This window comes from Salvelinus alpinus, chromosome 35, assembly GCF_045679555.1.
Source record: "Salvelinus alpinus chromosome 35, SLU_Salpinus.1, whole genome shotgun sequence".
Lineage (NCBI taxonomy): Eukaryota > Metazoa > Chordata > Actinopteri > Salmoniformes > Salmonidae > Salvelinus > Salvelinus alpinus.
Genome location: NC_092120.1, coordinates 10105771 through 10249949, shown reverse-complemented (window position 1 = coordinate 10249949; position 144179 = coordinate 10105771). Strand labels below are relative to the sequence as shown.

The 144179-nt window shown below is 42.9% G+C and overlaps 7 protein-coding genes, 1 long non-coding RNA gene and 2 pseudogenes across 25 annotated transcripts in view; 7 read left to right on the top strand and 3 right to left on the bottom strand.

Annotated features, from left to right (window-relative positions):
- The window catches only part of LOC139564509 (atrial natriuretic peptide receptor 1-like), a 70192-nt gene extending 49023 nt beyond the window's left edge, over positions 1-21169 (bottom strand). The window contains exons 1-2 of one of the 4 annotated variants that reach the window (XM_071384095.1): positions 20246-21169; positions 18408-19222 (exon numbers count right to left, since the gene is read on the bottom strand). In XM_071384095.1, the coding sequence (XP_071240196.1) occupies positions 18408-19173 (766 nt within the window). In that variant the 5' untranslated portion in view covers positions 19174-19222; positions 20246-21169. The remainder of the gene's footprint in view (positions 1-18407; positions 19223-20245) is intronic. The other 3 variants (XM_071384092.1, XM_071384094.1, XM_071384093.1) reach the window with 3 other exon arrangements.
- Positions 5451-15057, top strand: LOC139564513 (uncharacterized). The gene is made up of 3 exons (XR_011672760.1): positions 5451-6706; positions 12536-12620; positions 12948-15057. It is a non-coding gene; the product is annotated as an uncharacterized lncRNA (long non-coding RNA).
- A 12099-nt stretch (positions 21170-33268) lies between the features above and the next one.
- LOC139564032 (interleukin enhancer-binding factor 2 homolog) lies at positions 33269-42635 on the bottom strand. The gene is made up of 14 exons (XM_071383227.1): positions 42394-42635; positions 41283-41459; positions 40911-40973; positions 40713-40755; positions 40348-40452; positions 36670-36747; positions 36432-36534; positions 36247-36312; positions 35988-36104; positions 35675-35753; positions 35432-35519; positions 34807-34983; positions 34331-34421; positions 33269-34230 (listed from the first exon to the last, which is right to left on the bottom strand). The coding sequence occupies exons 1-14, from the start codon at positions 42405-42407 to the stop codon at positions 34067-34069; spliced, it is 1365 nt and encodes a 454-aa protein (XP_071239328.1). The 5' UTR covers positions 42408-42635; the 3' UTR covers positions 33269-34066.
- An 8444-nt stretch (positions 42636-51079) lies between these two features.
- Positions 51080-56297, bottom strand: LOC139564216 (cyclic AMP-responsive element-binding protein 3-like protein 4). 6 transcript variants are annotated; one of them, XM_071383545.1, is made up of 10 exons: positions 55838-56297; positions 55047-55184; positions 54609-54873; positions 54369-54511; positions 53372-53479; positions 53068-53174; positions 52730-52798; positions 52547-52631; positions 52356-52452; positions 51080-52264 (listed from the first exon to the last, which is right to left on the bottom strand). In XM_071383545.1, the coding sequence occupies exons 1-10, from the start codon at positions 55844-55846 to the stop codon at positions 51933-51935; spliced, it is 1353 nt and encodes a 450-aa protein (XP_071239646.1). In that variant the 5' UTR covers positions 55847-56297; the 3' UTR covers positions 51080-51932. The 6 variants fall into 6 exon arrangements, with proteins under 6 accessions (XP_071239646.1, XP_071239645.1, XP_071239650.1 ...); XM_071383544.1 differs by having other exon boundaries at positions 55032-55184; positions 55937-56294; XM_071383549.1 differs by having other exon boundaries at positions 53390-53479; positions 55937-56291.
- LOC139564092 (histidine N-acetyltransferase-like) lies at positions 56295-60006 on the top strand (annotated as a pseudogene).
- A 2253-nt stretch (positions 60007-62259) lies between these two features.
- LOC139564217 (zinc transporter ZIP1-like) lies at positions 62260-66212 on the top strand (annotated as a pseudogene).
- Positions 66213-66768: 556 nt separating this feature from the next.
- On the top strand, positions 66769-86153 carry LOC139564507 (CREB-regulated transcription coactivator 2-like). 2 transcript variants are annotated; one of them, XM_071384084.1, is made up of 14 exons: positions 66769-66973; positions 70352-70453; positions 70918-71028; positions 71255-71316; positions 72430-72498; positions 72908-73008; positions 73178-73204; positions 73350-73479; positions 74398-74636; positions 76596-77074; positions 77762-78277; positions 82436-82510; positions 82650-82851; positions 83080-86153. In XM_071384084.1, the coding sequence occupies exons 1-14, from the start codon at positions 66800-66802 to the stop codon at positions 83277-83279; spliced, it is 2487 nt and encodes an 828-aa protein (XP_071240185.1). In that variant the 5' UTR covers positions 66769-66799; the 3' UTR covers positions 83280-86153. The 2 variants fall into 2 exon arrangements, with proteins under 2 accessions (XP_071240185.1, XP_071240187.1); XM_071384086.1 differs by lacking the exon at positions 72430-72498.
- Positions 83298-91700, top strand: LOC139564508 (putative nuclease HARBI1). Of its 5 annotated transcripts, XM_071384089.1 has the most exons (11): positions 86287-88374; positions 88668-88738; positions 88826-89002; positions 89093-89154; positions 89237-89323; positions 89411-89452; positions 89521-89694; positions 89774-89809; positions 89908-90462; positions 90744-90854; positions 90949-91700. In XM_071384089.1, exons 1-8 carry the CDS (start codon positions 88217-88219, stop codon positions 89807-89809), a joined length of 807 nt encoding a protein of 268 aa, XP_071240190.1. In that variant the 5' UTR covers positions 86287-88216; the 3' UTR covers positions 89908-90462; positions 90744-90854; positions 90949-91700. The 5 variants fall into 5 exon arrangements, with proteins under 5 accessions (XP_071240192.1, XP_071240190.1, XP_071240189.1 ...); XM_071384088.1 differs by having other exon boundaries at positions 89521-89809; XM_071384091.1 differs by lacking the exon at positions 86287-88374 and adding an exon at positions 83298-83356 and having other exon boundaries at positions 89521-90462.
- An 804-nt stretch (positions 91701-92504) lies between these two features.
- LOC139564505 (DENN domain-containing protein 4B-like) lies at positions 92505-131432 on the top strand. 5 transcript variants are annotated; one of them, XM_071384082.1, is made up of 27 exons: positions 92505-92918; positions 111263-111580; positions 112087-112339; positions 112461-112530; positions 112743-112912; positions 116278-116519; positions 116674-116740; positions 117445-117503; positions 117691-117835; positions 118085-118260; positions 118384-118484; positions 118759-118974; positions 119174-119319; positions 119555-119691; positions 119889-120003; positions 120665-121000; positions 121118-121262; positions 121414-121566; positions 123308-123545; positions 123655-123937; positions 124085-124365; positions 124749-124911; positions 125038-125250; positions 125359-125458; positions 125662-125827; positions 128126-128184; positions 128292-131432. In XM_071384082.1, the coding sequence occupies exons 2-27, from the start codon at positions 111282-111284 to the stop codon at positions 128435-128437; spliced, it is 4479 nt and encodes a 1492-aa protein (XP_071240183.1). In that variant the 5' UTR covers positions 92505-92918; positions 111263-111281; the 3' UTR covers positions 128438-131432. The 5 variants fall into 5 exon arrangements, with proteins under 5 accessions (XP_071240183.1, XP_071240180.1, XP_071240181.1 ...); XM_071384079.1 differs by having other exon boundaries at positions 92507-92918; positions 125011-125250; XM_071384080.1 differs by having other exon boundaries at positions 92508-92918; positions 119558-119691; positions 125011-125250.
- Positions 131433-141703: 10271 nt separating this feature from the next.
- Positions 141704-144179, top strand: part of LOC139564362 (immunoglobulin superfamily DCC subclass member 3-like) — a 25551-nt gene continuing 23075 nt past the window's right edge. Inside the window, exon 1 of the mRNA XM_071383833.1 lies at positions 141704-142005. Within this exon, the coding sequence (XP_071239934.1) occupies positions 141954-142005 (52 nt within the window). The 5' untranslated portion in view covers positions 141704-141953. The remainder of the gene's footprint in view (positions 142006-144179) is intronic.

The following is a 144179-nucleotide window of genomic DNA, read 5'->3' as shown; positions in this document are numbered from 1 at the left end:
AGAGGATGCCTGGACATTTTTTTTAAATGCCTTCCTCACCATCTTGAATAAGCATGCCCCATTCAAGAAATTTAGAACCAGGAACAGATATAGCCCTTGGTTCTCTCCTGACCTGACTGCCCTTAACCAACAGAAAAACATCCTATGGCGTTCTGCATTAGCATCGAACAGCCCCCGTGATATGCAACTTTTCAGGGAAGCTAGAAACCAGTATACACAGGCAGTTAGAAAAGCCAAGGCTAGCTTTTTCAAGCAGAAATTTGCTTCCTGCAACACAAATTCAAAAAAGTTCTGGGACACTGTAAAGTCCATGGAGAATAAGAACACCTCCTCCCAGCTTCCAACTGCTCTGAAGATAGGAAACACTGTCACCACCGACAAATCCACTATAATTGAGAATTTCAATAAGCATTTTTCTACGGCTGGCCATGCTTTCCACCTGGCTACCCCTACCCCGGACAACAGCACTGCCCTCCCCTCTGCTACTCGCCCAAGCCTTCCCCATTTCTCTTTCTCCCAAATACAGTCAGCTGATGTTATAAAAGAGCTGCAAAATCTGGACCCTTACAAATCAGCCGGGCTAGATAATCTGGACCCTTTCTTTCTAAAACTATCTGCTGAAATTGTTGCCACCCCTATTACTAGCCTTTTCAACCTCTCTTTCGTGTCGTCTGAGATTCCCAAAGATTGGAAAGCAGCTGCGGTTATCCCCCTCTTCAAAGGGGGGGACACTCTTGACCCTAACAGCTACAGACCTATATCTATCCTACCCTGCCTTTCTAAGGTCTTCGAAAGCCAAGTCAACAAACAGATTACCGACCATTTCGAATCCCACCATACCTTCTCCGCTATGCAATCTGGTTTCAGAGCTGGTCATGGGTGCACCTCAGCCACGCTCAAGGTCATAAACGATATCTTAACCGCCATCGATAGGAAACAATACTGTGCAGCCGTATTCATTGACCTGGCCAAGGCTTTTGACTCTGTCAATCACCACATCCTCATCGGCAGACTCGACAGCCTTGGTTTCTCTAATGATTGCCTCGCCTGGTTCACCAACTACTTCTCTGATCGAGTTCAGTGTGTCAAATCGGAGGGTCTGTTGTCCGGGCCTCTGGCAGTCTCCATGGATGTGCCACAGGGTTCAATTCTTGGACCGACTCTCTTCTCTGTATACATCAATGATGTCGCTCTTGCTGCTGGTGATTCTCTGATCCACCTCTACGCAGACGACACTATTCTGTATACTTCTGGCCCTTCTTTTGACACTGTGTTAACAACCCTCCAGGCGAGCTTCAATGCCATACAACTCTCCTTCCGTGGCCTCCAATTGCTCTTAAATACAAGTAAAACTAAATGCATGCTCTTCAACCGATCGCTGCCTGCACCTGCCCGCCTGTCCAACATCACTACTCTGGACGGCTCTGACTTAGAATATGTGGACAACTACAAATACCTAGGTGTCTGGTTAGACTGTAAACTCTCCTTCCAGACTCACATCAAACATCTCCAATCCAAAGTTAAATCTAGAATTGGCTTCCTATTCCGCAACAAAGCATCCTTCACTCATGCTGCCAAACATACCCTTGTAAAACTGACCATCCTACCAATCCTCGACTTCGGTGATGTCATTTACAAAATAGCCTCCAAAACCCTACTCAATAAATTGGATGCAGTCTATCACAGTGCCATCCGTTTTGTCACCAAAGCCCCATATACTACCCACCACTGCGACCTGTACACTCTCGTTGGCTGGCCCTCGCTTCATACTCGTCGCCAAACCCACTGGTTCCTGGTCATCTACAAGACCCTGCTAGGTAAAGTCCCCCCTTATCTCAGCTCGCTGGTCACCATAGCAACACCTACCTGTAGCACGCGCTCCAGCAGGTTTATCTCTCTGGTCACCCCCAAAACCAATTCTTCCTTTGGCCGCCTCTCCTTCCAGTTCTCTGCTGCCAATGACTGGAACGAACTACAAAAATCTCTGAAACTGGAAACACTTATCTCCCTCACTAGCTTTAAGCACCAGCTGTCAGAGCAGCTCATAGATTACTGCACCTGTACATAGCCCATCTATAATTTAGCCCAAACAACTACCTCTTTACCTACTGTATTTATTTATTTATTTTGCTCCTTTGCACCCCATTATTTCTGTCTCTACTTTGCGCTTTCTTCCACTGCAAACCAACCATTCCAGTGTTTTTAGTTTTTATTTTACTTGCTGTGTTGTATTTACTTCGCCACCATGGCCTTTTTATATTTTTATTTATTTATACATATATTTGTTTGCCTTCACCTCCCTTATCTCACCTCACTTGCTCACATTGTATATAGACTTATTTTTTTTCACTGTATCATTGACTATATGTTTGTTTTACTCCATGTGTAACTATGTGTTGTTGTATGTGTCGAACTGCTTTGCTTTATCTTGGCCAGGTCGCAATTGTAAATGAGAACGTGTTCTCAATTTGCCTACCTGGTTAAATAAAGGTTAAATAAATAAATAAATAAAAAAATGGCCCTGGACAGTGACCTGGTTATAGATGGCATTGATGAGAGAAGTAAACTGCTGCAGAAATTGCTAATTTAAGGAAGTAGGAAATATGTTTATTTTAATTTTATTCTCTGACTTGCCTACTCACCAGTCTTTTCACCTACAAATTTCTTCTTGTATTATTTATTTTACTGGTCAGATGGTTCCAGAGATTCTTGCCACCTTGCTGCCAGTGCCATTGTGCCAATATGTGCTCCCTCTAGCCAGCCTCCTCCTAAGAGCAACACGTTCCCCTTATTCTATTTGACATCTATTTTGCTAAAGTTATTGTTATAAATATTGTTCAGTAATCTTGTTTACATAAAGTGTGGCGTGGATAGTGGTGTATCACTGGGGGGGTTTTGGTGGGCCGGTCTGAGTCAAAAAGTCCAGGGCCATTTTCATTTCTAGTCCGTCCCTGGTCTTATCTAGTTTATTGTGGTCTGGTCTGGCACCGTGTGGCGTGGAAGAGTGGCACAGGAAGTCTCCAAGGGCGTGATGACATTCCTGTAGCACGTACTTCCTGTCCTGGCGGCTCTATTGTTTCAGGGTTTAATGACACTGTTCAGGAAGTGAGCAGTGGAACCAAACCAACAAACCTAAGGAGACTAAAAGGGATCTCCCGGGTCGCCCTGGGCTCAGGAGGCTTACAAAAGTATAAGGAGGGTCTAAGTGCCCTCCTCCTGGTGAGACTCCATCCTCATCCGGATCCCCTCCAAACAATGGCGCCACCAGTGGTTTGGTGCCACACTCAACTTTTAGTGGCACCAAGATATATAACATTTGGTGTAAGACAAGCTGTTGACAACATGAGTGGATTGAAACAAACCAGGATAGCATAACGGCTAGAGGAGTGTAGAGCGGTACAAGGGGGCAAAGCCCAGGCCTGACCCCGGCACCGGGCGGAGCAAACACTGTGACTTTACATACCTTTCATGCCTGATAAGTGCGGGGTCACACACATTTCCACTATCATCTTCAGGCAGTCTGACACTTCCTTTGAACTTCCAACCTCAGGAAGAACTGATGGTGTATTGGTTTCACTGTGGACAGCCCAGCTCATACCATGACAACTGGATGAGAGAGCAAGAGTGAGGCGGAGATAGCAAACAAAATGTCTGTCACACGTCACCACACCATCCTGTCTGATTTTCTTACCTTCACACAAGGTTATCAGAAGGTGACATTGAGAGATAAGGGGGGTGTTAGAAGGAGAGGGAGAGCGATGAAAGGAAGGAATAAGAACAGTTCTTACTTTTTCCATTTCCTTCTCTCCCTCCACCTTAATTTATTTTTCTTAACTTAATTCAGAGTCCACAACCGCAGAGTAGAGACAGGCTGATGGACCATTATTATATATTTACAAACTTTTAAAAATGTTTTATTTACAAACTTTAATTGGCCGTTATCGAGTCACGGATGTCTGTTTGTCGCTTTGAATTCTGTAGCCCTCTTTACTCTGTCTCTCACAACCACACACAACTTCTTCCTTTCCTATAAATTGGTGATTGATAACATAATCAATCCCTCTGTGTCAGTGTAATCTCCCAAAACATTCCAGAGAAACAAAGACACTTGATTTAGTCTTTGAATTACTGTGATGTAGGACCTGTCAACTTCCTCCTGAACACACAACAATTCCGCAGTGACAGTGACAGTGACAGTGACAGAGACAGCAGACTTCCCTGGTTCTTGATTAACCATGACATTATCTAATTGCATTACAATTACAAATTGCAATATGCAGACAGTGGAAGTGAATCCCAATTAATATTTTTATATGGAATATTACTTAGAAACATTGCTGCTTGGCATACCTATTGGGATCTTTGGATGAAAGCAAGAAGACCAGTGTATGGGGACCCGAAGCTGGCACATTAAATGAGAATGATGTAACAGTATGTCGCAGTATGTCACTGTGTACTTCACTCCAAACAACCCCTCTATGTGTCCATGCAGTCACCATCTCACTGGGAAAAAACTGGTTGAATCAACGTTGTTTTCACGTCATTTCAACAAACAACTTTGCAAAAAGTCATCAACTTAAAAGTATTTTGGGAATGTTTGTCTTTTTTTCACCCAATTTTTCATGGTTCCAATTTTGGTTCATTTCTTGTTAGTTGACAATCCAATCAAATGTAAATCAAAGTACTTTGAGCAACATTTGTGCCCAGTGGGACATCTATAAGTGAACACTATTGAGATACTATACCTCTCTTAGACTGTGGCTACTATCAACCCATTCATACTGAATTTCTGTTTTGCTTCATTTGCCATCAGCCACACACAGCACACAAAACAAACCCAATAGGGCCTTATTGAAAGGTGGGATGAAATCAGCAAGAGCCTCTTGTATCGCAGCTTAGGCCTGCAGGGATCTGACCAGAAATATGGTATTGTTTATCTGATGACTCAAAAGACAATTTCAAAAACTTTACATGGATATATACTGATACAAACAAACAACACAAACAGGTTGGAGAGCCTTGGAAAATGCCCCAGGGAGAAAAGAGCTGGTCGACTCAACAGTGGAACTGACTTTCAGATCAAAGATGAGATGGTACAAGAGGCCACACCAGAGCTTTGAATTAAAGTTACTCGAAACATTGAGTCCCACAGATTATTGGTTTTATAATCATTTTGCTAATTTCTGTCTGTGGGGTAACCTTGCCTCAGTTCAATATTTCCATCATAGTGTGAACAAACCATTAGGTTTACCCTACCATAAAGACTCCTTATATAAAAGACTCTGACCACGAGAATTATTTAAAATTGGTACAAGACTTCACAAACATTTCCTTGATTCCATCCTGAGATGATAACAGGCCTTATCCCTAACATTTCAACATCGAGGTAAACTACTGTACTATCTAAATTAATTGTGAGTGCTGAAAATGGTGGAAGACAGTCTAAAGAGGGTCAGCTTTCAAAATGTAAAATGCTCTATGCTAATTGAGAGATACAAGAGTCTTTTGAATTTAGTCCTGTGCTATCTCTCTCTAAGAACAAATGTTGAAGGTTGTGTTGTTTTTTATGACACATCAAGTTCTGACATCATGATTTTCCTCAGCAGGAGATGCACTCAGAGAGACTGTGTGCATGTGCATGTGCGCGTGTGTGTGCGTGTGTGTGCGTGTGTTTATGCTAGACACCCTGGGAGCTAATTGTCCCAAAATGTGGTAGAGAAGTCTGTGGATTTGTCCCAGGCATGGAACTACCAGCCATAACTAAACTACAATCCAGTATCTAGTTTAGAGCATTTCTTATCTAAACACTCTTAGAAAAAGGGTTCCAAAAGGGTTCTTTGACTGTCCCCATAGGATAACCTTTTCTTGGTTCCATATAGAAACCTTTCTGGTTTCAAAAATATTCTACCTGGAACCAAAAGGGTTCTTCAAAGGGTTATTCTATTGGGACAACAGAAGAATGCTTTTAGGTTCTAGATAGCACCTTTTTTCCCAAGAGTGTATATTCAACATCATACAGAAAACATCCAATTATACAATGTCTAACTATAAAAAGCTTTTTTAGATGTTAAACTAGGATGGGAGTGCGTTCAAAGTTGAACCATTACGGCAGAAGCAGCCTCCGTCCCTCCCAGGACTCCAGACTCCACCTGTGATGAACAGCAGGCCTAAACTCACGAAGATAACTCAATGTGTGTGTTGACTCGTCTGTGTGTAATCATGCAAACCAACAAATCTAAAACCAACCACAACCATCACCACTACCATCTCCCACAGGCTCTAAGGCAAACTATAGGCCTACATGTCAGACTCCCCTCCTTCTCCTTGCCTCTCCAGGATTCCAGGATATTAATTTTTAACTAATGCCAGATGGACTGGGCCGAGGGGGCTGAGGGGGAGGAAAGGGAAAGGCAAGGCTGGGCACGGCCTTGTGGGTAGTTTAGTTCAGCATGGCCACCGTCTGCCTCAGCAACCATAGCGACAGGAGGAATTGAGCTAGAAGAGATGGAAGCTCCAGGGTCTTGCGTCACCCCTTTTGGGAAGTCCAAGCTATGGAGTGAAGGGGTCATGTCGAGGCAAGGGTGATGTCAACAACCCCACAGAGTTACAGGTCCCTCTTAACACTGGGATAACAAGCTCAACTGCCAAAACTCTCTCGCTCATCAACATTTTCTACAATCTCTACAAAGATCTGCCACCATGAAAGGTAATTGAAAAATCACCCCCTCCCTTTCGCAGGTAGTGTGATGTTCTTTAAACTGTGTATAGACATTTCTTTATAGACAGGTAATCCCATTGGGATGAATGGGATTATTGAGTGCTCCTATCTCGTCAAGCAATTGGGTGCTGTACATTTCCTCAACTAATGATTAACAACCCAAGCTTTGCTTTTGGATATGCAGTGTATAGCTTTTCTACTCGCATACTGTACTCTCACTAACCTATAGAAGTTATGTAATCACTGGGCATGTGGGTGTGTAGTGAAAAGGAAAATAACTCAGCCTTTCTTTGATCTTCTTTCTTTGGAAGTGATTATCTTTACTGTATGGCTTTGACAGTAGATAGTTTCTCATCAATAAGATGAATGGGGGCCTCCCGGGTGGCGCAGTGGTCTAGGGCACTGCATCGCAGTGCAAGCTGCGCCACCAGAGTCTCTGGGTTCGCGCCCAGGCTCTGTCGCAGCCGGCCGCGCCCGGTAGGTCCGTGGGGCGACGCACAATTGGCATAGCGTCGTCCGGGTTAGGGAGGGTTTGGCCGGTAGGGATATCCTTGTCTCATCGCGCTCCAGCGACTCCTGTGGCGGGCCGGGCGCAGTGCGCGCTAACCAAGGGGGCCAGGTACATGGTGTTTCCTCCGACACATTGGTGCGGCTGGCTTCCGGGTTGGAGGCGCGCTGTGTTAAGAAGCAGTGCGGCTTGGTTGGGTTGTGCTTCGGAGGACGCATGGCTTTCGACCTTCGTCTCTCCCGAGCCCGTACGGGAGTTGTAGCGATGAGACAAGATAGTAATTACTAGCGATTGGATACCACGAAAATTGGGGAGAAAAGGGGGTCAAATTTAAAATAAATAAATAATAAACAAAAAAATAAGATGAATGGGACTGATACTGAACCACCTGTGAAGCTACACCGTCCTTGATTAAAACAGCCCGTTCCAAAATATAACTGATTAGCATACCAAGGTGATGGTGGGGGTGAGGAATCTGGCCCGGGCAGGGCTCCTGTGCTACCACCGAAGCTCACTCCTGGGCTACAATATCCGGACCCCTTCTACTGCCGGTACGGGGCACGGAACCCCATCGATCCTCTACGACTGGAATACCGACATAATCTGCCCGAGGACTCCAACAGGCCCCTCAGGCGCAACGCCCGCTGAAGGACCATTCTGCTAACCTGCTAGCTACCTATAGCTACCTGGAACCCTACTAATTCCACGACTGGTCTATCGACATCACCGCACGAAGAGGCAATAACAGACTTACCCCCATCGCGACATTCCCCCAAAGGCTAACTTGCTAGCCCCGGTCTGCTTACTGCTAGCTTGCCTGCCCCGGTCCGCTAACTGCTAGCTTGCCTTCCCCGGTCTGCGAACTGCTAGCCCCTGCTAACTGCTTGCTTGCTAACCTGGTCTGCTAACTGCTAGCTTGTTTAGCCCCGGCCTACTAACTGTTAGCCTGTTAGCATCGGCCTGCTAACTGTCTGAATCGCCGTGTCCCCAGTCAGCCCAACCACTCACTGGACCCATATGTTCACTTGGCTACGCATGCCTCTCTCTAATGTCAATATGCCTCGTCCATTACTGTCCTGGTTAGTGATTACTGTCTTATTTCACTGTAGAGCCTCTAGCCCTGCTCAATATGCCTTAACCAACCATGTTGTTCCACCTCCTACATATGCGATAACATCATCTGGTTTAAACGTCTCTAGAGACTATATCTCTCTCATCATTACTCAATGCCTAGGTTTACCTCCAATGCACTCTCTTCCAACCATACCTTTGTCTGAACACTATGCTTTGAATCTATGCTATCGAGCCCAGAAACCTGCTCCTTTTACTCTCTGTTCCGAACGTGCTAGACGGCCAGTTCGTATAGCATTTAGTCGTACCCTTATCCTACTTCTCCTCTGTTCCTCTGGTGATGTAGAGGTTAATCCAGGTCCTGCAGTGCCTAGCCCCACTCCCACTCCCCAGGTGCTCTCATTTGTTGACTTCTGTAACCGTAAAAGCCTTGGTTTCATGCATGTTAACATTAGAAGCCTACTCCCTAAGTTTGTTTTACTCACTGCTTTAGCACACTCTGCCAACCCGGATGTCTTAGCCGTGTCTGAATCCTGGCTTAGGAAGACCACCAAAACCCCTGAAATCTCCATCGCTAACTATAACATTTTCCGCCAAGATAGAACTGCCAAAGTGGGCGGTGTTGCAATCTACTGCAAAGATAGCCTGCAGAGTTCTGTATTACTATCCAAGTCTGTACCCAAAGAATTCGAGCTTCTACTTCAAAAATTCACCTTTCCAGAAACAAGTCTCTCACTGTTGCCGCTTGCTATAGACCTCCCTCTGCCCCCAGCTGTGCCCTCGATACCATATGTGAATTGATTGCCCCCCATCTATCTTCTGAGCTCGTGCTACTAGGTGACCTAAACTGGGACATGCTTAACACCCCGTCCATCCTACAATCTAAGCTTGATGCCCTCAATCTCACACAAATTATCAATGAACCTACCAGGTACAACTCCAAATCCGTAAACACGGGCACCCTCATAGATGTCATCCTAACTAACTCGCCCTCCAAATACACCTCTGCTGTTTTCAATCAAGATCTCAGTGATCACTGCCTCATTGCCTGCATCCGTAATGGGTCTGCGACCAAACGACCACCCCTCATCACTGTCAAACGCTCCCTAAAACACTTCTGCGAGCAGGCCTTTCTAATCGACCTGGCCGGGCTATCCTGGAATGACATTGACCTCATCCCGTCAGTAGATGATGCCTGGCTATTCTTTAAAAGTGCCTTCCTCACCATCTTAAATAAGCATGCCCCATTCAAAAGAAATAGAACTAGGAATAGATATAGTCCTTGGTTCACTCCAGACCTGTCTGCCCTTGACCAGCACAAAAACATCCTGTGGCGTTCTGCATTAGCATCGAATAGCCCCCATGATATGCAACTTTTCAGGGAAGTTAGGAACAAATACACACAGGCAATTAGGAAAGCTAAGGCTAGCTTTTTCAAACCGAAATTTGCATACTGTAGTACTAACTCAAAAAAGTTCTGGGACACTGTAAAGTCCATGGAGAATAAGAGCACCTCCTCCCAGCTGCCCACTGCTCTGAGGCTAGGAAACACTGTCACCACTGATAAATCCACTATAATTGAGAATTTCAATAAGCATTTCTCTACGAATGGCCATGCTTTCCACCTGGCTACCCCTACCCCGGTCAACTGCCCGGCACCCTCCACAGCAACCCGCCAAAGCCCCTACCATTTCTCCTTCACCCAAATCCAGATAGCTGATGTTCTGAAAGAGCTACAAAATCTGGACCTTTACAAATCAGCCAGACTAGACAATCTGGACCCTCTCTTTCTAAAATTATTTCCACACATGTTATTAAGCAATGTATGTCTTTGGAATTCAATGACTGGGGACATCAATGTAATTTAGATAATCTGCATAATAGAATTTGGCCTTCAGCAGAGGCTATCCTGTTGTTGTTCTGTAGCAGAGCCACTCTGATAAGAATAGAACAAAGTAAAATGACTAGAGGCAAAAAAATTGAATTCATAGCCTCTAACCCCATTTGACATGTTGGAGCTGGTATTTGACGAGAGAGATGTGTGTGTGTGTGTGTTTATAGGCCTGTGACTGTCATGGATTTTGGATGACGGTAATTGGTCAGCCAAATGATAATCGTAAATAGCAAGTCGGAAGTTTACATACACTTAGGTTGAAGTCATTAAAACTCATTTTTCAACCACTCCACAAATTTCTTGTTAACAAACTATAGTTTTGGCATATCTGTTAGGACATCTACTTTGTGCCATGACACAAGTAATTTTTTCAACAATTGTTTACAGACAGATTATTTCACTTATAATTCACTGTATCACAATTCCAGTGGGTCAGAAGTTTACATACACTAAGTTGACTGTGCCTTTAAACAGCTTGGAAAATTCCAGAAAATGATGTCATAGCTTTAGAAGCGTCTGATAGGCTAATTGACATCATTTGAGTCAACTGGAGGTGTACCTGTGGATGTATTTCAAGGCCTACCTTCAAACTCAGTGCCTCTTTGCTTGACATCATGGGAAGATCAAAAGAAATCAGCCAAGACCTCAGAAAAAAATTGGTGGACCTCCACAAGTCTGCTTCATCCTTGGGAGCAATTTCCAAATGCCTGAAGGTACCATGTTCATCTGTACAAACAATAGTACGCAAGTATAAACACCATCAGACCACGCAGCCGCCATACCGCTCAGAAAGGAAATGCGTTCTGTCTCCTCAAGATGAACGTACTTTGGTGCGAAAAGTGCAAATCAATCCCAGAACAACAGCAAAGGACCTTGTGAAGATGCTGGAGGAAACAGGTACAAAAGTATCTATATCCACAGTAAAACGAGTCCTATATAGACATAACCTGAAAGGCTGCTCAGCAAGGAAAAAGCCATTGCTCCAAAACCGCCATAAAAAAGCCAGACTACGGTTTGCAACTGCACATGGGGACAAATCGTAAATGTCCTCTGGTCTGATGAAACAAAAATAGAACTGTTTGGCCATAATGACCATCGTTATGTTTGGAGGAAAAAGGGGGAAGCTTGCAAGCCGAAGAACACCATCCCAACCGTGAAGCACGGGGGTGGCGGCATCATGTTGTGGGGGTGCTCTGCTGCAGGAGGGACTGGTGCACTTCACAAAATAGATGGCATCATGAGAAAGGAAAATTATGTGGATATATTGAAGCAACATCTCAAGACATCAGTCAGGAAGTTAAAGCTTGGTCGCAAATGGGTCTTCCAAATGGACAATGACCCCAAGCATACTTCCAAAGTTGTGGAAAAAATGGCTTAAGGACAACAAAGTCAAGGTATTGGAGTAGCCATCACAACGCAATGACCTCAATCCTATATGAAAATGTGTGGGCAGAACTGAAAAAGCGTGTGTGAGCAAGGAGGCCTACAAACATGACTCAGTTACACCAGCTGTCAGGAGGAATGGGCCAAAATTCACCCAACTTATTGTGGGAAGCTTGTGGAAGCCTACCCGAAACATTTGACCCAAGTTAAACAATTTAAAGGCAATGCTACCAAATACTAATTGAGTGTATGTAAACTTCTGACCCACTGGGAATGTGATGAAAGAAATAAAAGCTGAAAGAAATAATTTTCTCTACTATTATTCGGACATTTCACATTCTTAAAATAAAGACAGGGAAGTTTTACTAGGATTAAATGTCAGGAATTGTGAAAAACTGAGTTTAAATGTATTTGGCTAAGGGGTATGTAAACTTCTGACTTCAACTGTAGGTTGATAAACGCCCGATTCACATGATTCCTTGGCTTGTGTAATTAAACTGATTGAAATTAAACAAGAACCAATCTGGTCTTTCATAATACAAAATATTGTGAAAAAAGGTTACGACATTGATAAATGTCTTGTTGTGTTCTGTCCAAACATTTCTTCAAAGTAGATAAAAAATTCAGACTTTGCCAAATGTTTTTGGCTGTTGCTCTTTTTGTGTGCAGTCAATTGGGTTGCTTGATAGAGATGGCAGACACACACACACACACAATATGGGGAAGATTACATTTCCGGAAATGTTCCATGGGAGCCCTGGAATTTGGGGAATTTTGATTAAATTCATCAAAAACAGTTAGCTTATAACAGTGAACCTTTTTTGTGGGATACACAAGGCAATTCTAGGTCTTGTGGCATCTTTTTGTTAAACTATCCCCAATTCAATGGAATTGCAACCCTCTGCATGCACAGTGCATTCTTCCATCACATGTGCAGTGCACTCTTCCATCACATCTACAGATGATTCTCAAGATCCTGCACACTAATGAGATGCTATTGAGCCCACACTACTACACTGTCTGAGCCAAGGACTACATGCTTTCTGGTAAGTTTTGATTACAATACTGGGTGGGGTGAATATATTTTATTTGACATACATAATTTTTTTGTTAACTGGTGAATAGTAGCCTACAGCAAAGTGTGTTTAAATAATTTCTAACTTGTTAACAATTTCTGCTGGTTCGTTTTTACTAACATGTGGGTTTTAACTTGCTAATTGAGGAGTGTTAATTCACCTGTTTCCATATACAGTATGTTTCATTTTAAAACATTTATCTTACAAAGGAGTTGTTTAATCTAACTCCTTAGCTATTTATCTGTACATGGAATTGTATTTGGGTTTGTTTTACTCATTTCTTTCTAATCTTTACAGGAACATGTGTGGAGACATTTCACTGCAGCTAATGTAGAATGAAAAGCTGTGTACATTTGCAAATACTGTGCCAAATCATATGTGAAGAATGCAACGAAGATGCAGAATCATCTGGCCAATAAGGTTCCCTCAGCGCTCACAACAAGTAACCTCTGACAAAAGTCCCTCTACTTCTATTCGAGGTGAAAATGATGAATCGGTCACCTTATCCATAGCAACAGCTCATGTTCCTACTGGAATCAGAAGTTTTTTTGACTCAATGGAGGAACGTAGTCAGAGAAATGCTGATGAATGTCTTGCTCGAGCTGTGTACGCAACTGGTTCACCTCTGATGCTCACAGGAAATGTGTATTGGAAGAGATATCTGAGTGTTCTTCGCCCAGCATACACCCCTCCAACCAGACATGCTTTATCTACTCATTTGCTGGATGCAGAGTTCAACAGAGTTCAAGTGAATGTCAATCAAATCATAGAGAAAGCAGACTGTATTGCAATCATCTCTGATGGGTGGTTGAATGTTCGTGGGCAAGGAATAATTAACTACATCATCTCCACCCCTCAACCAGTATTCTACAAGAGCACAAACACAAGGGACAACAGACACACGGGTCTCTACATTGCAGATGAGCTGAAGGCAGTCAATGACCTTGGACCACAGATGTCACACCCTGGCCATAGAGAGGCTTTTATTCTCTCTTTTGGTTAGGCCAGGGTGTGACTAGGGTGGGCATTCTAGTTTCTTTATTTCTATGTTTTCTGTTTCTATGTTTTGGCCGGGTATGGTTCTCAATCAGGGACAGCTGTCTATCGTTGTCTCTGATTGGGAATCATACTTAGGCAGCCTGTTTTTCCACCTTAGTTGTGGGTAGTTGTCTGTGTTAGTGGCCTGTATAGCCCTAGTCAGCTTCACATTCTTTTAGTTGTTTCTTGTTTTTGTTGGCGACATTCATAAATAAAAAGAAATGTACGCTCACCACGCTGCACCTTGGTCCGGTCATTTCCACCCTGACGACGTTCGTGACAACAGACGGTAGTTGACAGAATGCACTGGTGACAGAATGCTGTGAACATGAAGGCTGCTTGGTCTAAAGTGGAGGAGTCCTACCCTAACATCACACCCATTGGCTGTGCTGCTCATGCATTGAATCTGCTCCTCAAGGACATCATGGCACTGAAAACAATGAATACACTGTACAAGAGAGCCAATGAAATGGTTAGGTATGTGAAGGGTCATGAAGTTATAGCAACAATCTACCTCACCAAGCAAAGTGAGAAGAATAAGAACACCACATTGAAGCTGCCCGGCAACACCTATTGGGGTGGTGTTGTCATCATGTTTGACAGTCTCCTGGAGGACAAGAAGTCTCTCCAAGAAATGCCCATATCACAGTCTGCCGATATGGACAGCCCCATCAAGAGGATCCTCCTCGATGATGTATTTTGGGAGACAGTGGTAAGCAGCCTGAAACTCCTGAAACCTATAGCAGTAGCCATTGCACGGATTGAGGGAGACAATGCAATCCTGTCTGATGTTCAGACTCTGCTTGCAGATGTAAGAGAAGAAATCCGTACTGCCCTGCCCACCACTGTTGCTAGCAGAGGAAACTGCAGTTCTGAAATACATCAAAAGCGTGAAGACTTCTGCCTGAAGCCCATACACGCCACAGTGTACATGTTGGACCCCAGTATGCTGGCAAGAACATGGTGTCATCAATACCGTGTCTCGCCACCTTGGCATGGATGAGGGCAAGGTTCTTGGCAGTCTGGCGAAGTACACTTCTAAGCAAGGGCTTTGGGATGGAGATGCAATATGGCAATCGTGCCAACATATCTCATCAGCCATCTGGTGGAAGGGACTTTGTGGATCTGAGACTCTTTCCCCTGTTGCTTCCATCATCCTCCAAATCCCACCAACATCAGCCGCCTCAGAGCGCAACTGGTCCTTGTTTGGGAACACACACACCAAAAGGACGCAACAGGCGGACCAATACAAGTGTTGACAAATTGGTGGCCATCCGGGCAAATGTGAGGCTTTTTGAGCCTGACAATGAGCCATCCTCAACAAGGTTGGAAAGTGACAGTGAAGATGAGGCCTCAGAGTCTGATGTTCAAGAGGTGGACATTGAGGTGGTCCAGGGAGAAGACATGGAAGCCTGAGAGGAAGACAACCAAAGCTTTAGTTTCTAGACTATCATTTTACAGAATAGTCAACTCATTTAATTAAAGTTCAATTCGTAACTAAATAGTTTTTTTTATTTCTATTGGAAGGATTCAATCATTTGCAATTCTGTCTACTTATGATAAGGTAAAAGGTTTATGTTCCTGTCTCCATATGATATGGTAAATATATCCAATGCAAAAAACATCTACATTTAAATGGTATTAATATTAATCCCGTTAATTCCCATATATTCCCAATACATCCCACGGAAATTTCCACCTCTGAATATTCCCCAAAATGTGCAACCCTACTAACAAAACAAGAGAAAAATCCACAGCCATATTTTGAAATTGCACCTTGTATATTCTAGTATTCTAACTCACAACAGAAAGTTGAGACCTTGACCCATCCCTGTTCTAAAACCACAACAATGCTTAAACCACATCAGGAGACCACTTTTAAGGTCTGTGGAAAATCTAAGACATTTTCATTTTTGAGTGTAGACACACACACACAAGGAGATATGAGTGACCACACTTTCAGTCTTTTCTCCTGGATTATTGTTAAGGCCCCTGAAGCAACAATGAAACCAGTCCAAAACAATCCAATTGCCCCTTTTTTCAGTAAAAGGGGCAATTGGGTGAAGCAACAGTTGTTGAGACAATGAATGCACCCAAACAACAGACTGAGGTCCCTGTAGCACGCAAACCGTCTCTGGCGTCATTTCCTCATCATAATAGTGTGCGTATTTATTTATTGGTCCCTAGGGATGGCGGCAGGGGGTGGTGAGGTGGGGGAACATATTGTGAAAGGCTTCCTCTCTCTTGATGAGTGCTGAGGAAAAGGTCACAGCACTGCTGGTGAGTGTGACAGATGTGTGTCTATGTGCTACGGTGGGCTGGGGGGGGCTGTTACAATATCTTTTCACACCACACACACATATATTTTTTTGCACATTGAGCACTCCTGCCCCTCACTCTCTCCAACCATAGCGTGAGATGAGTGTTGGTGTTGTTGTAGTATTACTTGTCTCTGAGCTGAAATCTGAATATGAAGCAGGTCTGTCTGATCCTCAAACCATCTGCTGTTCTGAAACAAACGGACAACCACCACAACATGTAAATCAACTGCTGATTGTGTGCTCTGACAGAACAGAGTTACAACCAGGAAGTATTTTTGTACTCTCATATACTGTGTAGGCTAACCCAAATGTTCCACTTGCTACTTTATGACTTAAGTCTTTTCTTGTTTGAGTCAGTCATATTTCCACTATAACTCGTCCATGGGTATTCTTCTAAATGGAGTTGTACAAATGGCTGTTTCAAGCATTGGAGATTTGCTGATAAATAAATGGGAGTTTAGTTTATTTTGATTCCTAACTGGGCCATGGCAGATATTATATTCAGGAAACAGCCTTTTTACTAAATTATTATTTATATTTTACACCGGTCCTAATCTAATGAAACATTGCATCCCCTACGATGGCTTTTTCCCAGGCAGGTGTATGAGCAATAAAAAACATATGTCTATGAAGGTCTTTGGGTTAAACATTTTCCGACTGTTAATGCTAAATAGACACTTTAAAGTGGGAATCAGTAGTTAAAGAACTAAAGTAATCTCTGTTTCGGTAAAATGGGCCTGGAGAAATGTAACCACTCTCAAATTCATAGACAGAGCTATGGATGCCAGGACTGACCATCCATGATATTAAAATAATAGATTTAACCATGTTTTGCAGCTATATAGTTTATATTTACTTTGTTTACAAACACTGGAGTAAAACAAGCTTGTATTTTGGGTTCTGATGGGGTATGGCAGTTGGACTAAGCTCATGAGGCATTTATAAGTTATATTCTTCAAGAATCAATGGGTACATATAATTCATTTATAATTCCAAACATGGATGTAGCAACTGCAGATTGCCCCTTTAACCTAAATACATAAAACAACTCATAAGTTCTGCGCACACAGGTCAACTGCACTCCATCAAAATGCATGGCTTAGTGTGGCCATTCTACCAGATCTCAGTTAGACAACTTTTTTTTATTTTTCTTCCTCTAAAGGGGTTAGACAACCTTAACTAAAAGCCATAATCAATCACACCATGATGCCTGTGAATTTGGAATAAGCCAAAGACAACAGTCTTCTGGCGCTCCATAAAGTACACATTTGGATCCATGTAACCAAAACAACGAAGTTCACAGTGTGAAAACAAAAAGAAACATGGTAAGTCACACATGCTTTCTTGTTGAACAGAAATACTCAGATGTAGTATTTGTTCCAGGACATGGATTACCTGTTTTGTTTGAACAAATTCCTAATTTGACTAAGTCCATAATTTGCTCACCTCTGGTTAAATATGATGAACTGCAGACCAACAAAAAGCAAAGGGCCAGGGTAATTAGCCCAATGACAGAGTCTGTTTAGCAGGAAATACCTACAGATCTGATATGTTGACTGCAGCTCCCTTATAATGTCGCAGGGCTCTTGACCTCTGTTAATATATGTCTTCTCTGGAGACGTTTTTATACCCGTGTGGGAACGGGAGAGGGAAGCTCATAGAGAACCAATCGAGAGGCTTATCTATCTATTTGTTGACTCACTTGACTTTGCAAAGAAAGTGATAGATTGGAGTAGCAATGAATTGTGTTTGCTTTGTACTCACTGTGTCCATTTCCTCAAAGGCAGCAGAAGGGTAAACTGAACCAAAATACAGTGGAAAAAAATTGAGGGCAAAAATTTGAGGGGTTTCATAAAACTGCTGTATCATCTAATGACGCCGATCTTATTATCTCTGTCTGTCCTGGGGACAGGCCATCTGCAGCAGTGAGTTGTCTGATCTGCACAGCATCGATTGAGCTCATAATTCTTGCTCAGGCTGCCAGGGCATCCATGCCCTGCAGCAAGGATCAAAAGCTAATATCCACGCTTAACAAGCCATGCTGCTACGAATCATTCAGAGGGCAGGGGCCATCAAATATCATAGGTAATAAGTGAGACACATACACACACACAATCGTAAATGTGAAAACAAGCACATACAGTTTAGCTATTTTTGTACAGCTGTGTCAACAAAGAAATCTATGTCATGAGGGCTTAGGCTGAATAAATAACATGCTCCAAGAAGGTTATTTTTAGGCTGTTCTTAGGCTGAAAAGCCTAACCATAATGAAATAAGTTCCAGACAGAAATTAAAACGAAAAGACACTGTGCCAACCCACTGAACATTAACAGATTTGCTCTCACAATATGTAGAATACAAAGCTGTGAATAAAGTGTAGTGAATATAGGGGACCCACCTCGGCCATCTTGCTTGATGTTGTGGAGCAGGTCAGAGTAGTTGACTGGTCCAGTGTTCTCCTCAAACACCAGGTCCACCGAGGTGATGTTGTTCAAGTGCAGCTCTGTGTAGAGGCCCTCCACAGCGAAGTAGCACGGTCGGTCGTCCTTCTTGTTGTCACTGAACATGAGCAGCACCTGCTCCTTCCACTCAAAGTGCTTGCAGATATGGAGGCCGAACTTGCCCAGCTTCTTGTGCGTGGGGCCCGTGTTGGTGATGGACGGGTACATGTTGATGCCGTTGAAGCCCACGGCTGGGGCGCCCGCCGTTACCATGGGGATGTCCCAGTGGGTGGTGAAGAGGCCCACTGGGGAGGAGGTGTAGTCACAGCCCGGCCCGATGAAAGCCCAGGGGTCGTGGGCGAACTTAAGGTCAACAGCCATGAGTGGGGCGATGGACTCAGAGCAGATGCCCTCCTCGTTCTCGCTGTTCTCAAACACGTAACCCAGGTGGTGGCCAGGGAGGAGCGCTGGGTCAGTGTTGATGGTGTCAATGGCTCGGTCCAGAGCCGGACCCACACGGGGCCAGGCCCAGGGGTAGGCAGTGTTTCTCTGTGGCAGGATGATGGCCAGCGTGATGTTCCGGTGCTGCCGATGGTCCCGGTGCTCTCTGGGGCGTCGGTGTGAATCACGGTGCCGGGAGGACTTGCCAGACTGGACCCACTGGAGACAGGCACCCAGCAGCAGAAGAAGAACCAGCAACAGTTTCTCTCCCTCCATCCTCATCCTGCTAGGCTGCTGAATAATGTCCTTGTGAATTATTTATCCTGTCGAGCTTAAGAGGAAGACACAGGGAGACTATTGTACACACACACAGACACACACGAAAGGCTCAGTTTGGAGTCTCTTCATGTCGGTTCAACTCTGTTCAAAGAGCTGTTTTGCTTCGTCACAGCTGAATTCCCTCAAACTATTTTTCTTCATGTCACGTTTGAGTGGCCTTTGCACTAACATGTTATAGAACATATATGAGAGGGTGACTCCCTTATACCAGACTGGAGTTACTGAGTTACTGGGCAGTTCTGTCCCCTCAAATCAGATTTATACTCAGGAGTTGAGAATATAAATGGAATAATTAACCATGCATCAAAGAATGTCAACGTGTGTGACAAAATACTTGTCACGGCTCCCTTTAGTAAGTTATGGTGAAGGTGAACTTTCCTAGATAACTACATGGTTGTTAATTGCCTCTATCAAACTGATGGACCATTAAGCTTGCACCTGACAGGATATGCATTGATTTAATTGTTTAACTGCACTCGTTGAGACTTGTTTAGCATCAAAGCCTGGTACACCAACAAATACCAAAACAATGGAGCAATTATCGAAAGTGCTTTGCATGGCATTTTCACATGCATGTAGGCTAGATAGAGCAGTGTTCAGTCTGAGGGCAATTAACATTACTTTGATTCATTTGAAGCTATAGGCTAACGTTACATCTTGTTTATAAAGTATTTTATCAAAAACAAAAACAATTGAGTAATAGGGCGCTTAGGGTTATGATAAACTGATGTCTGAAATCAGATAAAGGATTTTTCTAGTAGATTCTAAATGTATACATAACAAAACCTTAAAACGTTATAAGGAGGGTATACCTGTTTTTTTCCAGCTAACGTTATTAGCCTTATTTTAGGCCTAAAGATTTGTTCTCACATCAGAGCCTAACGTTACACTCAAAAGTCATTTTGGAGTACATGTGGTGCACTGTCTGGCTGTAGACGATATAATTTAACATGGATTAAAATGTGTTGCAGCTACAAAAACATATTTGACATTTGCCTAAATACAATACAATTACCTTAAATTGAGTTTACTCCCTCCATGTTAAGCTCCGGTTTATGCTGACGTCTTGGCATGTGTGACTGTCAATGACTGAGGTGAAATATCAGCTGGGAGGCTCGAGCTGTGTGTGTGCAGAGGTGCTGATGGGCAAGCGACACTCGCGAAAAGGCAACGCGTGGTTCACGAAAGCGGGGGATATCGGCCAAAAAAAACATCAATGAAGTTTTTCCTTTTAGTGCGCACAAAGAAACCAGAAAAAAATAAATAGGAGAATCAACAGAATTAATGCACAGCCACAGTCAGTAATTTGAGAGGTACTAGCTCCCACCTCTTATTACCAAAGAAAACAGACTGGACAAAGTTGACGTTGGCTTTCCTGATTCAATTATTTTAGGCTAAGCAAAGACAGTCCTTGATTATTTGCTGTGTCATACAAAGTAGCATATCTCTGCAGAAAATGTGCCTGTTGTTTCATAGTTGTAGCATGAGAACTTTTTGCCTGAATTAGAAAATATTCCAGGGAAAGGCTAGCAAAGTACCAGCACTGCTCAGCACCTTTAGCTGTGTTGCAGGTCCCCAACTCAGGGAAGCTGATTCTATGCCTGCATGGGTCAGCTGTTGAACTCCAGGGTCATGAAATCCCACGGCATCAGGTAGAGAAAACGAGATGACAACAGTAGTGTGCCGTCACACACCAAGAAAATCCTCTACAGCCACAGGTCAAAGAAACGCGCACACACACACTCTGCCTCCCTTCGTCTGGTCTGAGGGTGTGTCCCGCTCCTCACACAGCTGTAGATCCCGGTGTCTGTGTGTGTATGTCTGGTTTCATGCCAGTATCCCTTGTACTCTGTCTATTTCAGTGTTACGCTGGATAGCTTGAGGCTATGGAAGTTCCATCTGAGGCAGCCTTGGCCAGTCGGAGTAGAGACTGACTGCCTGACGCTGGAACAGTGTGTATGTGCTTGTATGAAAGTGTGTATGTTCACCTTGTGGCGGCGTCTTACTCATGCACAGGGGTAGGCTTTCGTTTCTACTGGAGCGGGAGGAAAGGAGAGAGAATGCGAGAAATGAGGAGTGAATCTATACAAATATTTATTCTCAAGCAATTAGCACAGTGATAAATCATTCTACCACAGAGGAGCTGTGTTTAAAAGCATGTCCAACAGTCTATGTTGAGAGAAATGTTACCAGTTGTTGAGTGCATGCATCTTTCTCATAAAATATCGGGGGTTGAACATGTATATCAGGTTAACATGGACAGTAATAATTCTATATTGAACTGATTATGGCAGTAGACAGATTATGCAATAGTCATGTAAACACTTTACTCTGTTTATCTTAATCTGCGTAAAGTCAAAATCTAAGTAAGCATACACCAATTAAAACACCAGCAATCTTTCGAATTATGTAGGCCTGAACACCGACGTCCCAGCTGTGTATTTGATCTGCGGATGTGCTAGCACTAGTTTAGAGAGCCTCCCTCTTTGAAATGAGTTCGGAACAACTGAATGAATGCGTTTAGTAGTTTTCACAAACAAACTTTATATGTCCGAACTGAAAATAAAAAATGCTTTCCAAAAATAGCACAGTCACAATGGTAGAACATTTCTTTTGATTGCCGATCTTCTGCATTTATCAGAGTGTCATCAGGTAGCCTGATTTCAGATGTGTCCATGTAAATAGGATTATTAGGGGAAATCGTTCCTCTTGCAAAGCATATAGGTTAATTAACCTAACGTTTTAATCGAACTGTTATATTAATCTGACTATCCACAATAATGTAATTATTGTGTGCAGGTAACCATACTCATATAGTGAGCGAATATTTTTTCTGATTCAATTGTTTGTGACATGTGAAGGCAATGGTCAGGGCCGCCAGACTACTGCATTTGGTGCCACGGGCAACGACCTCCAGGGGCCCACAGAGGGGGTCAGGAAATCAGATAACTTCCTGCATTTCAACACATATTGCCATGGTGCAGAGAGAAAAATGTAGTTTTAAAGCATTTTTTCTGTAATTCTACCCTGTTGCCACGGGGCAGGGGGAAAATTTGCTTTTGGGCTTTTTCATCTCATGCTTTTGTTTACATTTTGCCTTTAGGCTGAGGCAAAATGTTGCAATTTTAAAGCTAATTTCCTGCAATGCTACACATTTTTCTATCATATGCTATCTGGAGGCCCCTGACCCTGGAGGCCGGGCCCCCCGGGGTACGTGCTCTGCACCACCGTTCGGTAATCCGGACCTGATCTTTAGAGGCATGATCTCTTCGTGGTCAAACTGCCACTGAGCTGAATCCCTCACCTTGGGATCATTACGGCTATTAGCTTTAAAACTGAAACATTTTCTCTCAGCCTCAGGTAGCCTAGCAGGTTAAGACATTGGGCCAGTCGCTGGTTCCAATCCCCGAGCCGGTAAGGTGGTAAAATCTGCTGTTCTGCCCTTGAGCAAGGCAGTTAACTGCTCCATGGGGGTCGATGAAGTGGATGTCGATTAAGGAAGCCCCTCGCACCTCTCTGATTCAGAGGGGTTGTGTTAAATGCAGAAGACACATTTCAGTTGAATGCATTCACTATCCCCCTTACCCTATTTTGTACATGTCAAGTCATAACTCTCACTCATGTAAAATGTATGATTGTCATACCTTTTCAAAAATGCTTTCCACCCATCTTCATTGTTTCAAGACAAAATCGTTGCTTTGTGACTGACTGACAACCTACTGCCATTTCTTCATCATCAGGCATATGTAATAGCAGAGAGACATTTCTTGAGACCTGGCGTGGGCAGATTATAATAGTCATTGCCTTCTGATATTCTATTTAAAATAAAGCTAGGGCCCCATACATTATAAGCAGGCTGTGTAGGTGAAGCAAAATGCTCGAGTGAAAAATGCATTCTGTACATTTCCATGTGAATGCCATGAACATTGTGGCCGCTCTAATCCTTCCTCTGTTCCCTGAAGAGCTGTAGAATCCTGCATAGTCTTTTCCTCACCCTAATGTCTTCCTTCCCCTTCACATTTTTGTGGTATTCTTTCTCTAGGGCTTATCTTTCCTCTCTTCTATGCCCTCTTTGTAACGGGCTTCCTCCTCCTCTTCATACGAAGAGGAGGAGTAGTGATTCGACCAAACTGCAGCGGGTTGTGAATACATAATGATTTAATAAACAAAAAACTGAAGAACACGACGAACACTTGAATAATTACAAAACAAATAAACGAATGTAGACAGACCTGGACCCGAACTTACATACAACGTGAAGAACGCATGAACCAGGAAACAGACTACATAAAACGAACAAACAAACAAAAACCGGAACAGTCCCGTGTGGCGTAACATACAGACACTGACACAGGAGACAACCACCCACAAACAAACAGTGTGAAAACACCTACCTTAATATGACTCTCAATCAGAGGAAATGAAAACCACCTGCCTCTAATTGAGAGCCATATCAGGTCACCCTTTAAACCAACATAGAAACAGAAAACATAGACTGCCCACCCAAACTCACGTCCTGACCAACTAACACATACAAAACTAACAGAAAACAGGTCAGGAACGTGACACTCTTACCCAACAGCAGTTTACAGATCAATAAACTCAACAAATCCCTTTGACAAATAAAACAATTATTATAGTAGGAGAAAAACAAGAAAGGGAGACGCCCCTCGTAAATCATATTTGCCAGTGAACTGGATTTCAACCAAGCGGTTTATCTCCCTTGTGGCCAATGTGGTAAACCGTGGGGTGTTGGGTTGAGCGTGCAGAGATTAACACAGAGACAGGGAGGTTCTAGTCAGCAAACACGACTTTACTAGGCAATAAAATAAACATAACAACGAAATCACGTAGATTTGGCTTGGCACTTTCCCCTAATTACCTCTGCTTGGAGCCATGCGTGTCAGGGTGCCCAGCCCGTGTACTCCCAGCAGAGGGAGCCAACGTCGCAGCACGTACCTCCCCTCTATCACCAACCCCCGGGGTAGACCTCCCGAGATACCATCCCCCCTCCCCCTTAGCCCTGACAGTGTGAGGGAGGCATGCTCAGGGCTAGGTTTGCATCCCTCCTGGAGAGGGCATTCGCATTGCCGTGCTGGGCCCCCGACCTGTGGATGACAGAGAAAGAGAATTGCTCTAAGGACAGGAACCGGCAGGTGACACGGTCATTCGTGCCCTTACCTCTTGCCATCCACACAAGGGGGGCATGGTCAGTGATCAGGGTGAACTTCCTCCCGAGGAGGTAATACTTGAGGGTGTCCAGTGCCCACTTCACGGCAAGGCACTCCTTCTCGACAATCGAGTACTTCTCCCTCAGGAGAAGCTTCCTGCTGACATACACGATTGCGTGCTCCTTGCCTTCCTGCTCTTGGGACAAGACGGCCCCTACCCCTGTGTCAGACGCGTTTGTCTGGACCAGGAGGTGTTTTGAGAAGTCCGGGGTGACGAGTACTGGGTGCGAACATAGCGCTTCCTTCAGGGCCTGGAACGCCGCCTCTGTGTCCTCCGTCCACCGCACCGTCTGGGGTAGTTGTGCCTTCGTTAGGTCTGTGAGGGGTGAAGCTATCGTGGCAAAGTTAGGTAGAAATCGACTGTAATAGCCTGCTAACCCCAGGAACGACTTGACCTGTCTCTTGGTTCGGGGGACAGGCTATTCCCTAATGGCAGTGATTTTGTTTCTTGGGGCTTCACATTTCCCCGCCCAATTTGATAGCCCAGGTACTCCACCTTGGCGTAGCCCTGCTTGCACTTGTGGGGGTTCGCGGTCAGCCCCGCATCCCTTAGCGCATCCACCACTGCCTGTAACCTACAGAGATGGGACTCCCAAGTGTCACTCTGCACAATTATATCATCCAAATAAGCAGTAGAGTACTCACTGTGCGGGTGCAGGACGCGGTCCATGAGTCGCTGAATGGTCGCTGGGGCCCCGTGGAGCCCGAAAGGAAGAACCCGGTAGTGGTATAGCCCCCACCCCCCCACGGGGTGGAGAAGGCCGTCCTTCCCCGGGAGTCCTCTGCCAGTACCCCTTTGTCAGGTCCAAGGTGCTGAAGTATCTTGCCTTCCTCAAGCAATCGATCAGTTCTTCCACCCGGAGCATGGGGTAGGCTTCAAATTTACCGACCTCGTTCAGGCCCCAGAAGTCATTGCAGAAGCGGACGGTTCTGTCTGCTTTCGATACCAGCACTATAGGGCTAGACCACTCACTGTGGGACTCCTCCAGTACTTCCATCTCTAGCATTGTCATCCCTCCCCACTGAACTGCCGCCCTCCGGACTTCTGGTATCCGGTATGGCCGTTTACTCACTTTTTCTCCTGGACGTGTGTGGATATGATGATCCACGAGATCCATGCGCCCTGGCACCTCGGAGAGCACAGCCGTATTCCTCTGGACCAACTATCTGAGCTCTTGTCGTTGGGTCGGGTTGAGGTCTTCCCCCATGGCAACTTCGACAGAGGGCGGGTTCTGCTGTGGCCGGGTCCACGTTACGCACAGCGCCTCTCGTGCATGCCACTTCTTCAGTAAGTTCACATGGTAAAGCTGGAGGGGTTTTCTCCGCCCCGGTTGGTGGACCTTATAATTGACGTCGCCTACCCGCTCGACAATGTCGTAGGTCCCATGCCACGTAGCCAGGAATTTGCTCTCCGTTGTGGGGAACAGCACCAAGACCTTCTCACCCGGGTAGAACTCTTGTGTTTGGGCCCCCCGGCTGTATCCGCGCTCCTGGACGCGTTGCGCCTGGGCCATTTGCTCCCTCACCACTGGCAAATCGCCGTCATCCTCTCCCTCATCTCCTTCACGTGTTCCACCACGCTGCAAAGGGGGGTCGGTTGCTCCTCCCAGATCTCCTTGGCTAGGTCCAGCAGTCCGCGGAGCCGACGGCCATACAGGAGCTCAAAGGGGGAGAAAGGGGGAGACCTTCTTCAGCATCTGCTTTAGGGTCTTATTGAATCGTTCAACTAGCCCGTTCGTTTGTGGATGGTACACACTGGTCCTCAGCTGTTTGATTCGTAATAGATTGCAGACATCTTTCATCACACGAGACATGAATGCGGTGCCCTGGTCTGTCAGGATTTCCCGTGGAATACCAACCCGGCTGAATAAATGGAAGAGCTCCCGTGCGATACCTTTTGCTGAGTAATGGGATTGCCTCAGGATACCGGGTGGCGTAATCCACGATTACCAGGATGTATTGGTGTCCCCTCGCGGTCTTCACCAATGGACCCACCAGATCCATCGCCACCCGTTCAAATGGCACCCCTATAATGGGCAAGGGAACCAAAGGGTTTCTATAATGTGCTGATCCAGTCACCTGGTTTTCTCGGCTGGTCCGTCTGGGCCCCATTCAGCCCCTCCATTCTCTATGTGCTTTTCTTCCTCTCCCCGTGTCCACTCTCTTCACCCGGGCCCCTTTCAGCAGGTCCTGGGTGTTCTGGTGGGTTTCCACAGCGGTCAGCAATTCCTCTAGGCTCTGGGGATTCTGCATGCTCGCCTTATTCTTCATCTTGTATGACATGGCATGGCCCAAAGGTATCGATCCAGGGCAGCCTTATCGATTATCGGGAGGGACGGTACATCGGTCAGTAGGCAGCCCTTGGTCAGGCACACCAGGTCGCTCATCTGAGCGAGGGGGGAGAGGTTCGAGTCAAAGGCCCAGTCATGGACCAGTTTTGCACTGCGTGCGAGGCTGAATCCATAATGGCTCAGGATCTCACGTTTGAGTCTCATAATTCGCGGCCTGGTCGGCGTTCAAGTCGAAGTAAGCCTTCTGGGCCTTCCCAGAGAGATAGGGCGCCAACAGCCTGGCCCACTTGGGCTTGGGCCATCCTTCCCTCTGTGCCGTCCTCTCGAAGGTGCACAAATACGTTTCCACGTCATCTTCCTCCATTAACTTAACCAGGAACTGATTCGGGCCAGACTCCTAAGCCATTCCCAGCCTTCAACTGGGCTACCTCCGCTACCGGTCTGAGGTTTTGTTGGCGCTGCTCCTCCAGTGCTTGCTCCTGGAGAGCCTGTTGCTTCTACTGGCTGAGGATAAACTGAGCCACCTCCATGGTAATCTCCGTACGCTCGACCCCATGGCACCCAAAGCTACTGAGATGCCCGCATTCTCCACCATATGTGGTAAACCGTGGGGTGTTGGGTTGAGCGTGCAGAGATTAACACAGAGACAGGGAGGTTCTAGTCAGCAAACATGACTTTAGTAGGCAATAAAATAAACATAACAATGAAATCACTTAGGTTTGGCTCAGTCCTTCTTTTCAGCTTCTGCTCTGTGTCAGTTTCTCTGTTCTCCCCACGGTGTGCCATAGTGCTCATTTTATGTGGCCTCCACAGCTGGTTGGCACTTTCCCCTAATTACCTCTACTTGGAGCCATGCGTGTCAGGGAGCCCAGTTCTTGTACTCCCAGCAGAGGGAGCCAACGTCACGGCACGTACCTCCCCTCTATCACCAACCCTCGGGATACCAGACCAAGATGAAACCAGCGCTATGCCATGTCGGTTTCCCTCGCCTCTGCCCCGCTCACTTATAGACATGCAGAGACAGAGCACGTGAAATGCAGAGAAAGTACAACTTAACAGGATGCAACAGTTGTAACCTATTTACACACACTTCTCTCCTCTTTCTATATTTCCCTGTATCTATACAGTTGAAGTCGGAAGTTTACATACAGCTTAGCCAAAGACATTTAAACTCAGTTTTTCACAATTCCTGACATTTAATCCTAGTAAACATTCCTGTCTTAGGTCAGTTAGGATCGTCACTTTATTTTAAGAATGTGAAATGTCAGAATAATAGTAGAGAGAATGATTTATTTCAGCTTTTATTTCTTTCATCACATTCCCAGTGGGTCAGAAGTTTACATACACTCAATTAGTATTTGGTAACATTGCCTTTACATTGTTTAACTTGGGTCAAACGTTTCGGGTAGCCTTCCACAAGGGTCATTGTCATTGTCCATTTGGAAGACCCATTTGCGACCAAGCTTTAACTTCCTGACTGATGTCTTGAGATGTTGCTTCAATATATCCACATAATTTTCCTTTCTCATGATGCCATCTATTCTGTGAAGTGCACCAGTCCCTCCTGCAGCAAAGCACCCCCACAACATGATGCTGCCACCCCCGTGCTTCACGGTTGGGATGGTGTTCTTCGGCTTGCAAGCTTCCCCCTTTTTCCTCCAAACATAACGATGGTCATTATGGCCAAACAGTTCTATTTTTGTTTCATCAGACCAGAGGACATTTACAATTTGTCCCCATGTGCAGTTGCAAACTGTAGTCTGGCTTTTTTATGGAGGTTTTGGAGCAGTGGCTTCTTCCTTGCTGAGCGGCCTCTCAGGTTATGTCGATATAGGACTCGTTTTACTGTGGATATAGATACTTTTGTACCTGTTTCCTCCAGCATCTTCACAATGTCCTTTGCTGTTGTTCTGGGATTCATTTGCACTTTTCGCACTAAAGTACGTTCGTCTTGCTCAGCGGCAGGACAACAATTTTTTTACCTTGTCAGCTCAGGGATTCGATCCAGCAACCTTCCGGTTACTGGCCCAACGCTCTAACCACTAGGCTACCTGCCGCCCCTAGGTGCACCTTGTGCTGGGGACAATGAAAGGCCACTAAAATGTGCAGTTTTGTCAGCCAATACAATGCCACAGATGTCTCAAGTTTTGGCATGCTGACTGCATGAATTGAATGTTCATTTCTCTACCATAAGCCGACCTCCATCGTCGTTTTAGAGAACTTGGCAGTATGTCCAACCAGCCTCAAAACCACAGGCCACGTGTAACCACGCCAGCCCAGGACCTTCAAATGCAGCTTCTTCACCTGCGGGATCGTCTGAGACCAGCCACCCAGACAGCTGATGAAACTGAGGAGTATTTCTGTCTGTAATAAAGCCCTTTTGTGGGGAAAAACTCCTTCTGATTGGCTGGGCCTGGCTCCCAAGTGGGTGGGCCTATGTATGTTGCATATTGCGTTTATATTTTTGTTCAGTATAGTTCCACTTTGACATTATGGGTTATTGTGTGTAGGCCAGTGACAAACAATCTCTATTCAATCCATTTTAATTTCAGGCTGTAACACAAAATGTGGAAAAAGTCAAAGGGTGTGAATAGTTTCTGAAGGCACTGTATTTTGTGCTAGCACAGACTAGCAGATGCTTCTATATATCCTTTTCACTTGCTTGACCACTGAATATTTCATATTTAACCATGACCTTTACATCAAAGCCAACGGGTAACAAGAAAACCTTGTCTTGTTCCACTACAGACTAGGGAAATCATGGAGAGCTCTGCCACTGTGCCACCATAGCATTGGATGTTATTTCCTCTGTCTATCTTAGCATGTTTCCATCCACAATTTTTATGCGAGTAAAGTCATATTGAACAAAAAGACAGCTTTGATGGAAACAGGAAGTTTCGGTACAATTTTACAAATGCCTACATAATTTGCTCGTTTGACATGGTGGGATATTTTTGTGTCTGTAAAATGAAGTATGCGAGAAATGACGGTGGAAACTCAGCAAATATTGAATAATAACCATGATATCGAAGCAAACTTAGAGTCACTCAATGATAAGGCGGTTGGTCTATGACTCGGGAAACTATGCCATTTATTAAGCTAAAGATTAAATACATTCTGATGAACTTCACAGGGTGGTGAAAGTGGACGATGAGCTTGATGCTCCTTTCCAACAAATATCGAGGGTCTTGACATGATGAACGATGCTTGACTGTCATTTGACAAATTAAACTATTCTTGCTCTTATTCATAATAATCTCATTATGTAGACTAGCCTACCCGCACTGTATCTGCAAGCTGTTGGCTCGAACGCACGTGCCAAGACCAGAGTAGACACATTTGCTATTTAAAGCAACAGTTTTTGTGACAAATCTATCAGTAGAATTGAAAAAGCGATGGAAACACATTGAACTTTACGTTTTTATTCGGTACATGAAAACGTTAGTGAAAAAGTACATTTTGTGTGCACTATGTCATCACATACTGATTTTTATCCGCAACAATTCAGTTTGTTGGAAACACCACTGGTGGGAAAATGTGCATATTTTCTTTATGCAGATTTTGGAATATTTGCATGAAAATCTGTCATCAATTGGATGGAAACCTAGCTATGTATACATACTATTTCATTTTCATCTATGGTTAATATTGTTGATTTTCATCACAATTTTTATCTACTTGTTCCTGCATTATATTTCCTTCCTCAGTTTTGCTAAAACAGTCCATGCAAGGGAGGGGTTAGTGGTGGGGAGGGAGGTCCATTAGTGAAAGTGTGGGAGTCTGTCATGTCAGCCTCCTCTCTGGTGACCTCTAGCCCTGCACCTCTCTCAAGTACAGATTACTGCACCACTCCTCGGGGCTCCATGCTAATCAAAACTAAGTGTGGCTTTGGCATTTATTAATGTACTGTTGTTTCCAGTATTGGACTATTTTAGGATAAATAGGAGTACCCCCCAGTACAGCCAAGATATATATAGTATATATGTCGTTAATTAGATTTATATCAATGAACATATCAGTAAAGATGTCATGTTACAATAGTAATGGGTGGCTGTTTTCCAGAATATCACCACAAAAGAAGCTCATATAAGGTGCATTTTGTGCAGCATGAACAGATCACTTAGTTGGCAAAATGAACATGGCATTGGGACAGCAGTATACCCTGCTGCAAATTAGGTTTCTGTTATGTCTCACTGTTGTTCCCATGAGATGCTGACTGGGAGGGAAGAGAGTTCCTGAGTGAAAGAACAACTCAGTTTACTCAATCTGAGTCAGCATACTTGCGTACTATTGTTTGTACAGATGAACGTGGTACATTCAGGCATTTGGAAATTGCTCCCAAGGATGAACCAGACTTGTGGGAGGTCAATTTATTTTGATTTTCCCATGATGTCAAGCAAAGAGGCACTGAGTTTGAAGGTAGGCCTTGAAATACATCCACAGGTACACCTCCAATTGATTCAAATGATGTCAATTAGCCTATCGGAAGCTTCTAAAGCCATGACATAATTTTCTGGAATTTTCCAAGCTGTTTAAAGGCACAGTCAACTTAGTGTATGTAAACTTCTGACCCACTGGAATTGTGATACAGTGAATTATAAGTGAAATAATCTGTCTGTTAACAATTGTTGAAAGAATTACTTGTGTCATGGCACAAAGTAGATGTCCTAACAGATATGCCAAAACTATAGTTTGTTAACAAGACATTTGTGGAGTGGTTGAAAAATGAGTTTTAATGACTTCAACCTAAGTGTATGTAAACTTCCGACTTGCTATTCACGATTATCATTTGGCTGACCAATTACCGTCATCCAAAATCCATGACAGTCACAGGCCTATATACACACACACACATCTCTCTCGTCAAATACCAGCTCCAACATGTCAAATGGGGTTAGAGGCTATAAATTCAATTTTTTTTGCCTCTAGTCATTTTACTTTTTTATATTCTTATCAGAGTGGCTCTGCTACAGAACAGCAACAGGATAGCCTCTGCTGAAGGCCAAATTCTATTATGCAGATTATCTAAATTACATTGATGTCCCCAGTCATTGAATTCCAAAGACATACATTGCTTAATTACATGTGTGGAAATTGGCCTATATGGACAGGATAAATTGAAATGTTTCTTACAGAAATATGCAAATCATATGCATACCCATGGTAGCTATTCAAAGGGAACAGTTGAGATTATGGGGAAATTAATAGACTAAAGGACAACAGTTCACCTGACAAGACAATCCAAACATTACTGTTGATTTTATGTGCATTTTACATTTACTGTACTTTGACACATTTGTTGGTAATGAAATCTGAAAACACTGGATACATTCAGTAACATAAGAAAATTCTTGGAAAATTTGGGGTAGGTGCAACATAAGACAAATAAGGGTTTAAGTGAGAGGACTAACTGGTGTCTCCAAATGGTCACACACCTCTCCAAAGTGTGCACAGTTCCTAAGTAATTTCAATACACTTATGACTAAAAGACGAGTCTTCAACTATAAGGTGCTTTTTTGTCTCCTAGATCTGCCGTTGAGGAACTAGAGCAAGAACACTTGTTTGGAACATAGCCCTGCATCCCCGCCTTTACACAGTTACTGTTAACACAATCAAAAAACAACCCATTATAAATCACAATCTGGGTCAGGTGGGCATAACTTGAAAGCTTGTTCTATTGCCAACATGACTAGCAAAATTATAAAATATGATCTTAGAGTGCTAGGCTTTCTCAAGACAATCCAAAACAGGTCATAATTGGTGAGCATAGAATGGAGTCATGAGTGCATTCAGATGTGTGGTAGACCGGAAATCTTCACAATACAACAAACATGGTCTCATTCTGTTCAGTACAACCCAGGGTATAACGCCATAACATCTAGTACCTGTACATCAAACAGTGATTATAAACGTTGACACTATATTACAAGTTTCATATGGTAATGTGAAGTACCCACTTGTACTCACGGGTGTTTGGCTTGCTTGTATGACATCAAAGTTGTATATATAACCCTCATCTTCTCATCTTTGAAAATAGAGTCCTCGTAATTTACATTTTTTTTCTTCTAAAGATGCCCAATTAGGGGGAGGGATGGGGCACCTTCTTGTCCTACGCGGTGCAAGTTCAAAACCCATAAGAAGCGCAGAGCCAGAGCTCTGATCTCATGTATAGCAGTCCAATTTAGACTTGTACGTGTCCAAATCTGCCATTTTCAACCCGTATACAGGTAGACAGATACTGCAAATCAACAACCCAATGAAAGGGTAACCATTGTCAAGGTCCAAGAGCCAATTATTAACAATTTGTACCTCTTGACAAAAACATTTTTTTTTTTTGAAAACACCAGCAAGCACTTCTGTTATTTTGACACAACAGCAATTTCTCAGAATGGTTAGAACACTTAGGATGCAAAAGTTTAAACCTCTGCCATCTGAGGATAAGTACTCCCAATACCACAGTTGCAACATTCCATTTGAAGCGGGATGTGGTTAGTCAGCTGGAGAATCAACAATAACTACAGCATGTTTATTCAGCTTTATTATTCAAGAAAAAGTTAAAACATTGAAAAAGCTCTGTTCACTGTGTGCGGCAAAATAAATGCTAGAGTTTAAGGGCCAATAGCATAGTATTTTGTGCACTTATATCAAACAAAATAATAGATGATATCCTATCAGCCATGGCTCGATCAAGTTCTCTGTCTAGCCAGAGAAAACCTCAATAAGCCAGCCTTGGGTTTTAATTGCTGAGCGCTAGCAGCTTCCCCCTCCCTTTACAGCTCCTCTAACGATTATGACTTTTTGCAGTTCTGCTGTCAAGGGACTCCGTAATTGGGTTCATTGATTAAAGCCCAGTTATTACTGACAACACCACCACTGTATGTAATAGTCCAGATAACATAAACAGAGACACGTCTGGTCTCCAGTGGCTGTTCAGTATCTTCAGACACCAAACTGACATGATCTATCCATTTTTGACAGCCAGCTCAGTGAGAAACTGTACACTGGAGCACCATATAAATTAAATTGGCAGTGGACCATAGAAATCATAGAAAACTTTTTTTAATCAATCTTTGCCATACAATAAGCCAAGAGAAAATAGTTCAATTTCTGTTTAGACTTGATATGAACTGAAAAACAAAAAACATTGGAAGCCACACCTTGTGTCCCTTGTATCAGGTTTGTCTGAAAACAAAACAAGCCCTTATTAAACTGGGCGCGGGTAGGAGACAGTACAAAAAGAAATACCCATCCCTACTCAGAAGGGGACCATTCAAAACAGTTGAATGACAAAATGAAAAAAGTCCTTCATCACAATCACTCTTTAGTGTCCATGACCTCTTTAGCGTCCATGCTCTCCATTTCTGCATCATCATCATCATCATCATCCACCTCCAATTCCACCTCCGGCATCTTCTCATACGCCTTCTCAGAAGGCTTCACTGTCACTCCATCCCACGTGGATGTCTCCACCACCAGATCTGACCAGAGAGGACAGAACAGGTAAAGGCGTGTGGGGGAGAAAGTTCAATCACTAATAAAAGTGCTGTAGATGCCTCAAGTTAAGGTGAGTTGACTTACGGCTAGCGTCTCCATCCAGACCCAGAATCTTCATGTAGCCACCATGAGACAGCAACCTCACCAGGGTCTGAGCAGTGAGGCACACCATGTCCTGGACAGAGCAAATATTATGTTAGCATCTTGGTATGTGGAGAACACACTGAAAATGTATTGTTTGATACACTAGTATTATAAATTAGGCCACGACTACTGTCTTGCAGATTACAGTTTAGACAAGCTAAAAAAAATGGAATATTCAGAAAGTTCAGGTTTACACTCTTACAAGATAAGATAAGAGGCGGGCCGGCAGATAGCCTAGTGCTGAGCCAGTAACCGAAAGGTTGCTGGTTTGAATCCCCGAGCCGACTACCTGAAAAATCTGTCGATGTGCCCTTGAGTAAGGCACGTAACCCTAATTGCTCCTGTTAAGTCACTCTGGATAAGAACATCTGCTAAATGACCAAAAATGTAACGGAGCGAGGCCAGCAAGCAAGTACCTGTTGCTCCAGGTTCATGACAGTGAATACACGGTAGTGTCCATTCTCACAGGGGTCTGCGATCCCAGCTGAACCAGGCAAGAAAAGCCCTGATGACAGCATCTGCAAGCTCCGCCTGAAGGCCACATTGAGGGCTAGCGGCTGTCTGCTGGGGTTGTTCATGACTGCAGAGTGACCCTGGACAGAGAGAGAAACTGAAAATCTTCACCACGGAAAAACAGAATAGGCAGGCAGCATCTTGTGCCAGTACACATATTGACTGTTTCGTTTCAACGCTAAAATAGCTGGGCAGGCCATTTCTTCAGCCTCGTAAAGTGCAGTTCGCGTGGGTAATAAATGACACCTAGAGACCCTTGAGTGCGTCTCCAACTGCTGAGCAGACCAAAACCTCTGCTCCAAAGGAAGCTTGTCAGGAACAGGCCCACTACATGAGGTTCAGGAAATCCAAATTAGGCCCGCACTGAAGTCTAATGAGCACACTAACATATGGGAGTACTTTTTACACCTCTTCAGGTTCAACAAACTTTCCAAAGAAGACAACCAGTTTGCTTAAATAGGGTCAGGACAGACATACAACATAAATCGATAAATTGAGTGTATGCAGACAGTTGTGCATGGGGCTCACCAATAAGTCCAACATCCAGGGGGTAAGGGGTTCAAACCCTGGGAAGCGGGTCCTCAGGTCCTTCAGCAAACGGACCAGGACTTTCACCCTGATAGGACAGAACCAGACCACATACACAAATTGACATGTTTGGATAGGTATATTTAACATCAACAATATTTCCATTCATTCCAAAATTGACCATTAAAAAAATTAACTACTGATGAAGCCATAGGTGGGTGGGTGTTCGCAGTGGCAGCTCACGTGGAGTGGGAGGCATTTTCTTCAAACCAGCGAGCGTGGCGAACAGCAGCCAGGGAGTTCTGCAGGAGCTTCATATCGACTGTGGAGAAGGGAGACAGACAGAATCACTCAATATATCTGGCTAAACCTGATGACATTGATGTTTTAGTCCCTCATGTCAGCTATAACAGCAATATTTCAGCGACTGGCTTCTTCGATCAGAGGATACACAGTAGAGGTGAAAGGTTAACAGCTAAACCATCTCCACATCTCTGGTTGCCTCCATCCCACCATCCATTGTAAGAGTGCGACAGTTAATCCTTGCTATACGTACTGTGCACATCAGGCTCCAGCTTGCGCATGTTGTGGGGCACGGTGGCAATGAGGATCTTCACGGTGGCGTCGGCCGAACTGATCTCAAAGCCCGTCTCGTTGGGCAGCATGGAGAGTACTGGGGAAACATATTAAAAAATACTGTAGATTACCAGTGTAATCATCTCAGAAAACCAGACCTAAAATCGCGCATAATTGCACCAGATACTTGATTAGGTTCTAAGACCGATGATAACGTAAAGAAAAGTGATGTGCATTACCTTCCGAAGGGTCCTGTGTGCGTAGGGTCTCCACCACCTTGGTTCCCAGAGCAGTCACTGTCTCCACTGGGAGAAACAGTCATATTAGTGGTCAGTTGACCGTGTTCCATCCACTACCCCATTTCCTCTGAGTAGCGATCATCACGTAATAGTGACATTAGAAATGCATTTAGGTAAAAACTTACCAGAAGGCAAAATCTTCAGAATGACAGCAAGGTCTGCAACATTGTGTCCTGTTGTCATGGTGCCTTTCTTGTAGGAGCCTACCTGTCTCATTTCCTCAATTTCCTAGAGTTAGAAAAGTATGAAAACAATGTCACATTCAACTCAACTAACTGTTTTGAAATTCCCTCATCCCTGCATTTGTGGATTCACCAAACTGTATTTCTCTGGTGAGATCAAATCTGACACTGTAGTACGTACCACTTCATCAGCCCCAGCTGAAACGATGAAGTTATCAATGACGTTGGTAATTTTGGTGACCAGTGACAAGATGGATGACTAGAAGAGAGAGAGAAAAGGTAAAGCTACTGTCTGACGGCAGTTCTAACGTGCTAGTTTAACTGGAGTCATCCTGGACACTGGTTCAAAATTGTTTAACTTCTTTGGGGTAGGAGGCAGTATTTTCACATCCGGATGAAAAGCGTGCCCAGAGTAAACGGCCTGCTACTCAGCCATAAAAGCTAGAATATGCATATTATTAGTAGATTTGGATAGAAAACGCTGAAGTTTCTAAAACTGTTTGAATGATGTCTGTGAGTATAACACAACTCATATGGCAGGCAAAAACCTGAGAAAAAAAATCCAACCAGGAAGTGAGAATTCTGAGGCTGGTCAATTCAACTCTGCTACTATTGAAGATACAGTGGGATATTGGTAATGATGCACGTCTAAGGCTTCCACTAGATGTCAACAGTCTTTAGTACCTTGTCTGATGCTTCTACTGTGAAGTGGGGCTGAATGAGAGGGGATTGAGTAAGGTCTACCATGACCTGAACATGCGGTGACCATGCGCGTTCATGTGAGAGCGAGCTCTGTTCCATCGCACTTCTGAAGACAAAGGAATTCTCCGGTTGGAACATTATTGAAGAATTATGTTAAACATCCTAAAGATTGATTCAATATTACGTTTGTCATGTTTTTACGGACTGTAATATACCTTTTTTTAACTTTTCATGATGTAATATACCTTTTTTAACTGTTTGAATGATGTCTGAGTATAACAGAACTCATATGGCAGGCAAAAACCTGAGAAAAAATCCAAACAGGAAGTGAGAATTCTGAGGCTGGTCGATTCAATTCATCGCCTATTGAAATCCCAGTGGAATATGGATCTGTTTGCACTTCCTACGGCTTCCACTAGATGTCAACAGTCTGTAGAACGTTGAATGAAGCTTCTACTGTGATGTTGAGCCGGATGGGAGCTGTTTGAGTCAGGGGTCTGGCAGAGAGCCAGGTCCTGGTCATGCGCATTCCACATGATATCGACTTGCGTTCCATTACTTCTATAGACACAAAGGAATTCTCCGGTTGGAATGTTATTGAATATTTATGATAACAAAATCCTAAAGATTGATTGTATACTTAGTTTGACAAGTTTATTCGACCTGTAATATAACTTTTTGAAGTTCTCGTCCGAAGTTCGCCTGGACCTGCACGAGCGTTTGGATATGTGTACTAAACGTGCTAACAAAAGTAGCTACTTGGACATAAATAATGGACATTATCGAACAAAACAATTTATTGTGGAACTAGGATTTCTGGGAGTGCATTCTGATGAAGATCATCAAAGTTAAGGGAATATTTATAATGTAATTTTGTATTTCTGTTGACTCCAACATGGCGGAGAAATTTTGTTTCTATCTGAGCGCCGTCACAGATTATTGCATGGTTTGCTTTTTCCGTAAAGTTTTTTTTTAAATCTGACACAGCGGTTGCATTAAGAACAAGTGTATCTTTAATTCTATGTAAAACATGTATCTTTCATCAAAGTTTATGATGAGTATTTCTGTTATTTGATGTGGCTCTCTGCAATCTCTCCGGATATTTTGGAGGCATTTCTGAACATGGCGCCAATGTAAACTGAGATTTTTGGATATAAATATGCACATTATCGAACAAAACATATATGTATTGTGTAACATGTCCTATGAGTGTCATCTGATGAAGATCATCAAAGGTTAGTGATTAATTTTCTCTCTATTTCTGCTTTTTGTGACTCCTATCTTTGGCTGGGAAAACGGCTGTGTTTTTTTGGGACTTGGCGGTGATCTAACATAATCATATATTGTGTTTACGCTACGCTGTAAAGCATATATATTTTTATTTTTTTATTTTAAATCGGACATGATGGGTAGATTAACAAGATGTTTATCTTTCATTTGCTGTATTGGACTTGTTAATGTGTGAAAGTAACATATTTCGCAAAAATATTTTTGAATTTCCCGCGCTGCCTTTTCAGCGGAATGTTGTCGAGGGGTTCCGTTAGCGGAACGTGTGTCCTAGAAAGGTTAAGGAGAAGTGCATCTAAAATTCCATGCAAAACACTTGTATTTTCATCAACATTTATAATGAGTATTTCTGTAAATTGATGTGGCTCTCTGCAAAATCACCTGATGTTTTGGAACTTCTGAACGTAACGCGCCAATGTAAACTCAGATTTTTGGATATAAATATGAACTAAATATGAACAAAACATACATGTATTGTGTAACATGAAGTCCTATGAGTGTCATCTGATGAAGATCAAAGGTTTGTGATTAATTTGATCTATATTTCTGCTTTTTGTGAATCCTCTCTTTGGCTGGAAAAATGGGTGTTATTCTGTGAATAGGCACTCACCTAACATAATCGTTTGGTTTGCTTTCGTCGTAAAGCCTTTTTGAAATCGGACACTGTGGCTGGATTTACAACAAGTGTATCTTTAAAATGGTGTAAAATACATTTATGTTTGAGGATTTTTTTTATTTAATTCTGTTTTGAATTTGGCGCCCTGCAGTTTCACTGGCTGTTGAAGAGGTGGGACGCTACCATCCCAAGTACCCTAGAGAGGTTAAGAAACACTGGTCTATGAAGCACACAGCTGGAGTGAAGTAACACATAGGGCGCCACTAAACTATGGAGTAGGCTGCCACCAAGTGTCTGAAATCAAACTGCCATAAACACACACAACTTGTTGAGCAGTTGAAATCCACATCCCTGCCACAACAGTTCTTGCCCGAGAACATTGCAGACATGCCAGATCTTTCAACATATTAGGTATTTGTAATGGGAAATTATAGTAACTATTTTCCTGTATTTCAGTTACTGTGGATATGGATTGATAAATAAATGTTTATTACCTAACTAGGCAAGTCAGAAATTTTTTTATCCGTCATGTAATTTACTTGCATAAAAAGGTTGGATGGAAACCTGATTACTGTGTGATTCTGTAGCAGCAGGGGTGTATTCATTACGACGATTCCAAACAGAAAACAAGTTTCTATTTGACAAATTCAAGTAGGTCCTTCCCCATTTCGTTCCATTTTCTTATTAAAAGGTAAACTGCTTCCGCTGCAAGACGTAATGAATATACAACCCTGATGTTGTGACTTCCTACAAGCCTCTCGGGCTTGTGTTTAAAGAACATTCGGTACGGTGTGATTAATATAGAAGGGCCTTCTCAGAGAAGGCTTGTTAGACATTTTCTCTGCTCCTGTTCTGGAGGTTTCTCTCCTTTGCAACTTGTAATAAACCAGATATTTTATCAATGACTGCTTCCTTTTTTCTTCACATGGAAATTTCCGTTACAGTATTTAACATATCAGCTAACCACATCATATGATATAGCAATTGATGCCCAGTCGATTGACTTGGCAGGCTACCATCGGTTGATGCAATGCTGCGCCGGTGCATCTAATTCGGGCAGGAAAGAGACCATTAACAACATAAGGGGATATTATTCCCAGCTTATATTGCAGACACACAACTAAAAAAGCCACTTGCTGCTGTAGTGTCTGGTCAGGCCACCTCACTTGAATTACTCCAGTTGTACAGTCTGCTCCATGTGAATATGTTTAAAATAGTAAATGGTCATGTGTGCACGTGTGGTTAGTCACAGACCTGTTCAACAGAGGTGGGGCCAAGGTCCTGGTTCCTCTTCAGTAGGGCCTCACTGAAGGCTGTCTCATCGGGGGCAGGCTTCAGGCGAGGGAAGGCTATTTCACACTGAGACATGGGTTAATGGATATTTATTAACACAATGACGGAAAAAATATAATCTCAGTCATCATGTTGTATTATGTAAGTAGCAACATCTTCCCATCAGTCCAATTATCTCTAGTAGAAGGAAACTCTGCATCTAAAGAGTGCTGTGGAGCAGGGTCTTGAGAACAAATGTGGAAGCTCAAGGATGGAAATATTAACCACAACTTGTGTTCAATACATCAACATATGTAATCTCTTTGAAACTGAAATAAAATACTCACCACGTAGAGGTCAAAGGGGATGTGAGGGACAAATGGGCGAAATCTACAAACGGACAGGGCCATTTCACAGATTACTTTTATAAATGCATTTGAATTTCAATGCATTTCATGAGTTGGTTTGAGTTGAAATATAATTTACCTCAAACATTACTATGGGCGCACACTTTGCAATGTTCAGTGTGGTGTTCAGGTGCTTACCCTGGTACAGGTCCTCCCCCCCGAACCCCAAAACGGCCACCACGGCCTCGACCCCTCTCGCCTCTGGCAAATGAAAACATTCATAAACTTGATTCAAAGTATTGAACACAAAGCAACGTATGATGTAACATTAAACGACGCTCAAAGTGATGTATTAATAAACAAGTAAGGGGCGTGCTCTAGCACAATAGCTAGCGAGTTCCCTAAACTCTGTACACAACACGAGGTAACGTTACGCTTACGACGCTAACGTTAGCTAGCTAGAACACATCGAACGAAGTTTTAACTAGTGGTTAAGCGTGGTGAAATGCGTTTGGTAATTTATTATTGAAAGCTATCTAAATCACATACGTGTAAATATATGTACTTTACCTCATTATGTGAGACGTTGTGGAAACTTCCTTGAAATCGATATGGAAAATGTGCACTTCTGCTGCTAGGAGTGTTCGACCCGGCTGCGTTGGCTTGTTAGTGGGTGTGGATTCTTCTTCTTCTTCTTCTTTGAGGTTTAATGGCAGACTACAACCTACTGTGTATTGCCGCCACCTACTGTTAGAGGTAGTGAAACAAAAGTATTATATTGCGGGAAAGCTGTGGGGGGGACCCCGACATCATACAATATTCAGTAACTAAATCAAAAACATTCCCACTCCTTCAGTCACAGTTCAAATAACATCCCTACACAGCCTCAGGGGCATGTGAGGTCGACAGGATTCCTTGTAATGCCTAAAATCCACAAGTCCCAAAAAACATTGAGCCACTCTCACAACAATGCCTACTTTCTCAGATTTTCTCTTCGTTTACACTGTGCAGTTGATAACCAACGCAATAAACGCTCGAGTCTCCACCTTCTTAACATGCAACAGGTCAGGATCCCTCTGTTAACAATGAATATTCACTGGTGTCTCCACTCCTACTACCATTATTTCTTCAACTTCACTCCTTTCTTCCACTCTTCTCACCACCTCCGTAGAGGAGTCATGCTGGACAGCCCTTATTCTTGCCACCTCTGTCTCCTTCACACTAACAGAGCACTTCGGGAATTCAGGCCCATGTTCACCACCATAATTGCAGCATGTATGCTCTGCTGGCAAACGATACTCCTCTCATCTATACACACTTGACCAAATAAATTGGCATTTATCACACTGCATGGGTTTGGGCATGAAGGTTTTTACAGGGTCTCTCACAAATATACATGAGAAGGGAGAAACTCTTCTTCAAAAAACAATATAATGAATAGAGTGGGCTTCCTCACTCTATCAACCACGTGGGTCAGATGGTGAGCACCAACCACTTGATCCAATTCGTCACATATATCCTTTGCTTCTAGCACCACCCCAGACATACCCCCCCTTGATAGGCGCCCTGCTTCAAAGATCCACACACTAACATCCAATATCTTATTGAAGCGCAGAGTATGCTCTGTCTGTTCTACTGATAGACAGAAAACCTAAATAAATCCACTTCGTGTTACGCTCACCTTCTCCAACGCATCCACGATTTTCAGACTTAAAATGAATCTCCCAGGTAACTCCATCAATTCAAAACCCTCACTCTCACCCAAAAAATATCAGAACTAGGCTTGGATTTACCAACTTAAACTATCACTTTACTTCACTTATTTCCTTTCGTATTCCAATCCTTCTCATCTCCACTCGACGTGCCATCTGATTCAAACAGAACATCCAGTTCCACCATCTTCCCATTAGTATTTTCCTGTTGACAGCGGCTTCTGCTTCTTTGGATTTTTATGGCAGACTACATCCTATAAGGTGTATTGCCGCCACCTACTGTACAGGTTAGTGAACGATATGTTCACTATGCAGCAATGACTGGTCCACCATGAGAATGCTGGCACTTCCGTCTCCTTGTCGTTTCACTTAATAACGCCTGATTTACATTACAAAAGGCACATCTCAATAGGGCTCCAGGTAAGTCATGAAAGCACAAGTGATAGCACTTATTTTTTCAACAAATCAATACAGAAAGTACATGGGGGAACATAAGTATATATAAATAACATACAAAGGATAATTGGGCTAGGGGGTACAATATCACATTACACAAGGACCTGAAGGGAACATACATACACTTATAATTCTAACAGCTTTTTTGTTAGTAGAGTATTTAATTGTCTTAAAATATAGTTCCATTTCTTTTTGTAAGGTAAGAAAATGTGGTGTTTTGTTTGTAAATTTGCATTTGTGAATATGAAATTTGGCCAAAAGAATAATGAAATGAATTACATAACATTTTTCAACTTATTTCTATCATCGGTAAATATTCCAAGCAGTACATCTCTCCACAGTAGTGTAAAATCTTCATAAATGTGTTCAATTATAAACCTACTGATGTCTTGCCACAGTTTTCTTACATGAATACAATGCAAAAAAAGATGCAACACTGTTTCTGGGTGGTCATTACAAGGTACAATTTGAGTTGATATTTTTCTTAAACTTCATCATATAGTGGTTGGCAGGATAATATTTATGAATACTTTTAAAGGAAACTTCCTTAATTTTGTTAACAAGTGTGTGATGTGTGTGGCAACATCCAAACTTTTTTGCAACAGATATTATCAATAAACCGTTCCAATAAGGCATGACTTAAGGTATAGATACAACATCCTGCTGAAACAAGGTTCGTATCGCTCTGTTGTTGAATAGACCAAAAGAGAAACAAATCTTTCCTACTGATGAGTCAATAGGGTTAATGGAAGGTAGGTTCTGAGGGTCAGGTCTTGACGCGTTCCTGAATAATAAAGCAACACCTGAGGGAATGGCATCTAAAACAACTGCAAAATCTTTAGGTGTTACAGGGATCTTGTAAAGTGATAAGAATTCCTTATAACTAAGTAAAAAAACATTTACCAGTTGGCTCACCAATAGGATATTATTTCGGGAACCAATATTCTAAAAACAAAGAAGTATTTTTATACAATATATCCCGATTATTCCATATGTAATATCTGTGTGGAGAAAAAATATGCTTATAATTAAGGACCATGACAAGAAAACCTGCCGATGAAAAGCAGAGTTTCACTGGAACTTTGTCAATATTACAATTGCAAACCAACATGAAGTTAAGGCCACCAAAAGTAAAGAAGACAGGAATACAATTCCACATAGAAGTGGTTCCAATTGATCCTGAAAGTATTATTTAAGGTAGTAAAGTCCAGAAAATTCAGCCCACCATACTCATAAGTGTTCATTACAACAGTTTTCCTAATGTAATGGGTATGGTTTGTCCACAGAAAGTTGAAAAGCATCTGGTCTATCCCCTTGCTTATTTTACCATCAAGATATATAGATAGAGTGTCATATGTTAGCCTAGAGATACCTTCAGCCTTGGTTATTAGGACTCTTCCTTTTAAAGGTAAGTCCCTCTGTAGCAATTGATTTAGCTACTTCTGTTTTTTTTTAATTGAGTAAGCCTCTAGACTTCTGATCCTTAGTAATGGTTATGCCTAAATATGTAAGTTCTTCTTTCACTGGAATACCATAATATGAAGGTGTCACACAATCTTCGACAGCCATGAGTTCACATTTATTAATGTTAAGATATAGACCAGACGCTTTGGAAAAGGATTGTATTATATTGATCGATATGGGAATTTGGTTGGCGTCTTTCAGAAAAAGTGTAGTATCGTCAGCCAGCTGGCTTATAATAATTTCTTTACCAGCTATGGAAATACCTTGTACAGGACTATTATTTAAAGAATTTGTAAGAAGTTGGGTGATTAATAAAAACAGATTCTGTATCACTGATAGAGTGAACATTATTCAGTGAGTCAAAAAACATATTTGTGGATTCCTGAGAGTATGTAGACTATACAATTTTCTGTAAAAATTGCTACAGTATTTAGCAATTCATTTTTGGTCATCTGTAATAACACCATCAATGTGTAACTTATGGAAAGTGTTATTTGTAGAATTATATTTCTCAAGTCTAAAAGAAATAGGATGAATTCTGTTCTCCCTCCTCAAGCCATTTTTTCCTAGATCTAATAAAGGATCCTTCTGCTTTTAATCTATATACAGTTGAAGTCTGAAGTTTACATACACCTTAGCCAAATACATTTAAATTCAGTTTTTCACAATTCCTGACATTTAATCGAATACAATACATGACCGAATACAAAAAGTGTAGCTATTCCCTCCGCAAGGCAATCAAACAAGCTAAGTGCCAGTATAGAGACAAAGTAGAGTCGCAATTCAACAGCTCAGACACAAGAGGTATGTGGCAGGGTCTACAGTCAATCACGGATTACAAAAAGAAAACCAGCCCTGTCGCGGACCAGGATGTCTTGCTCCCAGACAGACAAAATAACTTTTTTGCTCGCTTTGAGGACAATACAGTGCCACTGACACGTCCCGCTACCAAAACCTGCGGGCTCTCCTTCACTGCAGCCGAGGTGACGGGACAGTAGTGGAGAAGGTGGAAAGTTTTAAGTTCCTCGGTGTACACATCACGGACAAACTGAATTGGTCCACCCACACAGACAGCGTTGTGAAGAAGGCGCAGTAGCGCCTCTTCAACCTCAGGAGGCTGAAGAAATTCGGCTTGTCACCAAAAGCACTCACAAACTTCTACAGATGGACAATCGAGAGCATCCTGTCAGGCTGTATCACCACCTGGTACGGCAACTGCTCCGCCCGCAACCGTAAGGCTCTCCAGAGGGTAGTGAGGTCTGCACAACGCATCACCGGGGGCAAACTACCTGCCCTCCAGGACACCTACACCACCCGATGTCACAGGAAGGCCATAAAGATCATCAAGGACAACAACCACCCGAGCCACTGCCTGTTCACCCCGCTATCATCCAGAAGGCGAGGTCAGTACAGGTGCATCAAAGCAGGGACCGAGAGACTGAAGAACAGCTTCTATCTCAAGGCCATCAGACTGTTAAACAGCCACCACTAACATTTAGTGGCCGCTGCCAACATACTGACTCAACTCCAGCCACTTTAATAATGGGAATTGATGGAAATTATGTAAAAATGTATCACTAGCCACTTTAAACAATGCCACTTAATATAATGTTTACATACCCTACATTACTCATCTCATATGTATATGTATATACTGTACTCTATATCATCTACTGCATCTTGCCATCTTTATGTAATACATGTATCACTAGCCACTTTAAACTATGCCACTTTATGTTTATATACCCTACATTACTCATCTCATATGTATATACTGTACTCTATACCATCTACTGCATCTTGCCTATGCTGTTCTGTACCATCACTCATTCATATATCTTTATGTACATATTCTTTATCCCTTTACACTTGTGTGTATAAGGTAGTAGTTGTGGAATTGTTAGGTTAGATTACTTGTTGGTTATTACTGCATTGTCGGAACTAGAAGCACAAGCATTTCGCTACACTCGCATTAACATTTGCTAACCATGTGTATGTGACAAATCTAATTTGATTTGATTTGATTTGATTTAATCCTAGTAAAAATTCCCTGTCTTAGGTCAGTTAGGATCACCACTTTATTTTAAGAATGTGAAATGTCAGAATAATAGTAGAGAGAATGATTTATTTCAGCTTTTATTTCTTTCATCACATTCCCAGTGGGTCAGAAGTTTACATACACTCAATTAGTATTTGGTAGCATTGCCTTTACATTGTTTAACTTGGGTCAAACGTTTCAGGTAGCCTTCCACATGCTTCCCACAATAAGTTGGGTGAATTTTGGCCATTCCTCCTGATAGAGCTGGTGTAACTGAGGCAAGTTTGTAGGCCTCCTTGCTCACGCAAGCTTTTTCAGTTCTGCCCACAAATTTTCTATAGGATTGAGGTCTTTGTGATGGCCACTCCAATACCTTGACTTTGTTGTCCTTAAGCCATTTTGCCACAACTTTGGAAGTATGCTTGGGGTCATTGTCCATTTGGAAGACCCATTTGCGACCAAGCTTTAACTTCCTGACAGATGTCTTGAGATGTTGCTTCAATATATCCACATAATTTTCCTTTCTCACGATGCCATCTATTTTGTGAAGTGCACCAGTCCCTCCTGCAGCAAAGAACCCGCGTGCTTCACGGTTGGGATGGTGTTCTTCGGGTTGCAAGCGTCCCCCTTTTTCCTCCAAACATAACGATGGTCATTATGGCCAAATAGTTCTATTTTTGTTTCATCAGACCAGAGGACATTTCTCCAAAAAAGTACGATCTTTGTCCCCATGTGCAGTTGCAAAACGCAGTCTGGCTTTTTTTATGCCGGTTTTGGAGCAGTGGCTTCTTCCTTGCTGATGTAACGATCGTCGTAATCCTCCTCATCTGAGGAGGAGCAAGGATCAGACCAATACGCAGCGTGGTATGTATCCATATTTATTAGAATACTTTTCTAGACGAACAAAACAATAAACAAAACGAAACCAACGACGCTAACAGTCCTGAACATGTGAACAAATGAAAAAACAATGAACGCACGAACAGGAACAATCCCCCACAAACAAACAGTGAGAACAGCCTACCTAAATATGGTTCCCAATCAGAGACAACGTAAAACACCTGCCTCTGATTGAGAACCATATCAGGCTAGTTAGACAACCCTAAACCAAACATAGAAACAGATAACATAGAATGCCCACCCAGCTCACGTCCTGACCAACTAAACAAAGACTGAACAAAGGAAATAAGGTCAGGAACGTGACAGCTGAGCAATAATCTATATATATTATCAAGTTTATTTAATCTATATTTATTATCCAGTTTATTTAATCTATATATATATTAACCAGTTTATTTAAACTATATTTATTATCCAGTTGATTTAATCTATATATATATTATCCAGTTGATTTAATCTATATATATTATCCAGTTGATTTAATCTATATATATATTATCCAGTTTATTTTGTAACTCAATTAGTTCCATCTTCTCCTCCCCCGAGAGGCCGGCTGGGGACCTCTGAGAAAGGGAAGTTATCTTAATGATCACCTTGTCCTCCTCAGCTCTTCTGGTCTTAGCAAGATTACTACCATATTTTCTAAGGAGTTTGGACACCTCAAATTTAAAGAGCTCCCAGTTCTTGCAACAAGATTTTTCTTCACAAGCCCTTTCCCAAAAGTGTGAGAGCAGATCTTTAACCTCAAACTTAACTATATCATTATTTAACAACAAGCTATTTAGCTTCCAGTAGGATGCTCTACCAAGGTTAGAGTCAGGGGTAAATATTATGATATCAATGTAAATGGCCCTATGATCTGTGAGGGGAGTAGTACAAATATTTGTAGTAACACACTCACTATCAATACATTTGGATATAAGCCACAAATCTATTCAGGACTGTCTGTAACCTGTTTTGTTACGCCAAGTGAACGATCTGTCGGCCGTAAACCTCTCTCTCCATATATCAGTAAGATCAAACTTTTCCATAAAAATGATTAAACCCAAATTCTGACTGGTTGGTCTACCTGGGGGCCATCTATCAGATGAGTTATCTTTTGTAATGTTAAAGTTCCCTACTATCAATAATAACGAATTAGGAAATGTAGATAATCAATGAAGTACATGTTTCTCTATAGGTTCAAGCAACTCATAATTTTCATGTTTGGTGTTTACAGTGATGTAGCGTAATGTCATTGTAACCAATCACAAGACAAATAAAGTGACCTAAGGGGTGTTGGGGATGAATCAGAATTAGTTGGGTAACATAGATAAATAAGATGTTTTATTTACTTACATAATATGCTTATGTGAGATACCTTTGGACTATACTGTTGGCAGTTGCACTTTTCCCTTCTCTGTTAGGGAAAAGTCACTTAAACCCAGAGAGGGGAGAGGTCAGGCTTGTCTTTTACATGTCTGGTAATATGCAGAATATCAGAAAGGAAGAGGTCAGAATGGAACATTGTCTTCATATGTGAATGTATCTCTTAAACCATGTCTCATGTCTCTTGTATCTGTTAAACCATATCTCTTGGCTCCACAATGTCTGTGCACAAGTCACTCCCCTCAGTGAGCTTGTCCAGGAGTGGGGAGAAGAGGGGGTGTATTTGAGATGGGGATATCTAGAGTTGACAATTGATATATGCCATTGGATTAGGTAATGTTTTGGTACTATGAAGTACCAAGAACGAGATTAGAACCTCGTTTTAGAGACCAAACTGAACGATAATGTATAGCTAATGCTATCTGGCTATGGGATACTCCGATCTCAAGTAAAAGTCTTTCTTTGTGAACTGTTCCTAAGATCTGTGGTTCGCCATGTAAGTTGAGAGGGGTGTATCTTGGCTATAAAAGATCTTGGTATTCTCTTATAGGCACTCTCAGAATGAATTTATAGACACTGAATTGATCTGAGAGTCAAAGGGCTATGGTGAAGCTCATATAATTAAAGATGAAGTTTAAGTATAACTCTGACTGGTGTGTGGTTTGTAAACTCTCCTCATTTAGTAATACAGGAAATTACCACGACAGGGGTCACATTCCGAGTGTAGAATATTACCACCAAAGGTATTTTTCATTGTAGTGACACCAGCAGAGCGTTCAGGCCCATGGGAAAGCCAAATATCATTGCCCCACTGTGACCTCCAGAAGTTGGCATCAGCAGAAATTTTGTGAGACTCTTGAAAAAAGCAAAAATCTGTTCGTAATTGTTTAGCAAATTACAAATAAAAATTGTTTTGTAACCCCCTAGCATTAAGATCAAGTATAGACAAAGACAAAACAACAAAGATAATATAAAAGTATAAATTGTAGGATGAGTCAAAAACGTAGGAGCAGTGAACGTAAGCGATAAGGAACCGAGATCTGCACCATTTAAGTCAACTTAAAGTGAAAATAGCTTATACCATAGACTTTGAGCTAGTTGTTATCCGGCTTTTGAAATTCAACTCAACAGAAAATTATGTTCAAGACCAAACCAAGGGTTCTCTGTAGTAATAGAGACTAAAAACACTCTTTATGTCACAACATCCGCTGAAGTCGGGTCCTCTCCTTGTTCAGGCGGCGCTCGGCGTCGCCGGTCTTCTAGCCATCATCGATCCACTTTTCATTTTCCATGTGTTTTGTCTTGTTTTTCCTCACACCTGGTTTCAATTCCCTCAATCACTTGTTGTGTATTTAACCCTCTGTTCCCCCCATGTCTTTGTGTGGGATTGTTTATTGTAAGTGCTTGTGCACGTGTTTATTGGTGCGCGACGGGTTTTTGTACCCAATATCTTGTTATTTTTATGCCGTTGCTTTTGTTATTAAACTGCTCCGGCTATTACCAAGTTCTGCTCTCCTGCGTCTGACTTCCCTGCCACCGGTTACGCACCCCTTACGCTTTAATGTAATCATGGACTATTCTAAGAAATAAAAATAAAATACAAAATAATGATTAAAAAAATAAAAGGGTACTATTTTATGTAAATATGAAAACTGACCATACATTTTTTTGAAAGTTAAAATGTTTTACATATACACATTCTAAGACCCATTTTACTTGGAAATAAGTATTAATAACTAAATAGAACAATAACTGTGTAAAGTCAGAGCAGAGCTGTATGCCCCAATAAAACAGTATCTTAGTTACTGTATACATAAAAAATAAGTTTGTAAACACAATAGGGTTTCTTCTGGTCTGGTCATACAAGAACAAGCTAATAAATTATTGAGGTACCGGAGTGTTCTGAAAAATAGTCACCTGAGGCTTGTTAGGTAATGTTAATCAGTACAAGGAAAATGAGAATACCATGGCTGAAACCATCAATCTGTTCCCTCTGGTGAGATTCTACGAAGGAATATCAATTTTCGAACCGTTGATGAAGCCTCGTCCTCCGACAAAGTAAGCAGCCTTTCCCTCATTTCGTGCTTTCTTGATTGTTGGCCACAACTTGTTCCTTCTTTCTATGTCCTCCGGGCTGAAATGCTCAGTGAAACGCAGATTATGACTCTGAAGGAACGCCTTCTTCCTTGCAGCTTTCCAGACAGCATCCCTGTAGAATCTGTCAGTCAAGAGGATGATGATACCCTTTGGTCTTGAATCGTTTTGCTGTTCCTTCTTGCCGAGACGATGCACAACATCGATGGTATCACCAACTTTGTTCTTCTCTGCAGGCATAACTTCTTGGCAGATGTGGATAGAAATCATGGATTTCTTCAATGGTCTGAATAGTCAAACTTCAGGTAGGCTATATAATTACCATAAAGCAAAAACAGTATTGTTCCATTTAATAAATATAAAGTAAAGCACATAAAATAGGACACCAGCAACCACTAAAATTAGGATAGCAAGTTTTGTGAAGAGTATACATTTGGACCACAATGTCATGCTTAAGATAAGGACATGTTTGGATTGTACACACTGTTTATCTCTTAACCGAATGAGGGCCAAAGGACATTTTTAAGTACACACAAAAGATATGCCAGTTTGCTTACAGTGCAAAATGAGTCTCTCAGCATTCAGTTATGGGAGCTGCAAACTACATTGAGCACAGATGCCAGTCAGAAACTAGCTAGGCAGTTTCACAAACATTTTAATGTACACACGAGTAAGGTAGTTAGTCAAAAACATAATCCATCGGTGTAGGCTCACTTTCAAGGAGTGTGTGTGTTGTACACTAAGACTTACTTAAAGTATGCATAACCAAAACAATATATTCATATCTGTGGTGTTTTTGAGGCTACAATCTAACAACCTTCCTCCTTCCCACAGGATGTACTAACTAACTCCTCGGAGTTCAAAGTTAGAAATGTACTGAAACCTTTACCATACAAACATTAAGAAGTGGTACTTAAATAGAAAAGTCAAAAATGTTTAACCCATTTTGAAGACCATTCCACCTAATCCCAGATTAAACCTTGTTTGCACCACAGCACCAAAAAAGAGTAAGGCAATGGTTAGACATTGAAGGCACCCAATGGGGTCTGGTTGAAAACCAATGTTGTGATGGGGCAGCATATTGGACTGCCCCAGCATATTCCTCCCATTGTCCATAATGAATGCAAGGAGCTTTGAAGAGCTCTATAAAGCAAATGGAATGCAGTCAAACTAGTTAATCAACACTGTCTACATCTCATCAGCGTGGGCTGGTTTGGTGGGGTCAAGGCTTGTGCTCCCTTTTCCTGTTGCTGACACCAGGCCCAGGGCCAGAGGTTCAGTCTGCCCGTCAACCAGAGTCGAGCTGTTCCCTGGTTGGCTCTCCTCCAGGGCCACACCCTCAATATCAGTGATTTCGGGACTTTCTATTGGTTGCTTTAGTATTCTGGAAGCATCCGGGGGATCTGATTGACTGAGGTCACGGGAAACGGGTGGGGAATCTGGCTGAATGATATGGTTATCCACATCCTCAGAAGCTTGCAAGGATGAAGCAGGATCTGTGAGGATGTTTCTGGAGATAACTGAAACGGTAAAGAAGAGGGAAGGCTATTTAACTTTCATAGTTTTCAGAAGAAAAATAATCCATTATTAATTCCTAAATGGATAACTAACCCCCTTTTGGTGTATAGTCCTCTTCTATGGATGAGGTGCCCCAGTTGAAGGGGCTGTAACTTGGGAAGATGATGAGGCCCAGAGAGAAGAGGATAATCTGATGGGAAACAACAGACACACGTTCAATTCACTTTTTTTAAGATCACCCTGAAAGTACACAAAGGCATGGAGGAGGGACATGTTGATCTCACCATGACGCAGGTGCTGGTCTGTGCTGCTTTAGTGACCGTCTGCTTGATCAGCGACTGTAGTCTGCGCAGCTGAGCCAGGAGAGACCTGTGCATGGAGATATTATAAAAACACCAGAACTAACAAGACACAAACATCATCATTGAGCATCATCAGTGCAAAAAGGTGATAGCCAATTTACTTACATGTTGTGTTTCTCCAGCTGTTCCACGGTCCTCTGCAGCTCTTTGTTTTGCGCTGAGCAAGCCGCTGCCCTGAGACACAGAAAATACCTAGGGTCACTGACAGAAAAGCATTCCTACTGTCCGACAGTGTCGCCCCATTGAGGAGAGTCAACAATAACTCAGTGGCAAAATAGAACATAAGGACCCATTGTCAGGACTTCCTACTGCACATGCCTCACTGTTGTACCACAAATGAAAATGCTAAGGAAATGCAAGTGACTTGTTTATAGAGGTTATCCACCATGAACTACATAGTGGGTCCAATTTTCATGGAGCCAAATAGAAGCCTCAGGCCTCACCTGCTCTCAAGCCCATCCACATAGTCCTTCTTCCTGCGACGGCTGTCCTGGGCTGACTGTTTGTTGCGTATTTTGCGTCTCACTTTTTTCAGAATCCGTTCCTCAGCCTAGAAGGGAATTCAGTCCAGTACATTTAGATGCAATTCAACTCAGAGCTAAACAATTTCAGTCAGTTTCAGTCAAATCATAAAAAATATACAACAAAGTCATTTGTCATGTCAAAGTTGTTATGCAAAAGTAATGTATTCCTAGCGCATGCAGGGGAGTAATGGATTTGGGGTACATAGAATAGTGTAACATCTACCGTGCGTGTGTGTCTGACCTTGGTAAGGGGCATGTTGTTCGGCAGAGAGATCCCCTCTTGGTTCAGCAGTTTCTGCTCCTCCTCAGTCAGCGTGAGGTCAGGGTAAAGCTGATCAAGAGAAGAGGATATTGTGTTTATAATCCTCACCGCCATAATCCCATAGAGAGACACTTGAACAACCACCTGGGGTCTCAGACTAACTATCCCCCTCCCTCACTATCTTCATATTGTGCCCATCTTGTCCATTCATTAGGGACTGAGGCCTATGGATTTCACCACATCTTTACAATACATTTGCAGGCCTCAATTATAAGTAAGCAGGAAAGATTGTCACTGTTTACATCTAATTAGATGGTAAAAACATTCCCTATTCATTTGCGATTGAGCCCTGCAACTTTGTCCTAATGCATATGGCGGGATCTTCACAACAGATGCCATTGAATATGGACTTATCTTGGCATTAGACCACTTTTGTGGTGTGAAAATATCTGAAAATTCAGATTTGTAATTTTTACCCCCTTTTCTCCCCAATTTTCGTGGTATCCAATCGCTAGTAATTACTATCTTGTCTCATCGCTACAACTCCCGTACAGGCTCGGGAGAGACGAAGGTCGAAAGCCATGCGTCCCCCGAAGCACAACCCAACCAAGCCGCACTGCTTCTTAACACAGCGCGCCTCCAACCCGGAAGCCAGCCGTACCAATGTGTCGGAGGAAACACCGTGCACCTGGCCCCCTTGGTTAGCGTGCACTGCGCCCGGCCCGCCACAGGAGTCGCTGGAGCGCGATGAGACAAGGATATCCCTACCGGCCAAACCCTCCCTAACCCGGACGACGCTAGGCCAATTGTGCGCCGCCCCACGGACCTCCTGGTCGCGGCCGGCTGCGACAGAGCCTGGGCGCGAACCCAGAGACTCTGGTGGCACAGCTAGACCACTGCGCCACCCGGGAGGCGAAAATTCAGATTTTTGAGTCAACTTGCCCCTTTTAAGTCTCACCAGTGGGCTGTCTGGACTGGTGGGGCCTGAGGTGGAAGCAGAGTGGGTAGAAAGGTGACCATGGTCAAATCTCCCAGCGGATACGAGGGGTAACTCGTTGACAATACAGGACTCCGAGATCAACATCTGAGAACGCCACTCATCTGACATAGGAAAAGAGAGTAAACTCCCAACCAACACACATGGACACACACACACACACACACACACACACACACACACACACACACACACACACACCGAGTTCTATGGAAATGACATCGAAACTATGCTGCTCTGGCTCCGTCTTGATGTTGGCCAGGGTGCTGATGTCATAGACCACCTGATAGATAGTTGTGGAGGCCTGAGAGGGGTCCACCGTGGCAGCTAGGGGGCTCTCGGAGCAAGGTTCCTCAGAGATGCCACTGTCGCTCTCTGAGGAGGTCTCCACTGGGGCTCTGGTAGGGAAGACATCATTTGGGTTGATGGCATAAAGCACATCCTCTGGCTCGCTGTCGTTTAGACCCTGTAACATATGGAGAGGAATTTGGTAATACTTTAAGCAAATGGTATATTACATGTTAATAATGTGTTAAGAAATACATTTGAGTAAATATAGCCCCAGGTCTTTGCAACTTTGCTCACTATATTGTACAACTAGTCATAATGGGAAACCATCCGCACACTTTGGGGGTCTACCGTGCATTCATCCAGGGGTTTTTCAGAGCCAGCATAGATGACATCAGAGCAAGAAAATGGCCCTTCCAGTCCCCAACTCTCCTCTGTCATACTGTCCTCGTGTCCGAAAAACAGCTCTCCATTCTCTACATCCATGTCCTAGAAGAAACAAAACAGCAGTTAGAAGTACTACAAAATATTTATCAATTCAGTTCTTCTCTTATTGCACTGTCAACGTTACAACTCTTTGTTATTAAAGTATTTGAAACTCATATCTATGTTGTTGTAAGTGAAGATTTATAAAGCATGAAGAAGGTGTGGCAACTGCACAGAGAGCTGTTAAAGGGTGGAGCTATATCTATTATTACTGTTTGATCAGTGGGAGTCCTTTCGCAAGAGGATATCAGCATCCTGGTACACACACGCACACACACACACACACACACACCACACCACACACACACACAGTTGCAATAAAAAGTGATAGGCTTTCTCAATAGTAATTGTACCCCTCATAAAATCACAACCATTAGACTTTTTCGGCCTCAAATGTAATATGTAGACCTACAAGTTAGGCTAGCAGAAATAATAATATCACGTGACCCACACCAGAAGTCTTTAATAAACTATAGTCAGTCTATACGTATGTTTTCTAAGTTGTAGGCTATTGCCTGCATATTTCTGCCATGTGTTCAGATAATGATCTCACACTATTAAATGGCGGAACTTGAATAAAGTTGATCCATTAAAATTCAACATTCGTAAACGATTGCCTTATTGGTTCGAATTAGATGTTGAGTTTGACACTATACCTCGATCATGTGTAGGATTCCCTTCCCTGTCAAGCCGGATAAACAAGAGTTACATTGTACTCTCCGACTATAGTCCTCATGTCACCACAAACAACTTACTTGTCTGCTGCTGTTTTCATAAGCGATGACTGTCCTGAATATATATATAGGTCTACTTCAAGAGCATTACAACAATAGTAGGCCCAAAGTGTGGTGAAAAATGCAGACGAGTAGTATTTAAAGATCAACCAGTGTAAAACGCATTTCTCCCAAAAATCCAGCTGGCAATTCTTGTCAATCATCTCGTTGGGCGAATAACCATACTAACACGGCGGATGTGCGTCGCCTACGCGCAACCTGTTGGCTCTAAAATCACTAACTGATAGAGTATGTAGATTTCGCTCTGTTTCTTACTTATGCCATAATGCAAAAACATGTCCTTTTATAAATCAGTACATTTATACCGACGTTGTGCAATTCATAATCGTCAAGTAACCCCGAAGTCCCTCCCACTTTACGCATTTGATTGGGCAGGGCAATTTACCAATAAAAAAACAAAAGAGGGTGTGAATACTTTGGAGGCAAAATGCAGCAGTGAGTTAGAGATGATACTGGACATACTGGAAAGGATCAGTTACAGTATCGTATTGAGTTCTGAAGTAGGCAAAGGCCTATACTTTTGCCAACATTCTCTATTGAGGCGTTTTTGCAGTAGGAAAGTCTGAGCAAAACCAGGGGATCATGGCAAAATCTAAAAGTGTGTCACACCATCTGGAGTTCTGACTTTGAACAGGTCATGGATATGTCAAAGCAGCTTTGATGGTTTGGACTACATGGCTGGCACGTCAATCATGGTTGGAAGAGCCTGGTCGGTTGGTGTTCCTTGCAAAAATGGATAGCAGGGTGGTGAGCCAATCTTTGTATGTGTTCACTGCTCTCTTTGCACTTATCCATTTCCAATAGACACTGATCTTTTTGTCTGACTATTCTTTGTAGTTGATTGACTGATCAACAATGGAAAAGGCAGCCAAATGTTGCGATCTTGAATGCAACTTTGTGAAATTGTGTCATTCCCTTTACCCTGTAGGTGGCGTTAAAGTCTGTCCTGCTGGTGGATGGTGGGGAGACCATTGTGGTGCAAGGGCTGGGGGTGGCTCCTAGTGTGCGTGGCCAGGGAATTACTGGTGCCATCCAGAGACATGTGACAGAGTATGCCTGCAGTCACTTTCCACAGCTCACTTGCCCGAAAACTGTGCCCAGGACACGACCCATCATCTGAAAAACTGTCTAGATATCGCCTGTTGGCCTACATAGCTTGCATGCCAGTGTGGTTTTAATGAGCAGGGATGTGCACAACTGCAGTCCTTGATGGCCACAGTTCTGAGGTCCAGTCATTTGACATATAACATTCTCTAGTTGTGTTATTTATAATTATATGTATGGACATGCATCATGCAATGTATCTTGAGCTGAAATAGCCTACTCTCTTGAATCACCTATTGTGTCTGTGTTAGGGCATTCTTTCTTTGTGTTGTGAGGTAGGTGACATAGGATCTTTCGTTGAGGAACTACAACAGAGACTCGACCAAAAGTACAAGGCTGAGGCCTTTAACCCAGTGACCCTGAGCCAAGCAGGCAGAAAAAGCAGTGCTGAGCACACATATGGTTGAAAAACCTCTCTGTTGTGTGGCACCATTATCAATGACTGGGAGCCACTGAAGCTAATGGAGGCTAATCTGGAAGTGCTTCGCAGGAGGGGGCTGAACTGGGTAGCAGACTGCCCACTCAGCCCCAATGCTCTCAGTCTCTGCACCATACCCAGTGCCCTATTGCCCTCCATTTTAACATCAACATTTTTGGTCACAGCCTTGATTCAGTCTGTGCTCTGTTCCTGGCACAGCTTAGAAACCTACTCTGATGCTTGGTACTTACAGTACCAGTCAAAAGTTTGGAAACACCTACTCATTCAAGGGTTTTTCTTTATTTTCACTATTTTCTACATTGTAGAATAATAGTGAAGACATCAAAACTATGAAATTGTAACGCTCTGGGCGTAGTGGGTGCGAAGTCAGGCGCAGGAAGCAGAGAGTACAGGGTAGTGCTATTTATTGCACACACGGCGAACATAAGCCACCCCACGAAACACAGGGCGCACACAAAACAAATGCCCCAAACACGGGGACTCAAACAGTCCGGAGAAAAAACCCACGAACGAAACACGTCAACATCAAACGTGCTCAGAGCAACACAAAACAATCCCGCACAAAGAGCAGGCGGGCCTACTGGCTAACATAGCCCGACTAATCAGCCTACACACAACACAGGTGAAACCAATAAACAGAAAGGGGAAAAGGGATCAGTGGCAGCTAGTAGGCCGGTGACGACGACCGCCGAGCGCCACCCGAACAGGAAGGGGAGCCACCTTCGGTAGGAGTCGTGACAGAAATAACACACATACTCTGCGTCTCACAAAGACACGGTGGTTGGAACCAAAAATCTCACATTTGGACTTATCAGACCAAAGGACAGATTTCCACCGGTCTAATGTCCATTACTCGTGTTTCTTGGCCCAAGCAAGTCTCTTCTTCTTATTGGTGTCTTTTAGTAATGGTTTCTTTGCAGCAATTGGACCATGAAGGCCTGATTCACGCAGTCTTCTCTGAACAGTTGATGTTGAGATGTTTCTGTTACTTGAACTCTGTGAAGCATTTCTTTTTTGGGCTGCAATTTCTGAGGCTGGTAACTCTAATGAACTTATCCTCTGGTCTTTCTTTCCTGTGGCAGTCCTCATGAGAGCCAGTTTCATCATAGCACTTGATGGTTTTTGCGACTGCACTTGAAGAAACCTTAAAAGTTCTTGAAATTTTCCGATTGACTGATCTTCATGTCTTAAAGTAATAATGGACTGTCGTTTCTCTTTGTTTATTTGAGCTGTTCTTGCCATAATATGAGCATGTTCTTTTACCAAATAGGGCTATCTTCTGTATACCCCCCTACCTTGTCACAACACAACTGATTGGCTCAAACGCATTAAGGAAGGAAATTCCACAAATTAACTTTTAACATGGCATACCTGTTAATTGAAATGCATTCCAGGTGACTACCTCATGAAGCTGGTTGAGAGAATGTGCCAAGAGTGTGCAAAGATGTCATCAAGGCATCAAGGTGGCTACTTTGAATAATCTAAAATATCAAATATATTTTGATTTGTTTAAAAATATATATATTACTACATGATTCCATGTATGTTATTTCATAGTTTTGAGGTCTTCTATTTTTCTACAATGTAGAAAATAGTAAAAAATAAAGAAAACCCCTGGAATGAATAGGTGTGTCCAAACTTTTGACTGTGCATCCCAGTATCCATCCTGGGCTAAAGCAGTTTTGTTAGAACCCTTCCAGTGTCATGTTCTTCAAGGATTATTGAGAGGAGCTTTTGCTGGAGACCTTTAACAATATCAGGAGCTGGAGGAAACACAAAGTGTCGTTGAGCATTCATGTACATATAATAACACCATAAATACAAAAGCTACATGCTGAATTCCAAACCAGGCATTTAGCCAAAATGTCAGAGAATGTATTTAATATATTCATGTCCTTTATACTGTGTTTAATGGTTTATTTGTTTTATGGTTTTATTATGGCAAATATAAACTGGATAGGATCTCCTGTATACTATGGCAAAATAGGGCAGTTATATATGACTCGTGGAACTCAGTTTTTTTCTTTTTATACAAGGCAAGGTTTGCCTCTTTATGATCTCACATAATCTCACCTCATAAGAACTGGGTTGTGGCATCAGCAATTTCTGCCTCTCTCAATAAATACATAAAATAATTGTGTTGGTGATCTTTTGAAAAACACAGATGGGCCTAAATTCTAAACAATATACTATGCAATCAAGATATTTTTATTCTATACAGAAAGTAATAACATACATTACCTAGTAAGAAACATTTCCATACGTTGACATTACGTGCATTTCAGGTGCTGAATGAAAGGTTACAGACGTGAAAAACATGTATTTTTCTGTCATTGATTCTATGGACAAAATTTCAACTGCACATACATTCTCAATGAAGTAAGCGTTCTATCACAAAAATATAGGAAAGACTGCAACTGAAGACGGCAACAGAATATTTATTATTGTTCCCATCTGTCACATGCACTTAAGGTTAGCTTTTTCAAAATCTTTAAAACTTGTGGCCATGATGTTCAAAGTAGTCCAACCTCCAGAATAAACCAACAGATCACTTCAACTACAATAACATTCTTAGTAACGGTTATAGATGGGGTTTTTTTCATGCTATGACTGTGATATGTTCTTTATCTACCTTAGTTGAATGCCCTGACTGTCAGTCTCTCTAGATATGAGCGTCTGCTGAATGACCAAATAAAAGACTTGGATTGATGGCAGCCTTGTGAGGAAACTGAAAGAGAGAGATGCTGCTTATAAACACGGCAAGGTGACCGGGCACAATTGCATGGTTAAACAGAATAAATATGATTAATACAGATTGATTAAGATGACAAGACACAAGTATAGGGACAAAGTGGAGGGGCAATTCAGCGGGTCTGACACGAGACGAACCTCACCCACCTGGACAAAAGGAATGCATATGTGAGGATGCTGTTCGACTACAGCTCTGCCTACAATACCTTCCTCTGCAACTGGGTCCTGGACTTCCTGACCAGGTGGTGAAGGTAGGCAACATCACCTCCTCCACACTGATCCTCAATACAGGGGACCCACAAGGGTACGCTCTCAGTCCCCTCCTGTACTCCTTTTATACCCACAACAGCGTGGCCTCACATAGTTCCAACTCCATCATCAAGTTCACTGACAACAGGACAGTAGTAGGTATGATTACCAACACTAGCAAGACGGCCTACAAAGAGTAGGTAGGCACTCTGCCGGCGTAGTGCCAGGTAAACAACCTCTCCTTCAACATCAGCAAAACAAAGGAGCTGATTGTGGACTTCAGTAGGAACCAGGCTGGGCACATCCTCATCAGCACATCCTCATCAACAGGGCCACTGTGATGTTTAGCGGACCCCCAATCTTGAGGTGAACTATTGACAGCTAAAACGCAGATCTGACTTGAGATCAGATTTCACTGAGAGTTGATGAATCCGGGATATGCCCCTCCCTCGAGGTCGTCCCAGCCTCATTCTGATCAGCTGACTGTGGTGGCATATTTCTGCTTTACCAAATGAGGAGAGTTACAAACTACACACCAGTCAGAGTTATACTTAAACTACATATTTTATAATAATAAGCTTTGCAATAGCATTTGACTTTCAACAATTCACTATTTCTAATGAACCGTTGAGAAGTACCAACAGAAAAGTACAAAAATCTTTTATAGCCAAGATACACCCCTCTCAACTTACACTGACGAACCACAGATTTTAGGAACAGTTCACAAAGGTTAAGATTTGTATGAAAGATATCTATAAACCATAGCAGACAGTTACTGCTGTTTCAACAGTTTTCATTGTAAAGACCAGTGTCTGGCCCTCCTACTGCAAACTAGAACCGTCTCTCCCTGGTACGGCATAGACCAGAACCATTAGCTCATGTTCTCTGGAATGTTCTTTAGGTTTTATCACCTAAAGACATCGTAAATCTCCTCTGTCAGTGCTATCTCATAGAGGCCCATCCTCAGTGGATCACACACACAATACTCTATTCTGTCGAATAAAACAACCATTATAATGCAATACAAGCATTATAACATAATCTTGCAATTTTCCACGACATGACTCATCACTTCCCGTACGGAGTGCAATTTTTTGGAATAGCAGTAATGTAATTTTGCTGCCTTTTTCCCCACTTCTTATTAAGTCTGTGCCAATACAAGCTGCTCACCAAGGCTGTTCTTTTATGAGAGAATACGACAGAAGGTAATACATGATTTATTGCTTGCGATTTGTAATGTGAGAGATGCTATAGGCAGAAAGCTATACGTTTATTCAAATTGTTGAAAACTTTTGATGGAATAGCTATAGTTTTTAAAACTTTCTAACCAGCTATACAGGATATTATAACAGTCCCAGTAAAGCAATTTAATGTTATCTGATGTTAGATCAGTCACATGCTTTCTATGCCCCCCTTTCCTACACAAACTTTACTTTCCAGATCATTTCACATACTGTATCTGGGAATTCATATTATTTGTTTGCCAAGATCCCAGAGCAGATGTTACAATGTGACATTGTCACAGAAGTCTCTCCCCCTAAACCATGGGCACTATGAAAATGTTTGCAATAAATGTAAAACTGTGTTTATTTGTATTGACTTGAATGTAGGCAAATGTTCCTCAAACTTCTCTGATGCAGGTGGTCTCCCCTCCCCATTCAACTGTAAGCCAATGGAGAGCATCTGAGAGCTACATTTTGCTGTTTTACTCAGACGTGAGAGAGAGGCAGGTTGTGCAGACATGGCTCTCAGAAAAGGATCTTCTTCTGTTGCCCTCTCCGGGTGGCCATCTGAAGTGCAGATGAACCCAGCTGATATCCCTGGCCTGGAGGTAAAGCTGGGAGCACTGGTTGTTCTTTTCTCCATCACACTGGTTTGTGGCTTCGCCCCTTTGTGCTTAGTCAGGGGGGCAGGGAGGTGCAATGTAGACCAAGGTAAGTGGCACTTTAGATAAAAATGTATTTAGAGAATGTGACTTAAAGGTAAAGCCATTTGTATTAAATCACTTTTTGACAGCACCCCTTTTGAATTGAATAGAACCTTCCTTACATATTTTCCCATTGTAGAAGTGCTCAGAAAGTTACTTTTTGGACCTGAATGCCAAAATAGTCAAGAGATAAAAGTCCTCAAAGTTGACCTATTTTGCATACACACCATACCATGAGACATCCATCTCTTCATCACTGGAAAAGATAAACAGTTGAGATTTATATATTTAAAAGCTTATGAACAGGGTTTTTAAATTATTTCATCATTTCTTTAAAAATATGTTTTTTGAATAAAAAAAAACGTTTTTCCTTCTTAAATGTCAATTACACACAATGTTGACTTGTATGGGAATATCAGTTGTTTCATATTATACTGTCAATTCTCCATAGGAAACCTATTGAAATCATAGAAATATAGATCATAGAATATACATTACCATTTAAGTTGACATTCGACAATGGGTGGACCAACGGCAATCTTTGTGTTAGTAATTAGAAGCAAAAATTTCAATTCAATTAAAATGTCAATGGTGTACCAGCTAAATTGGAGAGGTCTGAAGGGATATAAATATATTTCATAGAATGGACCTATGATTGAAATGACACCCACCCTGTATTTAAGAGAATGTTGTGTCTCAACCGATGGCGGGCACAACACAAAAACCTCAGATGATGTAAAAATAGGGTCTAAGCTACAACATACAGTACCAGTCAAAAGTTTGGACACACCTACTCATTCCAGGGTTTTTCTTTATTTTTTAAAATGTTCTACATTGTAGAATAATAATTAAGAGATCAAAATGATTAAATAACACATATGGAATCATGTAGTAACCAAAAAAAGTGTTAAACAAATCAAAATATATTTTATATATGTATGTGAATATGAAGAAATAAAATCTGACTTTTTAGATAATTGATGTTAAACGGTAAAAAATGTAATCTTTATTAAAAAAACATATTGTTCAAGAAATTATTAAATAGTTTGATAAACCTGTTTGTAAGCTTTTAAATGATATCAAACTCAACCGTTTATCTTTTCCAGTGATGAAGACATGGATGTCTCATGGTATGGTGGGTATGCAAAATGGGTAAACTTTGAGCACCGTTTATCTCCTGAATGTTTTGGGATTCAGGTTCAAAAAGTCACTTTCTGACCACTTCTTCCATGTGCAAACATGTAGGAAAGTTTTGTTTAAATCAAAAAGGATGCTGTCAAAAAGTGATTCAATTCCAACGGATTTACCCGAAAAGAAGTCCTGACTGTAAACTTACTTGTTGACTCCTATGTGTTCCTTCCTTTCACAAACCCTACACGAAACAGAAAGACCCCCAAATCCATGTAAAGACAGTAGAATGTAAGTGGGTTCAACTTCCATGCACATTCGATAACTTTGCACAGGGCTGAATAATTAAGTGCAGGTAAATTAGTAAAAAGAGGACATACCTACTCACTTTTGTGTAATCTGTTCCCGGATGTTGTCAAGATGTAGTCTGTCAACTCTGTATATCTTTTCCATGGAGACCAGACGAAGACCAACAGGTTAAAACATTGACCTTACTTGTTGTAGAGCCTTTCAATAAACTTGCATGACTGGCTGATACATTTGTGGCTGAGTTGTGTCTATTGAATTCCACAGAAATGCGTCACAAGGTAGTGAGCTTGGTGAGCTGCTTCGCTGGAGGAGTGTTCTTTGCTACTTGCCTTCTGGACCTGGTGCCTGACTACCTATCTGGGATCAATGAAGCATTTAGTAGCCTGGGCATCACAGTAAGAATTTGGGGAAGTCCCCATTAGCTGTGTCTTTTTTTGGTTTCTGCCCTTTGGTTAGTCATTTCACATCTGATTAGTATTTAGGAAGTACAGCGTTATCTTGGCCTGCCCTGTATTGCTTGATGTCAGAATTACATTTTTAATCTCTGTGTCAAAGTTGAATGCTGAGAAAAATACAGATGAAGGACTTTCTGTGAAGACTCATCAATTTCTGTTTGCAGTCACTTTTTTAAATGTATTTTTAATGTTACATTTGTCAGCTTAATCTGCTGACTGATTAGGCTAGCTTTGTGGTAGTTAATTCTGCCAGGTAAATTATAAAGTGTGTGTTATCCTCTTATCTGTCAATCTACCCCTTCCAGCTTCAGTTCCCTCTACCCGAGTTTATGATAACCATGGGCTTCTTCTTGGTCCTGGTGCTGGAGCAAAGTCTTGGCCCTCAAAGACCGATCGGCGGGCCACTCTGAAGAAAGACGCGCACTATTGGTGGACTCCAGCGTCCAATCACATGACAGAATTGGCCAGAGATACTCCCACCACTCCCATGGTAGGGAGGAACTAGGGGGAGAGGATGCCTACTTTCATGTGGACTTTAACTCCACCTCGTCCATCCGGGCCTTCATTCTAGTATTTTCTTTATCTCTGCACTCAGTGTTCGAGGGCCTGGCTGTGGGGTTACAGGAGGACAGTCAAGAGGTGCTGGAGATCTGTGTTGCTCTACTCCTCCACAAGAGCATCATCTGTTTCAGTCTAGCCCTAAAGCTGGCCCAGGGCAAGCTGCGGCGGGCAGCCGTGGTAGGTTGCCTCCTGCTCTTTGCCCTCATGTCCCCGTTGGGCATTGGGCTGGGCATTGCCCTCACCCAGACCAAGTCGTCCCCCCAGCACTAGCTGGCCAGGTCCACATTAGCAGGCCTGGCGTCTGGCACCTTCATGTATATCACCTTCATGGAGATCCTGCACCATGAGCTGAGCTCCCCGCAGAACCGCATCTCCAAGGTGGCCATGATTCTCACTGGTTTCGCAGTGGTCACTGGGGTGCTGTTCATCAAAATGTAAATATTCTGTAGATCAATCCTTAGGGTCTGATTCTATGAAAAACTGACAAACCTTCTGGGATATAAGACAAAAACAAATTTCCTCTTGCGTCGCGAGAATGCAATTTGGACTGATAAGCATTAAACAATGTTTACAGCATGAGACCAAAAGATACTCAACTGTATCATTAATTCAAACATGTTTCCTTAAGGTGCAGGGAGAATGCTGGTTTGCCTTACACTGGAAACTTTTGATTCAGTAGAGGTCTTTTAGTTTTATTATGTAGATGAACGTTATTCATTCAGATTTTTGAACAAGGCATATATGCTAATCCTGCCATGCTTTTAAATTAACATCATATAACATTTTCTATTTTAAATATTTGAGAATTTTAATGTATCTATATTTTTATATAAACAATGACATACTTCACAAACAGCTTTCTGTATACCGTGATGATGTGGTCAAAATTACCGAATTAAAAAAGGAAATATGAGCACTTTTAAGTAATTTATAACTCCTGGTTTGATATTATAGCAATCCTAATGTTTTTCTGGCTGTGAAATCTGACTAGCAGTGTCCTGAATTGTACACAGAACATTTGTTTGTTCAGTAGTATGACTGCCTAGCCCCTGCAAAAACATAACAAGAGCATACAGCTGGCTATTACTTTAAATGCTTAAAAAGCTAAATGGAGTGTTTGCTCTTTGTCAGAGCCTTGCATTGAGATCAAAATATAAGTCCTTATTTCACTGCCATGTGGTGAGAAAGCTTTGAATTAGTCCTCTATTCTCTTGTAAAACTTGAGTTTGAATAATTGAAATGGCTGCTCTTGTTTTTATGTTCACTTTTAAATCAGGACTTGTTTATCTGTACCTGGTTAACTGATTAAAAGGAATCTGAAATAACTTTCAACATGTTGCCTAGTTATTTTTCCCCTGGAGAGTGATAGGATTTGTGATGAGTACGATCGTGATCAGACAACCAGTGTGGCAGTTTATTTTACTACTGAATAATCTGGTTTATATGCAGCCCTTTTATTTTGAGGTAACCAACCAATACAATAGTTGTGTTTTGGATTATTATTATATATATTTTTTATCAATATCCAAAATATCCATTATACAGAACTGTAATTTCTGTTGACCTAGCCTTATATTAAAATAAACTACATGCCCCATATTGCGTTTGGGCGCTCTGACTTTCTCCTCCCCTCTTGTTCTCCCACAAGTCAGATGGTTTCGACTAGCTAGTTACCACAGCCATAAAGTAAAAATTGGCAATATTGTACAAATTCATGAAAACAAAAAATTGCTTTTTGTTCTTCATTTAAAGTTAACTGTGTTGTTCATGTTAGGTTTAAAATAACATTTTAATTAGATACATTGTAGAAATAGGCGGCCCGTATCACTTTGTGGCTATGGTAACTAACGTTAGTGAAGACCAAGTCAGATCATCCCACTGCGTGAAGTCGTTCGGCAAAGATGTCTGCTACGGATGTAGGCGGTTGTGGACCCGGAGCAGGACCCAGTTCGGGTGTTGGGTCCGGGGCATCAAACCCTCGAAAATTTAGCGAGAAAATAGCTCTACATACCCAACGTCAGGCTGAAGAGACTGCCGCTTTTCAGGAGGTTATGATGGACATCACCTCTACCAGGGTAAGTCGGAGGGGGGAGGCAGGAGAGGAAAGCTGGAGTAAGTACAGGCCCGGGGCTTGTCAACAAAAAATACGAAAATTATAAACTAATATAACGTTAGCTAACTAACTCTAGCCAATAATGAACGTTATCCACGACTTGCCTCTCATCTGTTGGAGTTTAAATGTCTAGTTATTTCACCTACTTAACGTCAACTAGCTAACTACGATGTTGATTGCTATCTTATCTAACTTGTCAAAAGTGGAATGCGAACCAGCTAGCTAGTTAACTAACGTTAGCGTAAATAAACTATCTAGCTAGCCCCGAGTTAGCCACCTGTGGCTAAATAGTATTTCAAATTCAGTAGCTAAAGTTAACTAGTTCGTTACGTTACTTATTTAACGTTAGTTAGCTAACTACCCGTAGTGAGTTAATGTTAACGAGACATTGTAGTTATAATTAACTTTTTAATATTTTCGTTTGTCCCACATTTACAAACCAAACTACCTAAGAACTGCTGAACTGTGTGATTGGTTGATAACGTTAGTTACCAGCCATGTTTTGGCTTAACGTTAGTTTTTCAGTGCTGAGCTAGTTTGTCAAATAGACTGTGCATTAAGTGAAGTTGTTCATAGTGGCTGCTGTTAACCACCACAGCAGAACAGATTGCAAACTCTTGGCATACTGCAACCAACTCAATTATTTTTCCACTGAGTTTAAGATTCACAAAATGGTGTGTTTTTTGGAACTCCACGGCTGTATTAATTACGCCGATTCTGTTGCAAAACGTTTAGCAACACTAGCCGTTTACTCCAAACATAAACTTTTTTTCAACGAAAACGAGAGTTTCTATTGGACAAATTCCGGTAGGTCGCCCCCCGTTTTTCATCGTTTGCTCTGTTTGTGTACGTTTGGTTATTAATTAAACGGGTTTCCGTTGCAAGACAATGAATACACCCCAGAGTTTATTCTAAGGATCTTTCAATTTGAAGTAAATAAGCTTGAACTGATTTTCAAACGGATACGAATTATTAATTTGGTTATTAATGAATTTATTAACATATTTTTTAGCAAATTCAATCTTTTAGAAACATTTTAATGCCCCCAATTTCCCCCCTCTACGAATAGCCTATACATTTTGAGGTGAATGTGATGCAGACTGAGAAGGAGGAGTAGAAAGAAGAGGGCAAATCATGCTGATTCATGATTCAATTTTTAAAAAACTTTTATTTAACTAGGCAAGTCAGTTAAGAACAAATTCTTATTTATAATGATGGCCTACCCCAGCCAAACCCGGACGACGCTGGGCCAATTGTGCGCTGTCCTATGGAACTCCCAATCATGGCCGGATGTGATGCAGCCTGGATTCGAACCAGGGACTGTAGTGATGCAGTGTCTTAGACCACTGCGCCACTCGGGAGCCCAAAGACTCACCCTCTCATAAATTGCATTGTTGGGCAGCACATTCAAGGGCTCAAGTCTTGGCTCATCCCAACCGCTCATAACACCCCACTTCCTTCATTCACGGTAATTCCCCTTTGCCATCTCAACCACTGCCCTTTCTGGGAATTCCGTTGAGTCTTGTCCTTTACAACCTCCCCATCTAATATACTTTTTGTCAGGGTGGTCCAATCAGCCTAATAGCAAGGCAGGGGCGCAGTTACCGGTAAATGGAGACGGAGCATGCTGTGAAACTGATGTGTGTGTGCGAGAGTGAGCAGGCACGAACTATGCAGTAAAGTAGTACAGAATTACGCTGAGATTTCACTTTAAAATGTATGTCAAACAAAAACCATTGATTTCAAAGTTTAACAAACCATGCAATTCTATGCACAATGACTACTTTGAACAATTTACTCAGTAAATAAAAAACATTTACTGGAAAAACTGTGCAGGTGCAAAGTTTGATAACAGAATTTTGGTAAATTCTCACTCAGTTTTATTCTGTTTCCAGACTTTGTATCTGCACAGTTCTTCCTGCAAATGTGCTTTTGTAAAATGTTCAGTGGAAATTGTTAAAAGTAGTACTTGTGAATAGAGTTCTATGGTTTGTTAAACTTATAAATCAATGTTTTTTTGTTTGGTCTAAATCTGAGTCTGTGCAAATGTTACCATGGATTTGCCCACTTCCATTCATTTATTGTATTTATTCATCAGTTTGGTTGTACAGCCTGTATATGTGTGAAGAATTCATATTGTCATCAGTGTGATGAATACTGAAAGCTCTAGCTACTGTAATCGTATTGGACTGTGGCTAGGCCTATGTAAAAGAGAGGGGGTTGAATCCACAGTAGGGGAAACAGCTTCACCTTCCGCCCCATGGCTGTTATTGCATTTGTTTTGTTGACGAAGTGAAGGTGAGGAGCGTCACCCATTATAGTAAAAATTGTAGCACATATTCTGCTGTTCTATCGCTGGTGCAATGATGTCAGAGTGGGAAAAAAGTGTTCTTTAACTTCTTTGTTGTTGTAATATCCCAGTTTCACAATTAAGGATTCAAGCTTTAAGGCTTTTGGACATTTTTAGATGGGTTTGTAAAATATGACACAGTCTGGTTTGTAAAATATGACACAGTCGGTCTATCTTATCTCTATTCTGGAACAGTAGTGGTTCATATGAATCCATTTTAGAAGGGAACTTTGTAAGGGCAGATTTAATCTTATGTCATATGAAGACTTTGTCTCAAATTCTTCTGCTGTCATAATGATATGTTACACTGCCAAAGTCACATTTGGGAGGTACACAAAGCAGTATTTTCTCACTGTCACCTCGCTGGAAATGTTTTGTCCAACTTGAAATGTATTAGTCAACTCCTGGGTGTTATTAGCAATATCCAATATGCTGGTGGGGGATTTTGTTGCTTTGTGACTGTTTTCAAAGTTCTTATTTTTCTTAGAAATAATAATTTAACAGCTTTTCCTCAATACGTGTGGTTTTCCCTATGAATGATTATCCATATCTTTTACAATGATGAACTCACTGCCCTCTGTTTTAAAGGTTGAGAGACTGCATGAAAGATGTCAGAGGCAGGACAGCACATTATAACATGTCAAGTTCTTACTCAAAAGAACAAGGTCTGAAAAGACACCAAGATGTTTGGCTGTGTCATTAATGAAAATGGCCAGACAGTGTCTTACTAAAAGAACGGGCCAGCTCATTTCAAACATTCTATTGTGACATAGGACAACCACAGCTTTGCAGGTGATAAAGCACACTACAACAAACTCTTGATGATCTTGTTACCCATTTGATTATCTCAGTCCACTGATGTGGCGTCTGTCTCTGTGTAGGCTATGCAGCAATCCAGCAGTGAAATATTTCAAGGACACAAGTATTGCAGTTTGTCTTACAAAAGACATTAGGTATTCATAAAGTCTCCATTGCCTCTTTGTTCTCCAGATCCAGGCTCAGAAAGTGCGTCTGGCTAGAACCCAGGGCCCGTACTATGGGGGCTCCCTACCCAACGTTAATCAGATCGGCAGGAACCCAGGCGACTTTCAGGTGAGGGAGGCTCACCTTTTTTTTTATCCTCAGTGTGTGTGTGGGTCCACTTTTTTTTTTTTTTAACATTTTTAGTCATTTAGCAGACGCTCTTATCCAGAGCGACTTACAGTAGAGTGCATACATTTTATTACATTTTTACATACTGAGACAAGGATATCCCTACCGGCCAAGAGCAGACGCTCTTATCCAGAGCGACTTACAGTAGAGTGCATACATTTTATAAAAATATATATATATATTTTTTTTTTTTAACATACAGCTAGCACTGCGATGCAGTGCCCTAGACCACTGCGCCACCCGGGAGATTAATATATAGCCTAAAAATCTATCCATACAATCACTTGACACCAATTTAAACACCATGGTGTCTCTCCCTCTTCTCTTGCACCCCTCTTTATCTTCTCTCCCTTTCTGTTTCTCTGTTCTCCTACTTGTTTCCCTCATCTTTCCCCCTCTCTTAGGGTTTGTTCCACTCTAACCTGGACTCCAGCCGCTCCACACGGCACCACGGCCTGGTAGAGCGGGTCCAGAGGGACAGGCGCTTCATCTCCCCAGTGCGCCCCTACAGGAGAGTAAGTATTCTTCACAATACTTCTGAGACCAGAGTCTGGGGGGTATTCCACAAAGCACAATCTAGGAGCTAATCCAGAGTTTTGCTCTACTTAGGCAAAGGACTGCTTTGATAATATATTATTTTGTCATTTTCTATGTTGTGCTGACCAAATCCCTGGTTGTAAATCCCTAAATGTGGATGAGAAGAGTAGATTTAGTTGTTGCCTTGACTTGTGTGCTCCTCAGGTGGACAGCTCTCCATACAACTCAGCCTATCTGTCCCCACCTCCGGACACCAGTTGGAGAAGGTAATGTTCTGGAGTGGACCCCAATCTGCAGAGACATGGGTATCCCCGGGAAAGCCTGTTAATTTTTTATGTATTGTGCTTAGTTGTTTTTCTCTGCAGCATTATAGCTTGGTCTTAAGGTAACAATGCATACTAACGCAATTGGGACTGACTAACAAGACGCCTGATTTTAGCTTTCCTTCATAGCCTCGAATTCAGTTGCTTTTCAGAACTTTTAGTTTTATTTTCTCCACTTTCCTCCCTTTTTTCTGGCATCTGAATACACTTACTCTTTTTTCTTCAAGTTTTGGAAAGAAACTCCCACCTTTTTCCCTTCTTGCCAGTCCTCTTCTTTCTTTTCTTTTCTTTCTTTCTCTGCTAAATGGAAAAGGACATACTCTTTGAGAAAGGGAAACTGGCTTTGACATGAAATTATGACTCTTACACACCTCCCAACAGTTCCACTTATCTTAATCTCTGCAAAAAATAAAGGCATGTTGAGATGACATATAAATTTGAGTTGACACATGAATAAAATGAAGGCCGCTCTAAACCAGCGTTTCTCATCCCTGCTCGCTTGGATGCTGCGCTTTGGGGAATGGCCTCCATTAAACCGGTTGAATGGAGGGTGCTGCTCCTGATGTTTGTTTGTGGTGGAGTCGGCACAAGTCTGTCCGATTCTTTCCAGATCAGCACTGGGGTCTGGAAACACTGATAAACAGCCTCGTAAGTTCTACTGACGCGAACCGATCGCTGCGAGACCCCGTTTTAGCAGAGAATTTAAGAACCTCTTAATACCTCATAATAGCCAGTCTTACAGAAGCACATGAGCACACACACGCATGAGCGCAAGCTCACTCTTGTGAATGCATACATTCGTGCACATGAGCATGCAGTAACACACACCCACAAATGCACTCAATTCATTCAATATTCTCTGTATCCACCTACATGAGTGAAAAGTATCTATTGGATGGGCCATGTGTTCTGTAGAATGTCAATCTCCCTCTCTTCCTCCCTCTGTCTCTGCATCTCCTATGCTCGCTGTTCGTCCCAAGCCTTCTCTTTACATTTTTTAAAATGTATTATCCTTCTCTGGAGAATAATGGCCATTTTTGTTGTTGATCACGAAAGGAACTGTTCGGGCAACTTCCCAGGAGACAAAAGCCAGTTATTTCGCCTCCCCACCATGGCACTCAACAGGTGAATCCCACCCTCTCCATCTATCTTCTCTTCTCCCCCTCAACATAGGGCATCAACTTACTATCCTGGGGCAGACATGAACAGACGATTGTGCCAGTGCGAGATATGGCCGTTCAAAGATCTTCCAAGAGCTTGTATTTTTTATGTGTTGAACCTTTTTATATTGAATGAATTGATATTTAAGACTGAGTTCCAATATATCATGGATCGACTTAGTTTGTGGCTGAGTAGAAGTAAAAGTCAAGTGGTGATTGTCATGATTTGGTTACCGGAGGAATTTTCTAATGAGTCATGGATTGACTTGAGTAGTTGTTTCCTGTTTGGAGAATGTGTTTGTGGTTGATGTGACAATGGAAAGAGACCCCCTGGATATGTCTTTCTCCTCTCCTGATGCCTTTTCTCTATGCAGGACCAACTCAGACTCTGCCCTCCACACCAGTGTGATGAACCCCCCTGCAGGAGACCCCTTCAGTGCTGGACACACACTCACCCCTCAGGGCAGACTCACTGGTGAGGACTCACTAAAGACTAAACCAAGAGCATATATTTTTAGTTAAGAAATCGGAGTGGGAGTTGAGGGTTTGCCACTTAGATAAGTGTCTGCTAAGTGACCATATTGTTATAATTGCTTTAGTGTGATTGTGCCTTAAGCCCATTGTATCTCTCTGTGCTCCTCTAGGTCAGAGTGAAGGAGAGGGGAGAAGAAGTGAGTCTAAAAGTCCCACTCGCTGGACACTAACAATTCGGTCCTACTTTAAACACACCACAAATAATCTTGACAATGGAAAGAAATCCTTGTGACCAGGAGACAGTGAATTGATTTCCTCAATCATGTTGTTTGTCACCCACAGTGTTTCCGTACCCAGTTCCCCCCATTGAGGAGAACGTTCTGGATCAGGGCAAACTGCTCAAGCCCTGGGACACCAAGAAGTTTCCCCTGCTGTCTTCTCGACCCAAGTCCTGTGAAGTTCCTGGTATCAAGTAAGTCAATCCTTCTAAAACACATCCAAGTCATTTCTACAGCTTTTCTCACAGGAGAGAATAACTTATGTGAAAATGTCTTTGGCTCTAGAAGTTTGCACACAATTAATTATCTACAGTAATTTGTTTCAGTGGAGACACATGGTTATAAAAACCTGCGATGTTGTGCATTAATGTAGACCTAATGTAATTTGTCGTTGTTGCTTACATTTAATGTAATTTGTTTAATTTAATGTGAAGCAGCGATATATGGAGGGGAGTCTGATAGGAGACACAGTATTGTACTATGGCTAGCGTGTGCCCTCAGGTATGACAAATTAATCCATGGCTGATTTTCTGTTGAACACTATCTGTTGCTGTAAAAGCCTCCGCTCAATCTCCATTTGTTCTCCATTGAAACAGCCATTTGAAATATCTTCCTCCGTTTTCAGCCTCTGTCTATCCTCCTCTTCTTGGTCATGACTAGCAGTCAGTGTAACCAGGGATGCAGAGGGTTGGTTGACATGACGTTACACTCCCCCGTAGCCTTTCTGTTGCACATTCTTTTATCTTTCTCTCATAGCTGGGGTTTAGATTGGAATGTGTGTGTGTAGTGGACTTTCTTTTTCCCTCTCTCATTCACTTGCTCTTTATCTCCCATGTCTTTTTTCCCCCTTGTTCTCTCTGTAATTTATTCCCTCGTTCGCTTTCTCCCCTCGTTCTATTCTTCTGTTCTTTTTCTCTCTCTGTCGTTTTCTCTTTCTCGCTGCGTGTGTCTGGAGGCTGATGTTGGGTGTGAGTCAGTTTAGTTCTGGGACGCTGAGGTCACCCTGTCTGTCTGGAAATCACACGCACCCCAGTGTCTAATTCTTGCCGAATGTGAGACACCACTGTGGTTTCTCTTGTTTTTCTAAATAGTTTCTCCATCTCCTCCTCCAGTATCTTCCCCTCCCCGGACCAGCAGTCCAGCACCCCCCATGCCCCCTCAGCCCTGAACACGGGGGGCTCCCTGCCCGACCTCTCCAGCCTGCACTTCCCGTCGCCGCTGCCCACCCCGCTGGACCCAGACGAGCCGGGCTACCCCTCGTCCATGAGTGGGGGCAGCAGCACGGGCAACCTGGCCTCCACCCTCACCCAGCTGGGTATTAATGCCAGCAACGCCTTCCGCCACTCGCCAGGTACAGGGAGGGGCTGCGGGACAGAGGCTGAAGAGTGTGTGTGCTATTTATTGTATGCCATGTTGATCTTCAGCACCTCTCTCTTGCGTGTATGTTAGTGTGTGCGCTCATGCAGGCATGCTAGGAACAATACAACCCTTTCTGTCACACAAGTTAAAATGTTTAAGTTGTGAATCAAACGGAGGAAGCTAGTGGGTGTTGGTGCAAGAGGGAGACAGGCCGATATTCATTTAGGTGGGTGCATGTAAGATTTATTTAGAAAGTGAAACTAGAGGTTAAGTGCAGGGCTGTGCATTCGGAAAAAGTAGCTGTCCTAGGGCCCTAAAAAATCCCTGATGCAGAGAACGTGGACAGAATCAGATAATCTAGACAATAAAATGGAATTCAACAATGTAAAAAAAAATGTGTTGAACTTAGTAGGGAATCAATGAAATGTAGTGAAAATTAATTAATTTGCCCAGGTTTATCATAAGACATAACCAGAATGCATCAGTGATTTGTATTTCCTGCAACTTTCTGAAGAGGCAACGAGAATTCCCCCATCTGTGTACGTGCGGTGCATGCAGTTACCACTTTGTGTAGCTGTTAGCGTTGATGCTAATGAAAACAGTCTTCTGGTAGATGGAAAGGCTTTCCCCAAAACCTTCTAAATTAAATGTTAACTGCAAAGCCTATGCCTACCTGGCAGAATGATATGATTATTTGCATCAATCCAGTGGGTGTTTGTTTGCAAACTCTATCATAACAAAAACACAGCTGAACAGCCTCTTGCTAGGTGTGCGCTGGATTTAAAGGGTAACTACACTCAAAAATTCCCAGACCTCAAAAGTGGTCTCCTTATGTGGTTTAAGCATTGTTGTGGACTAAAAAAAACAATTTAGTTGTTTTTCAATTCAAGTGTCATTTTGAGAGTGAAAGCCTGAAAAAAACCCGGGGAAAACGGGGACCTGGAAAAACTCTACGGAATTTGGGTAAATAAAACTAACCGGAATCAGGCAAGAAATTAAACAGATTTTATATGGCCCTACTGACCTTAGCTGTGTTGAGGTGATTTGGCCGACCACACACAGGAAATGTTAACTTCAGTCTAGAGGCAAGGCCTAGGGTTCATGTCAATAGTCTGAGGTGGCTTGCTCTTCTCGTCTTGTCTCTTCGTCACTGACGGAAACAGGTGATAACAGTATGGTGAATGCTTACCAGATATTTGCTGGTGCAATTTAAGGATAGGAGACAATGAAAGGAAACCTAGTTTGACTCTTGAGATGCACCCTGTAGCTCAGGGCCTCTTCAGGGGACTGAGCTAGCGTTATACCTCCTGATATGATCGCCAAGAGACAAACTGTGTTTGCAATTTGTCAAAGTAAATGTTAAAACAATGAAATGTTGCAATACATTTTCATTGAATTTTGATGTTTGTGGTCTTCTACACGGAACAAAAATATAAACGCAATATGCAACAATTTCAAAGATTTTTGTTTACAGTTCATATAAGGAAACCAGTCAATTGAAATAAATTCCTATCAATGGATTTTACATGACTGGGAATACAGATATGCATCTGTTCCTCACAGATACAGTACCTTAAAAAAAGGTAGGGGCGTGGAACAGAACCCAGTCAGTATCCGGTGTGACCACCATTTCCCACATCTCCTTCGCATAGAGTTGATCAGGCTGTTGATTGTGGCCTATACAATTTTTGTCCCACTCCTTTTCAATGGCAAACAAATTTGTTCGCAAAGTTTGAGAGACATAAGCTTTTTGTGCATATGGAACATTTCTGTGATCTTTTATTTCAGCTCATGAAACACTGGACCAACACTTTACATGTTGCGTTTATATTTTTGTCCAGTGTATTATGTACGCATTACCACAACTTTTCACACCAGGACTCAAAATGCGTGTTTTATTTTATGTAGCTATATATTCAGATCTGTTTATCCGTCTTGTTTATTTGAACAGGTCTCCTGGCATCTCTTCAGGACACTCTCAGTAACCCCTTCTTGCAGTCCTCGCTAAGCAACCCCAACATCCAATCATCTCTCAGCAGCCACTCCTTCCCCAACTCCCTCAGCTCCACCTCCTTGCACTCGTCGCTTAGCAACCCTTCCCTGCAGTCCTCCCTTAGCTCCTCCCCCTCCCTTCAGTCTTCCCTGAGCAACCAATCCCTGCACTCCTCCCTCAGCAACTCCTCCCTGAGTGGCCAGTCCCTCCAGACCGCAGCCAGTAACCCTAGTTACAGTAGCGGGGTGGGAGGGTCCGGCTCGTGCTCCTCTTATTCGCCATTGCTAACTAGCCAGGGGCAGTCGCCTCTCAGCACGTCGCCACGGAGACGAGCTCAGCTCTCCCCTCTGATCCTACCCATGGGAGGGGAGTCTCGCCGGCACCACTCCAAACAGTTCTCCCCCACCATCTCTCCTAACTTGTCCTCCATAACACAGGTAATGTCTACCTACGTTCTCCTTTTACCATGATTTAATCACAGGCCAGAATAAGCACTGCCCTGGGGTTGGGCGGTATCCAGATGTTCATGCCGTTCCTGTGCTGCACACAAAACAAATAGTAGACGTCAGGGATCTTGATCCAGGTGGGGATTTGTCTCTGCTGTAACCAAGAAGATTGATCTTGCAAGCTAGCCACTTAGTTAGCCAAAAGAACCTGACTAGACGTTAATTACTTCTCTCTCTGGTTGGAACTGTGCTATGCCAGAATGTGGACACCATGGAGCCGGCGCGAGATATGGCTCGGAAAACGTACCTCAATCCAGGGATGGGAGATGGCGCTGTGCTTCTAATTATGATGAATCGAGAAGATTGAAATACTGCTAGTTTTTAAGTAAACTTCCCTTTTCGTCAGCGTGCAAGGGTAGCTAATGCTGTTTTATCTATTAATCTAGTGCACAAGTTGACTAGGTATTTATTTAAAAATAACAAATATTCAAATTTATGAAAAAACTAGCTCAATTGTTTTGACGTATTGAAAATCATGTCATGGGTATTTCAAAAATACCCCAGTATATAGTTTATACTGTATCCCGCTCAAGCCTACATGGCACCATAACATTGGCTGACCTGCATGCCAATTGAGTTTGTATTCCATTTCCAATCAATGTGTTTATCTCCTCCCAGGGCGTCCCTCTGGACACCAGCAAACTGCCCATGGACCAGAGGCTCCCTCCCTACCCCTTCAGCCAACCCCAGCAGCAGCTTCATCAGCCAGGTCCTCCAGCATCCCAGCAGGCCTCTCAGGCAGGACAACAGCTCTCCCAGCCGTCCGTGATACTACAACAACAACACCAACACCATCAGCTGCATTTGCAATACCAGCTGCACCAGCAGCAACGTGCCCAGTCTCAGCAGGCCCTCCAGCAGCTGCACCTGCAGAACCTGCGCAATGTCCAGAACCAGCAGATGCAACATAGGGTGTCAGTCAAAATTGAGAAGCAGGGTGAGCAGGGCCAGAACTCCCAGTGCCTGCAGACGCAAGACCCGCAGTCGACTCAGCAACAGCAGCAACAGCAGCAGCAACAACAACAGGACCAGCAAGACCAACAGCAGCAGATGGAGCAGCAAAGGCAGCAGGGAAGTCTTCCCCAGCTGCAGCACATCAGCCACTCTCTGGCCACAGACCTGGGCCTCTACAACGTGAGTGGAGTCAGTGCCAGCCCATACAACACACTCCCGCCAATTGGCTGAATAAAGCCACAATTTCCTCTGTCCTCCTCCTATCGGTCCGTCACGGTTAACCTACCTCACCTCTCTGAGGCAGAGGGGCATGACAGCCAGCGTGGTTTGATGTCTTTGTAAACGCATGGTTTTAAAGCAAGTGCAATGTTGTAATCGTTGGTTGTGATAGAAACTGAGGTCAACTAGAATGATCCGGATGATGTAATCATCTGCACATCTATTATGAAGACCATAACCAGTGTCAGCCTGATGGCTTCTGGGCACACCAGGACATATTTTAAGAGTTCACTCTGTCATCTAACTAGAATTAGTTCACTATTTTGTATTGTATAATCAGCTGATTTATTTATACATTTGGCCATGCAAATTGGTCACTGTTCAGCCTCTTAGTGTGTGACATCCTCAAGTATCAAATAGTATAATATCTTTATCTCTTTACACATGACACATTACTCTGCTGTCATGGGATATACAGTACCAGTCAAAAGTTTGGGGTTTTTCTTCATTTTTACTATTTTCTACATTGTAGAATAATAATGAAGACATCAACATTATGAAATGACACATGGAATCATGTAGTAACCAAAGAAATTGTAAACAAATCAAAATATATTTAAGATTCTTCAAGGTAGGCACCCTTTGCCTTGATGACAGCTTTGCACACTCTTGACATTCTCTCAACCAGATTCATGAATGCATTTCAATTTGTTAAAAGTGAATTTGTGGAATTTCATTTCTTAATGCATTTGAGCCAATCAGTTGTGTTGTGACAAGGTAGGGGTGGTATACAGAAGATAGCCCTATTTGGTAAAAGACCAAGTCCATATTATGACAAGAACAGCAAATAAGCAAAGAGAAACGACAGTCCATCATTACTTTAAGACATAAAGGTCAGTCAATATGGTACATTTCAAGAAATTTGAAAGTTTTCAAGTGCAGTCGCAAAAACCATCAAGCGTTATGATGAAACTGGCTCTTATGAGGACCGCCACAGGAAAGGAAGACCCAGAGTTACCTCTGCTGCAGAGGATACCAATAAGAAGAGACTTGCTTGGGCCAAGAAACATGAGCAATGGACAATAGACCGGTGGAAATCTGTACTTCGGTCTGATGAGTCCAAATTTGAGATTTCTGGTTCCAACCACTGTGTCTTTGTGAGACGCAGAGTAGGTGAACAGATGATCTCTGCATGTGTGGTTCCCACAGTGAAGCATGGAGGAGGAGGAGGTGTGGGGGTGCTTTGCTGGTGACACTGTCAGTGATTTTAGAATTCAAGGCACACTTAACCAGCATGGCTACCACAGCATTCTGCAGCAATATGCCATCCCATCTGGTTTGCACTTAGGGAAAAGGGGATATCTAGTCAGTTGTAAAACTGAATGCATTCTAACCGAAATGTGTCTTCCGCATTTAACCCAACCCCTCTGAATCAGAGAGGTGCGGGGGGCTGCCATAATCGACATCCATGTCTTCTGTGCCCGGGGAACAGTGGGTTAGCTGCCTTGCTCAGAGCCAGAAAGACAGATTTTTACCTTGTCAGCTCAGGCTTAGTGGGACTATCATTTGTTTTTCAACAGTACAGTGACCCAAAACACACCTCCAGGCTGTGTAAGGAATATTTCACCACAAAGGAGAGAGATGGAGTGCTGCACCAGATGATCTGGCCTCCACAATCACCCAATTGAAATGGTTTGGAATGAGTTGGACCGCAGAATGAAGGAAAAGGAGCCAACAAGTGCTCAGCACACAGTTGAAGTCGGAAGTTTACATACACCTCAGCCAAATACATTTAAACTCAGTTTTTCACAATTCCTGACATTTAATCCAGAAAGAAAATCCCTGTCTTAGGTCAGTTAAGATCAACACTTTATTTTAAGAATGTGAAATGTCTGAATAATAGTAGAGAGAATGATTTTATTTCAGCTTTTATTTCCTTCATCACATTCCCAGTGGGTCAGAAGTTTCCATACACTCAATTAGTATTTGGTAGCATTGCCTTTAAATTGTTTAACTTGGGTCAAACGTTTTGGGTAGCCTTCCACAAGCTTCCCACAATAAGTTGGGTGAATTTTGGCCCATTCCTCCTGACAGAGCTGGTGTAAATGAGTCAGGTTTGCAGGCCTCCTTGCTCGCACACGCCTTTTCAGTTCTGCCCACACATATTTTCTATAAGATTGAGGTCAGGGCTTTTTGATGGCCACTCCAATACCTTGACTTTGTTGTCCTTAAGCCATTTTGACACAACTTTGGAAGTATGCTTGGGGTCATTGTCCATTTGGAAAACCCATTTGCGACCAAGCTTTAACTTCCTGACTGATGTTGCTTCAATATATCCACATCATTTTCCTTACTCAAGATACCATTTATTTTGTGAAGTGCACCAGTCCCTCCTGCAGCAAAGCACCCCCACAACATGATGCTGCCACCCCCCTGCTTCACGGTTGGGATGGTGTTCGGTGTTCTTCGGCTTGCAAGCATCCCCCTCTTTCCTCCAAACATAACAAATGTCATTATGGCCAAACAGTTCTATTTTTGTTTCATCAGACCAGAGGACATTTCTCCAAAAAAGTACGATCTTTGTCCCCATGTGTAGTTGCAAACTGTAGTCTGGCATTTTTATGGCGGTTTTGGAGCAGTGGCTTCTTCCTTGCTGAGCAGCTTTTCAGGTTATGTCGATATAGGGCTCGTTTTACTGTGGATATAGATACTTTTGTACCTGTATCCTCCAGCATCTTCACAAGGTCCTTTGCTGCTGTTCTGGGATTGATTTGCACTTTTCGCACCAAAGTACGCTCATCTCTAGGAGACAGAACGCGTCTCCTTCCTGAGCGGTATGACGGCTGCGTGGTCCCATGCTCAATTTGGAAATTGCTCCCAAGGATGAAGCAGACTTGTGGAGGTCTACAATTATTTTTATGAGGTCTTGGCTGATTTCTTTAGATTTTTCCCATGATGTCAAGCAAAAAGGAGTTTGAAGGTAGGCCTTGAAATACATCCACAGGTACACCTCCAATTGACTCAAATTATGTCAATTAGCCTATCGGAGGCTTCTAAAGCCATGACATCATTTTCTGGAATTTTCCAAGCTGTTTAAAGGCACAGTCAACTTAGTGCATGTAAACTTCTGACCCACTGGAATTGTGATACAGTGAATTATATGTGAAATCTGTCTGTAAACAATTGTTGGAAAAATGACTTGTCATGCACAAAGTAGATGTCCTAACCGACTTGCCAAAACTATAGTTTGTTAACAAGATATCTGTGGAGTGGTTGAAAAATGAGTTTTAATGACTCCAACTTAAGTGTAGGTAAACTTCCAACTTCAACTGTATGTGGGAACTCCTTCCAGACTGTTGGAAAAGCATTCCAGGAAAACCTCATGAAGCTAGCTGTTTGAGAGAATACAAAGCTGTCAAGGCAAAGGTTGGCTACTTTGAAGAATCTCAAATCTAAAATATATTTTGATTTAACACTTTTTTGGGTTACTACATGATTTCATATTTCTTATATCATAGTTTTGTGTTCACTGCAGAAAATAGTAAAAATTTAGAAAAACCCATGAATGAGTAGGTATTCTAAAAAACTTTTGACTGGTACTGTATTTATTAAACAGATCTTGGGCTATTCAGGAGGCCATATTGTTATAACTGGCTCAATAATTTCCTTGATGCTTCACATTTCCTGGACTTGTATAGCTTCTCAATACATTTACAATGCTCACTCAAGTCTCATCTTGGCTCCATAACTTGCCACTGGAGATTGTTTCGCAACATCCTTCTGACAGATGATGTCATTGAACATGCGCACAGGTTTATTTAGCTGCAGAATGTGGTGTGTGAAACTTGAGAGGGGAAGCTGTCATGCCCAAGTGAGGTGAAATGGATCCTGGGCTCTGTTGTTGAATGGCTCTATTAATAGCAGTCCAGAGAGCAGACTATCTTTGTGTGCTGGGAGGTTGTGACATTGGCACCACAGTGAAATTGGCCTGTAGGATGTAGCATCAATGAAGCCCCACTTCACTACTACAATACATATTGTAGGTGATGTTACTCAACATAACTTGGTATGACGTGTTGTTCTGTCTTTACACTAAAGTACCTGTGTTTTGTGTTGTAGGACACATTACTGTTAAACTCTCTGTTGGATGATCCCTACCTGGGCCTGCAGATCGCCTCCAGACAGAACCAGCAGGTATAGCATTTCTGCAGACACTTTATTTCTCTCTGGCTCATATTTATATTGACTACTGCACCTCTGCTTTCATTGCTGAGTTCTGTTGTACTGTATTTGTCTGCCTGAGTTCACGTTTGGTGTTTTGTTCCCGTCTCAGTTTAACATGGAGACTCCGGGAGACAGCCTGTTGTTCAACCATGGTGGCTTGGGCTGTGGGAGTGGTGGAAAGGGCCAGGAGGAATCCTACTACCCCAACCATGGCTTCCTGGAGCTCCACGATTCAGGGGATAGGCAGCACCTTAACAACCAGAACTTTGGGGGAGAGGGATGCCACAACGTCCCTAACCTCATCCTCACAGGTGAGATTTGGGCTACCACTTCGGCTATTACTCGCCTGTAGGAGAGGAATGCTTTCCAAGTATATAACTACAACCAACACTAATCCTGAGTGGCTCAGTGGGTAGAGTATGGCACTTACAATGTCAAGGGTTGTGGATTCGGTTCCTGCTAGGGCCACCCATTGGAACATTAACATCTAAATGGAACATTTATTATGTATTACTAGCTCTCTTTTCTTTCTTCACCAGGAGACAGTTCATTGGGCCTCTCCAAGGAGATCGCCAGCGCCCTGTCCCACGTGCCAGGGTTTGAGATGGACTCCTTTGCCCTGGACGACCCCCTCAGGATGGACCACCTGGTCCTTGAGGGGCTGGGCATGCTGGATGGGGACCTCATGCTGACTGACCCCGCCGTGGAAGACTCCTTCCGCTCCGACCGCCTCAAGTGATCCCCCCCCCGCCTGGAGTGGATACTGAGGAGTGAGGAGGGAAGGGGCTTGGAACAACCCGGGCTGAAGTGGAACAGGTGGGGTTGAGCCCTGCTTTGCTTCCCCCTCCTTGGTGATTGACCCAACCACAGGATCTGCGACTAAGAGGTCAGGTGGGAGGTTTTGGACAGTCTAGTGCAGGGTTCTCTGACTGGTCCTGGAGAGAAACTGGGGAGCAGGCTTTTGATCCACCATAGTACTAATACACCTGTCAAATAATCAGCTAATCACAGTCTTCAATCTGGACCTTGATTATTTGAATCGTGTGTGTTAGTGCTGGGCTTGAATAGAATTCTACATGCTCTCCAGGACCAGAGTTGGAGGCACCTGGTCTAGTGGGGACCTCTCCACATGCTTTTTGTGAGGTGATGTGGTGGTAGGGAAGGTTGGAGGACAGGACTGACATGTCAGTGGTTGGAGCAAGTTTTTTTCAAGGTCCTTTCCGCTACATCCAGGCATTTATCGAAAACGCACTTGTGATGCTTAAGAGAAAAAAAGAAAATATCGGCATTAGCTTGTACGAGTCTTATCTGCATGTAAACAAATGCACTTCGGATAATGCATAAACGCAGGGATCACGCATGAGGTCAGTTACACTTGAAAATGCCGTCTTGAAAACCATACAATATGCATTCTTTAAGACAGGACTTTCCCGACTGGTATTTCAGCTTTGTCTGTCGGTGTTCCATCATTCCAACGCCAGTATGGGGAGGCTGGAATATCAGCTATGTTTGCCATCATTCTACTGCAAGAACATACAGTAGATCTGGGGTATTTATGGATTACATCAACCCAACCAGAGACTGTTCAACCAATAGGGGCCAATTGACATGTTATTAAGTGTTTATATTTAAGTTTGGTAAAGGTAATTCAATGGCGGACCTTGCTAGCTATAGTTCAGATATAGTTCAGTTTAACGGACAAAGAGAAGAAAGTGTTTTTTTGGAGAGGTGACTTTCTCAGTCCCTCAGGACAAGTTGGCACTTACGGGGCCATTTTAGTGTCTGGACGGCATATTCGTCTGTAAGATTATCACTATCTGTGTTCAAGACCCAGCTAAATTGACCTTTCTCACTTGACGTCAGTTAACTCGAATCGTCTTGATGATTCCGAATCAAAAAAATAACTAAATCAATCGTCTAAGGATATTGTACTCATATTGAATCAAGTAGTCCTTAGAATCCATTATCCAACTCTCTTTGTTTATAAAAACAACACATAAAATAACACATTTCACTGCACCTATCTGGTGTATGTGACAAACATTTGTGTATTATTTTTTTCTATATGTCCCAACATGGCAGCTGTTGTCATTCTGCCAGCCTGCTTCTATACCATGGAGCTTCTCTGTAAGTTTAAGCCGAGGACCTTTTGCTATGTACCACCCCTGTGTGCCTGCTATCCTGCTAGCTCCCCCTTAGATCTTAGACCTACCCTCTTCTACACATTCCCTTTGAAGCAACTAGGGACTGTTTGTTTTTAAATGTGTACTATTCACAAAGTGTCTGCCTTCCATCAAGAGAATTGGCATTGTTGACATGAAAAAGAAAGAGGGGGCAAAAGCCCTCAATACATTTCAATGACATGAATTGGAGTTGTATGTTTTATCATTGAGTAATTGGGAAACGGCAAGGCCAAAACCAAGTAGACGAATGCATAGCAAAAATTTTGCCATAGTATGTATTGTAACTGTTACTACTATCCTAAGGCCTTGGAGCTTTAGTGTCCGTTTTAGTCAGGTAATCCTAGCCACTGTGATTGATACCTCTAACTCCTCCCACCTGCTGCACCTGTCTTGCCACAGCAAGGGCCATAGCCAGATTATAGTAACATATTTTTATGTAACAAAGTAGTTATTACTATTAAGTTGTATTTTTTTAAATTAAAGGTGGTCTATGTCTTTGTATATAAATATATAAATAACTGAGAATATATTTAAGAAGAGAAGCTGTTTGGTTCCGCAACACCCTGAAACTGGTTGCATGATTTGAAAAGCAACAGGTTCTGAACAATGTAGTCCATTTGCTATGCAAAATGTTCTTGTGCATGTCTTGTGTGACTGTCTGGGAGTTGTCAAATACAATTTTTCATATAGTACATTTGAATCATACTATTGTAGCGAAAATATTTTTTGTGTTTTTAAATGGTCATATTTTGCTTTGGTGACAATTTTTGATATTGGTGTCTAAAGACTACTGTAAGTTTGACATTGTGTGGCAGCAACAGGAAGTTAGAGCGCATGAGATAATATCGTTTAACTTTCATAATGACAAAGATTATGGAAATCAGCCCTTCTTTCCAGTGTGGACTGAAAGAGGCCATGTTTGACAGACTTAATAAAACACAAGCGTTGCAATTTGGATATAGAAAGCTGTATGCAACTGTTACATCATAGATTGGTAAAACATCATCCTAAAATGAAGTAGTGCTGTTCTGAAGTTGTGCTAACATAGAATTTAAACCCCTTATTGACAGATATTGAAGTACCTCTAATTACCGGTATGCTTTATTTCAACCATATTGCTTTTACACTGATCATATGAGCCAAATGCAAATCTGTTTTGACAGGAGTGGTGGTTGAAGTGGTTTGAGTATCAAACCTATGGTAAAACCCATTCACTACTGCCCCCTAGCCAACAGTAATAGTGTGGGTTTGCAAAGTCCCCTTTTACCACTGTGAGCCAACTTTGTGCCTCGTGTATATCTTGCTTCTTACTAGGCTGGTGGTGTTGGTAAGACCACAAGTCGTTTTGAAGAGTCATAATAATGCATTTCCAATTTAGCCATAAATGAGGAGGTATAAAAAATAAAATAAAAGTTAGTGTGAAAATCATATTTAAGTGTTACAAGTTTTTCTGCATTTCTTAGTCCTGTGTTCCCTATTTTCTGTGGCAGGTTTCCTGTATTTCTGATTTGGTTTAGTTCTGCACTGTGGACCATTCCCAACCAAAACTGAAAATATTATTTTGAAGTGATATTTGAATTGATAGGCTATTTAATGGAGATTTGAATGAGGCCTTTTTTAATTTGAGAGTGGATGAAATGTCTTGTCTGTTTAGAAGGAATCATGTAAGTGTGGCTAGTATATTTTGGATTGGATCTGAAGGGTATTCTGATGAAGTACCAGTTCATTTCAGGGTCAGCGCTGGCAGTTGACTCGAGAGGTGTGATGATTATATGATCTCTATCTTCACCTGGCGTGAGAACAGACTTGAAATGCAGAGAATGTCATTTTACTGTTATTCTGCACTTTGTCATTTGAAAACACAAGAACACGCCCGCCATTGGTTGTCCTGCTTGATTAGTCCAGGGTGAAGCATGTTTGCTCTACCAGTTGTTTGATTTAGAATCTTTGACAATGTTACGCAATGCCTCAGAGAAATATCGGTCACTTTTCTTCAGGTAATTATTATATATATATATTTTTTAAACTTTTTTTATTTAACTAAGCAAGTCAGTTAAGAACAAATTCTTATTTACAATGACGGCCTACCCTGGCCAAACCCGGACGACGCTGAGCCAATTGTGTGCTGCCCTAAGGGACTCCCCATCACGGCCGGTTATGATACAGCCTGGAATCAAACCAGGGTCTGTAGTGATGCCTCAAGCACTGTGAAGCAGTGCCTTAGACCGCTGTGCCACTGGGGAGCCCAAAATTACCATGTTTATCCAAAAGTTTGAGTATGTTCACTGCAGTTTTTTTTTACTGCGAAAAGGAGCAATATTTGCTCATGTTTTCCCCCTCTGTATTAGTTAGTTATACTAAGTGAATTTGTCTCACATCTTGGCAATTCTTCACAGCTGCAATTTGATGCTTCAGCTGTCATGCCTATAGAAAGCAATAGTAATGTGGTCGTTTTGTAGGCACTAACAGAGCTAGGCTATGGAGAAATTATTTTGGGGTTTGTTTTGATAAACACAAAAAATAAGGTCTGTGTGTAGAACACAGGCTTTGTTTTGTTCTATGAGATCATCTATCACCTAAAGTTACTTTTTTGTTTATTTTGAAGCATTTGTGTAATCAAAATAAGCACATAAAGGCTTCATAATTCATAAAGGTCATGTTCATAGACATATCTCGTTGAACAAAGCATAGAAAATCATCAAAGCATGTGTTAACCTCGGACCTTATTTGCGGCGTTTATCCCCAAACTACATTAATTTCCTCCATAGGAACGGCTGAACGAACCTGAGGTTTCATTTCTGATTTTTAGTACCACAAAGAGGCTGCGCTTACAACTTCATTGATCTCAGCATCTGTCTGTTATGTAATAACGTTAACGTTGTAGTTGAAGACCATGCACGGCAATAACACTGCCAGTAGGGGCTGCTGTTGAACAGTGAAGTTGTGTGATAGGGATCAGTCAGATGGCCATATTAATTGCTGTGTTATTGTTCAGTGTATTTTACGGTTGTAGTGAACATTTTTGCTTCATGTTTATGGTCAAAATCATATGTATTTTGCGTTTTCAGAGTAATTACATTTAAATGTATAATATCCAGGGAACCCATCGATGTTGTAAATAATATTCCTAAACCACTGTGCATCTTAAACCTAACAAGAAAATATTTGTACCATCACATCATTTTACAAAAAATAAAGCATAGAAAAAATCCTGTCAAAGACTGTATTATTATTATCCGGGTTGTCATAACAGATTCACTGGTCTCCAGGGGCCTGTTGCACAAAAGTAGAATTAAGACATCCGGGATAAATGACTCAGCTGAGCTCAATGAAGCCAAAACATGTGCGTCCAGGCTTAATTGGTTGCACAAAGACCAAGCCAGGATGAGCAGACACGGATTCATTAAGCCAGGTGAAACCAATCCTGGATAGGTGCGCGCTCACGGCTCACTCAAATAGACCCCGCCACAGATCACAGATTAACTGATTTACCATGGCAACTAGAGCCGCGTACTTTTCCCCGTCGGAAGCACAAATCCTCATGGAGGCATACGAGGAGGTAAAAGATATAATTAAGAAGAAAGGCAACACCGCCACAGTGATAAAGCAAAGAGAAAAAGCGTGGCAAAGTATTGCAGACCGCCTGAATGCGTAAGTAGTGCACAATTACACACTCACCGCTCCGCTGAAACATCACAATTACAATTCAAATATTTAATTCACATCTCCAAAAATGCAGTTGTACTGTAATTATGAAACGGTTAAATTTTTAATTGAAATGCACTGCAGATATGAGTGAAATTGTGTAAAGTAACTCCATCACACTGTATAAAGCTATGATAAATTTTTTGATATTTTTACTGAAAACAAGACAAAAATACCAAGTAATTTTTTGCAGTGTGACTCCATTAAATGTGTGTGTGTGTGTGTGTGTGTGTGTGTAGATTAAACATGAACGGGCCAAAACGGACATGGCAGCAGGTCAAAATCAAATACAAGAACATTCTGCAGAATGGTATGGTCCCTGACTAATATTTAACAAAGCACAAGCATATATTGTACCCAGAAGGTGCCTGCTCACACATTGTCTGTACTGTTTTAGCAGTGAAAAAGAATACCCACAGACAAGGCACGGGTGGTGGGTCACCAAAGGCTGACCTTACCCCAGCAGAGGACATGGCCTTGGAGCTAAATAAAGGCAGGCCCGTCTTAGAGGGGATCCCTGGGGGGAAAGAGACGAGCATAGGTTCCTCCCAAGATGCCACCCGCTTCATTCAAGGTATGTCCTTCCATCTCTACATGGGATACAACCACATTCATATTGAATCAATTTGGACTGTCTGACTTTGGTTTACCTATTGCCTTGCAGTGTCTGGCAGCACTGTGTTCCTGTTAGAGCCACCAGCACAAGCACCAGACGATGCTGATCCAGTGAGTACTCCATCAAAGGCATACTGTAGGCCTGGCATGTCTTGTCTACTAGCTTCAATATGAATCCGATTAAATGTGATAGGGTGAAGGCCCCAGTGCAGCAGCAACAGCACATGATGGAGACGATGATGAGGAGGAGACCATCTCTCTGGATTCCAGAAGGCATGAGGTATCATGTTAAGACTGTGAAAGTACTATTTACTCTACAATGGTGAGGAGTCCTCATCAAAATCAAAAAATCTAATTTCTTTTACAGGACCCAGATGCTATACAGTGGGAAAACCAGCCTGGCAACATAGTGCGTATTAATAAAAGGACACCACATCCTGCCAAATTCCAGCTGCGCTAATTGTATTGTGTTCACAGAGCTCACAAGCTATCAGAAAGTTGTATGGCAACCACCTCCGGCGCCAAATAGAACTGGCAGACATAGACATTCAGTACAAGAAGAAAAAGATGGAAAATCTTGCACTGGAGTCCGAAATAAAAAAGAGGACAATTAGGAAACTGGACCTTGAAATAAAAAAACTTGAGAGGGAGGTGAGATATGCCTTCAATGTACACTGTATGCTAACTGTAACACAAATGTATTAATCATTATTTTTCTTTCCTCCCCCAGCTCCAAGAAGATGACACAGCTCAAAATAAAAATTAGGTATATTCTCGTAAAGTCAAGTGAGCCATGACATATGAGCTCTTATTGTGAGCACACAGGACGGTGGCATCTTTCTAAGGTTTTTTTTATTTTCCCAGCAATCAGTACAACCAAGTCATCGTTATAAGGCATCGCCCTCTTTTGCCCACCCCCCCAGCACCAGGTGTGGCCACTAGCCTATATGAAGGCCCAAAATTGTGTGTTCCTTTCTGCTCTGACAATGGCATGCCCATTCGTGCGAGATGTGGTGGATGAAGAAGCACTTGTGCTGAGGAGAGCCTTCAGGCGAGAAAGGGTCTTCAGGGACCGGTTGGACCCACTGGCCTTCCCTGATGACCATCTATATGAAAGATACAGGTTTTCTGCAGATGGCATCAGGTATCTATGCAGACTACTGGGTCCCAGGATTAAGCACCGCACTGCACGGAGCCATGCACTGAGTGTGGAGCAAATGGTTTGTGTGGCCTTGCGCTTTTTTGCTAGTGGAGCCTTCCTGTACTCAGTGGGGGATGCAGAACAGCTGAACAAGGCCACAATTTGCCGCACAATAAGGAGTGTGTGTCTGGCTATCAAAGCATTAGCAGATGTCTTCATCTCCTTCCCTGGCCACAGAAGACTCTGTGACATCAAAGAGGAGTTCTATAGGATTGCAGGTAAGAGGATCTACAAATTACAGGACAACTGTTAACACATAGTAGGATACTCATTACTTTGTGTGACAGGTTTCCCCAATGTCATTGGTGCAGTGGACTGCACACACATAAGGATAAAAGCCCCCTCAGGTGCCCATGAGGCCGATTTTGTGAATAGGAAATCCTTTCACAGCATTAATGTTCAGGTGAACATAACTTTTTGATATTGTCCATTGACGAACACTCTGCATTGCCAGTGATGTGCATTGATTGGTGTAATATTCCTCATCTTATGATTTCAGATGGTCTGCAATGTTGACTGTGTGATCAGCAATGTTGTGGCAAAATGGCCTGGCTCAGTCATGACTCCAGAATCTTTCGGGCCTCTGAAATCTATCAGTGCCTATCACAAGGTAAGCCACACAACCCCTATTTATAACCATCATGGCTGTGTCAAGAATATCACTGTGTTTATGAGGTAGTAATGATGAGATTTTGTGTTGACAGGTGAATTCTCTGGTGTGTTGCTGGGAGACAGGGGGTATGGCTGCCAGCCTTTTCTCCTGACACCTTTCACAGACCCCCAGGAAGCACAGCAGGCCTACAACCATGCCCATGCCAGGACCAGGGCCAGAGTTGAAATGACCTTTGGCCTCCTGAAGGCACGCTTTCACTGCCTTCACAAATTAAGGGTCAGCCCTGTTAGGGCATGTGATATTACTGTGGCTTGTGCTGTCCTCCACAATGTGGCCTGCCTGAGGAAGGAGAGGGCCCCCAGAGTGCCACCAGCCATGGACTGGGACAATCCGGCAATCTTCCCTGATGACGACAGTGGTCGGCTGCTGAGGGACCAATATGTGTTGAATTATTTTAGTTAGTATGTGTGCTTTCAATTTTGGTTAAATATGTCCTGCGGTGGCAGAGGAATTTGGGTTTTTTTGGGTTCGTTTTTTGACGAATTTGGCCTCTTATGATGTTTGTGCGGTATACTGTGTGTAATACAAGGCTGCAGGGAGGCTACTGCATCCATTCATTTGTCTGTTCAGTTGATGTGTATGGATTTGTCCTGCATTTATTTTAGTGTGCAGACATGCAGGGTGTGTTATATACAGACCTTTGAATGTGTATGTATCATTTTGTATAATATGCTTGGATTCTGTGCTTTCCATCTTGTAGAGTCACTGTGACTTCAGTTTCGAAAGGAGCTGATGGTTTACCTGCTTTGTTTTGTCCTTATTCAATAAAGGAACATAATGTTACACATTGTGTTTTTATATTCATATGGAATGTGTATTTGTTTATATGACAGAGTACTAGGGCCACACTGAAGAAAAAGGATAAAGTCATAAATTTATGAGGCTGGTTCTTTCTGCAGAAAAGCTACATATTGTTTTTACAGTTTTGATACTTATGACAATGTGATACTTAATATTCTGGCACATCAGCATGTCTTTGTTTATGAAACCATACTGAAGTACAATTTCACGAAATGCCCCACATCTGTCATTTTAACAACTGTCCTCCTTTAAAACAACTGGTTACAATATTATGACTTGTGTTTTTTTCCCCTCTGTGGCCCTAATATTCTATCATTTTATATATAGCCTTATAGTCTATGGGAAACTGTAAATTATCTAATGATAGCAACATCATCTAAAAATCATTTTTTATCCAAAATCATTGAAATTAATGATCACAAACGTTTAAATAATAACAGTGGGTCTAGTTATATGTGATAACAATGTATAGTGAGCAGTGAAATAACTATTGGTTTCCATTTGTGGTGACTGCTGACTGACATTAGGGATGAGATTAAATAGATCCTGGAATTTAGCCTGGTCTGGAGCAGGCTAGCTCCACAGAATAAATCTCCATGGTAATTTATACCATAACATATCCTCCTGCCCCCTATCCATCTTTAGTGCAACCGGATTACGGATCAATTGAGCCAGGATCACCAAGATATCCTGGCTTAATCCCTTATCCTAGTTTTGTGCAACAGGCCCCAGTACAGTGACCGCTGTAAACAAAACCCAACAGCTGCATGCACGCGGGGGTGTCCACCAATTGTTTTTACTCTCGCAATTTCCTTTCCTCTAGTTTTATAATGAATATTACCACAGCAAACATGTTTTTAAATGCATAACAATAGACGGCAGGGAGTTTCACAAATTAACTAGTTTGTATGTATTAGTGAAATAGTAGCGCAATTTTCTGTGTTCTGAGAGCTCTTTCGGTCTGTGGCACTGGAAGTACGACAGTGTTTTAGTTTCCCATCTCGACCGCATGAGCTGTTGGCAGCTAACCTCCCGGCCAGCAAGAAGCGGACTGATACGACAGACATCTGCGCTGGCTCAGAATTAGAAACCTACTCTATGGTGCACACGACCGCAAACATGGACGTTAAATGTCTAAATATGACCTAAGCAGGATGATATCCAAAGTGAGCAATCGGAACTGCCAGCAAGGATTACAAGGTAAATAGATTGCTAGTTAAAAAGTGGTAGTGTCCCAACAATATTTTGTTAGCTATCTAGGAAGCTAAGTAACGTTAGCTAGCGAATGCTTGCATCTGCTTTGGATTAATGTCACACAATTCAGGTATGGTGCGCCAGCGGTGACAACTCAAACCCAAATCCTCTGTCGATTTGTTTTATTCGAAACCCACAATAATAGTTGTTAGCCATTATACGAACGTATCTGTGGCCGTAGTGCTTCGCTAACCGGCTAATGTGCGAAGCGATACAACAGTAAGGTTGGTGTGTAACGTTAGGCTATTTCTGTGTGTAACGTTAGGCTATTGTCGTGATCCAATGAGTGGTACCAAGCACTGACCCAAATGTATATGGTACAACGGATTTTAAAGCAATTAAAGGTTGGTAGTTATACTACATTGCCTGGTGCTCCCTGCCCCTAGTCCAACATGTTAAAATATGTTGCCAGCGCGGACATTGATCAAGGATATTTCACGTTGCACTGCGCGTGCATCACGCTTTTCATTAGAACGCATTTCTCTACATTGGCCATCTCATATACTGTGTTGTCCATTCATTTTACTTTGTGGATTAGGAAAATGCATTATGCGCATTTATCGTGTTTCTGCTTGAGTATTCAGCATACATAAATCCTGCAAACGCCTCATTCCACGACGACATTGGAATACCAGTTGCGTAGTTTAGTGGGCCCCTCAAGGTTCGAACAATATTTAATCAGAATATTGACCAGGAAAAATATTGACTTCAATCATTGACGGAGTTGACAACAGATACCCAAGACAGACATATTTGTTTCTCTTAACTTTTTTAATTTGTAGAAAATTTAAATACATTTGTAAAATACAGAAAATTATTCATTTGAAAATACCCTATTAAGAATGGTTGTTTTATCAGATCTTCAGGCATTCTGATGGAATTTGTTTTACGGAGTTGACAAAAATAGTACATGTTTCGTCTTTATTCAAGTGGTATACACAGACAGTATCAATTTTGTTTTTTAACAGTTGCTTTATGATTCTAAAACCTAACTAAGTGAGTTTCAGGCAGATGCAGTTGACAGTTTATGGTTTTGACCATGGTGATTCCAATATTGTTTGTTTAAACCTGTCAAAAGTTGATAACAACTTCTTGTTGCACTACATGTAATGAGGATATGAATAAGGGGTCCTTATGCTGATCTTGCTCATTCCTGATTTTAATTTAGGATTTTAGAGAAATCTGACGGAGTTGACAAAATCCTCGGACACATCTTTTAAGAATCACAGTTTTGAGAGAGATTTTTTAAATTTAAATTAAACACTTTTTTTTTTAGAGTTTGAAATGGGTATCCTTTGCTCCGGACAGGGGCATTTCCAGGCGCAGAGCCGACATGGAAATGAATAATATTGAAAGTATTTCGAAAATCCTAAAAACAATAATTTCCCCAAGTGGCACAGCGGTCTAAGGCACTGTATGTCAGTGCAAGAGGCGTCACTCCAGTACCTGGTTCGAATCCAGGCTGCATCACATCCCGCCGTGATTGGGAATCCCATAGGGCGGCGCACAATTGGCCCAGCGTCGTCTGGGTTTGACTGGGGTAGGCCGTCATTTGTAAATAAGAATTTGTTCTTAACTGACTTGCCTAGTTAAATAAAGGTTCAATAAATAAATATAAAGATCCCCAAAATGTTATTTTTAAGCTCAAATAACTAAAAAATAAAGTTTCCTTGCCGGCAAGAATCTGAGCCCGTGGGTCCCCCTCGCTTTGGGTGGGTGCTCTGCCAGTGGGGAATACCTCAGAAAGAATGATACTCTCAATGCCATAACGTAACTTTTTTGACAGCATCATGCATCTTGCCCCAAGTCTGTCATTGATTTGATTTATCTTATCATTTTGGCAATAAGGTCGTTTGAATATTCTGCCCATTTACAATGTTTCAAACAAATGTTAATCCCATGTGTTTCATGTTTTCGCATTTTTTGTGTTGCCCATTCACCCTCTGAATGGCACACATACCCAATCCACGTCTCAAGGCTTAAAAATTATTCTTTAATCTGTCTCCTCCCCTTCATCTACATTGATTGAAGTGGATTTAACAAGTGATATCAACAAGGGATCATAGCTTTCACCTGGATTCACTTGGTCAGTCATGTAATGTTTTGTACACTCAGTGTATAGTGTCGGTCTCATGGCATGGTCTCACTATCTGTTCCTGATGTTTAAACATTACTGTGTTACATACCCCTGTTGTTAAAATAACAATTCGCACATGTCATATTATTATTATTATTTAACTAGGCAAGTCAGTTAAGAACAAATTTATTTACAATGACGGCCTAGGAACAGTGGGTTAACTGCCTTGTTCAGGAGCAGAACGACAGATTTTTACTTTGTCAGCTCGGGGATTCAATCTAGCAACCTTTCGGTTACTGGCCCAACGCTCATACCTCTAGGCTACCTGCAGCCCCTGAGCTCAATATCGACATGCTGTCAGTAATCATCACCATCTATTCTTGCCCTTTCATTCCTTACAGATTACTAAATTCCAGACAAAATATAATAAATACAATTTTAACTTGACACACCTAGATTTTCATGTAGGGGAAAATAAGCTGTAGATGTGTGGGCCTACTTTGTTGTGGTTTACTGAGCTTGCACAGAGAAGCACGCTGTCTAAATCTATCTATAGATGTTGTGGGCACAGGTTTGGACAGATGGTTTAGACGATACGTTTCTTTACACTAAGTTCTAAAATGGAGATAAGCTATTCTAAGTAGTAGAGGAACTGAGCCTATCTGACATGAAATGAGTAATATTACAATTGCTATTCGCTGCTGGCTGGCCTACTTAGCTACTCCTCTGTATAGACAACGGAGGCTTGCATTGTTGATTGTTCCATATCTTCATCACTTACTTGTCACTCATTTTCCACTAGTGTAAGGTTAGATTAACCATGCGCCAACTAATTAATCAGCATTGATTTAGCAAAACACATTTGGTACAGTACCATCTTAATTCCTCTACCTAGTTTGGGATCTTCATAAAGAATAGCCTCTAACGACTTTGTAACACAAAAGTTTACCCATACATTTATGTACAACGTCATGCAGGAAAATGTGTGTTTCTTTGGGGAAGTCTTTTTGTGACAACTAAAAGTCTACTGACTATGTTTCCACCCATCGTCACAAAACCCATAAGGCATGGTGACAACTTTCTCAAAACCCCCATGCATCTAAAGCACTCAATGTAGCCTAGTAGTAGAATTTGGGACATAGTTTCCGGAGTGTACTCTGTCCTCATTTAGGCCTACCTATCAGCTTTTGCTAAATATACCTCTCTATGGCTCTCCAGTGTTCTTTCACAGACTCCTCCTCCTCATGTCAGTAGACATGTTTGCATGATACCTGAGATTGTGATCACACCTGGGTCCTGTCACCTCTTGTTAGGGGTTTGCTACGGCTGGGGAATGTTTCTTGAAGAAAGGCACCTCAAAGCAACACATTGTCAGTGTTTATAACTTTCTGCCCACTAGGGTTGGGGGTCATTAAACATTTCAATTCAGTCAAGAAATTCAAATTCCAGAATTGAAGGTTGCTTTTTACTTTGAATTATGATTTTTCAATTTCTGAATACAAGCTGAATGCTCAAAGTATAGTCTGATCATGAAGTGTTAGAGCCTAGTCTCCAACAGTCTGTGCCTCGCTTCTTACCTACTCTCCTCAGCATTCCACCTTTAGTGTTTACACTATCTCCCAGGACTCCCAGTTCCCTTTCACATCATATCTCATTGCAGAGGTAGGCTATGCTTTGTGCATGACGGATTGCGTATGTTTCTGCTTAACCTTTCACACTAGTGCTACATTTACATAAAAGCCTGTAAGTTAATGCAAAATATAATGGTCCATGTCGAATGTCATAACAATGAAGTGGAAACGGAATGTTTAGAAGGAGGAACCAGGGTTTGTCTTAAGACATGTTCAGTTGGCTAATACAGGGACGGTGTCTCTATGATATCATCATACCAGCCAGCGGCCATATTCCATTTCATCTCAATAGTGAAATTTGGCCTCATTCCTCACCAAGTTTATCAAACCACTGACCCTTGCTTTATGACCCAGTGTCACACAGATTCTCCCTCGCCCTCCATTTGGAAAATCTGACCATAATTATATCCTCCTGATTCCTGCTTACAAGCAAAAACTAAAGCAGGAAGTACCAGTGACTCGCTCAATACGGAAGTGGTCAGATAACGCGGATGCTACGCTACAGGACTGTTTTGCTAGCACAGACTGGAATATGTTCCATGATTCATCCAATAGCATTGAGAAGTATACCACCTCAGTCACCGGCTTCATCAATAAGTGCATCGACGACGTCGTCCCAGCAGTGACAGTACGTACATTTCCAAACCAGAAGCCATAGATTACAGGCAACAGCCACACCGAGCTAAAGGCTAGAGCTGCTGCTATCAATGAGCAGGACACTAATCCGGACGCTAATCCCGCTATGCCCTCAGACGAACCATCAAACAGGCAAAGCGTCAATACGGGACTAAAATGTAATTCTACTACACCGGCTCTGACGCTGGTTGGAAGTGGCAGGTCTTGAAAACTATTATGGATTACAAATGGAAACCCAGCCATGAGCTGCCCAGTGACGAGAGCCTACCAGATGAGCTAAATGCCTTTTATGCTCGCTTCGAGGCAAGCAACACTGAAGCATGCATGAGGGCACTAGCTGTTTCAGACGACTGTATGATCACACTCTCCGTAGCTGATGTGAGCAAGTCCTTTATACAGGTCAACATTCACAAAGCCGCGGGGCCAGACGGATTACCAGGACGTGTACTCAAAGTATGCACGGTCCAACTACCAAGTGTCTTCACTGACATTTTCAACCTCTCCCTGACCGAGTCTGTAATACCTACATGTTTCAAACAGACCACCATAGTCCCTGTACCCAAGAAAGCAAAGGTAACCTGCCTAAATTATTGCTGCCCCGTAGCACTCACATCAGTAGCCATGAAATGCTTTGAAAGACTGGTCATCAAATCAAGTCAAATTTATTTATATAGCCCTTCTTACATCAGCTGATATTTCAAAGTGCTGTACAGAAACCCAGCCTAAAACCCCGAACAGCAAGCAATGCAGGTGTAGAAGCACGGTGGTTAGGAAAAACTCCCTAGAAAGGCCAAAACCTAGGAAGAAACCTAGAGAGGAACCAGGCTATGAGGGGTGGCCAGTCCTCTTCTGGCTGTGCCGGGTGGAGATTATAACAGAACATGGCCAAGATGTTCATAAATTACCAGCATGGTCAAATAATAATAATCACAGTAGTTGTCGAGGGTGCAGCAAGTCAGCACCTCAGGAGTAAATGTCAGTTGGCTTTTCATAGCCGATCATTAAGAGTATCTCTACCGCTCCTGCTGTCTCTAGAGAGTTGAAAACAGCAGGTCTGGGACAGGTAGCACGTCCGGTGAACAGGTCAGGGTTCCATAGCCGCAGGCAGAACAGTTGAAACTGGAGCAGCAGCACGGCCAGGTGGACTGGGGTCAGCAAGGAGTCATCATGCCAGGTAGTCCTGAGGCATGGTCCTAGGGCTCAGGTCCTCCGAGAGAGAATTTTAGAGAGAGCATACTTAAATTCACACAGGACACCGGATAAGACAGGAGAAGTACTTCAGATATATCAAACTGACCCTAGCCCCCCCGACACATAAACTACTGCAGCATAAATACTGGAGGCTGAGACAGGAGGGGTCAGGAGACACTGTGGCCCCGTCCGATGATACCCCCGGACAGGGCCAAACAGGAAGAATATAACCCCACCCACTTTGCCAAAGCACAGCCCCCACACCACTAGAGGGATATCTTCACCAACTTACCATCCTTACCATCCACCAACTTACCATCCTGAGACAACAAGATCTTCGCCACGGCACAACCCAAGGGGGGGCGCCAACCCAGACAGGAAGATCACGTCAGTGACTCAACCCACTCAAGTGACGCACCCCTCCTAGGGACGGCATGAAAGAGCACCAGTAAGCCAGTGACTCAGCCCCTGTAATAGGGTTAGAGGCAGAGAATCCCAGTGGAGAGAGGGGAACCGGCCAGGCAGAGACAGCAAGGGCGGTTCGTTGCTCCAGAGCCTTTCCGTTCACCTTCACACTCCTGGGCCAGACTACACTCAATCATAGGACCTACTGAAGAGATGAGTCTTCAATAAAGACTTAAAGGTTGAGACCGAGTCTGCGTCTCTCACATGGGTAGGCAGACCATTCTATAAAAATGGAGCTCTATAGGAGAAAGCCCTGCCTCCAGCTGTTTGCTTAGAAATTCTAGGGACAATTAGGAGGCCTGCGTCTTGTGACCGTAGCGTACGTGTAGGTATGTACGGCAGGACCAAATCAGAAAGATAGGTAGGAGCAAGCCCATGTAATGCTTTGTAGGTTAGCAGTAAAACCTTGAAATCAGCCCTTGCCTTACCAGGAAGCCAGTCTCATGGCTCATATCAACACAATCATGCCAGAAACCCTAGACCCACTCCTAATCGCATACTGCCCCAACAGATCCACAGATGACGCAATATCAATTGCACTCTACACTGCCCTTTCCCTCCTGGACAAAAGGAACACCTATGTGAGAATGCTGTTCATTGACTACAGCTCAGCGTTCAACACCATAGTTCCCACAAATGTCATCACTAAGCTAAGGACCCTGGGATTTAACACCTCCCTCTGGATCCTGGACTTCCTGACGGGCTGCCCCCAGGTGGTAAGGGTAGGCAACAACACATCTGCCACGCTGATTCAACACTGGGGCCCCTCAGGGGTGCGTGCTTAGTCCCTTCCTGTACTCCCTGTTCACCCACAACTGCGTGGCCAAACATGACTCCAACACCATCATCAAGTTTGCTGACGACACAACAGTGGTAGGCCTGATCAATGACAACGATGAGACAGCCTATTGGGAGGAGATCAGAAACCTGGCAGTGTGGTGCCATGTCAACAACCTCTCTCTCAATGTGAGCAAGATAAAGGAGCTCCTGGACTATAGGAATAGGAGGGCCGAACAGGCCCCCATTCACATCGACGGGACTGAAGTGGAGCGGGTTGAGAGCTTCAGGTTCCTTTAGTATCCACATCACCAACAAACTATCATGGTACAAACACACCAAGACAGTTGTAAAGAAGACTGAAAAGATTTGGCATGGGTCCTCAGATCCTCAAAGTTTTACTGCTGCACCATCGAGAGCATCCTGACCGTTTGCATCACTGCCTAGTATGGCAACTGCTCAGCATCTGACCGTAAGGCACTATAGAGGGTATTGCGTACGGCTCAGTACATCCAGGACCTATATACTAGGCGGTGTCAGAGGAAGGACCAACAAATTGTCAGACTCCAGTCAGCCAAGTCATAGACTGTTCTCTCTGCTACCGCATGGCAAGCGGTACCGGAGCACCAAGTCTAGAACCAAAAGGCTCCTTAACAGCTTCTATCCCCAAGCCATAAGACTGCAGAACAATTAATTAGACTGTCTACACTTTGTTTTTATGCTGCTGCTACTCGCTGTTTATTATCTATGCATAGTCACTTTACAAATTACCTGGACTAACCTGTGCCCCCACACATTGACCCGGTACCCCCTGTATATAGCCTCGTTATTGTTATGTACATTTCTTGTTACTTTGATTGTTTTTTTTTTTTTTTTTTTTTTTTTCTTTACTTTAGTTTATTTTGTGAATATTTTATTAACTCTTTCTTGAACTGCATTGTTGGTTAAGGGCTTGAAAGTAAGCATTTTAGTGGGGTGGCAGGTAGCCTATTGGTTAGAGCGTTGGACTTGTAACCAAAAGCTGAGCTGACAAGGTAAAAAAATAAATATATATTTAATTTAAAAATCTGTCATTCTGCCCCTGAACAAGGGCCGTCATTGAAAGTAAGAATATGTTCTTAATTAACTGACTTGCCTAGTTAAATAAATGTAAAATAAAAAATAAATCACGGTGATGCTTGTTGTATTTGGCACGTGACAAATAAAATTTGATTTGATTCTGAGGAAAGGCTAGAGTCCTTCCCAGATGTGTATGGCCCTCCCTCGTCATCATAAGAGAAGAGGAACGAGGTCTTACATTCGCGTGTTGAAAGTGCTTAGGCAGCTGTCACAGCTGCCAGAAAGAAATAATACAATCTGAGGAAGTGGCATGTCATCAAACTACTGAATATCAGATTAGGAAGTGGGGGTAGTGTTGGGAGAATATGATGTGAGTAGGTTTGTGGGATGATGCAGGTTGGGTCTACTTCTGGTGGAGTCCAGGTGCAGCCTACTCCACAACGAAGTCAGGTTGGGAGGCCGTTGAAACTCATGCAATTCCTCTGTAAGCCTGAAACTGTGTGTCATGTCAGCCCCTCTCCTCTCATACAGGGTCTAAAAGCAAACCTGATGTTGTTGAAGAAACAGCCTTAGTAACCGTCACCTGTCCAATAATCTCTCCTTTGTACTGCTGTAACAGCAGCATTATACACTGTGCTTTAGGGCCTGGTTCACAATGCTTAGCCCTGTATTGCAATTGTTGGGTTGTCTGCACTCGCATACACTCTGATTAGCTCTGAGAACAACTCTATAGCCTTCAGCTCCATTGGCAAACGGCCAAGTCAAGATTATGTAACCATCTGCGATGGATGTCTCCTCTTTTCACTTGCACCCTGTATGGCTAACGCAGTGCAAATTACTGTTTTCAAAACAGAGCGTCACTTAAGCCTCATACCGTGTGTAATATGTAGGACTACTGTATGCTGTATTATGCAACACAGAGGAGAAATTATGTAAAGTTTTAGTAGGGAAATGCATGAATATCAGTTATATGCACACACTCACACAGCTTCAAACACAAGCAAACACTGCACCAGCCAGCCACATTTATAGTCCACCTCGTTCAACGTCAGGGAATATATTGTCCACTGTAATGTAATGATCATCCCGCTTGTGCTTGCTAATTCAAACCTGGCGACGCCTCAAAATAAACTTCTCTACGCTTCCTTCCTCTCATTTTCTCTTTCTGTCTATCATGCTCTCTGCCACTGCCCTGTCATCTGTCCCTTCAATCCTCTCTTCCTCTGCTCATACTTTCTGTCAGCCCTAGCTGACTTGGCAACCTTCAGTGTGTCACCAACACAAATACACACACACACACTTTGCGCCTATCCCCCCTGTCGTACACACAGAGATCCAGTTCTCTTGCTACAGCCTGTAGTTCATCCCTCCTTCCTTTCTCTTTCCGAACTCCATCTCTGTCAGCTAAAGGCACAGTCTGTCCCTCCGTCCTCTATCCACTAAACTAGCATAAACACTTTAGCCACATTACCATAGGGGTTAGGTAAAATCCCAGTGCATCACAACAAGGAAAAGATAGGCATTTGGTCTTGGTAGAACAATCACAATTATTGGCAATTGCCCACACCAACATCTCTAACATTGTCTAGTACCCTACCTACTGCTAAATGTGGATGGATACATCTTGGTTCTAGCGTCTAAAAAAAATTACGGACACTTTTAATCTTCATGGATAGTATCCAAAATCGAGATGAGACAGTTGGTTGGTGCATCATATTGTACACTTAAGCCAGCATTGACTGAAGTGCCTTTCATGATGCTCTCAGCCTCTCCCAGTAGGGAGTCTTGGATATTTATAACTAGATATCTTAATCTCCTTCAAGTGTCTGTCATTTCTCTCCCATTTCAACAGTTAGGTCTGTCGTCTTTTCCCATGTTGTTTGGCAATAGGCTAATCCTTAAAATTCGGACGAGGCCCACGGGAGACAGTTTTCCAGACATCCTGAGAACCTACTGTTTGTTCAAGTGCTAGTCAGTTATCACACAAATACCTGGAGACGTTTGAATTTGAATTCTAATACTTCAGCAACAACAAAGAGAGAAGACGAGTGCTGCTGAAGCTGTCTAAAGTCTCTTTATTTGAGGCAGAACCGACTCTCTGAGCAGGCTTTAAATAGAAGCGTCGTTTGAAATAATCAAATCAAAGTTTATTTGTCACGTGCGCCGAATACAACAGGTGTAGACCTTACAGTGAAATGCTTACTTACAGGCTCTAACCAATAGTGCGAAGAAAAAAAAGGTGTGTGTGTGTGTAGGTAAGTAAAGAAATAAAACACCAGTAAAAAGACATTTGAAAATAAGAGTAGCAAGGCTTTATACAGACACCGGTTAGTCAGGCTTACTGAGGTAGTATGTACATGTAGGTATGGTTATAGTGACTATGCATATATGATGAACAGAGAGTAGAAGTAGCGTAAAGAGAGAGGTTGGCAGGTGGTGGGACCTAATGCAGATAGCCCGGTTAGCCAATGTGCGGGAGCACTGGTTGGTCAGGCCAATTGAGCTAGTATGTACATGAACGTATAGTTAAAGTCACCATGTATATAAGATAAACAGAGAGTAACAGCAGCGTAAAAGAGGGTTTGGGGGTGGGGCACCCAATGCAAATAGTCCGGGTAACCATTTGGTTACCTGTTCAGGAGTCTTATGGCTTGGGGGTAAAAACTGTTGAGAAGCCTTTTTGTCCTAGACTTGGCTCTCCGGTACCGCTTGCCATGCGGTAATAGAAGGCGAGGTCAGTACAGGTGCATCAAAGCAGGGACCGAGAGACTGAAGAACAGCTTCTATCTCAAGGCCATCAGACTGTTAAACAGCCACCACTAACATTTAGCGGCCGCTGCCAACATACTGACTCAACTCCAGCCACTTTAAAAATGGGAATTGATGGAAATTATGTAAAAATGTACCACTAGCCACTTTAAACAATGCCACTTAATATAATGTTTACATACCCTACATTACCCATCTCATATGTATATGTATATACTGTACTCTATATCATCTACTGCATCTTGCCATCTTTATGTAATACATGTACCACTAGCCACTTTAAACTATGCCACTTTATGTTTACATACCCTACAGTACTCATCTCATATGTATATACCGTACTCTATACCATCTACTGCATCTTGCCTATGCCGTTCTGTACCATCACTCATTCATATATCTTTATGTACATATTCTTTATCCCTTTACACTTGTGTGTATAAGGTAGTAGTTGTGGAATTGTTAGGTTAGATTACTTGTTGTTATTACTGCATTGTCGGAACTAGAAGCACAAGCATTTCGCTACACTCGCATTAACATCTGCTAACCATGTGTATGTGACTAATAAAATTTGATTTGATTTGATTTAGAGAGAACAGTCTATGGCTGGGGTCTTTGACAATTTTTAGGGCCTTCCTCTGGCATCACCTGGTGTAGAGGTCCTGGATGGCAGGCAGCTTTGCCCCAGTGATGTACTGGGCCGTACGCACTACCCTCTGAAGTGCCTTGGGGTCGGGGGCCGAGCAATTGCCGTACCAGGCAGTGATGCAACCGGTCAGGATGCTCTCGATGTTGCAGCTGTAGAACCTTTTGAGGATCTCAGGACCCATGCCAAATCTTTTTAGTTTCCTGAGGGGGAATAGGCTTTGTCGTGCCCTCTTCACGACTGTCTTGGTGTGTTTGGACCATTCTAGTTTGTTGTTGATGTGGACACCAAGGACCTTGAAGCTCTCAACCTGCTCCACTACAGCCCCGTCGATGAGAATGGGGGAGTGCTCGGTGCTCCTTTTCCTGTAGTCCACAATCATCTCCTTAGTCTTGGTTACGTTGAGGGATAGGTTGTTATTCTGGCACCACCCGGCCAGGTCTTTGACCTCCTCCCTATAGGCTGTCTCGTCGGTGATCAGGTGACACTTGTGTCGTCTGCAAACTTAATGATGGTGTTGGAGTCGTTCCTGGCCATGCAGTCGTGGGTGAACAGGGAGTACAGGAGGGGACTGAGCACGCGGTGTTGGAGTCATGCCTGGCCATGCAGTCGTGGGTGAACAGGGAGTACAGGAGGGGACTGAGCATGCACCCCTGGGGAGCTCCAGTGTTGAGGATCAGCGTGGCAGATGTGTTGCTCTCAGGAGTGCTGACAGTCAGAGACAGTGCCAGCCACGTGCCTCGATGGACGCTGCTGGAGCGGAATTAACAACGCTGGTGGCATGAACCCTGGTGTTAGGGCCACCGAGGCCCCGGAATCTGTTTGGCTCTCTCTGACTTTGGGTGAACCAACCAGAACTGTTATTAGAATCTTCTGTGGTCTTGAGAGTGGTGTGTCTTCCTTGCCCTGAGGTATTACCAGGGTGAATTCAGACACCCTGGACAATGTTGTGATGTGGTCAGGGGACCATGCAGCCTGAGAGGCTCTCTGTGTTGGTTTTGTTCTCGACTCCTTTTAGTTTATGGCCTAGGAAAGTGAGTAGGAGGAGAGTGACTAGCAGAGGAATACGTTTTGGTTGAGAATTGAGACCAAGTAGGCCTAGTCGTGTTTTTTTGGAGTAATTGAAATGACTAACCTTTCCCACTGTGGTTGCATGTATCAAGTTTCCTGAATTGAATTGTGGATGGCATTTAGATTGATCAAAGCATTATCGAGGAGCAACTCTGGAAGTTATCCACATCGAAGACACTCTTGCTCCCTGATCCTTAAGTTCTGCCAGTATGTGTTGCAACATCAGCAAGACAATGTTTAAGAACTACTTTGAAAATCCCAGAGTCAAATATAGAACAACACGTGGTGCATGCTGTTTACTATTGACTTGCTGAATACAAAGTGATGATTTAAAAATAAACACAGTGTCCACATGAAGCTTATTAGGTAGGCCTAGGCCTAATCTGTATCAACCTTATACCGATTCCTCAGGTAGAATGTCTCAGCCAGGCCATGTTTAGGTTGGATTGTTGACCTAGTTTGTCTTCCATGGCACTGGCCCATGAGATGTCATTTACTCGTACATCTGATGATCTAACACCAATTTTAGTCTACCCTCTAGTGCTTGTTTTAGTTAAGAAGCACTGACTCCGAGAAGCATAGCTTGTCGAATCCTGATAACTTCCAAAAACACTGGTGTAGGTCATGCCTTCTCTTTAGTGGTCTAATGGGCCAAGATCACCTTCATAACAACATGCTGACTGGACAGAGAAGGATTTGTCCCCCCACCACCCTACAATATTTAATCATCATACCCCTTCAAGTTAAGTTCACACTAATGGAAGGTTCCACTATTGCTCTTCTCGCCTACATTTTGCCCCAGGCAGCTCTGTTAAGTCAGAGTTGTGGTCTTTGGTAAACAGTGTGTGATAATGTATTTTTCTCACTGTGGTCAATACTTTGGATAATGCTATTTATTGTAGTGAGCTTGTGAAATGATCATTGTGGTGCAGTACTCCCCTCTGGGCCTAACTCTGTTCACTGTGTGTGTGTGTGAATGTATTTCCCCTCTTAACGTCATCACGTGCTTGCCCCGTGCACACAAAAGGAGCATTGTGGGCCTTCCGGGCCTCCATTTTAGGGTGGTATTGTGGCGATGCCCCTGAGTTGGTGTGGGCGTGGTTGTACCAGGCATCTCTCCACCGTCGCTGACTTCCAGCATCATCTCGCTGGGAAGAGCGACCCTGAATACCTCCTCTGTCACTAGCTGTGGCTCTGGTTGAAGGCCAGCCACAGGCAGCAGCATTCTGACAAGCACAAAGGCACTGCCTCTGGACAGCATTCATCCCTAACAACTTTATCTTAAGCATTGTTTAGACAGGTAAATCAGCTGGCAAGCATATTTTGAGGAAGAATGTTTTGCATTAAGTTGCAAGATACAAGTATTTGTAACAGCTTTTAGCACTGTACATTTCTGCTGTATTTAAAATACATTTTGTGAGTGCTGTGGTGAGTATTTGAAATTATCTGGGAGTTTTTTTGAAAAATCTCCACAATTTTGTCATGTCAAAATGTTGCCCCAGCTATTGCATAACACAAAGTAAAAATCTGTACTTTCGAGGGTGTTATTGACAAAGCCATGAAGGAATGTTGATGTGTGAAATGATGCGTGTAGCCCCTCTTCACACACATAATTTCACACATTCTCAAACATGTCAGGAGTTTGAGAACCTGCTGGAAAGGAAGAGTGAGAGGGCCAGTCTGCCAGTTCGGGGGCAGGATCTCTAGCTGCCAAGCCTGAACAGAGCTCTCCTTGTCCGTTTGGGGTGTTCTTATCACGAGCTCACACCTGGAGAGATGTGGGGGCGCGGGTTGAGTGTTGTCACTGCACTGGCTCAGAAATAACTCTTCTCAATCAGTTGGAGGCAAGGCTACTCTGTAATTCACACACACATACACAGTGAGCTATAAGTAACTGCTATATTTGACTGATATGGGGATTTAACCTACGTAAGGTAGAGAATCTCTCCTTTCCTCAAACGTTCATTGAGATGACTCATTCTTCAGTAGCTTGCTTTAGAGGATTATAATCTTGTGGAAATATATATTCAAGCCTTCCAGCCTGGCTGGTGCTCAACAAAAGCAGGTGAATTAAAAGAAGAACCAAACTCATGACCTGTTTTAAATATCTTGTGGCTCTTTTTATTTCCTGCTTGTTTGAAGCTACTGTTCTGAGGAGGTTGAGGTATGATGTGAGTGGCTGGAAGGCTTTCAGTTGCAGTTTTGTTTCTGAGCATTAGCTAGCCTATTTTGACAAATTTGTGTACGCCACTGTTTCTCAATGAGTTCTTGGTGAACCCTCAGGCTGCACACAACTTTGTTTTTCTGTGTTTAAGTATTGTATCACCCCACTGAATAATCACACCAGTAAATTATTATATCTGGAAAAACAGCCAGAGGGAGAGGCTGGTAAGTTCAAGATGCAGTACAGACTAGATGGAGAAGTGGGTAGCGACCCGAATTCATGTGCTCAACTTGTTTGAAATCTTATGTCATTTCTGTGTATGCCTGTGGATGTTATTTATGAGTTATGAGTCAAACTCTGACATTAGTTCAACCTAGCAGGGATGCATAACTCTAGTCCGTGATGTTCGCACTTGGTTATCAGTCTGATTTATCAATGAAGTGCCAGGGAGGAAAGAGAACTAGCAGAATGACAGACTAAAACAACCCCTCTTCTTAGCTCCACTTCTCCCATTCCATAGTAGGCCATGGTCCAATACTTCACGTTGGTCAGCTCGTGTGATCGTGGTGGTCCACTGCTTCCAGGCTGACGTGCACTGTCAGACACGTCATAATTCTGGGAATAAGACTTTTACTGCTCTCTTGTTGCTTGTCTAAATATGGCGTTTTCAATTCTATATCTATGATGCACTGGGTTTCTTACGAATGGGACTTCAAAAGCCTCTTGTCAGGATGTGGGTGCTCTAGTTCCAGAGCTTGCTCTCTCTTGCTCTCTCTCTCTCTCTCGCTCAAACCACTGACAGTTTTAATGAATTCATGTCTCAGTTATGTTGACAAAGATATTGAAATGACTTGCAGTCGCAAGGATTGTGACCAATATTAAGACATGTTGGACATTGGGGCAATTCAGTACTCAAAAGGGGCTTTCCGTTTTGTGTGTACATTCGCGAGCGTAAGCTTATGTGTGTGTGAGAGAGACGGTGCACGTTACCATGTACGTAGGATATTATGAAAAGGGAACCAACAATTATTAGCCTACATCAGCAATTTCTGGAAAATCCTGAGGTTCAGTGTCCTTGATAAGTTCCCAGCAGGGCAACACCCTTTTATTATAGTACCATTGTAGGCCTTAGGGCCTAACAGATCCGTTATACTGGTGTGGTTGTTTTGCATCAAATTCTGCACTGAAATATTCATTTTCATAAGATAAATATACAATGAGCTCAAACTTTTGTGACAGTAATACATTTTTTGACTCTATACTCCAGCACTGGATTTGAAGTGATACAAAGACTATGAGGTTAAAGTGCAGACTGAGGCTATTTTAATACATATCGGGGGAACCGTTTAGAAATTGGAAGAAATTTGGATGCTACCATGATTACGGATAATCCTGAATCTATCGTGAATAACGATGAGTGAGAAAGTTACAGACGCACAAATATCATACCCCGAAGACGTGCTAACCTGTCAACATTACAATAACAGGAGAGGTTAGCGTTATTGGGGGGTATTGTATTTGTGCGTCTAACTTTCTCTCTCAACATTATTCACAATTCATTCAGGATTGTCCGTAATCATGCTAGCATCCACATTAATGTAGAAGTGTTCAGAAATATGTTCTATTCTTATTTACAATAAAAGTGACTCCAAAATGACACACTACATTATTTACCATTCATTTCTATTGGGCACAAAATGATCTGAAACACAACCAAAACAAACAGCAAATACATCCATCAAATATCTAGAGTGACAAGCTTGATATAATCATTGTGTGCTATGAATATGGGACCAAATACTAAACTTTTGACTACTTTAATACACATATAAGTGAATTTGTCTCAATACTTTTGGTCCCCTAAAATGGGGGAACTATGTACAAACAGTTCTAAACGGTTCACCCGATATGGATGAAAATACCCTAAAATTAAAGCTGACAGTCTGCACTTTAACCTCATAGTTATTGTATTCATTGTATCATTTTAAATCCAAAGTGCTGGAGTACAGTTAAACAACAAATAGTAAAATAGTAATTTTGGAGCTCACTGTATATTATCACCTCCTGTGTCCTGTCATAATTTCCCCCCTGGAGAAGTGTCACCGTGCTCCAGTGTCACTAGGAAGGTACAGATAAACTCTTGGAATATAACAGGAAACAGGCTGCCAGTGGCCACTTCCTGTTTGCCAGTTAACCTTTGGAGCCCAACCTGCATCGATTTCCTCTACTCTCACTTTTTCAAGGCCCTTTTCGTAATTATCTCACTCTCTAGGCATGTATAGTACTCTTACACGTTAGATGTGCTAAATACAGTAGGCTACTAGTCTCAAGCATACTCGGTAGCAGGCTACAACTTTCGTTAGCCTAATCTCTGTTCAATCTTATGACTCTTGTTCTGGAAATGCCTGATAAGCAGTTGTATCAGTGCTTTATCAGAGAGCAACAGATTGACAGCGCAAAGCAAACCCCCAGTCATCCCAAGCCTATTACGACTAGAAAGAACAAGAGAAAAACGTTGGGCTGGTTGCAGAGAGAGAAAGAGAGAGGGGGAGAGCCTAGGTTACATAAGAGGGGTTTACTGGTACAGTTTCTACTGACTGTGACACAACAGCATCCTATTTTTATGCCCTCCAACCCTCCCCTCCACTCTCAGTGCACTTTTAGTTTAATCACACATTCATTTTGTGACCAAGCACAGTGGAAATAAAAACGCAACACACACTGTCCTGTCTTCCTAGCAGTCGTGACTTAACGATTCATCCGCTCTGTGAGGATGGCCTATCCATCCTGTATAAATGCTGTTCTAGACAGTAATGCTCCCTCTGAAATGATTGGAGAGGGAATCCAGAGGGAAAATTACATTCATGTGAATGGCCTCTTATGATCTTTTTATTTTTTGACTTTTCATCCACATTATTTGTTTTTTTTAATCCGTTTTTAATTAGATTTGACGTATCGTTTGGTTTACCTAACTATCGATGTTAGCTAGCTAGCTTTAAATAGCTAGCTTTGAATGCCGCAACACTGCAGAAGCAAATAGGACTGCATTAGCAGAGATGGCTTGCAGTAGTGAAGATTGTCCACTACTCTGTCACAAAATGTATGGTGAGCCTGTGCGCCAGTGGCAGGAGTGGCATCTACAAAGGGTTAGGGTAGGGTTAGGCTTATCTACGAAGCCCAACCGACGGAGAGTAAGTTGGTAATGGAGGGGTGTGCTCTATGCTGCTGAGGCTACGGACTTCCGCTGACCATCCGAAGTGCAACAACAAGCCTGATCCCATCCATGACTTCTGAACTTTCTTGATTTGCCAACTGTATCACATTTATTGTTTTGTTTTCTTGTTGTATTTCCTGATGCATATGAAATCCAACTTTTAGTTGCCATGTATACTGAAATAAACTAACTAAACTAATGGGTGAGTGGTAATTGGTGGGATCTCCCCTCTCAGCAGAACTCAGCAGCTTATTGTTGATCTCTCAGACCAGTCAGATCTGTATGAAATGAGAATGACTAAAGGTCTTTAAGTCAAAAATAAATATTTGTGTGTGGGACTGTGTGTGCATCTACATGCAATGATATTGTTATCACTGTCCTGGTTGTTGATCTATTGCCAATGATGAGAACCAAATATTGTCTGTCTGGATGATAAGGTTTTGTTTCTATAAGACTGTCGGAAGGAAGAAATCCATGATTCATCTACTGCTCAGCCAGTTGTATGTTTACATAAACATAAATCTCACCTTGGTTCCCCCTCCCTCTACTTCTCGTTCTCTTTTTCTCCCCCTCTCCCTCCCTCTCCACAGCAGTTGGCAGACAGGCGGCATGACGGAGGAGAAATGCCCCCAGCTAGTGGACTACTTTGTGGTGGCAGGGCTGGCTCCAGGGGGCTCGGCCCCACTGGACGAAGAGGGCCAGCAGAGAGGGTGTCGGGTGGTGGAGCCGGTTACAGACCTGGCGGTGATCGCCCGGGGCTTGGGGGAGGAGGTGCCCGAGGGCTTCACCTGTATCGAGAAGACCCAGGGGGGCCACCCGGCCGAGCTGAGCGCCGGACTCATCAACAACCCCCACATGTACCTGTGTTACCGCCGTGGGCATGACAAGCCACCCATCCTCGACCTCGGGTGAGACACTCCAGCAGTGATTTAAAAAAATGACCATTCTATTCTAATGTGTGCTGGAGTCACAGACATTAGCCACAACATCAATGTAAAGCTATGCATGGTGCTTGGAGTTCACATACAGTAGCTAATGCATAACAATGCTTTGAATTTGCATTATGCAATTATCGACATAATGCATGCTGTAACCATGTACATCTGACCACAAAGGTTTTATTGTATGCTATTGCTACGTAGCCCTAAACTGCCATAATCATTAAATTAAGCATGTCTGGCCAAGCCATACATGACTGCGAAATGTAATTGTATACATACCCATAGATTCTTTAATGGAAAGAGCTATGCACGTCACATGATACATTAATTTGGGACAAAGTGTGGGATGTCTTCTAAACATGCAAAGAAAAGCTTTCCTTGAATGAGTGATAGAAATTGGTTTCTGTGAACTGTATAACTACTGACATTGACTGACTGATTGTCCTGACTCTGTCCCCTCCCCCGGTCCCCAGGGTGCTGTACGAGGGCAAAGAGGTGGTGAAGCAGGGCTGGTATGTGATCGAGACCACCCCCTATAGCCGCTCAGCCAGCCTGAGCTCCGGGGGGCCTGCCACCCACCGCACCTTCCTGACCTACCGCCGTGCCCCAGAGTCCCAGGCCCTCCACACCCTGGGGGTCACAGACATCTCCCTCCTGCTGCCCAGCAAGGGGGAGGTGGCCCCCCACACCTTCTGCCGGGTGGAGAAGAACCTCAACACTGGCATAGTGCGTTTTGAAGCGCTCTGTTTTTCTACTCTGTATTTTTTTAAATGTAATTCTTAATCTCTCTCGCTCTTCCTCCATCCCTCTCTCTCTCTCACTGCGCTTTGTTGTTTTGGCTCCACAGTGGGGTCCAGCCTTATACCTGTGCTACAAGAGAGCTGTAGCCAAAGCCAATGCCCTAGTCTATGAAGCAGGTGAGTGTAGACTGTTCCATTCTGATGGTATCACAGCACTCATTCTGCTGCGTCGCCATATGTGATGTTGTAAACAGAGAAGGCATATTGACCTACTTTTTCATAATTAAAGACATTTAGAAGTAGAAAGATTTACCAAAAATGAAAGTATCTCTGTAGTCACTAATCAAACTATTATTAACTGTCTGTCTCTCTGTGTGTGTGTTTCCCAGGTCTGATCAGTCGGTATCCGGAAGCAGACGTGGAGTCGTTCCCCCTGCCAGAGTCTGTGCCTATGTTCTGTCTGCCCATGGGTGTGACGGTGGAGAGCTGGCCCCTCAACACCAAGTACCAGCTCCCTGTCTTCTCTACCTTCGTCCTCACCAGTGCCAGTGGCGACAAGGTGGGTCCACCTGCCTGCCTCCCTCTCACACACACTCTCCAACACTCTAACACTGCGCAGTGGCTAAGCTATTGAGTCCATTGGGTTATGTGTTAAGCTGTGTAGGAAGGTTCTCTATATGATATTAAATCCAGACAAGCAAAACATTTTCTAATAAAAGCTCAGTTTATTCCAAAAAGTAAATCATATCATCCTAGTAGGATGTGCCCAGGATGAACCTGACCCCTTTCTTCAACCGTTTCCAGACCCTCCTCAGACCTATATCAAGCCAAACCACCCCTTTATTCTTTCCCTGCGCCATCATCATCTCCATCACCACCCTCCTCCCCTTTTTCTTTCTCTGTTCCCTATCCTTCCTTTTCTGCTCTTCTCAGCCTTGTTCTCAAGCCGTGTTTTCTTATCCCCTGCCTTGTGCTGTCCTGTCACCAAGGGGACCTGGCCATTCTTCTAAGAAAGATGACAAGTATTGTTTAACTGCAATAACAAAATACTAGTATACCTACTGATCCATGTTTAGTTGTACTACTGCTTCTACTGTATTCGTTCTAAAATGGCTATGTTGAAAAGATGATAGTTTACTCAACAGAAGGATAGTAGAAACAACATTATAGTGCTGAAATAGTCACTAAAGCTCACCTTTGATTGACCACTCTTTGTTTCTCCATCTTTCTCTGTGAACAAATCCAATGCCTGGACCTGCCAAGCCATGTCCTCTAGCAATCCCTCCATCTTGGCTCGGTATCTTCCCTCGACTTCCAGTTTTCTCTGTCTCCATAGGATCTCCCTCTTTCTGATCTCTCTCCTCTTGTTCTCCAACCACTCCCTCTCGCTCTTTAACATTCTGTTACATTTCTGTTCAAAAGGGGTTAGGTCCTGTTTTTTCCTCATGTGATTTCCCCCTGCTTTCTGAGGGTGCTCTACTGTTTGGGAGTCAGTGGGAGTCAGTGCAGGCTCCACTGTTTGGGAGTCCGTGCCATCTCTCTCTGTATGGATCTGTTAAGACAAAATGAAACGACTATTAGCCTATATGGAAATTTAGCCGAGACCACTTTCACATTTGCCTTCACTTGAAACAGAGCAGAAAAGCGAATCAGAAAATGCCAGTGTTTACCGAAGTTGGGCAGTGGTGTCTGGTCCTGGAACGGCCTCTCTGATGGCTGACAATTTTCCTGTCATCCTGAAAAAATAAAAGGTTTCCATATAATCATGCAAACAAGACCATGACATTGATCAAGAATGGTTAGCATATGGCATCAGAAAATCTGACAATAGGCTCCCGTGTTTTGACAATATTTCGGAGTTTATTTTTTTGCTCACAGTTATTGGCCTTCTTGGGCGGATAGACACACTGCGTCCGCGATTCATTACATTCCCCTCTGCCTTCTGTGGGTATTCCACGGTTTGGTTCATAGAGTCAGTGCCGTCTCTCTCCTGTGTACGGATCTGTTAGGGCAAATGGAACAACACTTAGCCTATATGGAGAGTTTAGCCAAGACCACTCTCACATTTGCCTTCACTTGAAACAGATCTGAAAAGATGTAAATGCCAGTGTTAATACATGAATATATGGGCTGGTTTACCGAAGTTGGGCAGTGATGTCTGGTCCTGGATCTGCCTCTCTCACGGCAGACAGTTTTCTCGTCTTCCTGAAAAAGAAAACGTTTCAATTATCATTATGACAAGAACATGACATGGTTCAAGATTGATTGGCATATGGCATGAGATTAAGAATTTGAGATTAGGGTAGCATGTTTTTAAAGCTTTTTTGTATGTTTTTTTAACTCACAGTTATTGCCATTCTTTGAGGGATAGATGACACACTCCATCCGTGAGTCATTACGTCCCTCTCTGCGTTCTGAGAGTAGTCCACTGTTTGGGACACAGAGTCAGTGCTGTCTCTCTTTGTATGGATCTTTTAAGACAATGAAATAACTGTTAGCCTACTTTGAAAGTTGAGGCAGAAACAGGTATAAACAATTTTTTTTAACTTTTCAGAAAATGTCAGTGTTCCTCCATACTGTATTAACCAATGAATATAAGGACTGGTTTACCAAAATTGGGCAGTGGCGTCTGATCCTGGATCTGCCTCTCTCACGGCAAACAGATTTCTCATCCTCCTGAAAATAGAACATGTTTTATCACCATGAACATGACATGGATCAAGAATGATTAGTATATGGCATCAGATTAAGAAATCTGAGATTTAGCTACCGTATTAAAACAACATTTTCATATGATTTTTTACATTTACAGATCTTCCCCTTCTTCGAGCGACAGACGCACTCCGTCCACGATTCATTACATCCTTCTCTGCCTTCTGAGGGTGTTTCACTGTTTGGGTCACAGAGTCAGGGCTTTCTCTCTCCTTTGTATGGACAAAATTAAACAACTCTCAGCCAAGACCACTCTGAAATTTGCATTCATTTGAAACAGAACTCAAAAAGTTTATTACAGAACATCTGTGTTACTAATAATTACAGTCTTATGTATTGGCTGGTTTACCGAAGTAGGGTAGTGGCATCTAGCCCTCGATCGGCCTCTCCCACGGCTGACAATTTTCTCATCAGAAACTGCACTTCTTCGAGACATGGACACGCTTAGTCGTCGATTCATTGCTTTGTTGAACAGAGGGTCCAATGAATGTGTGAAATCAGCTTGAAAAAATCTGCAGAAATAGCAAGGTTGTCTCTTCAAAGGATTTTTCACAGACTGACGATTTTGGAATATGTTCCATTGATTTTGTTTGATGATATAGTAATCATCACTATGGTAACTCAGAACTCATCTGATTATGATCAGGGAATCAGCATCATGAGTGATGACATCACAGTGACACGCCAGTGAGGCCACCAGTAAGGAGTATGTTGCTAATTCTATGGTTGCGACAACAAAATCTAATTCTAGAACCAAATGGGCTGAAATATTTCTAATTCCACAAAATGCCATGACCTACGGTGGCTGACAAGGTTCAGAAATATACACTCACAAAGAAATGTATATCAAGTGTGATGTATGAAGATTGACAAATCCTAATGTTCTAATGTTGATAAAGACCAACTATTTGTTGCTTGACTTGTGTGTAGTTATTTACCAATGCAGCTATTCAATATCATGCTTGCCTACCTCAATTACAAGTTTTAAATTGGCCCACTGTATAGACTTTATCTGCGATAAAGCAATAAAAACAACAACATTGAGATGCAAATGACTTAAGTATGAACTCGCTCACAGTTTAATAAAAAAAATGTAACTCCACTATTTCTCACAGTATCTAGCATTTGCTAACTGTTTACACAGTTCAAAGCATCTAGCGTTAGCTAAATCCTTACTTTTTAACACTCCCGTGTCTCCTCTTCCCGTCCCAGGTTTACGGTGCTGCCATCCAGTTCTACGAGGCGTTCCCACGGGAGTGCCTCTCGGAGCGGCAGAGCGTCCGTCTGGGCCTGGTGAGCGTGGTGGACCGGCGGCCTATCACCAACCGCACCCTGCAAGTGAAGAAGAGCGTGTGTGTTCTCTCCCACTGGCCCTTCTTCACCGTCTTCCAGAAGTTCCTCACCTTCGTCTACCGATACTCCATCTCCGGACCCCACGTGCTGCCCCTTGAGAAGTCAGTGGTCCTTCATGGCAAATATCAGCTATGTGTCTTTATAAACCTAAACTGGCTAATCTACTGGCTAACATACCTTCAGCCTATTGGCTGTTGATTCATGTTATGGTTGGTTGTTTGGTTGATTTATTAACATGAACTCTGCTCTCTCCAGGCACATCTCCAGCTTCATGCACAACGTCCCCTTCCCCTCCCCTCAGCGGCCTCGCATCCTAGTGCAGGTAGGGACACCTGTCTTTAACTCAATTCACATTCTCTTATCTTTATTCCTTATTAACACATCAAAGCACTTTAAAGCATCAGACGGGTGGAGTGGAAAACCTAGCTAAGCATTGATTTAGCTCAGGGCTATACAGAAGGCAGCATTAAAATACCTAATTCAAGTAAGGCATGACTGTGATTATTAGCTGAATCAGGCGTTTTAGTGCTAGTTTAGAACAAAAGCTTTCTCTGTGTGTGCGTTACAAGCGGAACCTCAGCTTGAGTTCTATTTGAGTTTGACACCAGTAGCATTGTGGTGTTTCTCACTAAAGATGTGACTTCCTCCCCCACAGGAAATGGGCGTTGAATGAATTGATGGTTTCACTGGTTAGTGTGTGCAGATGGACAGGGTAAAAATAACACCCAATCAAAACAATCTATAATTTACTGTGGATTTAAAATAATTTAACATCACTGAATGATCCTTCCGGCTCTAGAAAGTAGAGACGATTGTTTAAGTAGTTTGGGGATTTCTAGAAAACTCAAATCGAGTCTCATGGGGCTTTTCAAACTTGATTCCTAATTGCTTGTTTCAAATCAACAGATATCAATTTGGTGAATGGTGGTCTATGAAATTGAAGCATGGCTAAACGTTCTTCCTTAGACCTGTAGATTATTGTCCACCATGTTGGTTTGTTAATGAAAAATGTTTGTGTCATTTCAGCTCTCCCCCTATGACAACCTTCTCCTCTGTCAGCCCGTCTCCTCCCCCTTACTGCTCAGGTCAGTACAGTAAATCTGCATTAGGTCGAGTCGCAGTAAACTATGTGGTGGAATGCGTTCTTCTGCGCTAGGCGCTATCTCTCCAACCATGACTTAGTTTCCCCTGAGGGATTTCTATTATCATGTTGAAGTGAATCCATTAAAACAATAATGAATTGATAAAGAGGCTGTTCTTTTCTGTCTGTAGTGGTGCCAGCTTTGTGAAGCTGCTGCAGAACCTGGGCCCTGAGAACGCCTGTGTCCTGCTGCTGGCTGTGCTGACGGAGCACAAACTACTGCTACACTCCCTCCGCCCCGACGTCCTCACCTCCGTCAGCGAGGCCCTGGTGTCTGTGAGTCACACACACGCCAAACCTACACACACCGCCATACACACACACAAAGACATATACGTACACACACACTCATTCCAAGGGGGCGGCAGGTAGCCTAGTCATTGGAGCGTTGGGCCAGTAACCGAAATGATGCTAGATCGAATCCCCAAGCTGATAAGGTAAAAATCTGTCGTTTGCCCCTGAACAAGGCAGTTAACCCACTGTACTAATTTAAAAAATAAATAAAATAATGCACTATCCCTCTAGATGACGTTCCCTCTGCGTTGGCACTGCCCGTATATCCCCCTGTGCCCGCTGCGGCTGGCAGACGTACTGTGTGCACCCATGCCCTTCATCGTGGGCGTCCACTCCAGCTACTTTGACCTCTATGACCCCCCTACTGACGTGGTGTGTGTTGACCTGGACACCAACACCATCTTTCAGTGAGTACACTGACCTTGAAGGGCCTGGACCAGGATGCAACTGATGGAAGAGGAAGCAACAAAACAAACATACACACGTTTGAAAGGATGAAATCCATAGTTTTGTTTTCTCTTCTCCTGCAGAGCAGAGGACAAGAAGCCGTTGTCATGGCGATCGCTACCAAGGAAGCAAGGCAAGATGCTGGTGAATACCCTCACCAACTTGATGAAGACTCTGGAGAAAAGTGAGTGATGGCTGGAGACCATGCATGACATGCACTCTCTTCTCCCTTCTGTCAATAATTTTACATCATCTAGCCTACTTATTCTGAAGCCCATTTAGGGACTGATGCTGGAAAATGAGTACAAGCTAAAACATATTGGTGCAATACATCTGACTCTTGATAATTCTATGTGCCAATGCTTTGTATCTTCATCATTTTCTCTCTCTGCCTCTCCACCACTACCCCCATTTCCCTCACTTTTCCTCTCCCCTCTCCCCACATTCTTCTCCATCAGTCTACACCACTGGCCAAGAGGAGGCCACCCTGGAGTTCCTGCTGACGGACTATGACCTGATCTACGGGCGTCAGAAGCAGCTGGAGCTGGAGATCCAGGAGGCCTTCCTGCGCTTCATGAGCTGCCTGCTGAGGGGCTACCGCGCCTACCTGCTGCCCATCACCCAGGCCCCCTCAGACAGGACCACCGACTGCAGCTCCCTCTTCAACCTGCAGGGTCAGTATGGGAGGGGGTGGCTGCCTGTGTGTGTGACAAATAACAAACAAAAAATGTGCACAAATATTATATAACATTCTAGCTGAGTACATGTGTGTGGGGGTTTTACCTCACCTACTTACTGTGTCGATAACCAGCATCCCTGTGAAGCTAGTGTTTTAATGTGTGTCTGAAGTTAACCCCTCCCTGGCTCTTGCAGGCTTCCTGAAGTCTCGTGAACGCACCCACCAGAAGTTCTACACCCAGCTGACCAGGACCCAGATGTTCACTCAGTTCATCGAGGAGTGCTCATTCGTCAGTGATCGCCATGCCTGTCTCGAGTTCTTCGACGAGTGTGTCCAGAAGGTCAGAATCACATCTTCTTGTTTTACAGGATGTTTAGTGACGCACCATATCTTATGGAAGCTTTTAGTGTGTTGATTCTAATACTGAAACCGGATGAGCCTTTTTGTATTTGCACAACTAATGGAAATGTGTGTGATCCCATTCCTGCCCTCTACGTCAATGTTTGTGTATACCTGTGTATGTGACCTGTGTTTGTGGCATGTATCTACATATATATATATGTGGTGTGTGTAAGCAGTCGGATGTGGAGAAGCCTGAGGAGGTGCGTCTGATAGACCTGGACGAGGCCCACAGTGGGGAGCACACGGTCTTCATCATGCCCCCAGAGGAACCCCAGGAGCCAGACGGTTCAGAGTGCCCCACTCACTACAGGTAACACAGGCTCTACATATAGCAGGGTTCGTGTTCTCTAAGCTTCTCAAAGTAGGGCTGGGACTAGGATCAGTTTAGTCTTTTAAATAATAAAGAATACGAAGGTTGATCTGATTCTAGATGAGCACAAATAAGGGCCCCAGCACTTTATACTGTCTGATGCTGTGACCAGTGACAGCGTGTTTGTATGTTTACAGCTATGAGACATTCCCTGTGCTCTGCATGGATCTTTTTGACCGGCCTCAGGACCAGCTACGTGTCCCTACCAAGGGGAGTGCCCCCAGCAGCCCTGCCCCGCGACGGACCAAACAGGTACAGACCCCAACATGCTGTGCCAGAGCCCCTTAAAACACACTGCAACACCGTTGAAAGCCAACACAACTATACAATAATATTAAGAGGCTGACTCACGCAGTTTAATTTCAATCTTTATTATTTTATTAAGGGCATTACCCTGCCTGCAAATCAAAACAAGTGATGTACTGGGCCATATGCACTACCTGTAGTGCCTTGCGGTCGTAGGCCCGAGCAATTGCCGTACTAGGTAGTGATGCAACCAGGCAGGATGCTCTCGATGTTGCAGCTGTAGAACCTTTTGAGGACTATTTGTGTGCGCCCCCCAACCCCTCTTTTACGCTGCTGCTACTCTCTGTTTATCATATAGCATCAATCAACTTGATCTGTTCAAGACTCCCCAGTTAGCTTTATGATAACCCAGTTTTCCACAGCTAAAGAGGGAACATGGTTCACTGTTTTTCTGTGCCATTTGAATTTAATGAGCATTCATATTTCATCCTTCATTCAATATTTAAAAGCAGGAAGCACATTGGCGGCTGTGTATTTTGGGTGAATACCCCAAGCACCCTTCAGGGTTGTTAAGTTGGCCTACTAGGACACATAGGAACCACATTATTACGGCTTTAGTGAATCTAGATTGGATTACCTAACTCCTGTATCCGGGTTTCTCCTTTAGGAGATTAAGCTGGCGCAGAAGCGGGCACAGATATACTCGGCAGTGCCCGACATGTGGTCCAAATGCCTGCTTGGCCACTGCTATGGGCTGTGGTTCATCTACCTGCCCACCTTTGTGCGGGCGGAGAGTGCCAAGGTGCGTGCCTTGCAAACGGCATACGAGGTGCTCAAGCACATGGAGACTAGGAAGGTGGTACTACCGGATGAGGTGTGTTACAGGATCCTGATGCAGCTGTGTGGGCAGTACGGGCAGCCTGTGCTCGCTGTTAGGGTACTTCTGGAGATGAAGAAAGCTGGGATCACACCCAACACCATCACCTATGCATACTACAACAAGGTGAGACATTATTTACTTGAATTAAAAATAGAGTTCAATCCCGTCTGTGATCCCGTCTGTAGTGTTGTCTTTTTCCCCCCATATTGACTCACCTCTGGCTCGGCCCTCTCTCCTCAGGCAGTGCTGGAGAGCAAGTGGCCCTCCACCAATCAGGGTGGCCGTCTGCGCTGGGCCAAGTTGCGTAACGTTCTGATGGCCGTGGCGCAGTTCAGACAGCCAATCAGACAACGTCAGAAGAGTGGTTCAGTAGGCTCGCGGACAGGTCAGGACATATTTACATGTTATTTGTTTCTTACTATTGTTTGTAACAATAAATAGTCATTGGTTTTAGAGTGGCCTTTTTAATGGTTTGAATTAAAATCATTATATATGTTAAAACATAGCGGTGAAACATGTTTTGTCTTTTTAAATAGATACAATGGACAGTAACCAACGGTCCCGCCCACAATCTAACCTGATTCGTCAGTCCAGCTGGAGCGGCCTGAGTGAAAGCTCCAGCCACGAATCGCTGACGGGGTCTATGGTGAAGAGCAACAGCCTGAACAGCATGAGAGGCTCAACAGACAGTGAGTGACGGATATCTATTTTATAGAAATAGCACGGTAATTGGAATGTTATATAATGGCATTGAGGAGTACACCAACTCAGTCACCGGCTTCATCAATAAGTGCATTGACGACGTCGTCCCCACAGTGACCGTACGTACATATCCCAACCAGAAGCCATGGATTACAGGCAACATCTGCACCGAGTTAAATGCTGCCGCCTTCAAGGAGCAGGACACTCATCCGGACGCTTATAAGAAATCCCGCTATGCCCTTAGATGAACCATCAAACAGGCAAAGCGTTAATACAGGACTAAGATTGAATCCTACTACACCAGCTCTGACGCTCGTCGGATGTGGCAGGGCTTGCAAACTGTTACGGACTACAAAGGGAAACCCAGCCGTGAGCTGCCCAGTGACACAAGTCTACCAGACGGGCTAAATGCCTTTTATGCTCGCTTCGAGGCAAGCAACACAGGAGCATGAACGAGAACACCAACTGTTCCGGACGACTGTGTGATCACGCTCTCCGTAGCCGATGTGAGCAAGACCTTTAAACAGGTCAAAATTCACAAGGCCTTGGGGCCAGACGGATTATCAGGACGTGTACTCGGAGCACGCACGGACCAACTGGCAAGTGTCTTCGCTTACATTTTAAACCTCTCCCTAACCGAGTCTGTAATACCTACATGTTTCAAACAGACCACCATAGTCCCTATGCCCAAGAAAGCGAAGGTAACCTGCCTAAATGACTACCGCCCATTAGCACTCATGTCGGTAGCCATGAAGTACTTTGAAAGGCTGGTCATGGCTCACATCAACACCATCATCCCGGAAACCTTAGACCCACTCCATTTTGCATACTGCCCCAACAGATTCACAGACGTCGCAATCTCAGTTGCACTCCACACTGCCCTTTCCCATCTGGACAAAAGGATCACCTATGTGAGAATGCTGTTCATTGGCTACAGCTCAGCGTTCAACATCATAGTGCCCACAAAGCTCATCACTAAGCTAAGGACCCTGGGACTAAACACCTCCCTCTGCAACTGGTTCCTGGACTTCCTGATGGGCCGCCCCCAGGTGGTAAAGGTAGGCAACAACCGGTTGCATCACCGCCTGGTATGGCAACTGCTCAGAATCCGACCGGAAGGCACTACAGAGGGTAGAGCGTGTGGCCAAGTACATCTCTGGGGCCAGACTTTCTGCCATCCAGGACCTATTTACTAGGCAGTGTCAGAGGAAAGCCCAAAAAATGGTCAGACTCCAGTAACCTAAGTCATAGACTGTTCTCTCTGCTACCACACGGCAAGTGGTCTAGGTCTAGGTCCAAAAGGCTCCTTAACAGCTTCTACCCCCAAGCCATAAGACTGCTGAACAATTAATAAAATGGCCACCCGGACTATTTCCATTTTTACACTGCTGCTACTCACTATTTATTATCAATGCATAGTCACTTTACCAGTACCTACATGTACAAATTACCTTGACTAACCTGTACCTCCGCACATTGACTCGGTACCGGTACCCCCAGTATTTTCACTTTATTTAGTAGATATTTTCTTAACTCTATTTCTTTAACTGCATTGTTTGTTAAGGGCTTGTGAGTAAGCATTTCACGGTAAGGTCTACTCCTGTTGTTATTGGCGCATGTGAGAAATAAAATGTGATTTGATTTAAGGTTTAATGGAACATAACACTCTCATCAAACAACTGTGTCTAATGTTTGGGAACCACCCTCCTAACAATTTCCACCCCACAGAGTCTAAGCTCTCAATGAAGGCGGTGCTCCGGAACGCAGGTGCCAATGGCTGCAGCAATCCTGCCTCCCGTAAGCCCCCCGTGGGGCCACGAGACACCTCCACCCCTTCTCCCTTTCCCCCTGGTGGTGTCCTGGTGCGCCGCGACCAGGTGTGCCTGTCCACCTTCTACAAAGACTGTGCCGAGACGGCCGTCTCCGAGCCCGACTGCAGCTGCCAGCCTGGGGACAGAGACGGCAGGTGAGGGGGTGGAGAAGCTGAGGCTGAAATGTTCTGATATGTTTTTGGAGTACAGTTTGAAAATCACTCAGATATACTATAAGAGTCTATTCCTCTGTTCTCAATGTAGGCCACCTGGGCCGAGAGACACTGTGAGCCGCAAGCCCGTTGACGAGAACTACAATAATGTGTCACCGCCGAGTCGGGGAAGCCTGGCAGGGAAACTGCAGCAGCTGCTCACACCTACTCGTCATCGAGTCTCGGGGCGGCGGGCCGCCAGTGTAGACGCACGGCGCTCGGGGGGTGAAAACGGGCCGGTGCGCAGGGTGTCGGAACAGAGGCCGTCCCGAAAAGCCCAGGTGGCTGAGAGCCTGCTGAAGGCTAAGGAGAGGCTCTACAGTGCTACCTCTGAGGTGAGGGGACAACATGTGGGTTGTTGTAGCTTATAGTCTTACTATACTGTATTGGCCAACTTGTGGTAAAATGCATTTGCAGATGTAGAGAGAGTTATCAAACCTGTCAAAACGTGCTTAATGTTCCTCCATCCTTTCCCTCTGTAGAGTTCTCTGTCGGTGGGGAGTGACGTCGACCTCCCTGAAACCACCAATTTGGCCTTTCCTCTCCGCAAGTCCTGGGACACCAACCAAGAGGGAGCGGGACTAGAGGTGTTGATGTCGAGCTGCTCCCTGTGTCGGAGCTGTAACTCCCTGGTCTATGACGAGGAGATAATGGCCGGGTGGACGTCTGACGACTCCAACCTCAACTCCAGCTGTCCCTTCTGCTCAACCACCTTCGTCCCCCTTCTCAACGCTGAGATCTGTGACCTAGGACCCGTCAGCAGGTAGGACTACTCCTCTCATCATAACATCACCCTAACATTTAAGTGTGTCTCAAATGGCACCCTATTCCCTATATAGTGCAATACTTTTGACCAGGGCCCGTAGAAGTCAAAATCCCTTCATTTTGACTCCTATTCTTATTCAATCTGTCTATTCAGGGCCATGTACAGTCCTCACCATATGTATTTGGAAAGTGAAGCTACGGTTTTACTGTCTAAATACATATGGTAAGGACTGTGTGAGGACTGTAATGTATGGTGAGGACTGTATGGTGTATGGTGGGGACTGTATGGTGAGGACTGTATAGTGAGGACTGTATGATTCTTAAACTGAATGAACTTTAGGCTTTTTTTGTCACCCAATCCCTTCATTTTGACTAACAAAGCGTTCACCACAGCCTGGAACGTACCAATTGGAACATGGACGAGGAGGTGGAGAGCGCAGCCAAGTCCCCTGGTGACCAGGGGGACATCCTGGGTCACAACGGTGTGAGTGAGGACTCCAGCTCTGAGACCAGCAGTTATTCTGAGAGCAGCAGCGCTACCATGGTACTCTACCTACACTGGTTTATTTTTCATCTTTATCTGTTGACTTCTGGGAAATATTCAATCTAGCTATACCCACAGTTAACGTGTTATTGACTCCAGGGTTCATCGGTGGGTGGGTCGCCCCAGGTGACGGTGGCCTACCTGAGCCCATTGGTGCTGCGCAAGGAGCTTGAGAGCCTGCTGGAGAACGAGGGCGAGGCGGTGCTGTCACAGGGCCAGCTCCTGGACAGCCACTCCATCATCTTCTGGAACATGGTGTGGTACTTCCATCGCCTGGGTCTGCCCAGCAACCTGCTGCAGCTGGTTCGCTCCTCACCGCTGGCCAACCAACTAGCACAGGTAACTCCGCTCCCAGGCTTCTTGGGGCCTAGTGATGAATTATTAGCATTAGTATATTACAATACATAATGTCCTCATTCTAATGTTGAGCTCCTGTCTGTGTGTCAGACTTCAGAGAACTCAGCAGTGAGGGTGAGGCTGCTGTGGGACACACTGACCCCTGACACAGACTACTGGCCCCCCCTCTACATCCTGTGGAGGATACACAGTAAGATAAACACGTTATTCACATGGATATAGTCAGATGATACAGGTTCAGATCCTTTCATGAATTACATCTCTCGCTCTCTCTCGCTCGCTCTCTCTCGGGCTCTGTCGCGCTTTCGTGCCTTCTCGCTCTCTCTCGCTCTCGCTCTCTCTCACTCACTCACTCACTCACTCACTCACTCACTCACTCACTCACTCACTCAGGTGGCGTACCCATGCGGAACCACAGCTGGCGGAGGCACAACCACCCCTTCACCCTGGCCTTCCTGGAGGAAGTGCTGCGCTGGGTCGGCATGAACGAGGTACACAAGGGAATCACTCTCTTCCTGGAAACCATTGCCAAGCAACCAGGCACGCCCAAGATACAAAGGTGAGTGCAGGAAATTGCCTCTGAATCATCAAATGTTGATAGCATTTTTTGTTTGTGTAAGTAATAGTGCCTTCAGAAAGTGACTTTTTTCACATTTTGTTGTTACACTCGGAATTTAAAATTGATTAAATATAAAAAGAATTGTCACTGGCCTACACACTCACTAATTAAAAATGAAAAGCTGAAATGTCTTCAGTCAATAAGTAATAAACCCCTTTGTTATGGCAAGCCTAAATATACTGAAAAAAATAAACGCAACATGTAAAGTGTTAGTCCCATGTTTCATTAGCTGAAATAAAACATCCCAGAAATGTTCCATACGCACAAAAGCACATTTCTCTAAGATGTTGTACACAAATTTGTTTACATCCCTGTTAGTGAGCATGTCTCCTCTATCCACCTGACAGGTGTGACATATCAAGAAGCCGATTAAACAGCATAATAACTACACAGGTGCACCTTGTGCCTGGGACAATAAAAGGCCACTCTAAAATGTGCCGTTGTCGCACAACACAATGCCACAGATGTGCAATTGGTACGCTGACTGCAGGAATGTCCACTGTTACTAGAGAATTTGATGTTAATTTCTCTACTATAAGCTCTAAAAGCTTATAAAAACTAAAAGCAACGTCGTTTTAGAGAATTTGGCTGTACGTCCAACCGGCCTCACAACCGCAGACCACATGTAACCACGCCTGCCCAGGACCTCCACACCCGACTTCTGAGGAGTATTTCTGTCTGTAATGAAGCCCTTTTGTGGGGGAAAAATTCATTCTGATTAGGGGCGGGCAGAGGCGCACCAGCCCAGTCATGTGAAATCTATAGATTAGGGCCTAATTTATTTATTTATTTAAATTGACTGATTTCCTTATATGAACTAACTCAGTGAAATCATTCAAATTATTGCATGTTGCATTTATATAGTTCATGAGTAAAAATGTGCTTAACAAGTCACATAATAAGTTTCATGAATAGTGTTTAACATGATTTTTAGTACTTCATCTCTGTACCCGACACAAACAATTATCTGTAAGGTCCCTCAGTTGAGCAGTGATTTTCAAACACAGATTCAACCACGAAGACCAGGGAGGTTTTGCAATGCCTCGCAAAGAAGGGCACCTATTGGTAGATGGGTAAAAAAAAAAAAATTATGACATTGAATATCCTTGATGAAGTTATTAATTACACTTTGGATGGTGTATCAACAAACCCAGTCACTACAAAGATGCAGGCGTCGTTCCTAACTCAGTTGTCGGAGAGAAAGGAAACCGCTCAGGGATTACCCTATGAGGCCAATTGTGACTTTAAAACAGTTCCAGAGTTTAATGGCTGTGATAGGAGAAACATGAGAATGGATCAACAACATTGTAGTTAGTGCGCAATAATGACCTAATTGACAGAGTGAAAAGGAAGCCTGTACATAATAAAAATATTCCAAAACATGCATCCTGTTTGCAACAAGGCATTAAAGTAATACTGCAAAAAATTATGTGGCAAAGCAATTCACTTTTTGTATTGAATACAAAGTGTTATGTTTTGGGAAAATCCAATACAACACATTACTGAGTACCACTCTCCATATTTTCAAGCATAGTGGTGGCTGCATCATGATATGGGAATGCTTCTAATCATTAAGGACTGGGGAGTTTTTCAGGATAAAAATGAAACGGAAAGGAGCTAAGCACAGAGGAATACCTAATTGTCTGCTTTTCACCAGCAGGATAATAACCTAAAACACAAGGTCAAATCTACACTGGAGTTGCTTACCAAGAAGACAGTGAATGTTCCTGAGTGTCCGAGTTACAGTTTTGACTTAAATCTACTTGAAAATCTATGGCAAGATCTATGGCAAGAAAATCATGGTTGTCTAGCAATGATCAAAAACAAACTTGACAGATCTTGAAGAATTTTGAAAAGGATAATGGGTAAATGTTACACAATCCAGGTGTGGAAAGCTCTTAGAGACTAACCCAGAAAGACTCACAGCTGTAATTGCTGCCAAAAGTGCTTCTACAAAGTATTGACTCAGTGGTATGAATACTTATGTAAATTAGATATTTCTGTATTTAATTTTCAATAAATTGCCAAGAATTTCTAAACATGTTTTTACTTTGTCATTATGGGGTGTTGTGTGTAGATGGGTGAGAAAAAAATATATTTAATCCATTTTGAATTCAGGGTGTAACACAACAAAATGTGGAATAAGTCAAGGGGTGTGATACTGTACTTTCTCAAGGCACTGTTTTGGTTATATGATTGCACAATTGTGATTGATAGTACTTTGTGTTGTGTGTCCAGGAGTCTGTACAGAGAGATGCTCTTCCTCACGCTGGCTGCCATGGGTAGAGATCACGTTGGTAAGCAGCCTCTTTAAGACACTTTAAACACAGTTGGAATACTAGAACTTCACTATAGTTTCAGACCAACCAGGCTTATTGCTTACAGCACTTTCTCTGTCTTATAGCTGCGTTTGATAAGAAATACAAGGCTGCGTACCAACGGCTGAGTGGCTCCTTGGGTCGCGAGGAGCTCCGCAGGAAGCGAGCCCAGCCACCTAGCCCCAAGGCTGTGGACTGCAGACGGAGCTTCCTGCTGCCCCTCGAGTGCTGATACCACCTGCAGCCTCCACCCACTCCAATCCAGATCCGCCCCCATCGCTGCTGCCTCCGCTCCCTAGAACACTGATACCCAGCTGCCAAGAAGAAGGGATTGGAAAGCTAGACAGAAAACAGACAGAAAATTCTGCCTTCACTTTGGACTTCTCCGCTGTGCTGCCACCGAGCACAGCTTGGCCACCCTATAAAAGCCCCCTGACTGTGCAACTATATCTCACTATCTTTGTTTATGTGAACCCGATATCTACATTTGACCTTCATTCATTTCCATTGTGCAACTGGCCTTTGGACAGCTTCCTCAATAACTAAACACAGCCCTCTCGTCCTATAGTTTGGTTACAGGGATTATTGGACCTGGTACATACAGCCCAGCCCCCTTGGACTTTGCTCGTTGCTCATATATACATGGCCTCTGCCTCACCAATATAACTCATACTGGTTTGTAGGTCATAAACCATGCATTTCATTCGTATGCAACATGTAAGGCATATTACTGACCTGCAATCTATGCATTCAATGTGAACATATTCTATAATTTGCATTGCTTTCAGCAGAAAATCTCATGAGTGGGAGATGTCTAGTGATCCTTGATGTGATGGGAAGTGTCTATCATCGAACTGTAACACATACATTACATTGCAAGGGTACATACCAATCACTCACAGTCACAGTCAAAACCTTTAGATTAGATCGCATTTCATGCCTCTCTTGCTCTTTTTCACCCTCTGGAATGAATTCTGTCAACTGGACATTGGTGGTAAAGTATATCACTTTGGGATGAGACTGCTTCAGCAAGTCTCAGCCAATCCAAACGAGGATGTTTACTCTGGGAGAGGATGATATTGATTATCGACTTCGGGAGAGGATATCTTCGGAAGGATTATGTCAACTCAGATGTCGAATCTGGGAGAGAATTATGTCAACTAAGAAAGGATGATGTTGACTGGGAAAGGATGATGTCAAATTTGGGAGATGATGTCAACTCTGGGAAAGGATGTTGTTTCCTATTGATTTTGGGAGAGTATGATGTTAATTATCGGTTTTGGGAGCAGATGGGGAGCACTGGGGATCAGCTTTGTAATGGTTTAATCACTATCACTATGGTTTCCTTAGTGTGTGTGTTTTCCAGCTCATGGTGTGGAATGGAGCTATGGTCAAACTTTGGGTAAGGCAGGAAATAGCCTATGCAGAGTCGCCAGAAATGCTAACATCCGGTTTTCAGGGATACAGTATTTTCAACCTGACGGAAGTGGGAACTCTGCTCAGGCGTCTTTCTATGCCTGCAACATTCGGGTTAGGCAGGAAGCGGAGAGAGGGTGTGACTGGGAACAGACACTGACATTCAAGGAGAATCAACGAGTCCTATAAAACCCCAGTCCTGCACCCCTACATCACAACCAGGAAGGACTTTTCATACATGGACACACATACATATTGCATACAGGATTTATCAGTTGTATTGTGTTTTTAATTCCCTGTACTGTTCTTGTGAATTTGAAGTGTGATTGGGGGTTCTCAGTTCAAGAACTGATTCTCAGTGATTGAGGCATTTGTTGCAGAAAGTGGCTGACAGAAGAAAAAAAGAAAAACGTGTAGAAGGGGGGTTGATTATGGTATGTATGATGTCATGTGTTTTCTCATGTTTTATGCGTATTTACCTCATCTCATACCTCTTTTCCCGTGTTCAACGGGAGTGATTTGTCTGGGAGGATGGTCCACAAGGAAATGACTGTGATGGACCTTTAGTAGTAGTAGACTGTGATGGAACTTGAGTCACATATCACCAGTTTTTCATTCACCACACATTTAGGCCAGTAGTGGGTTAAGAATTTTTGGCAGAGATCAAAGAACTTCAGAAGATCCACTTGAGTGGAAGGGTTTAAAGAGAAGAAGGTACTTCACTGTGGAGCACATACTTACCTACTAGGTTCTTGTTTTCATGTACAGTACCTGTGAGGCCTTTTCCCCTCTTATTTTAACACTTTATTTGTTGTTCAGCTTTGTATATGAAAACAAATTAATTGCACAATGGACTTTTCATTTTCTTTCAATTTCATATATTGTTGCCACACTGTTAAATGCCTCTGTCACCGTCATATATTGTTTTTGTTCTTGCAGTGTTATATAGCAGAGTCACGAGAGAATACCTTGTGTTCTGCCTTTGAAGATTGTGTGAGTGACAGAAATTATTGTCCCACCTGGGGAGTAAAGCTGTATTTACAACTAGGGATGTGAAGTTGTAGCGAGAACAATTTTCATATCTCATATTTTAGTCTTAACCTGAGGTTGAGATATTTCAGATGGCACTGATATCATTGTGAGTCTACCCATATATCATTAAAGTACAAGGGAGACATTGTTTGCACACAGCCATCCAGTCAACAGGGATATACAGACTGGAGCAAAGCATTGAGCATTCTCAACCAGTAGAGGGCAGTAGGGCATACAGAGTCCAGTTCTAGCCATTGGTAGGTTGAATTGGGCTTGAACATGCTAAGGCAACACTGGTCTTGGAATTGACATGTCTTTAGTAATAACATGGTGGGAACCTGTTTATTCAAATGACCTATCAGTGGTCATGACGTAAAGGAGACGCAAGAGGGAATGCTGTTTAAAAGTTAAGACTTGAGTTAAGACTAATTACACTCTATTTGGCTCTTGGTCAAAAATAGTGAACTGTATGGATAGTAGGTTGATAAAATGGTGTATAATTTGAGATTTCCCAGCCCGAAGATGGATTATAAAAATAAGGAAGGTAGATTTGTTCCCCAACGTAGGCAATATTACATTTATGGCCATGATTTCAATGCACCGGACTGCAAGTGAATATAAGGGACATTTATATTGTCTGTTCCGTTAAGTGAGCAAAGGAATGAAGAGAGGAGATCTGTATTTAAAATATATTGTGTTTGCTGTTGTAATTTATATGGATGTGACTTCAGTTGTAAATGTCTTGTTTTATAGAAGAAAATACACACAGATTCCCCAAAGTTCAGGTTTCTTGTGATTTAATGTACAGTATGATTTTCTCTCTGCCTAACAATAGTATTAGAGCGGCTCTAAATTACATCCTCAAACAGTATTCTCTGACCCGTCTTTGTTCTGAAGTATTGAAATGTTTTCAGGCAAGATAAAGCAGCAAATATTGTTAAATTGTGTGTATATATACAGTACCAGTCAAAAGTTTGGACACACCTACTCATTCCGGGGTTTTTCTTTATTTTTACTATTTTCTACATTGTAGAAGAATAATAGTGAAGACATCAGAACTATGAAATAACACATATGGAATCATGTAGTAACCAAAAAACTGTTAAACAAATCTAAATATATTTTAGATTTCAGATTCTTCAAAGTAGCCACCCTTTGCCTTGATGACAGCTTTGCACACGAATTATCTTTGAAAAACAGGGTCCTGATAAAGGGATGTTTCTTTTTTTGAAACGTCCCTTTTTCAGGACCCTGTCTTTCAAAGATAATTCGTAAAAATCCAAAGAACTTTACAGATCTTCATTGTAAAGGGTTTAAACACGGCTTCCCATGATTGTTCAATGAACCATAAACAGTTAATGAACATGCACCTGTGGAACGGTCGTTAAGACACTAACAGCTTACAGACGGTAGGCAATTGAGGTCACAGTTATGAAAACTTAGGACACTAAAGAGGCCTTTCTACTGACTCTGATAAACCCCAAAAGAAAGATGCCCAGGGTCCCTGCTCATCTGCGTGAACGTGCCTTAGGCATGCTGCAAAGAGGCATGAGGACTGCAGATGTGGCCAGTGCAATAAATTGCAATGTCCGTTCTGTGAGATGCCTAAAACAGCGCTACAGGGAGACAGGGCGGACAGCTGATCGTCCTCGCAGTGGCAGACCACGTGTAATAACACCTGCACAGGATTGGTACATCCGAACATCACACCTGCGGGACAGGTACAGGATGGTAACAACAACTGCCCGAGTTACAACAGGAACGCACAATCCCTCCATCAGTGCTCAGACTGTCCGCAATAGGCTGAGAGAGGCTGGACCGACGGCTTGTAGGCCTGTTGTAAGGTAGGTCCTCACCAGACATCACCGGCAACAACCGCGCCTATGGGCACAAACACATGGTCGGATTCGCGTTTATCGCCGAAGGAATGAGTGTTACACCGAGGCCTGTACTCTCGAGCGGGATTGATTTGGAGGTAGAGGGTCCGTCATGGTCTGGGGCGGTGTTTCACAGCATCATCGGACTGAGCTTGTTGTCATTGCAAGCAATCTCAACGCTGTGCATTACAGGGAAGACATCCTCCTCATGTGGTACCCTTCCTGCAGGCCCATCCTGACATGGCCCTCCAGCATGACAATGCCACCAGCCATACTGCTCGTTCTGTGTGATTTCCTGCAAGACAGGAATGTCAGTGTTCTGCCACGGCCCACGAAGAGCCCGGATCTCAATCCCATTGAGCACGTCTGGGACCTGTTGGATGGGAGGGTGAGGGCTAGGGCCATTCCCCCCAGAAATGTCTGGGAACTTGCAGGTGCCTTGGTGGAAGAGTAGGGTAACATCTCACAGCAAGAACTGGGAAAAACTTATTTGTGTATGTATGTGTGTATATATATATATATGTGTGTGTATATATATATATATACACTGCTCAAAAAAATAAAGGGAACACTAAAATAACACATCCTAGATCTGAATGAATGAACTATTCTTATTAAATACTTTTTTCTTTACATAGTTGAATGTGCTGACAACAAAATCACACCAAAATTATCAATGGAAATCAAATGTATCAACCCATGGAGGTCTGGATTTGGAGTCACACTCAAAATTAAAGTGGAAAACCACACTACAGGCTGATCCAACTTTGATGTAATGTCCTTAAAACAAGTCAAAATGAGGCTCAGGAGTGTGTGTGGCCTCCACGTGCCTGTATGACCTCCCTACAACGCCTGGGCATGCTCCTGATGAGGTGGCGGATGGTCTCCTGAGGGATCTCCTCCCAGACCTGGACTAAAGCATCTGCCAACTCCTGGACAGTCTGTGGTGCAACGTGGCGTTGGTGGATGGAGCGAGACATGATGTCCCAGATGTGCTCAATTGGATTCAGGTCTGGGGAACGGGCGGGCCAGTCCATAGCATCAATGCCTTCCTCTTGCAGGAACTGCTGACACACTCCAGCCACATGAGGTCTAGCATTGTCTTGCATTAGGAGGAACCCAGGGCCAACCGCACCAGCATATGGTCTCACAAGGGGTCTGAGGATCTCATCTCGGTACCTAATGGCAGTCAGGCTACCTCTGGCGAGCCCATGGAGGGCTGTGCGGCCCCCCAAAGAAATGCCACCCCACACCATGACTGACCCACCGCCAAACCGGTCATGCTGGAGGATGTTGCAGGCAGCAGAACGTTCTCCACGGCGTCTCCAGACTGTCAAATGTGCTCAGTGTGAACCTGCTTTCATCTGTGAAGAGCACAGGGTGCCAGTGGCGAATTTGCCAATCTTGGTGTTCTCTGGCAAATGCCAAACGTCCTGCACGGTGTTGGGCTGTAAGCACAGCCCCCACCTGTGGACGTCGGGCCCTCATACCACCCTCATGGAGTCTGTTTCTGACCGTTTGAGCAGACACATGCACATTTGTGGCCTGCTGGAGGTCATTTTGCAGGGCTCTGGCAGTGCTCCTCCTGCTCCTTCTTGCACAAAGGCGGAGGTAGCGGTCCTGCTGCTGGATTGTTGCCCTCCTACGGCCTCCTCCACGTCTCCTGATGTACTGGCCTGTCTCCTGGTAGCGCCTCCATGCTCTGGACACTACGCTGACAGACACAGCAAACCTTCTTGCCACAGCTCGCATTGATGTGCCATCCTGGATGAGCTGCACTACCTGAGCCACTTGTGTGGGTTGTAGACTCCGTCTCATGCTACCACTAGAGTGAAAGCACCGCCAGCATTCAAAAGTGACCAAAACATCAGCCAGGAAGCATAGGAACTGAGAAGTGGTCTGTGGTCACCACCTGCAGAACCACTCCTTTATTGGGAGTGTCTTGCTAATTGCCTATAATTTCCACCTGTTGTCTATTCCATTTGCACAACAGCATGTGACATTTATTGTCAATCAGTGTTGCTTCCTACGTGGACAGTTTGATTTCACACAAGTGTGATTGACTTGGAGTTACATTGTGTTGTTTAAGTGTTCCCTTTATTTTTTTGAGCAGTGTATATATATACACACACACACAATATACTCATAATCAGTATGAGACCATTGTATCCTGCATAAGGTTATGTAGCGGTGTCATCTTACACTAAAGCTCTGTCTGATCTACATTGTTCAGTAGTTGTATCAGCCCAGTGGGATATACGTTCCAAACCAGTTCATCTGGTCCAGTTGCCATGGACCTTTTTATTCCACTGTCAGTATAAGTCAGTACATGACACCTTTATTTCAAGAACATATATCAAAGTGGTCTTTTTTCACTGGCGGTTGGGCAGGGTGTTGGGTGTTGGGTTGTTTTGCCCCCTGTTTTTTGGTCTTCTTTATACGCCTCAGCTTGTTTATTTTCTGACGACTTACTATTCAATGAAATGGAATGTAGTTTCTGGTATATTGTGTAGTCAAGGACAAGTCTGCTACAGGAAATATTGGTTTTCTATAATGTAAACAGGGAAAAGTCAAAGGTGGGGAAGCAAATAATCTTCATCTTTATCTCTACTCTCCTCCATCCTATTTCCTCCATGACCACAAGTCTTGTAGAGAGGAATGGTGTGAAAATCTGAGCCGTATGCATGCAGTGAGAGGCGGTCTTGCCAGGCCAGCTCAGATTAGACCACTGTGATCGTCGCTATGTGAAACCCTAAACCCCATTATGTGGCTAACAGGATAAAGCTTTGCTACTGCTGGGCGGACAATGAGCTACAGAGGGCTCTCAATACAGCCATGCTTACTGCTCACTGTTTAACCACAGATGCCTGGGAATAACTCTATTAGTCTCTATGCATACTATGGAGGATAAAGTGCTCCTATCGATTGAAATGCCCTTTGCCATTTCCTCTTGGGTGAAATATCATAGGCTATTATAAGCTGATGTACCTGCAGGGTAAGATTACTGATTCACATCGTCTGATGCATTTCAGGTTGAAGGTTCATGTCAGTTTGTTGAGTGTTGAGCATCCCTGTAATTTGAATGTTGAATCCAAAGTAACTTCATTCTGAAGCCCTGAATTCCTTTCAATTGTGATAACATATACAGAATTGTATGTGCTACAAAATATGAATTTGACCGATTTGAGTAAATTAACATACTCCAAACAGACAATACTAGTTTATCTTCTCTTCTATAAAGTCCTGAAGCACTCTGAAATGTATGATGTTGCCCTTAGAGACCTTAGAGACATAATAACCTCTCACTGATCGATAAGACATGGATAACTTCGCACTGTCCAGACCTGTAATACCATAGCAACAACCATCTTCAAGCCATCTGCTCTCTGATCTGATCTCTGTGACACCAACCTTTACTGGCTAGATTAGGACAATATATGAGGTTAGATGTTTTGTTCTTAAACCTACTGCATCATACAGAGGTTTATTGTCAATGAGGGATATTTGAGTGATGTTGCACAGTAAAGCCTGATCGGCTTCACTACGAGTCTACAAAACATTATGTACACATTGACACCATATGATACTTGCAGTATGTAGATTTAAACATACTGGGCTCAGCAGATGAAGGTACATTTTCAGAAGGAACTGATTTATTGGTGGTGAGAAGAACCAGGATGATTATGAGAAATCACAAAAGCTGCGCTTAGACAGGCAGCGCAATTCTGATATTTCTTTTCCACTAATTGGTCTTTTGACCAATCAGATCAGCTCTGAAAAAGAGCTGATGTGAAACATCTGATGTGATTGGTCAAAGGACTAAATAGTGGGAAAAATATCAGAATTGGGCTGCCTAATGAGTTCGCTAAGAAAATCACAAAGGGGTGTGGGCTGAGGGGTGACTGTCTATACCTTTTTTTAAAGCTGGAATGGGTAGACATGTTTTGTGTCTGTTTCTCTCTGACTCTTTGCATATGTATATATCTCTGGACATTCCCAGTTGGACCAGACCCCTAATTATATATATATTTTCATGTCCTTTCTATCCCCCTAGCAACTTTAATGGCCAGATTAGGAGAATATATGATATGAGATGCTGATACAGCTGTAGTATAGTTTTAACGAGCCCATGGGGGACAGTTGATTGATGTTGTCCAGTAAAATTGGCAAGCATGACCACCTTCACTCCCTTACCAGACTGTGTAAAACATTATATTTGGTGTTCAAGATGTGTAAAAAATGTTTTAAGGGGGAGTACATTGTATGGTGAGTTTAATAAAAGTTGTACTGTGGGTGGGGAGCATGGGACAGTAAGCTTGATTTTAGAGTAGGATGAGTGACCAGAAGATCTGTTACTTTTTGTAAGAGGTCTATTAAGTATTATTGCGCAATAGTATTATATTTGAACTACTATTCTAAAGACAGTATACTTTTGATATAATCTAAAACAATTATATAGATACTCATTCATTCACTTGATAAAAGATGCAAAATTTGACTTTCATTAGACACTACCATTACATAGAAGAAGAAAACGGTCCTCTTCGTCAGATGATGAGGATCAGATTTAATGATGGTGAGAACCAGGAGGATTAGGATAGGAACAGTCACTGAGCTACTTACTAATGAGCTAGTTAAGAAGATAACAAAAACTGTGTGTAGGTAGGATCTATGCCTCTTCCCTCAGATGGCTAAAAAACATGCATCTCATTCTCCTCCCAGATCCTTGTTTTGCATGTTGATATCTCCCTCATAATAGACCAGGCCACTCCCACTTGGACCGATCCCCAATTAGATCCCTTTATATGAACAGAAGACTACCTAATGAATAACACGCTGCCACTAGCCTGTTGTTCTCCCTTAAGAGGGGTGCGTATTGTGTGTGTTGGGGGGCAGATGCCTGTTAATTGGCTGGTCTGTCCTACTGTGAGCCGCACCGCATTCCATTCCAACAGCTTTGGTAATGGAGCCATAGTGAGGACCGTTGGGGCAGAGGGTGGCTGAATGTGTTTTTCTATTTAAACATTCGTTATTGTACCCAAGGTTGAGAACTTCTTTGAGGCTGGTGGAGTTGAGATGATGAGATGACTTGAGTTGGTGAATGGTCTTCATTGAACAGACCTTCAACTTGCTTGTAGCTACTATGACTGTGTTTTTAGTAAAGCTGCAGTACAATATGCTTCCCCTTCTCATCATCAAGAATCCACTTTTTTAGGAGAGAAAAAAGACACCAAAGAGGAACAACATGATGACTTTATTCAAATGAGTTTATCCCCTGCTAAGAAGTTTCCTTTCGTTTGAAAGTTTGTTTCTTAATTCCTTTGTTGTTGTTGTTGTAATGAATTCTTTACAGTGATCTTTTTTCATCGTATTTTAAATAGCTTGTTGAAAATACACTTTATGGCACTGTCATGAAGCATTATGACCATCATAATGCCAGATAGGCCTATCACGTACAGTACATGCCCTTATGTCAGTCATCAATCAAAAAGAGGGTGTCTTGTCCTGCTCCTGAAGGATAACAACCTCTAACTCAACGTGAGCAAGACAAAGGAGATGATGGTGGACTACAGGAAAAGGAGGGCCGAGCACACCCCCATTCTCATTGACGGGGCTGTAGTGGAGCCAGTTGAGAGCTTCAAGTTCCTTGGTGTCAACATCACCAACAAACTATCATGGTCCAAACACACCAAGACAGTCATGAAGAGGGCACGACAACGCCTATTCCCCCCTCAGGAGATTGAAAAGATTTGGCATTGGTCCTCAGATTCTCAAAAAGTTATACAGCTGCACCATCAAGAGCATCCTGACTGGTTGCATCACCGCCTGGTATGGCAACTTCTCGGCCTCCGACCGCAATGCACTATAGATGGTAGTGCGAACAGCCCAGTACATCACTAGGGCCAAGCTTCCTGCCATCCAGCCACCCTAGTCATATACTGTTCTCTCTGCTACTGCACGGAAAGTGGTACCAGAGCACCAAGTCTAGGTCCAAAAGACTTCTTAACAGCTTCTACCCCCAAGCCATAAGACTGCTGAACAATTAATCAAATGGCAACCCGGACTATTTGCATTGACCCCCCCCCCCCCACACACACATTTTTACACTGCTGTTACTCTCTGTTTATTATCTATGCACAGTCACTACATGTACATATTACCTTAATTACTTCGACTAAGCTGTGCCCCCGCACATTGACTCGGTCCCGGTACCCCAAGTACTGTATATAGCCTCGCTACTGTTATTTTATTGTTGCTCTTTAATTATTTCTCTTTTTTCTTTGTTCTTTTTTCTTTATTTCTTTTTTACTTCAGTTTATTTGAGTAAATAATTTAACACTTTTTTTTTTTTTACGGCGTTGTTGGTTAAGGGCTTGTAAGTAAGCATTTCACTGTATGGTCTACACCTGTTGTATTTGGCACATGTGACAAATAAAATTTGATTTGATATGTCATGACAGTGTTATGACTATATTATGACAAGTTATGTCAGCTGTTATGACATGACATGGTTATGCCCGTGTCATAACATGTTATGATGCTGGGTGTCAAGTTAAGTGTTAATATATATATATATATATATATACAGTGCATTTGGAAAGTATTCAGACACCTTCACTTTTTCCACATTTTGTTACGTTACAGCATTATTCTAAAATGTATTAAATTGTTTTTTTTCTTCATCAATCTACACATAATACCCCATAATTACAAAGCAAAAACTGTTTTTTAGAAATGTTTGCAAATGTATTGAAAAAAAATAACTGAGATATTACAGTATTCAGACCCTTTACTCATACTTTGTTGAAGCACCTTTGGCAACGATTACAGCCTCGAGTCTTCTAGGGTATGACGCTACAAGCTTGGCACACTTGTATTTGGGGAGTTTCTCCCATTCTTCTCTGCAGATCCACTCCTGCGTTGTCTTGGCTGTGTGCTTAGGGTCGTTGTCCTGTTGGAAGGTGAACCTTGAACCCAGTCTGAGGTCCTGAGCGCTCTGGAGCAGGTTTTCATCAAGGATTTCTCTGTACTTTTGTTCGTTCATCTTTCCCTCGATCCTGACTAGTCTCCCAGTCCCTGCCGCTGAAAAACATCTGCACAGCATGATGCTACCACCACCATGCCTCCCCGTAGGAATGGTTTCAGGTTTCCTCCAGATGTGATGTTTGGCATTCAGGCCAAAGAGTTCAATCTTGATTTAATCAGACCAGAGAATCTTGTTTCTCATGGACTGGGAGTCCTTTCGATGACTTTTCGCAAACGCCAAGCGGGTTGTCATGTGCCTTTTACTGAGTAGTGGCTTCAGTCTGGCCACTCTACCATAAAGCCCTGATTGGTGGAGAGCTGCAGAGATGGTTGTCCTTCTGGAAGGTTCTCCCATCTCCACAGAGGAACTCTAGAGCTCTGTCAGAGTAGTCATCGGGTTCTCCCTGACCAAGGTCCTTCTCCCCCGATTGCTCAGTTTGGTCGGGCAGCCAGCTCTAGGAAGAGTCTTGGTGGTTCCAAACTTCTTCCATTTAAGAATGATGGAGGCCACTGTGTTCTTGGGGACCTTCAATGCTGCATACATTTGTTGGTACCCTTCCCCAGATTTGTGCCTCGACACAAGATCAGAGATCTACCGACAATTCCTTCGACTTCATGGCTTGGTTTTTGCTCTGACATGCTCTGTCAACTGTGGGACCTTATATAGACAGGTGTGTGCCTTTCCAAATCATGTCCAATCAATGGAATTTACCACAAGTGGACTCCAATCAAGTCGTAGAAACATCTTAAGGATGATCATTGGAAACAGGATGCACCTGAGCTCAATTTCGAGTCTCATAGCAAAGGGTCTGAATACTTATGTAAATAAGGTATTTCTATTTTTTATTTTTAATACATTTGCATAAATGTTTTATTTAATCAATTTTAGAACAAGTCTGTAACGTAACAAAAAGTGGAAAAAGTCAAGGGGTCTGAATACTTTCTGAATGAGCTGTATATACACTACCGTTCAAAAGTTTGGGGTCACTTGAAAATGCCCTTGTTTTTGAAAGAAAAGCCCTTTTTTTGTCCATTAAAATAACATCAAACTGATCAGAAGTTGCCTCTTCTCTGTTGACGTTGAGACTGGTGTTTTGAGGATACTATTTAATGAAGCTGCCAGTTGAGGACTTGTGAGGTGTATGTTTCTCAAACTAGACACTCTAATATACTTGTCCTCTTGCTCAGTTGTGCACCGGGGCCTCCCACTCCTCTTTCTATTCTGGTTAGAGCCAGTTTGCGCTGTTCTGTGAAGGGAGTTGTACACGGCATTGTACGAGATCTTCCGTTTCTTGGCAATTTCTCGCATAGAATAGCCTTCATTTCTCAGAACAAGAATAGACTGATGAGTTTCAGAAGAAAGTTATTTGTTTCTGGCCATTTTGAGCCTGTAATCAAACCCACACATGCTGATGCTCCAGATACTCAACTAGTCTAAAGAAGGCCAGTTTTATTGCTTCTTTAATCAACACAACAGTTTTCAGCTGTGCTAGCATAATTGCAAAAGGGTTTTCTAATGATCAGTTAGCCTTTTAAAATTATAAACTTGGATTAGCTAACACAGCGTGCCATTGGAACACAGGAGTGATGGTTGCTGATAATGGGCCTCTGTACGCCTATGTAGATGTTCCATAAAAAATCTGCCGTTTCCAGCTACAATAGTCATTTACAACATTAACAATGTCTACACTGTATTTCGGATCAATTTGATGTTATTTTAATGGACTAAAAGAAAAGTGTGCTTTTCTTTCAAAAACAAGGACATTTCTATATATATTTTTTTTTTCTTACAGATGCTCACAATGTCATTTGGAAAGTGGTTTGTAGAGTACCAGTAACATTGTCATTGCCAGTAATCATCAGCACCTCCACAACTGACAGCAATAACCACCATAACAGCATTAAAGTGTATGTATGGTGGAGTAGGTTGACAATAGAATGATGATGACCTGCATATCAAGACAATATTTGGCTTCTGGAGCCTCTTCATAGCAGGTTCCCTCAAGTGATGCTTTGGGGTTTAGAAGGGGCCACCCATTTTGACTGGCCCCCATCCTACCATTGGCTCGTTTACATGCCCCCAGTCTCCGCTGGCCAGTTCTATTGTTGTATCAGTGTCCATTCATTGACCGGGATGTCAGCGGGGACAACAATACCTTACGCATAACTAATAGCCACAGAACCCAGCGAGGGCCGTTCTACAATAGCAAACAGAACATTCTCAAAGCAGCCTCGTCCAGAAGCCAGCCGTTCGCTGGACAGTGGAACTGAAACTGCGGAAATGTTTTTTTGAGATTTTGTTGGTATTTTTATTTAATACATTTTAAAGAGTTAAGCTCGTTATTCAAGCGTTGCTATAATAGTTAGACTTCAACTAAAAGGGAATCATACTAAACCATGAACCAGACGAGGATTTTTCAGCTTTTTCTATTGGTGGTCATATCTTCAGGTAATTCTTTTCACATTTAAGCGGATGAATGTTCGAGCTTTGAATAGGTAATGATAGTATAAGTCGAGTTAATGTCCTCCATGTGGAACCAACGGAATGTTTTGCTACTTGCATGTGATTTTGAAATGATTTTAGCATGCAGCCTCAGTATCTAATGTATTTGAGGTGAACGCGAAGCCATGCGTCTTTAGTGTGCACCTGCCTCTCTAGCCTATTGCACTGCGTAAAAGCAATTATTTCCTTTCCTGTCGACTCCATCTCGTCTGTATATGTCTTCCATAAAGTCATTGGTGTCGATTAGGGGACATGTGTAGTTTGCAGCCTCTGGGATGCCATGGGTGTAATTAGAGAAACGAATGGGGGCTGTTAAGGCGCGCGTAAAGATGAATGGCCAAGTTGGAACCGTCAGGATATTTACAACTGTGTCTTTGGAGGGAGGCTTTTGACCTTCAACATACATGTCTATAGTGTTATTTTGGACATTATGCGTGGATAGCAGAATGGAGAGCCTTCAAAAAATAGAAAACATTTTTGTTATTGATTCGGGTTAGGTGAAATACTAGAGCATTAGATACTTTTTTAAAGCGTTTTTCATTCCAATTCGTTTCATTAATTATGTGTTATCAGCACAAAAGTTGACATATGTTTGATCACAGATTTCAATGGTGTGCTACCATGATGCACCATTCAGTCGATGCGTAAAGATACTAGACTATTCTCTCTCCTTTTACGCACAAGTTTACTTCTCTGTAAGGCAATTTTGGGACAGGAACTCACGGTGCTTCATGTTATTGACTTTAGTCAGCTCCCACATTATTTTCTCTGATTACACCACTTAAGACAAATGAATGGCAATGGCTATCCATGAAACAAACTTTACATAATAATCACAACGATAATCCAATACAACCTTTCAATACGAACATGTTAGTAAATTTGACTCATCCCCTGAACCCGACTATTGCCTCTCATGCATTTATTCCTTAATCATAAGAACCACGTTTACACTACACATAAAAAAGTGTTAAACTCAGGCAAAGAACATATCTGGAAATACAATAACTGTAGGGTAGGAAATGGCGATGTTTTGGCTACCACTTGTGTATTGAAATCTCATCAGGAATATTTGGTCAGATCAGGCTCATCTACCCGTCATGGTCAGACACAGGGCAGCCAGTTGGACTTGGGGTTAAACAATGATTGACCTCCTCACACCTTCATTTACATAAAGCAGATAGACCCTCTCTGTCTGTCCCCCCATCCCCCACACACCTCATTTAGGGGCATGATGATGGTGTGTGTGGGATTGGTTGTTCAGTAATCCCCCTACAGCTGCCTTATTTGATATCCCCTAAAACCTATGCACACACACACACACACACACACACACACACACACACACACACACACACACACACACACACACACACACACACACACACACACACACACACACACACACACACACACACACACACACACACACACACACACACACACACACACACACACACACACACACACACACACACACACACACACACACAAACAAACACTCTCCCCCAGCCTGCACAGACAGTGTTCTCAACATCTCAACCAGACACCCTTTTGACTGGGGGTGTTAATCCCAAAGATCTACATTGAGGTGGAATCAGGGACAAGGCTCTACCCTGCCATGAGGCCCAAAAGCTTGGCCCTAGTTCCTTCAGACTTATTTGCTCTCTGTGCCATAGCCTCATAGCCTTCCCTGGTGGCCTCCCCACTTCTTCACCTCTTATGTGGCTGGACCCATCCTGGGTTCATATATAACAAATAAGACTGAAGTTGGCTCATAGAAACAGTGCTGCTGGCTGTTATTGCTGTGTGTATGAGGGATAAGAACATTCCCCACAGTTTATAAACTGAGTTAATTACATGCATAGACCATATAAAATGCAGGTATTCAATAACTCTTTTTTGACAGCAGTTATGAATGACATATAGTTTGTAGGTTGTACGTTTCAAGATGCATTACATTTTATAGAACTTTAAGCAAGACCTAAATGCCTTCGCAACACTGGCAATTTTTTTAATGCAATATTGCAAAGCAATGTTGTCAGCAATGGTTGCTGCAACTTTTTCCATTGCAAATGAGAATCGTTTTATTATCTGGGGAAATGTAATCGGCAGGGCCA

Excerpts from the sequence above, each read along its gene's own strand:
- LOC139564216 (XM_071383543.1), bottom strand. Across the intron at positions 53,480-54,368 it reads CCAGTCCAGACAGCCCACTG|CTTTACCCTGACCTCACGCT; the intron begins GTGAGACTTAAA and ends TCTCTTGATCAG. Across the intron at positions 52,453-52,546 it reads AGACCAGCACCTGCGTCATG|ATTATCCTCTTCTCTCTGGG; the intron begins GTGAGATCAACA and ends GTTTCCCATCAG.
- LOC139564505 (XM_071384079.1), top strand. The coding sequence starts at position 111,282 with ATGACGGAGGAGAAATGCCCCCAGCTAGTGGACTACTTTGTGGTGGCA. Across the intron at positions 111,581-112,086 it reads CCACCCATCCTCGACCTCGG|GGTGCTGTACGAGGGCAAAG; the intron begins GTGAGACACTCC and ends CCCGGTCCCCAG. Across the intron at positions 128,185-128,291 it reads CATGGGTAGAGATCACGTTG|CTGCGTTTGATAAGAAATAC; the intron begins GTAAGCAGCCTC and ends TCTGTCTTATAG.
- LOC139564032 (XM_071383227.1), bottom strand. Across the intron at positions 36,105-36,246 it reads CACACAGGACCCTTCGGAAG|TACTCTCCATGCTGCCCAAC; the intron begins GTAATGCACATC and ends ATGTTTCCCCAG. Across the intron at positions 34,422-34,806 it reads TCATGAACCTGGAGCAACAG|GACATGGTGTGCCTCACTGC; the intron begins GTACTTGCTTGC and ends TGCTCTGTCCAG.
- LOC139564508 (XM_071384088.1), top strand. The coding sequence starts at position 88,217 with ATGGCAACTAGAGCCGCGTACTTTTCCCCGTCGGAAGCACAAATCCTC. Across the intron at positions 88,739-88,825 it reads CAAGAACATTCTGCAGAATG|CAGTGAAAAAGAATACCCAC; the intron begins GTATGGTCCCTG and ends GTACTGTTTTAG. Across the intron at positions 89,324-89,410 it reads TGGATTCCAGAAGGCATGAG|GACCCAGATGCTATACAGTG; the intron begins GTATCATGTTAA and ends TTTCTTTTACAG.
- LOC139564507 (XM_071384084.1), top strand. The coding sequence starts at position 66,800 with ATGTCTGCTACGGATGTAGGCGGTTGTGGACCCGGAGCAGGACCCAGT. Across the intron at positions 71,029-71,254 it reads CAGTGCGCCCCTACAGGAGA|GTGGACAGCTCTCCATACAA; the intron begins GTAAGTATTCTT and ends TGTGCTCCTCAG. Across the intron at positions 72,499-72,907 it reads CCCACCATGGCACTCAACAG|GACCAACTCAGACTCTGCCC; the intron begins GTGAATCCCACC and ends TTCTCTATGCAG.